The sequence below is a fragment of the Xenopus tropicalis genome, chromosome 7 (assembly GCF_000004195.4).
Source record: "Xenopus tropicalis strain Nigerian chromosome 7, UCB_Xtro_10.0, whole genome shotgun sequence".
Taxonomy (NCBI): Eukaryota; Metazoa; Chordata; class Amphibia; order Anura; family Pipidae; genus Xenopus; species Xenopus tropicalis.
In genome coordinates, this window is record NC_030683.2 from 95,455,341 (window position 1) to 95,599,519 (window position 144,179).

Here is a 144,179-nt window from a genome sequence, read left to right on the forward strand (position 1 = left end):
CCGAAAAATGAGAAACAGTACATTTGCGTAGCACAACCGTAAAAAGAAATTCTCTTGTGTCCAGTTATAAGCTGCAACAGCAAGTTGGGAACAGTCGTGGAAACATAGCACATTTCTACAAAGGAAAAGTTAATAAGGCAAAAGTACATCGGAGTCTGCAGCTCTGAACTACATTTATAGGCAAATATGATGGACGCATTGCCAAGAATAGAAATGATGTAAATAATTAGAAACATAAAGAAAAGCAAATGCTGAATCTCACTCATTTCTGAAAGTCCAGATAAAAGAAAATAATTCATTGTGGTAGCATTGTCCTTGTCCATCTGTGAAGAAGAGAGAAGATGGTCCTGACTTAGAGTAGGGTTATATAAAGCAATGGAAATATTCTAAATTGTGCTACCTTATTATAAACAGTTATCTCAAACCTTGTTCCTTTTGTACTATATGCATTCATTACTATGAGGTTAAAGGGGATATATAGCATACATTTTTACAATGCACTAAACCATGTAAAAAACTGTAAAATAGAAGGAAGTGCTTTTATTTTAATACCTTTGGGTTCAAATATGTCCATAACAGCTTGAAAACTGTGCTCTACCCAGACCTTATGCCAGCTTCCGGTTTAGACTCTTCAGTATACAGGCTCAGAGCCGCTGGCCCTCATACCTACTTAAAGTGAATATGCATAGAGTGGGCGGGGCTTAGCAATGTCACAGACAGTCCATTCCTGCTCTACTCCTCCTCTCCCCCCACTCCCCCTCCCCAGGCAGCAGCACAAGCAGAGACACAGAAGGAGGGAGGGGTTTCCCTGCTGCTGCTGAGTAAAGCCTGTCACTCAGTGCTGTGACCAGTTCCTGTGGGAGACTGAAGCGACACGCCCATGTCTCATTTTGCTCTGGCTTCTGATCAGTGAGCTTGTGTGTGCAGCTCTCAAATAATGGCAGTTTTAGGATGTAAAATGCTTTCAAAACCTTGTTCTTTCTGCATCATTTCACATTTTGAGTGAGGATGAATATTATAACTGAATATGAGCTTTATATAAAATGTCTCCTTTAAGGTGGCCATGAATAAAAAAAAAAACACAGCACTGTAGTTATTGCATTTAACTCCTTTTCATTGAAATGAACATAGACTTTACTATGACTGTCACTATACATTGTTGTTTTAGTCTCAAGAAAAATTATTTTCCCTCTAGAAAAAAGCCTCCTCTTATGATAAGGCCTAATAAAGATAGGCCAATGCTGCTTCACTTTTACTGCATTCGGCGCAGATCAAAACTCAGTGTAATTTTAGATGTTTATTTAACCTCAACTAAACTCAAATTTTTAAAAAGTATGAATATTTCCTTTTTTATTAAGAAAGCCAAATATAAAAAGTACAAACGAATAAAAACACAGAAGAAATACTAATTTTTGTGAGATTACTTATAAAAAATCCCTAAAGCCTCTTAAATCTTGAATTATAGATTTTACTACAGGTATAGGATCCCTTATCCAGAAACCCATTATCCAGAAAGCTCCAAATTAAAGCCGGTCTCCCATAGACTCCATTTTAATCAAATAATTCAGAATTTTAAAAGTGATTTTCTTTTTCTCTGTAATAATAAAACAGTACCTTTTACTTGATCCCAGCTAAGATATAAATAATCCTTATTGGAGACAAAACAATCCTATTGGGTTTAATTTGTGTTTTATTGATTTTTTTGTAGACTTAAGGTATGGAGATCCAAATTACAGAAAGACCCCTTATCCGGAATACCCTTGGTCCCGAGCATTCTGGATAACGGGTCCCATACCTGTATTTGAAAAGGACAGCTGCCATTAACTTAAATATCAACATAATGAAAAAAGGAAGCCCTGAAGCTATAAGCGCAGGGGCTGCATGACAAGGGATCCGAATGACCAGCAGCCGGATTACACTGGTTTATGTTTAAAGATTGGAAAAATCAGATGCAGCTGTGATTGGGTGAGAAGCAGTAAGTAAGGAGGGGGAAAGCTGGGCCGGGGGGTGGAGAAGGATAGGGATGTGATGTCACAAAAGAAGGAGTTCACTTCCTATCTTCTGAACAGGTAGAAACATCCCTCCCACCCTCCCCTCTTTTTTGCATATTTTGTAAAATACCAGGATATTTTCTTCTTTATGCTCTCATATTATCTATTAATAACAGAATGTGAATCTTTTCCTATATGCACTGTTATATTGTGGTTTCGGTAACACTATACAGTATGAATGTGAGAGTCTGCATGGTATTATTTATGTTAAATAAAAGTCAAATCCTTGATCCAGGGAATTTTCCGATCGCCAGGTGGGGTCAGGAAGGAATTTTTTCCCTCTTGAGGCATAATTGGCACAGGCTTCAGGCTGGGTTTTTTTGCCTTCCTCTGGATCAAAAAAGTGGATATATGTTAATGTATTTTAAGTTGTTTCTGTCACAGCAGTGGTAGGACCTTGCCAGAGTACTGCACAGGAAATTTTAGAAGAGGGAGAAAGGAGCTTCTCTCCTTTGACTGCACGGTGGGTTGATTGATACAGACGCTACTACTGCTTGTGCTAGGTGACAGCCTGCTTGGATTTCCTATCATCGAGGCACTGCAGATTCAGGACCGGCAGCAGGGCTGCTGAACTTCTCTCATGGTGGTAGATGCAGCTCCTGCTGGTAGCAGAGTTTGGGGCCATCCTCTCTGTAGGTAGAGGCAGCCTAATACTCAGTGGTGGATATAATGACATAGTGCTGATCTCAAGTGTTCAGTAAGGTACAGCAGAGCATAGTAGCGATCTCTTATGGAATTCTGGCTTTGAATATTGCCTTGGGGTGAGGCTGGCAAGGTCCTATTTATTTGATAAAATGTAAATAAATGCTGTGGCCTCTTTTTACCCATTTCCGGCTCTTGGTGTTTTATTAATGTATGTAACAATGGGGTTCAGAGGGATGGCTGAAGGCGAAGGGAAATTGAGGAGTCCCCTTGTCATGTATGTTTTAGAGTAAATAAGTACATGCTTTTTAGCACTAAAAAGTTCTTTTCAAAACAAAAAAATACAAATGTTATTAAATGTCTACGGATACGGAAGAGCAGTAGGGCCACCAAAAAAAAAAAATTCAGTTGAATTATGACTTTTTAAAGTCATAATTATGACTTTTAAACCCATAATTATGACTTTTAATCTCATAATTATGACTTTAAAAAGTCGAAATTATGACTTTTAATCTCATAATTATGACTTTAACATCAGCCATGACTACATGATCATGCCAAGTTTTACATGGAGTATTTTCGGATTCAGGATTGTCGCAGTTTTGTCAAATAGTAATTGGCAGAAAAAGTTGCAACTTTTGTTTTTTTGCAGCTTTTAGCAATAAAAAATCCAACCAAAAAAATATTCCACAATGGGCAGATTAACTCTACTTTTCTCTACTTTACTAATTTCATTAAATTCATTTCCATTAATGTCTGACATTTGCTAAAAAGTTTGAACTGAAAAAGTATGTGCAGAAAAGTCGTGAAATGGTGACTTTTCCGAATTTTCGCACAAAAAAAGTCAAAATATGGAAACCTCTAAAGTTTAGAAGCAAAGAAGGATCCTCCAGGGAAGGGAAGGGCCAGCTGCCATTGACTTTTACATGAGCTTGACAAGCTTTAGCTGGCGAATTGCCACTGCAACCACCTACAGTAGGTTAGACTTTAAACTCACCTGGAGTATCGAGTGTATTTCCATCTACTTATATATAAACATGATACACTAAATTCCTAAATAATCCTATAATAGTCCTGAAGAATATCAGGTTTTCACCCAAATGGCGGGCAAAGGAAAAGCAATGTTAAATGGAAAACAGTTGCAGAGGAGGTGAAACAAGCCATTTCTATAACAGGGGCAGTAATAATGTTGTAGATGCACGAGAAAGTTTCAAAAATTGTAAAATGCAGCAAAAATACTAAATACATAATTATGAGGTGTAGCTCAGTTGCCAAGAAAGTCTAGAAATGTATCCTGTTTATGGATAATGCAGCATTTTAAAGCAGCAAAACATAAGAGGCCCAGTTTGTTCAATACAAATGCCTTTATGTGTGAAATCGCCATTGTAATAAAAGAATTACAGTTGTCTGTAGTGAATTTATCTTCTACGTGGGCATTGGGGAAAATATCACTAGAGTGCAATTATAAGCACAATGCTGTGTATTAATCTGTTTTCCCATTTGGGAAAAATCCCTACTGTGTAATAAGCCAAAAATGTGTTTGCAATTGTTATGAATGAATTAAAAGCAGAATTATACGATTTACCAATTACTTACAGTACTGACACTAAATCAGTATATATATATATATTTTTTTATTTTTTTTTTTAATAAATGTTTTGTATGTTATACATGCTTAAAGGAAAAGTAACACTACATTTTTTTAAGTAAAAAAGATATTCTACCCTGCACCAATAACTGCCCTATCCTGCAAACCCATTAGTATTTTAAATGCTTTAATAGAAATTACCTGCTAAAACTTGGCTTCCTGTCAATTGAACTACGGTGATAAAGCGAAGGAAGGAGCTGCATCCACTATGCGACGATCGATTGATTGAGCCTAGCCTGACTACTTCCTATACAGAAAGAAGGCTAGGCTTGATTAATACTAAGTGGTTTGCAGGATAGGGCAGTTATTGGGGCAGGGTAGAATAGCTTAGTGTTACATTTTCTTTAACTAGGGCAGAAATGTTGCACATTATGTTTTGGGTTTCTGTACCAGCCCAAGGCAACCCCAGCCCTTTAGCAGGAAAGATCTGTGCCTCCAAAGATGCCCCAGTAGCTCCTCATCTTCTTTTCTGCTTATTCCCTGCACAGTCTCTGTGCTGCTGTCACCCCAAGGCTGCCCCCATTCGGTGCCCCCCTATCCCCCCCCACCGCCGCTCGCGTATGCACCAAAGTTAAAACTCCCATACGGAGCAGTGGGGAGAGGTCCCCACTGCTCCGTATGGGAGAAAAATTTGAAAATTTGCCTGCGGCGGGGCGGCATGCCGCCTCTATGTTTGTGCCGCCGGATTTGTGGCCTTGTCACAAATCCGGGCCTGACTGCGCTTAGGGACCCACTCACAATATACTGTATATATAGAATATAAATGTCACAATATAAAAAAGTGCGGTCCTTAGATAAAACATCATAAAATAGGAATTAATGCATAAATGGCTTAACTTGTGTTTTTCATGTATCATGTAGAGACCACAAAATGAAAAAAATACATCTAAAATTGAGATTTTGTTTACAGCAGTGCTGTCCAACTTCTGTGGTACCAAGGGCCGGAAATTTTCCGGCCTCCGTGGTGGAGGGCCGATAATGGAAGCTAGGTTTGACCACTCCCCTTTTTAAAACCCCACCCACTTGAAACCACACCCATGTTATCGCATGATCATAGCCATATTAATGGTGGTAGTACAGCAAAAACCTGCCATACTCTGCCTGCCCTACCCTGCCTGTGTGTGCCATACTCTGCCTGCCCTACCCTGCCTGTGTGTGCCATACTCTGCCTGCCCTACCCTGCCTGTGTGTGCCATACTAAGCCTGTCCTACCCTGCCTGTGTGTGCCATACTCTGCCTGCCCTACCCTGCCTGTGTGTGCCATACTAAGCCTGTCCTACCCTGCCTGTGTGTGCCATACTCTGCCTGCCCTACCCTGCCTGTGTGTGCCATACTAAGCCTGTCCTACCCTGCCTGTGTGTGCCATACTCTGCCTGCCCTACCCTGCCTGTGTGTGCCATACTCTGCCTGCCCTATGCTGCCTATGTGTGCCATACTCTGCCTGCAGGGATTAAAAGGTGTGAACAACACAGGGGATTTACAGCCTGAATCTGAGGTGTTAACCATGCAAAGGGGCAGTACTGATACCATTTACAGCTTACACAAAGGTAAGCCATCAAAGCAGCCAGACAGGTGGGGGCCACACAGAGGGGGGTCGCAAATTGGACAGCACTGGTCTACAGCAATATATGTATAGCACCTATAATAAGTTTTAGAAAACCTGATATTGGGAAGAACATAATATTCTAACAAATCTTTGCCAAATGCATATAAACTGAGGCACAAGCATTGGGCTTAATTTTTTCTTCAAGTGGGCTCAAAGAGTTTAATTAGCCCAACTTATGATTGTGCTGAAAATATTCTAATATTCTAATACTATTTCAATACATAGGGGGACATTTATCAAAGTACGACAGGTTCGATTACAAAAAAAAATTATTTTTTCTAAAGTTTACAGCGTATTTTCTGCGATATGTTCATTAATTTGCATGACTTTTTCATACGTATTCATTCAAGCTTCGGTATCATGACTTTCCTTGGGCCAGGTTGGAGCTGCAGAGTGCCATTGAGTCCTGTGGGAGACTTTCCTTGGGCCAGGTTGGAGCTGCAGAGCGCCATTGAGCCCTATGGGATACTTTCCTTGGGCCGGGTTGGAGCTGCAGAGTGCCATTGAGCCCTATGGGAGACTTTCCTTGGGCCAGGTTGGAGCTGCAGAGTGCCATTGAGCCCTATGGGAGACTGTCCTTGGGTCAGGTTGGAGCTGCAGAGTGCCATTGAGCCCTATGGGAGACTTTCCTTGGGCCAGGTTGGAGCTGCAGAGTGCCATTGAGCCCTATGGGAGACTTTCCTTGGGCCAGGTTGGAGCTGCAGAGTGCCATTGAGCCCTATGGGAGACTTTCCTTGGGCCGGGTTGGAGCTGCAGAGTGCCATTGAGCCCTATGGGAGACTTTCCTTGGGCCAGGTTGGAGCTGCAGAGTGCCATTGAGTCCTATGGGAGACTTCCAAAATCATGCACTGAAGGTTCAAAGTTAGAAAGGTTCTTGCACCATTTACAATCGTTCGGATACGAAAATTGCGAAACTTCTGGATCGTACCACAATATTTTCATCAAAGCATGAATCGACTTTTCGCAAAATTAACGCACATCAGAAATTTTCGTATTTAATGCAAATTTTCTCAAATCGTACTTTCATTAATCTGGCCCTTAGAGTATAACATGCTACTGGAGGTCCCTTATACTCTTCTGTGGTCCAACTGAATTTCTCTGTCTCTGTGAATGTCAGTTGTTCTTTAAGTCAATAACAAAATGAAATGACTCTTCTATATAGGACAGGACAGCACATTTACAGTTGCCCCATAAAATTTAACATCACCACTGCTTGTTAAAGTGAAGGATAGTCACAATGACTTGGGGGTGTCAAAAGTTGGGCACCCGCCAGTGAATGTATTCACTTACCTGATACCCTGGACTGATGCTGCTGTAAGCAGAAACGTGTTGCAGCTAGGGTTATCACCTGGCCGGTTTTGACCCGCGCAGCCTGGTTTTCAGAAGGTCATAACCTCCTGCCCGGTTTCCAACATTAGGAAAACCATCAAGGACTCAGTTACATTGATGCGGTAATTGAATACAATCACAGGGGGGAGCCAAACTTTTGGCACCACCCAGTGATTATTGACTTCTCCTTTAAATACATGTAGAAAATTCTCTGGTATTTTATATATTAACGGGAAATGCTTTTCACAGGTAGAAAAATGGAATACATTTAAATGTTGCTTAATAAAGATACATATCAGTATATTCCCCTTGTAAGAAAGAAAAGACATCACAAAGCAAAACCTTTTTGGTTTGATAAAAGTGTTAGTGTGGAGGTTGGTAAGAAACAATGTGCTTTTAAGGCATTCAAGTTAGCTGGGACAGCAGGAACTCTCATCAGGTACAAGGAGGTCAATAAAGCAGCAAAAAAGCTAAAATAATTCAGTGCAAAATATTTAAACAGGACTTAGGTAAAACCAGGCGAAAAAAATAGGAGCGCGTTAATATAATAATAATATAGCCTGTTACAAACTGCAACCAGAATTGCCTTAAAATTGCCACAGCCATTATGCAAATTGACTCCATTTATTAAATATACCTGTGTCCAAAATTAGATTCAGTATGGTTCTAATGAGTATAAATATACAGTATAACAGCTCTCAGGCAGGAATGGGGCTCAGGCAGGAATTGCTCAGGCAGTAAGGGGTTAATGGTTACTGGCAGCAAGAGAGGAAGTGACAGATCAGGAGGAAGGCGCATTTGGGATATAGGGAAAAAAGGACAAAGATATATTTGCCTTTTCCAGTGGGGAACGTGAGGAGAGCAACAGTCTGCCAACCCACCCTGTTTTGATAAATGGCAGCTATGGGGGGGGGGGGGGTGAATCCAGTATGGGGTGAATTATTTTGTCACAGATCTGGAGGAATGCTTGCCAGAGGTGGGGACCTATGCCCCAGTGTTATGTACAAGTGTGCCAGGGTTAATGATGGTCTTCTTGGAAAAGGGTCCCTGAACAGTGGTATCCTGGTTGCCTGCTCCCACTTAACCACCTATCGCTCTCCAGCTGGTTCTCCATAGTGGTGTTTTATTTGTAATCTGTGTACCTGCCATTCCATCTGCATTAGTGAGTATTTACTGCATAACCCAATGGATCATTGTCTTGGGCAATAAAACCAGTTCAGTTTGAGTTTGCTGCAAGAACCTTCTGGTGTCCTTTAGATTCAGTTACTTTGCACATAGACTAAGTGAGTTGTAGTTACACTACTTCCCTCTTGACCTTTCCACATAGCGAACACCCATCCTGTGTGTTAGAGTCCAGTGTACCCCATGCTCTATTGCCTGTCTAGCTGGTCTTATCTGTAAATATACCCAAAAAGGGTTTACATAGTCATTGTTGCTATTTCGGGGGACAGGCATAGCTGCCGTTAGGGGTGCAGCTGATGTGAGGCCTGGAAATCTTTGAACAGATTTAGTTCTGTGTGACCACCACGGAAGGAAACCTCTAGGCCCCCCTCTCCCCCAACAAACAATGCCTTAACCCAGCCCTGCACAGGCTGCCACTACCGCCCCTGTCTCCACAAGCATCAAGGCAGCCGCCGCTGTGAATTCCCTCAGACCGGTGGCAGGGACTGGCTACAGGACTAGCTTGGAGGGAAAATACTTAGCGGGACCCCCAATGGGCCAGTACAACAAGGGCAAAGTTAGCTACAAAATAGGTGGGGTTTTAGCAGTTTGAGTAAGTTTGGATGACTTGGTTTTGGGATGAGGGCATGCATAGGGGCCACAGATGGAGAAGCAATCTTTTAGCTAATGCCTTAAAGGGTTTGTTCACCTTTGAGATAACTTAGTATACTTAGGGGCACATTTACTAATCCACGAATGTCCGAAAAGCGTCCGAATGCATTTTTTTTTGTAATGATCGGTATTTTGCGATTTTTTCGTAAATTGTTGCAACTTTTTCATAGCCGTTACGACTTTTTCGCAAATTGTCGCGACTTTTTCGTAGTGTTACGACTTTTTCGCACCGAGTACGAAAGTTTCGGATTCATTCAAGCTTCAGTATCGTGACTTTCCTTGGGCTAGGTTGGAGCTGCAGAGTGCCATTGAGCCCTATGGGAGACTTTCCTTGGGCCAGGTTGGAGCTGCAGAGTGCCATTGAGCCGTATGGGAGACTTTCCTTGGGCCAGGTTGGAGCTGCAGAGTGCCATTGAGCCCTATGGGAGACATTCCTTGGGCCGGGTTGGAGCTGCAGAGTGCCATTGAGTCCTATGGGAGACTTTCCTTGGGCCAGGTTGGAGCTGCAGAGTGCCATTGAGCCCTATGGGAGACTTTCCTTGGGCCAGGTTGGAGCTGCAGAGTGCCATGGAGCCCTATGGGAGACTTTCCTTGGGCCAGGTTGGAGCTGCAGAGTGCCATTGAGCCCTATGGGAGACTTTCCTTGGGCCGGGTTGGAGCTGCAGAGTGCCATTGAGCCCTATGGGAGACTTTCCTTGGGCCAGGTTGGAGCTGCAGAGTGCCATTGAGCCCTATGGGAGACTTTCCTTGGGCCGGGTTGGAGCTGCAGAGTGCCATTGAGCCCTATGGGAGACTTTCCTTGGGTCAGGTTGGAGCTGCAGAGTGCCATTGAGCCCTATGGGAGACTTTCCTTGGGCCAGGTTGGAGCTGCAGAGTGCCATTGAGCCCTATGGGAGACTTTCCTTGGGCCGGGTTGGAGCTGCAGAGTGCCATTGAGTCCTATGGGAGGCTTCCAAAATCATGCAAAGTCGCAAAGGTTTGCCCGCCGTTTACGAGCGCTCAATACGAAAAAGTCGCGACAATATACAAGCAAATCATAACGGCTGCGAAAAAGTCGCAACATTTTTTTTTTGAAAAAAATTGCAAAAAATATGAAATAGTCACAAAATGTTCGTTTCCAATCCGAATTTTTCCCATTCGGATTCATGGATTAGTAAATGTGCCCCTTAGAGTATACTTAGCTAACTAAGTATGATGTAGACCGTTTATATTTTCAGACAATTTGCAGTTGGTCTTCATTTTTTATTTTTTGTTGTTTTGTAATTATTTCACTTCTTCTTCAGCAGCTCTCCAGTTTGGAGTTTCATCTGGTTGCTAGGGTCCAAATTACTATAGCGACCAAGAATTAGTTTGAATGAGAGACTGATATATTTACAGGAGAGGATCTGAACAAAAAGAAAAGTTATACAAAGTAACAATAACAATAAAATTACAGCCTAAGAGAGCAATTATTGTTTGGCTGCTGCAGTCAGTTGGAAAGAGTCAGAAGAAGAAGGCAAACCATTTAATAATGATAAAAAAATAAATTACGAAGACCAATTGAAAAGTTGCTTAGAATTGGCCATTCTATGAGATGGGATTATGGTAATTGTAGTTCAGTAACAGCTGGAGGGCTGTACATTCCTAAATCTGATTTGATTACTGACATTTCTGCAGCCTGTTCACCTTTCTGTTTTCTGTGTAAGGGACAGTGGATATGAACACATTTTATATATATATAATGTAAAACCCAAATACTTACATGTTGCTTTTATCTACTCTGCACCCGTTTATTTACAAAACATGGAAACACATGCCATGCCTAGGTCTAACTGACCCTGACAATTCTCTAAATCAGAAAATAGTTTAATTAATAATATATCATTATCTTTACATAAATATTTAGGAGCATTTTCATGTTTATGTTACTGGCCCTTTAAATTTCTGGTGCAGTAATTTCCCAAAAGCCATGTCTCCGCCCCATAAAGTCACGTCACACTGAATTTGTTCTGAAAACAGACTTGTGAGGAACTGCACGGGCAGCCTGGCAGAAGGATAACAGCACTGCGTTCTGATAACTCCAACGGGAACGCAACAAGGTATTCTCTCAACGTGCAATATATGCAAAATGCTAAACAAATTCTATTTCTACAAGCTCCAGCCTTAAAGAAATACTTGCCGATACCATGGCATATGAAATGTATTTAAGCACATTGGGCTATTGTGAAATCCTTACTTGTATGTGCCAACATGAGCAAAGTATCACCAACTGCCTCTATAACCCTCTAAGGGCTCTTACACATGGGCATTTGTTATGTAGTTACAAACACATGTTGAGTGCGTATAAGCACATATATTGCGTTTATGTGTTTTTTAACATCAGCTCCAAACACAGCCCTATATTCAATCATGCTCAAAACACGCATTAAGTGCAGGAAAATGCAGCTTGTGGAGTCTAAAAAGAACACGGTCAAACGCGAATGTGATAAACACAACTCTAAATGATAATTAGTATAGTCTGGAAGAATATTAGTCAATAGCCAAAAGAACCAATTAGCTGATGTGTTTACAGTAAGGGAACTCAAACCTGCATCTCAAATGCAAGAAAAAACACCAATGTGTAAGAGCCCTTAGTAACAAAAGGCCAGTGTACCTTCTTTATTTTGCGGTTGGTATATCAGTCCCTACATCATCTGGATCATATAAACATACTGGGATGTCACAGGAAGTGAATTCACTGTTGTTGCTTTCCCTTTCTCCATTTACTCTGTTCCGCAACCCTCATATGTTTACTGGTTCAGTTAGTGCAGAGTGCAAGGGAAATGGGATCTGTAAAATAATGGGCAGCATTACTTTCTGTTCCTAACAGGGATATTTTCTCATTATTTTCCCTTTTTCTTCTTTAGCTATTAAAACCAGCAGAGAGAGACCAACCAGCTCCTAAGTATAAAGGTGCCCATACACCTTTAGATCCGCTCGCTTGGCGATGTCAGGCTAATTGAGGCTAATTTGATTGTTTAGGCAAAGTAAAGGCAAAGTCGGTCCAGGGACCGCATCAACGAGCCAATGTGGTCCTCGATCCGACTAGATTTTTTAACCTGCCCGATCAATATCTGGCCGATTTCAGGCCAGATATCGGTCGGGCAGGTCCGTCGGTAGTGCCCATACATGGGCCGATTAGCTGCCGAATCGATCTAAGGAACCGATATCGGCAGCTAGAACCGGCCTGTGTATGGGGACCTTAAAGGACAAAATCTACTATAGTTCTTATCAGCAACACATTTCTGTTTTAAAGTGTTAAAATAATGTGTACACCTAACTTAAGCATATATGTACCAGCAGTGTCAGTACAAAAATAGATACACTATAAAGAAATGTTTGCACATTCCATGGCATATTAAATGTATTGGTGCACATTGGGCTGTTGTTAAAATGGTATTGTAATTTGTTAGGGTCATGTCACATATGTTAAACTCAAACCCCAGGGAAGTATATGGATTCTTGTCTAGGCATGTGCTTCTACCTATCACAGCCACCTTACCGCACAAATCCAGTAACTCCCACAAGGGCAGGCAAGTTTGCCAAATGTGTACTCTGGGGAAGGAGCCAGTAAGGAAAGAGCTGGATGTAGGCAGACAGGCCGCATCAGAACCAGATAACAACTATAGAACCATGAGATAAACTCAAAGTCAGGAGCATGCTAGGGTCCAAACCAGGAATTTACACAGGGGACTGGACTAGGGAACAACAACAGAAGTAACTAGGGGTGAGTTCAGAATTGGCTGTATAGGCAGACTGATGGCCAACACTAACAACCTGTGGGCAGATTATCAGTAGTGGAAACAAGCCAAAGGGAGGAGACCAGGACCTTAACCGTCTACTTATATAGAGTAGATGTAGAACTGTCCGACCTGGATTGTCGGATTTTAGGAAGGCTGCTCAGTTTTCCAAATTAGGAAAACCGTGCAGGACTGTCTGAGATTGATGCCATAATCAACCAATTGCCTATCACCATGTCATAGCCAAGCCCCATGTAACCATCCTGCCTCAGAAATGTCACTGCCCTGTCCAGTGACATCACTGCATGCCCCCTTGCCTGGGGCAACAAAATATCTAGGTTTCCGTAGATTTCACTATATTAATTACTATTCTAATTTCTCTCTTATTATCTTTAGGTAGGCAAAATGGCCCTGATTCAACCTGAGACCAGTAGTTCTGCGGTTATTTCTCAAGAGGTTCCACAAAATGATTTGCCAGATATAACAGATCAGAATTCTAGAGAACCAACAGATATACCGAGATCACTCAAAATATTTTTTTCAGGAGAACCTGAAGCTCTTGGGGTAAGTAAGCATTTATTCCAAAATTAAAATTACATTTGAAAGTCCTTTTGAATTAAGCACTGTATTCATGATTGGTGGCCCTGAGGAGGCAGGTAGCCAGCCCCTAACTTGTGAATTCTTTAGACTCACAAGTTGGGTTGCACCAGCAGGAGCAGGCTGCCACAGAGTCCAGTATTCACAACCTGCCCTATGGCAAGCCAGGCAGACCAGCACTAGGTGCAGAGTGCAGCCAGACACCACATGCAAGTGCTTTTTGAATTTGATTTTGCACCGATTGGTGATTTAGCACTTCATCCAGTGTGTGTTCACGGTGACTTCTATAATGTTACACTGGTGTAGTAAACTAAAACAACTAATCAGCATATATTTGTTATCATGCAAATGCTGTAAAATAGAAATGTGGACAAATGAATGGTGAATTTTCATTAGCTACTAGTATAGAATAAAAACAACCATAAATAAACAGTTGATTATATATTTTAATAAGACTGTATGTCCAGTAAAAAGTGCAGTTCTTACAAGTGGAGAGGAATAAGAGGCAATGTTGCTTCTGTTCTGATGTGTTTTTCTTGGCTTTATGCAGAAAAATAACAGCCATGTTACTGAATCAGTTAGAAACATTGTCCTCACCTGTTTAACTTGTCCAGCTACTTCAATAGCTGAAATATAAGAATAAACCTCTGCCCTAACGATATTGGGTGGGTGAAATGGAACAGCATTAAGATTGGGTTACTGAGTCACAATTACAATACAAAGGCACTTTGATGTGTTAAATGACACAAGTAACAGGGATCCAAAGAGACACAATAGTCACTGCCCAAAGTTCATTTGTCATTTTTAAAATGTATAAATCTATGTCTAGGGAAAGCAGGCCTAAAAATTATCACCAAATATGGACAACATTTGGAAAGAGAAATAGTAGTTGGACATCAATAGCTACTGAATATGAGGCCAATGGAAAAAAAACCATGGGCAGCCTATGCGACATGGATCTCTTATAATGTGTCCATATTCTAAGATGATAATGCCACCATACATACCTCTGAACAGAGTGAAAAGCGGTCTCATTAACACCAGGATAAAATTCCACAAACCCTCCATTCGCTAGATCTAAGCATAGTTAATATATATCAGAAAATTTAGAACATAGAGTGGCAAAGCCAAAGACACCAACTGTTTGGTTGAGAAAAGAAAACTTGAAAAGTAATATTTATGCTTACTTAGGGCAGTGTATTTAAATGGTCAAGAATTCTGCCTCACAAAACAGAAATTCTGGTCTGCTTTTCAGAAGAGATGCACCGAACCCTTATCTTTGGCATTTGGTCGAATCCTAAAACTTTACCACAGGATTCAGCCAAATCCTCTCATTGAAAATCCTGATGAAAACATAAGGAGCACTATGTAACATCCACGTGCTTGTATATAAATCTAATAAAAACAAAGTAATAGCAAATTCAAGTCTTAATTTTTGTGACGGCACTATGTGACCACATACACAACGTAGTGATGAGACTGCACATAGCCGGACCTTAAATTGAATTCACTATTACTCTGGTTGGCAGCTCAGATCAGATAAGGTGTTTATGTGATTTTGTACAAGTGCTGCTGTGTGGGAATCAGGAGTCAGGGATGAAACAGAATTAACACACACTATTCTCTACTAAATTAAGTTTTTATACAGACACTAGGATTTGGCCAAATCTTGCTGAAAAAGGCCAGAAGGTTTATTTTTACATTTCAGACTTGAGCAGTGATCCCCAACCAGTGGCTCATGAGCAACATGTTGCTCCCCAACCCTTTTGGATGTTGCTCCCAGTGGCCTCAAAGCAGGTGCTTATTTTGAATTTCTGGTTAGGAGGCAAGCTTTAATTGGATAAAAACCCAGTATAATTGCCAAACAGAGCCTTCTGTAGGCTTCCAGTCAACATAGGGGCTATCAAATAGCCAATTATAGCTCTTATTGGCACCTCTAGGAACATTTTTCATGCTTGTGTTGCTCTCCAAAATGTTTCCATTTGAATGTGGCTCACAGTTATAAAAGGTTGGGGATCCCTGAACTAGAGTGATTCTAGATCCTATCTAGCTACAGGTTTCTGTATCCCTACCCACAGACCCCCACTGTGCTTAATTCAAGTTTCAATAAGCCAGAATGTGGTATGGCCTAGCAGTCCTGGAGTACAATCTTACACTATTGGGGGCATGACCAACAGAAGGGGCCCAAAGCAGGGATAACTTGCACGGCTATCTCAAAGAGTCACACCTATACTAAGTTAAGTTAGTTAATCTCAGTTAAAGCAAGTGATAAATTGATAAGATTTTGTTTTTTTAAGTATAACTTCAAATCATTGAAACCCAATATGAGCTTGTATTTAAAGAGGCTGAAACAAAAAATATGAACCAGTGCTTCATTATATCTGTTTTAATCTAAAATTTCATTTGTCTGGCAAAAAAAATGAAGCTTGAGGCCACATCTATAAGATCAGGCAGTTTCATGGGTATAAGGTTGGACCATAACTGTCTTTTTGGATAATAATCAAAGATAAATATTTTAAACTATAGAATAATCTTTTGGATATCTTTTGTACTAATACAGTTTATGTCTAAAGAAATATTATTACCTGTTATTTGTCCTCTTTAATATCTGCTGGTTTAGAATTATGGGATTCCCTCCTGATGTTTCATAATTATAATTTATGTTACAGGTAACTCAGATATTTACAGGAATAATGCTTTGTGCGTGTGGCATAAGTTTCGCCTCTGTTCTAATGGCACCAGTGGAACAACATATGTTTGTATCTATCATTCCCCTTGTGTGTGGATTCATGGTAAGAATATGCATATGAGTGAGTCGGTATACTTTTTAAGTTAAATGACTGAAACATGCAATGTTTTACTGATTTCCTTTATTCTGTTGTACAATAATAGTTTTACAAGGGAAGAAAGGGAAGTTTGAGAACAAACTTCATGTTGGTTTGAAAAACATGAAGTCACCGAATGAAATCTGATCTGTTGTTGGCTCCACCCACTTTTCTAACCTTGGAACACAGTTATATAGTAAAACCACTGTGCAAAGTTTGGGGACCCTGATTTTAATAGTGTCTGAATGGCAGCAATTTAAATTTCCCCACTGAAAGTGAATAAGTGACATCTGATTGGCGGTTGGTGGCTCTGCCCGCTTTTTCTAACCTGGAACCAGTGACAAACAGTGGGTACCCTGGCATAAACAGCGTAAAGATGACAGCATTTTAAATTTAAACCAATAAAATTCAATAAATAAAATCTGATTGGCTGTTAGTGGCCAATTATTGAACTGCAGTCCCCCAGTGACCAACTTTGTAAAAATTGTGGGACTGACAACATTTTACACTTTGAAAGTACACCAGTTTTACACCATTGAAAGTAAATAGGTGAAATGTGATTGGGCCACTTTTTCTAACTTTGAATCGCAAATACCCAGTGACTAACTTTGGAAAGTTTAACAACCCTGGAATTAATACTTTAATAATGGTATCAGTTTAAATATAAACCAATGAAATTTAATGGGTGGAAATGGATTGACTGTTGGTGACTCCACCCACTTTTTCTTACCCTGACTACATAGTCAGCCAGTGTGAGAAAGGCAGCATTTTAAATTTAAACAAAAAAAAAATCAATTAAGTTCAGTTAAGTCTGATTGGTTGTTGGTGGCTCCACCTACTTTTTAAAACCTAAAAATGCAGTGCTAGTGACCCTGGTGTTAATACTGTGAGAATGGCAGCAGATTGAATTTCCTTATTGAAAATCAATAGTCACCCGGTAACAAACTGTGCAGAGTTTGGGGACCCTGACATTAAACATGTGAGAATGGCAGCTGTTAAAGTTTCCCTACTAAAAACAATGAAAGAAATGCGATTGGCTTTTGGTGGCCCCACCCACTTTTTCTATCCTTGAGTATGTAGTCACTCAGTGACCAACTGTGAAAAGTTTGGGAATTCTGGTGTTATAGCAGGTTGGATTACCTCATGGAAAGTCAATAGGTAAAATCTGATTGGCTGTTGGTGGCTCTGCCAACTTTTTCTTACCTTAAACTTCAGTTACCCAGTGCCCTACAGTCCCCTAGTGACCAACTGAAATGTTTGGGGACCCTGGTGTTATTACTGTGAGACTGGCAGCAGGTTAAATTTCCGCCAAGTCAATAGGTAAAATCTGATTGGCTGTTCACAGCTCCGCCCACTTTTGAGAATCCAACAATCATCATATTTTCATTCAGGCTGACCCCATGACTGTGTGATTCAAGTTTGGGGAGTGTAGTCTCAAAGCTGTAAGTGTGGCAGCAGTTTCAATTTCCCTATTAAAGTCAAAAAAGACTCGCAAGTCTTTTTCGGCGATTTCGGGAAATCGCGCCGCCGCGTGTGCCATCCCGCCGGCGGGTCATGACAACTCGGGGAGATTAGTCGCCCGCGAACATGGAGTTTTGTCGCGGGCGACTAATTTCCCCGTGTGCCAGAGCCCTAAATGTCTGCCCCCATGGCTACACAGCAGCTTATTTATATAAACTATAGTAGTGTTCCTGAAGCAAACACACCAGTGTTACCAGTGCAGGGCAACAGTGCATTATATTTCAATTACTTTAAAACACTTTCATTTTTTGGTGTTACTGTTCCTTTAATATGCAAATTATTTTTCAAAGTGATTATACTGGCATGTCTGGTGTTAATATGCTCATCCATTTTCTGCAATAATTATACAAGCATGGTTGTGGCCCATTATGCATTTTCTGTACATATACATACACAGTTAAACTGGTCTGAAAAAAAGACCAAAGTCCATCAAGTTCAACTCTTCCAAGTGAACCGGGCACACACAAACCTATACTAACCTACCATTACATACATAAACCATATATACCAACATCAATACTAACTGTAGATTTTAGTATCACAATAACCTTGGATACTATGTTTGTTCAAAAAATCATCCAAGCCCCTCTTAAAGGCATTAACAGAATCTGCCATTACAACATCACTAGGAATGGCATTCCCCAACCTCACTGCCTTCACCATGAAGAACCACCTACGCTGCTTCAAATGGAAGTTCTAAAGGGCCACTCCTTTAGATTAGATTCGCAGGGGTCCCCAACCTTTTTTACTCGTGAGCCACATCAAATGTAAAAAGACTTGGAGCGCAACACAAGCACCATAAAAGTTCATGGAGGAGCCAAATAAGGGCTAAGATTGGCTATTAGGCAGCCTCTATGCACACTATCAGCTTACAGGGGGCTTTATTTGGTAGTAAATCTTGTTTTTAATCAACCAAAACTTGCCACCAAGTCAGGAATTTAAAAATAACTACAGGGTTTGGGGGCACTGAGAGCAACATCCAAGGGGTTGGGGAGCAACATGTTGCCCCCGAGTCACTGGTTGGGGATCACTGGATTAGAGGAACTGAACTTTCATTTGAAGCAGCGTAGGTGGTTTTTTATGCTGATTTTTTATGAGAAAAAGTAAAATCCACTAACAGTCTATAGTCCCCTCTAATGTACTTGTACTGAGTATTCATGCTGCAAATGGCTTTTTTTTAAAGAGAAAACAACCCCAACCGTGACAGTCTAACCTCATAGCTTAAATCTTCTATCCCCTTAACCAGTTTAGTTGCAGTCTCTGCACTCTCTCCAGCTCATTAATATCCATCTTAAGGACTGGAGCCCAAAACTGCACTGCATACTCAAGGTGAGGCCTTACCAGGGACCTATAAAGGGGCAAAATTATGTTCTCATCCCTTTATACAAGACTGCACTTTATTTGCTTTCGTAGCCACAGAATGATACTGCCTACAAAGTATCATTATGCTTATCTACAAAAATCCTCAGATCCTTTTCAGTTAAGGATTCCCCTCAATAAACTATAACTTGCATATATATAATTTCTACCAAAGTGCATAACTGCACTTTCAACGTTGAACCTTATTTTTCATTTTGCTGCCCAGTTTTGTCAAATCGCACTACAAAGCGGCACAATTTTGTATCGTCAGAAAAAATAGAAACAGTACTTTCTATGCCCACCTCCAGGTCATTAATAAACAAGGACCAAGGACAGATCCTGCGGTACTCCACTAACAACACTGACCCAATTAGAAAATATTTCATTTACCACCATTCTAATCTATCCTTTAGCCAGTTCTCTGTCCAATTATAAATAATATGTTCTAGGCCAATATTTCTCAATTTTATCATTAACTTTCTGTGCGGTACTATATCAAATGCTTTAGAAAAATCCAAGTAGATGACATCAACTGCCATTCCAGCATCAAGGTTTCTGCTCACCTCCTCATAAAAGCCAATTAAATAAGTATGGCAAGATCTGTTACACATAAAACCATGCTGGCACAAACTTATAGTATTGTGATTTGCAATTTATTTAAGTACCCTATCCGTTATTGCCCCTTCCAAAAGCTTTCTTACCACTGATGTCAGGCTAACAGGCCTATAGTTTTCAGGCTGAGAATGAGATTACTTGATGATAAGGATCACACCCCTTCTTGCTTTATTTTTGTACTTTTTGCATATTTAAAAAATAATTTGAATTAATTTTACTCCATGTGGCAAAATCCCTTTCCATCTCTATTTTAGCTTGCCTGATAGCTTTTTTGCATGCTTTATTTGCTTCCTTGTACCTGATAAAAGTTTCTGCCGTCCCAGCTAACTTGGATATTTTAAAAGCACTTTTTTCTTACCAACCTCGACACTAACACTTTAATCCAACCATAAAGGGGGGATATACTGACATGTATATTTGTATAATATACAAAATTATATTTTGAAGATATTCTATTTTCCTGCTGTGTTTAACCCTATGAAAAGCCTTTCCCAGTTGACACATTGCAGAGATGCCCTTATACTGGCAACGTCTGCACGTCTAAAATCGAGCGTTTTAGTTACAAACCTACTAGCTTTTTCTGACTTGGCCACGCCAGTACTACAATCAATGTCCGGATAATTAAAGTCCCCCATAATAACAACTTGACCTTGTTGTGAAGCCTCCTCCATTTGCAAAATTAGGTGGGCCACCTCCTCCTCACTAATACGGGTGGTTATAGCATACACCAATGATTCCACACGCTCCCCTTTGCTGTCTCTGGTAATTTCTTTAGCATATGGATATAAATCTGGCTTTAAATAAAGACAGACCCCTTCACACTTTCAATCCCTCTGTCCCTCCTAAAAAGGGTATAAACATTCAAAGTGACAGCCCAGTTGCATGTTTTATCCCACCAGGTCTCAGTGATACCAATGAAATCATAATTTTCAGTGCATGCAATAGACTCCAGCTCTCCTAATTTACCCGATAAGCTCTGTGCATTAGCCAGCATGCAGCAGAGATGACTACTTTTCATGCTGATATTTACATTAGGTAATGGAAAGTTAGATCTAAAGTTACTATTAGGACAGTGGTACACAGGGAGATTAGTCGCCCCGCAACAAATCTTCCTTGACATGGGCGACTAATCTCCCCGCAATGCCATCCCACCAGCTAGAATGTAAATCGTCGGTGGGATGGCATACGTGTCACTGCGATGTCCCGCAGTCGCCGAAGATGTCTTGAGAGGAAACTTCGGGTGACTGCCGGACATCGCAGTGACGTATATGCCATACCACCGGCAATATACATTCTAGCTGGTGGGATGGCATTACAGGGAGATTAGTCGCCAGCAACAAGGAAGATTTGTTGTGGGGCGACTAATCTCCCCGTGTACCACTGCCCTTAGGCTGTTTTCTTTGTAACAGTGGAATCTCATTAGCTGATAAACTAATCCCACTGCCAGATATAGACTAGCTTTCCCATAATACTCTAGCTCCCCACCCGCCTAGTTTAAACACTCCTCCAGCCTCTTAGCAATTCTTTCCCCTAGCACAGCAGACCCAGCATGCAGACCCAGTAGTGATTATACTGGCACATCTGTGGTTAATAATGTTGTTAATACAGCATTGTCCATTTCTAAAGTGATTACACTGGCATGTCTTGGTAATTATGCTTCTAGGGAGAGCCTAAGTGGCATTTGCCTAAAATTTTTTAGCATTTTTTTTGGGTCCCAAAGTTTCACTTTTTTATCTTAAATGTTGAATAGATAACCCTGCTTGTCTGTGTATACAGTGCAGGGTGGGCACCCTCAATAGACAGGGGGAGTGGCAGCAGGTGCATTTGGTGTGCCCCAAGAGTAAGAATTTATGGTGTGCCCCATGTACCCCAGTCCAACACTGAGTTGCTGAGTATTACATGTAGTGATGAGCTAATTTTTTCGCCTGGCATGGATTCGCAGAGAATTTCCGCATTTCTCCATTGTCAAATTATTTAGCGAAACTTCTGTGAAAATTTGCAGCGGAAAAATTAGTTGCACGTAAAAAAAAAATGCATTTCATGGATTTGCTCATCACTAATTACATGTATTATTAAGAAAAGTCTGACCATTTTAGAGATTGACCTTAACTTACATCATATTCATCAGAAGGTACCAAATTTATGGCTAGACGAGCTAAGTCATTAATGGTTATATAATCAAAGGAGAGGATTGGTGAACAAATCTCAAATATTAGGGCAAGAAGTGATCATACAGTAGCTAAACATTTTCAGGATTTAAGCTTTCTATAGGTTAGGAGCATAGAACAGGCTTATGACTAGAAATATACAAGATTACTTCCACCTTGCTAGGAGGTGAAATGGATTTTCCTTATGGTTACAAGGGAACCATTAGGATTAAACACAGAATTTGATGTTATTTATTATTATTATTATTATTTAATTATATTATAATTAGCATTATTAGAATAGTAATAATAATATACTCTGTACAGTACGATATGTGAAGTGTTACTGTTGATATATTCTCTACATTGCGAAAAGCCTCATTTCTCCAATATGACTATTTATTTGCTACTGATTAGTATCATTTAAATGACTTTATTCAAAAAAAATACAACCACTTGTTCAGCAAGTGAAAACTCTGTTTTTTGAAAGGGCTAATCATTTAGAGGAACAGTAACACCAAAAAATGAAAGTGTATAAAAGTAACTAAAATATATAAAATATTTGTGCTGCTGCCCTGCACTGGTAAAAGTTGTGTGTTTACTTCAGAAAGTCTACTATAATTTATATAAATAAGCTGCTATGTAGCCATGGAGGCAGCCATTCAAAGGAGAAAAGGCACAGGCACATAGCAGATAACAGATAAAACACTATTGTATTCTACAGAACTTATCTGTTATCTGCTATGTAACCTGTGCCTTTTCTCCTTTATTCCAGCTTGAATGGCTGCCCCCGTGGCTACACAGCAGCTTATTATATAAATTATAGTAGTGTTACTGTAGCAAACACACCAGTTTTACCAGTGCAGGGCAACAGTGCATTATAGTTTTATTACTTTAAAGCTCTTTCATTTTTTAGTGTTACTGTTCCTTTAACAGTAGTTTTAGAAAGGTCCATCACAACCAACAATACAACAGTAATGAATATCTTTTATTTAAACATCCATTAACATTGCTATTTCATTTATATCTATAGTACACCATTTCTGGATCACTCTCGGTTGCTGCCTTTAACAAACCAACCATAGCAAAGGTAATGTATAAAACGGAATCAAGAATGAGATAATTAGACAAAGACTTAAGGTGGCCATACATGGGAAGATTTGCTCATTTGGTGAGTTGGTCAAGTTGATTGTTTGGGCCTAGGGCCAAATGTTCGAATTACAATGGTGGGCATAGGTGCCAGACCCAGGACAGCATCAACGAGCTGAAGCAGTCCCCAATCCAACGGAAAATCAAACCTGCCTCCTCTGGTCTAAAATGGGAACTACCACTTTCATAAATGATTATTGATATGTGGAACAACTTGCCAAAGTTTACATAGTATGATAAAATATGATTCCATGTAGCATAATGTAATCAACATTCATGTTACTGTGTAAAATAATAATAAAAGAAAATAGAATGATCTTCAAATCATTTAAACCCTATATTTCATTGAAACCATTGTCTGTGAACACAGTTCCTCACTGCAACCACTAATGCAAGTTAAAAGTCCCAACTTTTTTTGGAAATAAGGTTGTATATACATTATGTATATCAATCCAAACTCAAAATGTAATGTATTTGACATGCACTGTTTTGTATATATATATGGAAAGGACAGGGAGGGGAGCATTTCCATTACCCAAAGCTCTTAATGCTGCAAGCCAGAGCAGTCACCTAATTACCCAGAGTTGGTGTCTATACTGCACTAGTCTCAAAAATGTGCAGAAAATATTTTGAAAATGCAATCTTCATTGTCTGTGTGTAACAATATTCATGCCCATCAGGCAGGCATTGCAATGCATAGACAAACTACACAATTCATTCTAAGAGACTATTGAAAATAAGTTTTCGAACAGAGCTTGGGCATTGCCTCTGAGTTAGAAGATTAAAAGCCAAAGGCATTTTTATTTAATTGCATTAACCTTTCTACTGAAGGGGAACTATCATGAAATTTAAATGCAAACCATAAAAAGTTTATGTAAGAACAAATATACAAGCCCGTACAAGTCAGTACAAGCCCTTTTACTATTGGTGGAGTGAGTGATGATGATTTTAGCAGCCTACAAGTAGTTACTAAGGAAAGTTGAAGAAAGCTGTGGATTCAGTAAACTTCATCTATTAACTAGAAAATAGTACAGATTTTTTTTTTTAAAAAATGATAGTTAAGAAAATATTTGTTTTTACATAAACTTTTTATGGTTTGCATTTAAATTTCATGATAGTTCCCCTTTAATCCTACACTTCTCAATGTAAAGAAAAAAAAAGATCACCCAGTTGTTGTGGTAAAAAGAAAAGAGTATATATAAAAATAGTGGGGTGAGGCCCTTAGTGTGTACTGTTCAATAATGTATTTATGAGTGTTTAAATAAAGTGTTTCAAGTTCAAAAGCAGTTCCAAAGGTATACCGACAATTCAACCCCCAATGCATGGATGGTAAGGAGAATGCTTCACAGATGAGTTAGATCAGTGGGATGTCTCCTCCAAATGCCCAAGCCTAATGGCTACCTACGTGTTTCCATGAAACACTGTCTAACTTCATAATTACATGGTTAAGTTGGGTTGAAAAAAAAAAAACAAAGTGCACCAATTCTAACCCCTCCAAATGAATCCCAGTGTACAAATATACACACACTCATACCAACCACTCTACACTCACATATAGTAACAATATATACCAATATCTATACTAACTGTAGATTTTAGTATCACGATAGCCTTGGGTATTATGCTTGTGGAATAAATCATCAAAGCCACCCTTAAAGGCATTAATAGAATCTGCCATCACAACATCACCTGGCAGGGCATTCCCCAACCTCACTGCCCTCACCGTGCTTCTAATGAAATTTCTGTTCATCCAGTCCAAAGGAGTGACCACTATGGGCCTACACACCTCTATTTTTATATATGTTTTAGATGACTGAGGATTGACTTGCCTCCTGAGGTGGTTGCAAGTGAGTGTGGCGTTGATGAAGAAACTGGTTTCTAGACTCAATAAATAATTTTATCATCTGCATTATATTGTTTTCCCGTTCGGAACTAAAGTTGCCCATACAGGAGCCTATAAATGCTGGTTACAGAGTTGGCAGCTTGTCTCCGACAAAAGTCAGATGTCAATCAGGCAGGTTTAAAAATCTCATTGGACCAGAAGCGCATTGGCTTGTTGATGCAGTCCTCATCTCCATGGCCTGTATCCCGTCAATCTGAATATTTAGCCCTCAGATCAATCTGATATCATGCACCTCAAGGTGGAAAGAGCCGCTCATGCGGCGACCTCTTCAACAAGCAGATCTGTCAATGTATGGCCAGCTTAACTCTTTATATCAAGTAAGAAAATAGACAGTATGCGTGACTATTTGCCCCCCCCCCCCCATCCTTGTGGTAGTACCTTATGAAAAGAAGCCCATTATGCTCAGGCCCCAACTAACACAAGGCAACATTCCACTGCAGCTGAAGCAAACCACACTTAACCATCTGCAAAAACCATTAGGGGTCATGTACACCACTTCTGTTGGACAATTTGCAGGCAGTCTGGTAAGAGACAAAGATGAGGGGACCAGCACTTGCCTTTTGACATACTGTAAACAGGCCAGGAGGGCACAGGGATTAAGGACTAAAATGTGATATCAGCCATAACACCACAGTGCACTATCTGGTTCTGACAAGGAAGCACCTAGGATTCCAGACAAATGAAATAATGTGCTTAGGTTGATAAAAGATCCCATGGACCAAAACCCCAGACCCTAGGAAGCCCTGTTGGAAGGCCTAATGCCTTCTCATGGCTGAAAAGAAAACTTGCTTCCTATAGGTCCAAAAGCAGGAGAGAATGCCAAGCCTTCTGGCAGTTTATGGAACCGTTTATTTAATTGGTTTTATGGCTATCCCTCTGTTGAATGATGGTGGTGCTGCATGTGCCTGCTGTTTGTATTGGTCGACTATACAAATCCTAAATGAAATTTGATTAATTGATTACTTGTAATAAATTGCATAAAAAAGTAAAAATATTTTTTTCAAATTTCAGGTAAAAGCCAGCCTGGCACTTAACACATTGAGCTCAGTAATAGCATTACTTGCAATGTTAATATTCATCGCAGCCTTTTTACTTTTTGGTTTTATTGTACGAGGATCTGGAATGTATTGCGCATGTTATAAGGAAAACTCGCCGTGTGAAGGACACACTTCTAGATCGGTAAATGTATTATTTAATTTATATTATATGAATGAGAAAGGAAAAATTTTAATGAATATGCAAAATATGGGATTTGTTAATAATAGCTTGTACCTCTTTATTAACAGTCATTTAAAGTTCATTTCATTAGTGTTGCCTAAGCATCACTCCTAAATCTCCTATTCTGCAAACCCATCATTTAAGCTTGGGGAGTAATGCATGCACTATGTGTCAGCACAGGGTTGAACCCCAAAGGTTAATTGGGCAAACTTCCTTCCCTGTGTGTAGACATTTGACAAATGAATAGGAAATGCTCTGCCTATTGCAGTTACAGGATCTGTTAGGTGGGGACCACACAAGTTTTGGGGTTCTGTTCTGACTCTTGACAGTTCCACCTCCCAGTACCAGGTTTCCTATTCCCTGTCACTACAGGTGGGCAAAGGTGTTTTGATCATTGTGGTGATCAAAGATATTCGCACTCATGAAATGAAATTTGGCAAACAACAAATCTAGTGTGTTTCTCATATATATATATTTTCATTTTTTTTTATTTCAGAACATATTGTTTGGTATAAATATTTTTTATTTGTTTTTCACCATTTTGGAGTTTTGTATCAGCTTATCCACATCAATTTTTGCATGCAGAACTATGTGTCTGAGGTCTGCCAATGAAATGGTAAGCTTGCTTTCAATATTTATTATATTATGTTGCAGTAGCTGCTAATATGTTATTGTATAAAATGATCATTGTGGCATTACAGCCTTACCATCAATGCAAGCATGGCTTTATCAGGAGACAGTTGTGACAGACCATCTTGCAATCCTATTGGTTCAAAGTTGACCTGTCAACACAATATTTTACTTCCTTTCCAAGTAAGGAAATGAGAGGAGTCACAACTGGGGGGAAAATAAATGTACATTCAGGTCCTCGCCTTTTCCTTTGAAAAAATCCATGAAGAAAATGTATAAAAAAAAATGCACAAAAGTATATAATGGCCTCTGGAAAGTCAAGAATATAACAGTGTAGAATATAACAGTGTAAAATACTCAGCAACAGGCCTACTAAATGGCTAAAACTATATCCCAGTTTTTGTAACAATTAGGTCAATGTCAGATGGTGCTGTTCTAGTGTTTTTAAGTAGCCCCCTGCGTACTGACCAATCCGAGTGAATGCAAACCTTTTCATTTAGTTGCACTTATCCTTATGTGGACACGCCATGTTGCCATGGCAACACGTATAAATTGACCAAAATAAATACATACATAGACCATGCCATAGACCGTGCCTCTCAACTATGCCCCGATTTTCGTGGGTGTATATATATATACACACACACAGGGGCCTATTCATCAAAGTACGAGTTCAAATCCTGAAATGGGTAAAATTTGGATTGGATAAGATTATTTCCGAAACTTTCATACTCAGCGCGACAATACGATTTTGTCGCACAAATTTTGTTGCAAAGTATGAAAAAGTTGAGCAAAGGTACAAATACAAATTAGTTGTATTCAGAGCGATCGTACTTTGATGAATAGGCCCCATATTTATCATATCTCCTCTTAAGCGCCTTTTCTCAAGTGTAAGCAACCCTAACTTGTCCAGTCTTTTTTCATAACTGAGACTTTCCACTCTCTTTACCATCTTAGTCGCTCTTCTATTGACTATATCTTCCATCTTAAGCACTGGAGACCAAGGCTGCACTGCATATAGTAGATGCACTAACTGCATATACAAGACAATGCCATGCTAGGTCTTGCAGCTGCTGACTGGCTTTGCCTGCTACAGATGAGCTGAAGTACCTCAAGGGCCTTTTCCATCAAGGATGTGCCTATTGCAAGTAGAGAATACTAATAATTACTACTTATAATTCTATTCTCCAAATCATAATCTTAAATATGATCCCTTAACAAGCTTGCAAATAACTTGCCCAGAACATATCTCAAACTCACAGCCCTAAAATTGTCAGGCTGGGTTCATACTGCCTTTTTAAATATTGCTATTACATCAGATTTCCTCCAGTTCATTGGTACCATACCAGATGAGAGTCTGGCTAAAGGTGGCCATACACGTAGCAATAATGATCTTTCCTTTCTCCTGCCAGCAATGGCTACAGAAACAGGAAAGAATGATGGGTAAAAAATAGTGTGTTATGTCCCTTTGAAAATTTTCTGGCGAAAAAATAGTTTAACACCATTACATAGGTGGTGTTCATTTTTTGTGAATATTTTGGAGACAATTTTGTCTTTAGACCATTTCGCTGAATAGTAAAGCTGGCATTTATTAGTAGATAGTGTACTTTCCAGCAAATGTGATCACTGTGGATCACATATTTTTGCGCCAGAATAATCGCAAATTTATATTTGTCGCCATTTAGTAAACTGGAGCTAACATTTTTGGTGTTAATTTTGTCAATAAATTGTGCCATTAATTTTAAAGGAACCGTAATACCAAAAAATCAAAATGTATAAAAGTAACTAAAATATATGTGCTGCTGCCCTGCACTGGTAAAAGTTGTGTGTTTACTTCAGAAAGTCTACTATAATTTATATAAATAAGCTGCTATGTAGCCATGGAGGCAGCCATTCAAAGGAGAAAAGGCACAGGAACATAGCAGATAACAGATAAAACACTATTGTATTATACAGAACTTTTACACAGTAGAATCTGTTATCTGCTATGTAACCTGTGCCTTTTCTCCTTTTTTACAGCTTGAATGGCTGCCCCCGTGGCTACCCAGCAGCTTATTATATAAATTATAGTTGTGTTACTGTACCAAACACACCAGTTTTACCAGTGCAGGGCAACAGTGCATTATAATTTTATTACTTTAAAGCTCTTTTATTTTTTGGTGTTACTGTTCCTTTAGTTAACGGACGCCCAAGTACCATATCCATAACTAACAATTTGTTTTGTGGTCTAGCTCAAATCTAATCCTATATTGTATTGTGCGTTTACACTTAGTGAATCAAGTTGAAAGTATACATACAAGTAAAAAAGCTAACATAGATGTTTTGATCCTAAAACAACCAAATTTATGTTGGGCTAGTAAATATGGCTAGCATAAATAAATTGCAATTTATTGCACGTACCAATAATCCTCATGAGTTCTCTATGTATCTCTATGTAACACTTACTGTATTCAGCCACCCTAATAGAGTATTCCAAAATAACCTTACTGCAAAATTGTAAATTGCTGGTGGTAAATGATACAAGTTGAAAGAACAAAACACATGCTCCAACAGGCAGCTGTACATTCACAAACACATAAGCAAAGCATTTATCAATATACATATTATGAAGAGATGACTACTGTAGTATATACATATTATGAAGAGATGACTACTGTAGTATATTTTGAGCAGTAACTCACATGGGAGATCTTCAAAAATATACAACAGTGGTGAAGTTGTTTATTGATACTGAACATTTGGTTGTGTATACCATGTCAAAATTCCGTATACAAGTATTGTACTTACTACTTACATGGTAGGTTTTTAATTGCCGAAAAATGAAGATCCCTCCCCCCCCACCTACCTACTACTAGGAACCAAGCATTGCCTGGATTAAAAATTTGAAATGGAGAAACCCTTAGTCCTACTTGTGAAGAACTGCAGAATTCTAATAAAACTTTGGAACTGTGGTTATGTAATGATGGCTTCTTCTGAGCAGCAAGTTAGAAACTAAGGGGCTGATTTACTTACCCACGAACGGGTCGAATGGAGTCCGATTGCGTTTTTTTCGTAATGATCGGTATTTTGCGATTTTTTCGTATGTTTTGCGATTTTTTCGGATTCTTTACGAATTTTTCGTTACCAATACGACCAATAAGTTTTAACGCTACTAAAAATGCGCAACTTTTTGCGTAAGTTTTAACGCTACGAAAAATGCGCAACTTTTTACGCAACTTTCGTAATGGATACGAAAAACTCGCGGTTTTACGCAAAAATCGTATTGGTAACGAAAAATTCGTAAAGAATCCGAAAAAATCGCAAAACATACGAAAAAGTCGCAAAATGTTCGTTTTCAAGTCGGAACTTTTCCAATTCGGGTCGGATTCGTGGGTTAGTAAATCAGCCCCTAAGTATAACAAATATTGAAACTATGACAGCCAGGGTATCAAATTAGTCTAAGATGTGAATTTACAATGAATATTTTAAATATCCTGCCACCTAGTTATATGTAATATTCTGAGAAATAAATGGGGAGAACGATTCATGTAACTGAAAACTACAATTTTAATAATAGTAAAACAAACAAAAATCAGTGGCCTTGTAAAGGTCAGTGGGCAAAGCAGAGTGGTGAACCTCTAACACACTGATTATAAAAAGAGCTTTCTAAGTAATGTATAAGCTGCAAAACCCATCCACTAGGAAAACAATACAGTATATGACAGTATGTTGAGCTTTTCTTGTAACTTTTCTTTTTTTGCAGACAGTGGTGATATATCAGGCACAGGGCTCTCTAGCTACTAACACAGGACACGCTAGTGTGGATGCTGGAGATACACTGAAACCTTCTCAAGATGATGATGAGGCTTGTACCATAAGGCTTTCTAGACATGATGGTGATAATAATGGGAAGAACCAGTGATTAATGTTGGCAGAAAAGTCATCATGCTCCAGCTGAGATATATGGGCATACGGTCCCGTACATAACAAACCCAATATAAATGTGTCACCGGTTATGGAGATTTATATGTACTGACATTCACGGACATAATCTTAGCATTCCCTGTGAATAATGGCATAACATGCCCAGGATGCATCTTTGCCTTGATTTGCAAAAGAAATGACTTGATTGAGTCCAGACACAATTTTTTAATGGCTTGTGACACTGATAAAATAATGTGTTTAGTAACATTCAGATATAATGTGACTTAATCTAAAGCTGGCCATACACTGACAGATTGGCGAAGACACCAAACGAGCAGATCTTTCTCATTATGCCCTCCTTAAGGGCATAATGGATTGATCCCTGGGGCTGAACAATCGCATCACCTTGACGGGATACAAGCCATCGGGATGAGGACCACATCAATGCACCATGCACTAGGTTTTTAGAATCTGCCTAATTGATATCTGGTTTTTGGCCAGGTATAGGTAAGGTAGGCATGTCTAAGGGCTAGAGATGTAGCGAACTGTTCGCCGGAGAACTAATTCGCACGAAAATCGGCTGTTCGCAAGTTCGCAAGTTCGCGAACTTTTAGCAAAGTTCGCAATTTTGGGTTCGCCTTAGCTGGAGCCAAATTTTGACCTCTCACCCCAGAGCCAGCAGATACATGGCAGCCAATCAGGCAGCTCTCCCTCCTGGACCACCCCCGGACCACTCCCTTCCATATATAAACCGAAGCCCAGCAGCCATTTTACATTCTGCCTGTGTGTGCTTGATGAGTTAGCATAGGGAGAGAGCTGTGCAGGGGTTTGAGGGACAGTTTAGGTAGCTTTGCTGACTAGTAATCTACTTTCTACTGCTCTGTATGTAGCTGCTGTGGACAGCTGTCCTGCTGATCTCATCTGCTGTAACCCAATAGTCCTTGTAAGGACTGCTTTTATTTTCTGATTACTGTTACTCTTCTTTTCATTGTGTACTGCAGCTCCGTCTGTGTGTGTTTGCTACTGTAATTTATAGAGCCCAGTGCTATTAGTCTAGCTGTGTTGGGGACTGGTGTGCTGCTCCTAGTAGTTCACCCCCAGCACCAACCAGAAATTTGAGCGATGTTTTTCCACCAGCAATAATATATTCCCTATCCACTACTGCAACGTTTTGTCTTTGGGTGTGAAACGGCTGTAACCTTTACACGACTTGATTGGCATGTAGACGCCGGACATTTTAAAGCAGTTTATTACACAAGTTTAGAAATGTAGTGTGATTTCTGCCCTTTACAGCACAAAACGCAACGCTGTGTCAACAACGTATTTTTCAGAGACATTTTTGCCCTTGATCCCCCTCCTGCATGCCCCTGTCCAGGTCGTGGCACCCTTTAAACAACTTTAAAATCAGTTTTCTGGCCAGAAATGGCTTTTCTAGTTTTTAAAGTTCGCCTTCCCATTGAAGTCTATGGGGTTCGCAAAGTTCGCAAAAGTTCGCACTTTTTGGCAGAAGTTCGCGAACGGGTTCGCGAACTTTTTTTGTGAGGTTCGCTACATCTCTACTAAGGGCCCCACACATGGGCCAGTAAGCTGCCAACTCAGCCTGTAGACAGCTTTTGCAGGCCTTTGTATGGCCATCTTTACCCTGTGTTTGCTTAATATGATCAATGTATATAAATTAGGTACTATGCATTGATAGAAGCTGCCCAGTAGGGATATAGTGCCAGCACTCGCAGACCAGATAACAGATAAGCTAATTAGGATACTTTAGGGGTTATGTAAAGATGTAGTTGATACTGGTCTTGCCACCCATAGCAACCAATCAGCAGCTAGATTTCACTGATCAGCCTTCTAGAAACAAATATATGGCTGCTTTGGGTGACTAGACCTGAGCAAACTCTGCATCTTTTATTACATTACCCTAAATGGGTCAACATTTCATTCGTAGCTCTTTAAAAACCCATACAATAATACTCTTTCTCAATAAATAGATCACTGCCATGAAATATTTTATTAGCAGGACAAACACATGAAATTGTATAATGTAAATACAGTATTTTCACTTTATATTATTAGTGGCCCATTGAAACTATATCGCTATTACAGATATTCTTGCATGCAAATAATTTTTTTGTATATACTTTTTACCAAAAAAAAAAAAAATTAGGGATGATTTTTTTTTTCTCCTTTGCCCTGTTTCATTTAAAGGGGTTGTTCCCCTTTGAATTAACTTTTACTTTGCAGTTGGTCTTCTTTTTTTGTTATTTGTAGTTTTTTAGTCATTTCATTTTCAGTTCAGGATCTCTCCAATTTGAAGTTTCAGCAGCTATTTGATTGCTAGGGTCCTAGTTACCTTAGCAGCCAGTGAGTGGTTCGGATAAGGTACATGAATAGGAAATGGCCTGAATAGAAAAAAAACTTACAAAAAGTAACAATGGCAATAAAATTATAGCCTCACAGAACAAAGCGTTGGAAAAAGAAAGCAAGTAATTAAAACAACTATAATAAATAAATAATGAAGACCAACAAAAAAATTGCTTAGAATTGGCCATTCTATAACTTAAGGTGAACTACCCCTTAAATCTTATGTTTTGATTATTAATTTGTGAACCCCTAAACCCATGAACCACTGATTTTTCAGTGAAAATTAACAATGGCCTTCCAAAGCCTCTGAGTAATTATTTATTTATCTGCTTCCCTCTGTCTTAAAAATCCAACAATGTTAATCTGTGGGGCAGATTTATAGACAGTTCACCAGTTAGAACTTATAAAAAAAAACTTTTTTGGTTGTATTGGTTATCAGTATTTTTGTATGTAACCTGTATTATCAATATATACTCATCTGTTGCACTGAGGAATACGTTGGTGCTTTATAAGTATGTATAAGCATGCACCCCTCATGGTTTATATTTCATATTCTACCTAATTAGAGGTTTTAAAGGAGAAGGAAAGGCTAAGTCACTTGGGGGTGCTAAAATTTTAGGCACCCCCAAGTGACTTTAATCGCTTACCTTGTACCCTGGGCTGGTGCCCCTGTTAGGAGAAAACAGCACCAGCCCGGGGCACCTGGAGCGATGCGCTTCCTCCTTCCGCCTGCGTTTCACTAAGACTAACACATGGGCGCATGCGAAGGAGAGTGAAAAGCCGACTTCTCTGTTAAAGTTCGGCTTTTCACTCTACTGCGCATGCGCGTGCGAGAAGCAGGAAGAAGGAAGCGCTGCAGGTACCCTGGTAAAAGGTAGGCGATCCAAGTAACTTGGGAGTGCCTAACATTTTGGCACCCCCAAGTGACTTTGCCTTTCCTTCTCCTTTAACAATTAAAATGTAAAATAATAAGATACAAACCAAATTATCTCTTGCTTTTGCAGACCATTAGGGGCAGATTTATCAAAATGTGGGTTTAGAGCTTAATACATAAATACTCACCCACGTTCTATTCATTCCTATGGGATTTTAGAAGGGTATTTGTCAAATGGTGAGTTGTAAATTTCACCCATTAATAAATAAGCTTCTAAAAATCCAATAGGAATAAATAGAATGTGGGTGAGTTTTTATGTATTAAGCTCTAAACTCAGATTTCGATAAATCTGCCCCTTAGTGTTTAAAGGAATACTGTCATGGGAAAACATGTTTTTTTCAAAAAGCATCAGTTAATAGAGCTTCTCCAGCAGAATCCTGCATTGAAATCTGTTTTTCAAAAACACAAACAGATATTTACATTTGAAATTTCACATGGGGCTAGCCATATTTTTTATTTCCCAGGGTGCCTTAGCCATGTGACCTGTGCTCTGATAAACTTCAGTCACATTTACTGCTGTGCTGCAATTTGGAGCGATATCCCCCCTCCCAGAACAATGCGAAGGCAGAACGGCAGAACAATGGGAAGGTAGCAAGATAGCAGCTCCCAGTAGGTATCAGAACAGCACTCAATAGTAAGAAATCCAAGTCTGACTTTGGACTCCTCCAGTTACATGGGAGTAGGAGAAACAATAGGTTACCTGAAAGCAGTTATAATGTGTAGCACTTGCTCCTTCTGAAAGCTCAGACTCAGGCACATGGCTGCCTACAGACCAGAATTACAACTAAAAAAATACATTTGTTGGTTCAATTAAATGGTAGAGTGAATTATGTATGTAATTTAGAAAGAAATAGTACCCCATAGAAATCATGGCAGTATAAGTAAACTTGAAACTGAATGTAAAATTGCTCAGGGTGCTTTTCTAAACATTTTTGCAATTGACATTATTTTTTCAGTTTCAGAGCTATTTCAGTTTTTATGAACAGCAAATATAATTCATTTTGTAACACCACCACAAGTTGCTGGTCATATCCTGTAACTGTAAGTCAAAGAGAGATACCTTCAGAAGGAGAAGTGTTCTGTTGTTACTTTGCTTAGCAAACAGATCAGTAGCCTCAGAGCCCTTTCTCAATCTACTTCCTGAGCAGAGCAACACCAACACTTTGTTTTCCTTCGGAAAGTTTATCTCTTTGACCTACAGTTACAGGATATGACCAGTAAGTGGTGCTGTCGCTGCTACAAAGTTTATTATATTAGAAATGAATAAAAATGTAAAAAGTTGAAAACCAATTTTACATTCGTTTTTTTCAAGTTTTACTTATCCTTTGACAGAAGCCAACTCCTGAATATGTGTGTTCTTTGTTCACACTTATTGCTATGCAACACTGTTGACATTAGAGGGCACCCTCTATAGCAGAACAGATATTCCTTTTGTTTCTTATGAAATATCCATGTGGAGCAGAGCCGAAATCTCTTTATCCTGTTAAATAAATTCTACTGTGAAAACCTTCTGCTTGTGTCAAGACTGTCTGTAAATTTCCCATCGCCCCAAATCTGAGTGTCCTTAGTATTAGCTAGCAGCTACCAAATACCGATTGAAAAGATTCTGCCCAACATCTTACTTTCTGTTGTAAACACTGTGTATAAGCTGTAAAGGTGGTTAAAGATTCCAAAGGGGTCACCAAATTACTTGCTGCTAGATGAGGTAGATATAGTTACACATAAGCAGCAAAACAAGGGGAAAATTAACTATATATATATATATATATATATACACACATTACTATATATATTATATGAACATTACTATTATAGATATAAACCCTATACTGATCCTGTGCATTTACAATAATTTTCATGATATAATGCAATTACATTTTCAGGATCATTCTCATTTAACTGGGACAGTAGCTGTGGGTTCCAGTTTCGATTAGCAGAGACTTTAGGTGCCATATTCTGTTTAGACTAGCTGGCATCATCGCTGTGATTAATAGTTCACAGTAGCTGGGAAAGTATCTGCAGCTTACAATAGCTGAAGCAGAAGCTTACAGTTTCATTTTGCTGAAATTGTAGCTACAACTTTATGCTGAGCTTGGTAATAACGATTTTCAGAGGGAGAAACAAATAATGTAATCACAATTTGGGAAAGTGAATGGCTTTCTATGCTTCTCACTAAAGCGAGTACTTACACACACCAGGAACTGTGCTGAATTTGAGTCTACTTAGGAAATAATTAGTGCCCTTAGTTAGGCTAGTTGGTGGTGGTTGTCCAATGACCCCCTTTTTGCAAGTTAATTTTGATACTTAGGGGCACATTTGTTTATTCATTGTACTTTCACTGAAACACTGAATTATTCTGAGTTCTGGTGGCATTAAAGGAGAAGGAAATGTGTCATCCCTGAGGGTACCAAAGGTTAGGCACCCCCCAGTGATTGTACTTACTTACCTACCTGATACCCAGGGCCGGTGTTCCTGTTAGCAGAAAACTGCATTGGCCTGGGGGTACCTGCGACCAAGAAATCCTCTTCCTTCTGCCGCTTGAACATGTACAGCAGAGTGAAAAGCCGGAAAAGGTCAGCTTCTTCACTCTACTGCGCATGTGTCGGCCCTGACATTCCAAAGATAAATGAGTGAAGGAAAAGGGTTGCGTGAACCCTGGGCCCGTGCCTATGTTAGCAGAAAACTGCACCGGCCCGGTGTTCATGTGACCGAGTGATACTCTTCCTACAACATGGTCTGACAAGATCTTCTGGTTAGTCCAGGCCCTAGTGGGCCCAGCCAAGCCCAATTCCCAGAAAACCCTTTCTGTATAATCTATACAAGATGTACCACCAGTGTCCCGGGGGTGGGGGGGGTAGAGGGGCTAGTACACTCAGGCTTACTCTGAAGTTGCTACTTTGCATTTATTCTGCAGTGTGGGGACATATAACCTGAAGTTGCATTACCACCTGCATATTTAATGACCCCAGAACACACAGCAGAATAAATGCCGTGTCAACTTCATTTTTAATTAAAGGAGAAGTAAAGGTCAAAGTCTTGAGCAGTGATTCCCCAACCGGTGGCTCACCAGTTGCTCACCACCTCCTTTGATGTTGATTCCAGTCGCCTCAAAAGTAGGTGCCCATTTTTAAATTTCCGATTTGGAGACACAGTTTTAATTAAAGCAGAGCCTCCTGCAAGCTTACGGTCTAAATGGGGCTACCAAATAGCCAATCACAGCACTTATTAAGCACCCTAAAGGAACTTTTTTTCACACTTGTGTGGCTCACCAACACATTTTACATCTGAGTGTGGATAATGAGTAAAAAAAAAAAAAGTTGAGGATCCCTGGTCTTGCAGTTGCTCATTCACACCACTGACCACTGACCAATGAACTCATTCCAAACGGAAGCACTGATGAATAAAAAAAAACTATATAATTCAAATGATAAAAGTGAAAACAAAGTGCAAATTTGTCTTGGAACATCACAGTATACATCCGACTAAAAGTTAATTTAAAGAGGAACAACCCCTTAAAAGAGACAAACACAAGATTTGCTTTTTAACTTGTTTATTAATGACCTGGAGGTGGGCATGGACAGTACTGTTTCTATTTTTGCTGATGACACAAAATTGTGCAAAACTATAAGTTCCATGCAGGATGCTGCCGCTTTGCAGAGCGATTTGACAAAATTGGAAAACTGGGCAGCAAACTGGAAAATGAGGTTCAATGTTGATAAGTGCAAAGTTATGCACTTTGGTAGAAATAATATAAACGCAAACTATCTACTGAATGGTAGTGTGTTGGGGGTTTCCTTAATGGAGAAGGATCTAGGGGTTTTTGTTGATAACAAGTTGTCTAATTCCAGGCAGTGTCATTCTGTGGCTACTAAAGCAAATAAAGTGCTGTCTTGTATAAAAAGGGAATTGACTCAAGGAATGAGAACATAATTTTGCCCCTTTATAGGTCCCTGGTAAGGCCTCACCTTGAGTATGCGGTGCAGTTTTGGGCTCCAGTCCTTAAGAAGGATATTAATGAGCTGGAGAAAGTGCAGAGACGTGCAACTAAACTGGTAAAGGGGATGGAAGATTTAAACTATGAGGTGAGACTGTCGAGGTTGGGGTTGTTTTCTCTGGAAAAGAGGCGCTTGCGAGGGGACATGATTACTCTCTACAAGTACATTAGAGGGGATTATAGGCAGTTGGGGGATGTTCTTTTTTCCCATAAAAACAATCAACGCACCAGAGGTCACCCCTTTAGGTTAGAGCAGTGCTGTCCAACTTCTACGGTGCGAGGGCCGGAATTTCTCTAGAATACATGGTGGAGGGCCGCTAATGGAAGCCAGTTTTGACCACTCCCCTTTTTGAAACCACACCCACTTCAAACCACACCTATTTTATCACAATGGTGGAAGCACAGCAAAATCCCAAATGCTTGGGGAATTACTGTGGGGATATCTACCGTCATTCATATGTGAAAGAATTATGTCATATTAAGATATACCCTTAAATTCCATATGCCTCCTCCTCCCCTGTGGATAGCAGAGCAACCCCCAGTACATAATTACACACCTTAGGGACCATATAATGGCTATTTCCAACTGCTAACAAACTCCCACAACAAACCCCTGCCAGGTTCACCTCCCACAAGCAGCATAGGGCAAGCAGAGTATGGCACACACAGGCAGCACTCTGCCTGTCCTATGCGGTCTGTGTGTGCCATACTCTGCCTGTCCTACCCTGCCTGTGTGTTCCATACTCTGCCTTCCCTATGCTGCCTCTGTGTGCCATACTCTGCCTGCCCTACCCTGCCTGTGTGTGTCATACTCTGCCTGCCCTACCCTGACTGTGTGTGCCATACTCTGCCTGCCCTACCCTTCCTGTGTGTGCCATACCCTCCCTGACCTATGCTGCCTGTGTGTGCCATACTCTGCCTACAGTACCTATGTCTGAGGTGTGAAGAAGTGAACAATGGGAGTGATTGCAGTCTGAGCCTGAGGTGTGAACACTGCAGGGGGTGAACAATGCAGGTATTAAAAGGTGTGAAAAACACTGGGGATTACATTTTTAAACAATACAGAGGGATTACAGCCTGAATCTGAGGTGAGAACCATGCAGGGGGCCATTTAATCTCCGTACTGATACCATTTAATGCTTACTCAAAGGTAAGCCATCAAAGCAGCCAGACAGGTGGGGTCCACACAGAGGGGGGTCGCGGGCCGCCAGTTGGACAGCACTGGGTTAGAGGAACGGAGCTTCCATTTGAAGCAGCGTAGGTGGTTTTTCACGGTGAGGGCAGTGAGGTTGTGGAATGCCCTTCCTAGAGATGTGGTAATGGCAGATTCTGTTAATGCCTTTAAGAGGGGCCTGGATGAGTTCTTGATCAATCAGAATATCCAAGGCTATTGTGATACTAATATCTACAGTTAGTACTAGTGGTTGTATTTATAGTTTACAGTGGTGTGAAAAACTATTTGCCCCCTTCCTGATTTCTTATTCTTTTGCATGTTTGTCACACAAAATGTTTCTGATCATCAAAAACCGTTAACTATTAGTCAAAGATAACATAATTGAACACAAAATGCAGTTTTTAAATGAAGGTTTACGTTATTAAGGGAGAAAAAAAACTCCAAATCTACATGGCCCTGTGTGAAAAAGTGATTGCCCCCCTTGTTAAAAAATAACTTAACTGTGGTTTATCAATTTCAATTTTCAATTTCAATATCAATTTCTGTAGTCACCCCCAGGCCTGATTACTGCCACACCTGTTTCAATCAAGAAATCACTTAAATAGGAGCTACCTGACACAGAGAAGTAGACCAAAAGCACCTCAAAAGCTAGACATCATGCCAAGATCCAAAGAAATTCAGGAACAAATGAGAACAAAAGTAATTGAGATCTATCAGTCTGGTAAAGGTTATAAAGCCATTTCTAAAGCTTTGGGACTCCAGCGAACCACAGTGAGAGCCATTATCCACAAATGGCAAAAACATGGAACAGTGGTGAACCTTCCCAGGAGTGGCCGGCCGACCAAAATTCCCCCAAGAGCGCAAAGACAACTCATCCGAGAGGCCACAAAAAACCCCAGGACAACATCTAAAGAACTGCAGGCCTCACTTGCCTCAATTAAGGTCAGTGTTCACGACTCCACCATAAGAAAGACACTGGGCAAAAAAGGCGCAAACCACTTTTAAGCAAAAAGAACATATGGCTCGTCTCAATTTTGCTAAAAAACATCTCAATGATTGCCAAGACTTTTGAGAAAATACCTTGTGGACCGACGAGACAAAAGTTGAACTTTTTGGAAGGTGCATGTCCCGTTACATCTGGCGTAAAAATAACAGCATTTCAGAAAAAGAACATCATACCAACAGTAAAATATGGTGGTGGTAGTGTGATGGTCTGGGGTTGTTTTGCTGCTTCAGGACCTGGAAGGCTTGCTGTGATAGATGGAACCATGAATTCTACTGTCTACCAAAAAATCCTGAAGGAGAATGTCCGGCCATCTGTTCGTCAACTCAAGCTGAAGCGATCTTGGGCGCTGCAGCAGGACAATGACCCAAAACACACCAGAAAATCCACCTCTGAATGGCTGAAGAAAAACAAAATGAAGACTTTGGAGTGGCCTAGTCAAAGTCCTGACCTGAATCCTATTGAGATGTTGTGGCATGACCTTAAAAAGGCGGTTCATGCTAGAAAACCCTCAAATAAAGCTGAATTACAACAATACTGCAAAGATGAGTGGGCCAAAATTCCTCCAGAGCGCTGTAAAAGACTCGTTGCAAGTTATCGCAAATGCTTGATTGCAGTTATTGCTGCTAAGGGTGGCCCAACCAGTTATTAGGTTCAGGGGGCAATTACTTTTTCACACAGGGCCATGTAGGTTTGGATTTTTTTTCTCCCTAAATAATAAAAACCCTCATTTAAAAACTGCATTTTGTGTTTACTTGTGTTATCTTTGACTAATAGTTAAATGTGTTTGATGATCAGAAACATTTTGTGTGACAAACATGCAAAAGAATAAGAAATCAGGAAGGGGGCAAATAGTTTTTCACACCACTGTATGTATGTGAGTGTATAGATTGGTAGGTGTGGGTTAGGTGTGTTGGGTTTACTTGGATGGGTTGAACTTGATGGACACTGGTCTTTTTTCAACCCGTAGTAACTATGTAACTATGTGTCAGTGTGGCTTTAAAAAATACAATAAACAAAAGGTACTTTCTCCCAAAGCCAACTTTTATTTGCTAGTGACAGCTTCTCAGAGCGCTCTTTTAGAAGTGACATCTGGCACAGGGGAGGCAGGGAATCTAAAATCCATATTTCTAAGTCTAATGTCACTCTCGAGACTACAATGTGGGACCCTGACAAATACAGGTAAATAACGGAGAGCAGAAAGTTGGTTTCACAAAAAGTAATTAGTGCTGTGCATTCGGTTAACATCGAGGAGCTGTCAGTGCTTAATAATAATAAGTGCATAATTATTCACTCTTCTTTAATAAGTAATAAACTTCAAAAAGATGGCTTATTAAAGTCTTTTTATTGATTACAAGTATATAAAAGGTATCACGGTAGCCCCATTCTTAAGTGCTTGAAACAGCATAAAAGTCTTTTTTTTTTTTTTTTTTTAATTCATCTTATTTTAAAACACATCTGACAATCACAAGATTTCATGCCAGAATAAAAATAGCATAAACCACATCTCAGTTGTATACTTGTGTACGTAAAATATATTTGTCAGTGTTGAAAGGTTTAAAAGCAGTGACAAGCTTGTTTTATGTCAAATATGCAAACTGTAATTATTCCAATAGTATATATTTTTCAAAATCACTTGCCAACTAAACAAAAACATAAAAAAAAAAAAACACAATAGCAAACTCCAGAACAGTACACCCCCGAAAATATAGCTGAGTTGCTAGACAAATAAATCACATAATACTCAACTGACGTGTCCAAAACAATTTAAATAAACTTTAAATATTTTATTCTTTTTTTTTTCAATTTTACTTACTACAAATGCTTTATACACGTTCTGAACATAAAAGTCCCCGTTAGAGAAATGTAACAAAATGGGAATGATAGTGAAAGCAATAAAGTGGCACATATTCACCAAACAAGTGTTGAACTACAGTCTAGGAGGTAGATTTACTCTTTAAACTGGTAACAAATAAAAGGGATAAATAAAGGCAGCTATCCATGCGTTGCTAACCCAGGCATATTGTAGCATTGCGTACGGGCAAATAAAGGAGTAGAAATATTTGTAAAAAGTCAAACTTTTCCCTAAACGACAGTACTAGGTGTGCAATATGTAAGCAAACTCAATTCCAGGACCTAAATGCTTTTACCAAATGTGGGGGGGAGGGGGGGGGGCCTTACCTATGAAAGGGGGTTTTGAAGTAAAACTTTCATGGTATCAGCAAAATATCTTCAATTCTGAGCAAGACAGTTAAAAAAAAAAATACCCAAGACCTGGTAAAAACAGTTGTAAAAAACCTAAACTGTAATTGCTGTGTCTGCCTACTACTGCTGGAAAGCTCAGCTAGAAATTTCTAATGGTTATTCTGCATTATGGGTGTAAGTGCAGGTTGCAGTAAAATGTTTGTCCTGATTTGGTGCATTACTTACTTCATTGTGTAAAAGCAATATTTCTTTTTCAAACCCTGAATTGCCAAAATATGCAAACAAACATTTACAAAGGACACAATTCACATTTTACTCATATGCTGCAGTGTTATTTGCATTTAATGTTACACTCACGGTAACAAATTTCAGTGAACATTTCAGAATCCATTTGGAATGAACAGCCTTGATTCCACAATGCCAGATGACATTCAATTTTTTTTTAAGAACTTTTACAAGTTTGTGGTAAAATGACTGCAAAGGTTGAGTGTCTGTCAGTTGCAGATTGATTTGCAGTTTCTTGTTTGTTCTTGTAGTGCTTGAACTTCAATACGCAACAGATGAAAATACACGGATTCATATATTAAGGAAAGTTCCTGTAAAAGGGGGAATAAAATGATTTATATTCATGAATTACTAAATGAAGAACAGGCAACGGTCACCAATAAAATGTCAGTGCAAAAAGACAGCATCTTGAATTATTAAACTTATTCATGTCCTTAAAGATTAAATCAAAACACATGGCAATCACATCTTGTTTATGCTGCTTACATGGTTAGGACTAATCTAGTCTATTTTATATAAGCCATTATGGCAACAAAAAGTGTCCGTACACAGCTTGTTATTATTTGACCCCCATAGAAGAAGTAGCATTATGTGATAGAGTGGTTGTAATGTTTTATTGGGTTTTTTTTGGGGGGGATTCTAGATTTGATTTAAAGGACAAGGAAAGGCTAAGTCACTTGGGGGTGCCAAAATGTTAGGCACCCCCAAGTGACTTAAATCGCTTACCTTGTACCCCGGGCTGGTGCCCCTGTTAGGAGAAAACAGCACCAGCCCAGGGTACTTGTAGCGCAGCGCTTCCTCCTTCCTATTCGCTCGCCAGCAAATTGTCCCGGACAAACACATGCACAGTAGAGTGAAAAGCCGACTTCTCTGTTAAAGTTCCACTATTCACTCTACTGCGCATGCGCGCGCGATCGATCAGGAAGGAGGAAGCGCTCCAAGTACCCCGGGCTGGTGCTGTTCTCTCCTAACAGGGGCACCAGCCCGGGGTACAAGGTAAGCGATTAAAGTCACTTGGGGGTGCCTAACATTTTGGCACCCCCAAGTGACTTTGCCTTTCCTTCTCCTTTAAGTTAAGGCATTATCTGCAGGGAGTTTGTATATTTTCCCTATGCATGTGTGTCTCTCCCAGGGCATTGCAGTTTCATCCCATACTTTTTAAAAGGGCTGTTCGCCTTTGAGGTAGCTTTTAGTATGAAATAGAGCAGTGATCCCCAACCAGTGGCTCAGGAGCAACATGTTGCCCCCCAACAATTTTTGATTTCCTGGCTTGAAGGCAAGTTTTGGTTGAATAAAAGCCATAACAGCCAAACAGAGCCTTCTGTAGGCTGCCAGTCCACATAGGGGCTACCAAATAGCAAATCACAGCCCTTATTTCGCACCCTCATGAACATTTTTCATGCTTGTGTTGCTCCCCAACTCTTTTTACATTTGAGTATGGCTCACAGGAAAAAAGGTTGGGGATCCCTGCTGTAGAGAGAATATTCTGAGAATCTACATTGTTTGTTGGTTTTTAATGATTTCACTTTTTGTTTAGTAACTCTCCAATTTGGAATTCCACTTATTATCTGGGTGCTAGGGTCCAAATTACATTAGCAAACACTGCCTGGTTTGAAAAAGAGACTGGAATATGAATAGTAGAGGACCTGAATAGAAAGATAAGTAATAAAAAGTAACAATAGCAAAACTTTTATGGCTGCCGGGTTCAGTGACCCACCATTTAAAAATTAGAAAACGTCAGGAACTATAAAAAAATAAATAAAGACCAATTGAAAAGTTGCTTAGGATAGGCTATTCTATAACATAACTTAAAAGTGAACCACCCCTTTAATGTTTAGCATGTTGTACACAGCCACTGTGAGACAATTTGCAATTGGTCTTACATTTTTTTTGTAGTTTTTGAATTTAGATTTTTTCATACTCCATTTTGAAATGCTGGCAGCTATCTAGTTGCTAGGGTTCCATTAACTCTAGCAACCACGCAGTGGTGTGAATGAGAAAATGAATAAAAGAGGACCTGAACACAAAGAGAAGTAATAAAAAGTAACAGTAATAATAAAACTGTAGCCTTAAAGAGCAATATGCTTTGATTGCTGGGGGTCAGTGACCCCTATTTAAAATTTGAAGAGAGGCAGAAGGCAACAAATACCGTATATACTCGAGTATAAGCAGAGTTTTTCAGCCCAAAAAATGAGCTGAAAAAGTAACCCTCGGCTTATACTCGCGCATATACTAGCATATATACGGTAAATCGCTTCGCTCGTTGCGTGCGAACTCATAGCTGGCCGAACGTACGTGCCGGTGTCTTCGGTGAATGTGCGCGATATCGTAAGCAGTGATGCGTTGCTTACGATGCCGTGCGCATTCACCGAAGATATGGGTAGCTATCAAAACTAGGTGGACCGGATCCTGGGGCAAAGTCTGCTGCTCTCCCACAGCTGCGCTACAGACAAAGTAAGTGTGCTGGGTGCCCGGGGATACAGAGAGAGAGGTGCCCGCTGCTAATGCCTCTCCATGGCACTGTTTTTGCAGTTGTACAGTTATGTCCGGGGCTCAGTAGGACTATACTTAGTGGGGGAGGGAGCAGGCAGGGGCAACTGGCCTGGGAGTCCCTTGTAGGAAAGACGAGTGTGGGAGAGCGACCTGTTGACTGTGCAGACAGAGCAGGCAGTGTGTAGAGCACAGGCAGGGGGGGCGCAATACACAAACTGAAGGGGGGGGTAGGCTTTATACATATGCTAGTGACTCCCAGCACCCTTGGACTGCTGTTAGTGTGGGGATGTGGGAGTAGTAGTTCATTTCTCTTTTGTATTGGGCTGTCCCGCTATGTTGTAGAGTTATAACAGTCTGTATATATTATATGCGTGATCGCGGCATCGTAAGCGACGCATCGTTGTACCATTAAGAGATGCCACAGTATGCTCTGAGCTTTCAGAAGGAGCAAGTGCTACACATTAGAACTGCTTTGAGGTAACCTATTGTTTCTCCTACTCCCATGTAGCTGGGGGAGTCGGCTTATACTCGAGTCAATAAGTTTTTCCAGTTTTCTTAGGTAAAATTAGGTACCTCGGCTTATATTCGGATCGGCTTATACTCGAGTATATACGGTAATTAAAAACATATAGGAAATAATAAAGATGTTAAGAATTGTATTCTATAACATACTAAAATGTAACTACCCCACTGAAGACCTAGGGAGGTGTAGTTCAGCGATACTGAATAGGCTGAACACCATTTTTCTTATATCCTTAAAAATCTATTTTAGTTTTTAACACATAAGCAATGCTATAGATGTAAAATACAGTACACGGCATAATGTAAACCAATATGTAGAATGAACAACTTTTTAATTGGTATTCATTTTAATAGATTTTAAATTATATGCCTTCTGCCCGTCTCTCGTTCCATATGGGGCTCACTGAGTGCATCAGACAGAAATAAGCAATTTCTTGGTGAGGTTACGATTTTATTTTTCATTTCATTTAATCTTTCTATTTAGGCCCTCTCTTTTGTATTCCAGTCTGTTACCAAAATCACTACGGTTGCTAGGGTTTATTTAGCCCTGGCAATCAGATAGCTGATGAAATTCCAAACTAAATAATACCCAAATACATTATAGTACAATATGATAAAATGCAAACTGTCTCAAAATGACAGTCTAAATCATACTAAAAGTTAATTTAAAGGTGAACTTATATTACAGGTATGGGATCCCTTATTTACATTCTCGCCGGTGGGATGGCATTTCAGGGAGATTAGTCACCTGTGACAAGGGCGATTTGTCACGGGCTACTAATCTCCCCATGTGTCAGAGCCTTTAAGGTATGGAGATCCAAATTACAGAAAGACCCCTTATCCAGAAAACCCCAGGTCCTGAGCATTCTAGATAACAGGTCCTATATCTGTATAAGCTAAGTTCCATAAACATATAAGGACACATGGTCACAGATCACTTGCTTTTCTACAGGACATCAAACTAGGCAACCTGTTATCCTAAAATTTCAAAGTACAGGGTACAGTTTATTATTTCTTATTGTCCTCAAGTTTAATATGACAGATGTAAACTTGCAAAGCACAATTTATAATGATATATTGTACAAGCTGTGGTTCTTGCATATTATATTATTACAAGAATAAACAAATACAAGACAACAAATAATTAAAAACCATACAGGAAATAATAAATAAAGACCAATTCAAAAGTTGTTAAGAATTGCATTCTATAACATACGAAAATGTAACTAAGGTGAACTACCCCACTGAAGACTCAGGAAGGTGTAGTTCAGCGCTACTGAATAGGCTAATCACCATTTTTCTTATATCCATAAAAATCTATTTTAGTTTTTAACGCATAAGCAATGCTATAGATGTAAAACAAGAATAAACTGTAGAATGAATATAATCTACGTGTAAATCTATGTGTTAGTGTATTTTCAGCTTTGTATTATACCTCCTTTAAATTTAGTAACCTAGATTTCTCATATAAATGTCATCTGGCCAACGCTACATTTGTGCTCAGAAAAAAAAAGCAAGAGATTATCACCTAGAATCTGGCTTTCCCTGTGTGTCTTCTCTCTTATCCACTGGGTCTGCAGTCTGCTGGGAGCTTCTTGTGATAGGTCCACCAATTCTTTTCCTTGATTTAGCATACAATTTGTCAGACTGTTTCTTTTTTGCTATGGATTTATTTTGCAGTTTACTCTTCTGGACTCGGACATGAAGTTTTTTTGGTGCTTTGCCAATGGATGATGTCAAATTATTCAGTGCTGCTTTTTTTGCTTTCTTTCCCTCATGAGGAGCATGATTTTTGGCTGTTCTCATGGGACTAGAGTTCCTTATAACATTCTGTTTTTTGGATTTAACCTGAGGTGCATATTTCAGACTTTGTTTGGGCTTGTTAGGCAGAGAAGGTAATTGAACTGGTGTAGGTCCTAAGCTCCTTGCTCTAGTTTTTCCTAAATTTGTCTCTGTGCTTTGCATTTTAATCTCTGCATCTGCTGTTCTCCGTGTGCTGCTGACTTTGTGTTTCTTGGTAGAGGAAGAAAAAGTGGAACGTGCTTTCTTTGATGACTTAGAAACGTGTTTTTTTGAAGTAGGGGAGGCTGGCTTCTTTGGACAGCTAAATGACGCATGCTTATTTAAACTTCTGATATACGTAAACTCTCTGTTACAATAAGGGCAAACGTGAGACTCCGGATCTGTTGCCATATTTGCTTTAAAACCTGTCTTTTGTTTAGCAGCCTTATTTTTCTGCAATATTGCTTTATGGACAAGCTGATTTTTCTTTTTAAAAGCACTTAGTTTGAGCTTGTTTGAAGATAATTTACCAATCTCAATGGTAAAATTAAGCTTTTTAGGTTGTCCCATATGGCGAAATGAATTTTTAGCAGAGGCCTCTAAAATGACAACCCCATTTTTAGGCTGCACAGTCTGTCTCAGAGGAATTGGATTCTTTTTAGGGGTGTATCTCTTTTTGTCACTTGCAGAAGCGCATACTAATATATGTTTGTGCAATTCCGGCATGTTGTCAACGCCTTTTCCACATTTAGTGCAACGAATAGCAGTAGTAAAAGTTTGTGGAATATTGTGAGTAGTGAAATTAGTTGCAGTTGCTCCAATACCCATTGGATTTTTGTTGTGGTACTGAAAAGGTGGAGGCTTAAAGCTAGGGTAGTTCTGGTTAAGACCCATTCGAATATCATGATCTTTTGTTTTTTCACCTGATGCCATGATTTTTATGGTTGTATATAGTTCTTCAGATGAATCATTTAAATCCCCATCATCGTCCAGATTTGGAGTCATGGGATCATTGTCCAAGCTCTCACTGTGAACTGCATTTGCCTTACTGGGATCTGTATAGTTTTGTGGTCTTAGAGCTCCACTTTCCAGTTCTTGATGGCTGTACTCTTTATCTGCATGCAAATCTTGTTGATGCTGCTGCAAGTTACAAAGGAAGGCAAATTCCTTTTTGCATAAAGAACAAACGAAAATCTTTCCAACGCCATGTAGCAAAAGACGGTGTTCGGACAGATTTGGCACATCTTTAAAAAGCTGTACACAAAATTCACATTTGAAGGGCCAGTCTTCAGCATGCACAAAAATATGTTTGGCGAGGTCTTTAATAGAGACAAAGGGTGATTCGCAAACATTGCAGACAAAACTTTTATTAAAACTCTCATTAAAGGATTGCTTTTCCTTCATCTGTGTCACCTCTTCCTCAATCTTCTCTTGTTTAATAAATACAACTGCAGAAGATTCCGAATTTATAGAAGGTGACACAACATATGAAGCTACAGACAAAGGGGGAGGAGATGAACAGGATGAGGAGGAGGATGAAGATGATGAAGTGGGAGATGAAGATGAGAGGGTTGGAGGACCAGGTGAAGCAGAGACTGAGGGATCATCAGTAGGAGAAGGGGGTGGGGAAGGTGATGCAGTAGGTGAAAGAACAGGCAGTGGTGACTGTGTACTAGCGGAGATGGATGATGGACAAGATGGCGTAGGGGGCACACTGCATAAAGAATCTGGGAGTGAAGGAAGAGTGGTGGTTAAAAGGGATGGTGGCGATGTTGCATCTGTCAAAAATGAAGGAGGAGTAGGACTAAGATGCCCCTCTGATGAAGTGAGAATGGGTGGCGAGTGACTAACAGCAACATGTGTGTTCTCTGCTGGGGGAGGTGAAGGATCATCAGGAGGAAGAGATATTTCTTCACCACTTGAACTAGTACCAAAGTCCAACACTAGTCTCTGATCTTCAGATTTACAGAGGTGCAGATTGCTTTCTGACTGCGGATTATTTTCCCCTGTAATTTCTATTGCATCATATTCATTTAATAGGACCTTTTTCAGCATGCACGTGGTGGGTTTTTTCTTTTTAATACCAATGCACAAGTTACTCCCTTTGAATTCCTTTGTGTCAGAATCACTACCGGCCTTTCTATTTACACTAAGATCAAGTACAGATTCCCAAGTAACTTGTGACTGGCTGCGGCTTTCTGATTTTTGTTTTACTCCACTAGATAAATCCAATGGTTGCTGGAAGAAAGAGCTACCAAATGCTGAATTTGACACCCAGTCTTTAGACAATTTTAATTCTTCGGAACACAGTGGACTAGTACTGTCTCTCTCCTCTTTGCCAGATAAACTCCAGGCAGGAGAGCTGTCAAGGCTTTCAAATTTTGGCACTTTTGGGCCTAATACTTCAGTCCATGCTGTTTTCCCATCTACTTGTTTCACAAATTCTTTAGATCCTGGACTGTGTTGGGGAGAATTGGGAGGAGAAGCTGTACGCCTTTTAAACCTGTTGGACACTGTTGACAAAGAGGAAACAGCTGCTCCTGATTTAGGAACCTCTGACACCAATGAGGGACTAACCTGAGACTTATTGCTGTCTTGCATTTGAAGAAGCTGTTTCAGCTTTGAAGACAAATAGACATTTTTTTCTTTTTGAAATGATAGGTTATCACTCACAGATACACTTAGTGGGATACTGATAGAACAAGAAGGTGTTATTGGCTCAAGTTCAACTTCAGTCTTTATTTTTGTTAAAAGAGGAGGGCTTATAGTTCTTCTCTTTTTTGGTTCCTTATTTCCACAGCAAGGAGAGTCATTAAGTGCATTATCTGGCACACTGACTGACTGTAGCGGTTTGATATTTTGAGAAACTTCCACCTTAATAGGTGTAAGTAAACAATTAAGCCCCAGAACATCTGCTGAGTTAGTTTCCACTTCTATCACATCACAACTGCTACCGGTACTGTTTGACTGTATTCTGCCATCAATATAGTAAGTAAGGTTTTCTGATATATTGTTTGAGATATCCATAATGTACACATCATCAGCTTCCCCATCTTCCTCAATTTCTGTATTTGCAACATATATATTTTCAGCTGGTGGTGTCTGCTCAGTCTGTAACTGTGGGTCTTCTAGCAGACTTCCTTTTCGCCTTACACCCTTAGGAATAAGATGACGCTCATGAACCCTGCGCTGATGCCGACGCATGTTTGTATGTGTTCCAAATATTTTCTTACAGTATTTACAGGGATGCATTTCTCTGGATTCACAATTTTCGTCTGAAAGAAAAGACATTTCCCTATCAGATTCATTTGTTTTACAATGGATTCTAGGACTGTTATTTTCCTCAGTCGCATTAAGGGAATCAATGATGTGCTTCTGACCAAATTCACTGGATGTGGATACAATTAAAGTTTTTCTTTTTGGTCCAGCTTCATGGCGCCGCTCATGTCTCCTACGATTTATCTGAGTACCAAATGCTTTCCCACAGTATCTGCATTTAAACGCATGATTAACAGTCGAAACATGTATATGCATATGACGCTCAAGACCTTGTTTAGTTGTGAATTTTCTCTCACAGTGTTGGCATGGATACATAAAACCTTCTGTTAATTCCCCATTGACATCAACTTTAGGTTTCGAGATTTTAGCAGTTAGTTTCTTTTTAGGGGAGCCCTCTGGAGTTTCATCAGATGTACTTTTAATTTCTTCGAACATTTCACCATTTTCCTCCTCCTGATTCACTGACTCAGAACTGTCTTTGTGCAAGTCATCAAAATCCATCTGTTCAGTTAAAGCACTTTCTTCTTCTGTAATATTAACCTCATGGGTAGAAATGGAGACGTGCTCTGGAAGGACATTCTGGTTTACCATTTCTTGGATCACAGCAGTCTGCTCAAGAGAAAGAATAGGGGAACCCAGAGGCTTTACATCCTCTTCATTGGGAACTGTAAACAAATAAAACAAAATATTACATGGGAATTAATTTTCCAAATAGCAAAAAGCAGGCATGAACAAGTTAGAAGCCACACATACTTTAGTAGTGAAAGGGGTGGGGCTTGGGTAATAGCCTATATACAATAACCACCAAAATATAGAAGCCAATAACTGCTACTTATCTGGTGTGATTTTCTTACATATAACAACAAGAATGCGCTTTTACAAATCCAAGTATTTGCTATCTGCACAATTCGTTTGACATGAACACTCAAAATTGTCTCTTTATAGAGTTTAATGATATTCACTCAGACAGTCATGTATTGCTGATCAGGAGATTACCACTCAAACACTCACAGATACATTTCTGAGTGATTATCAATTGATCCGCAGGTGCACCAGGAGGGCCACAGCAATTAACATGAAAGTCTATAATTACAATTTAAGCTGCTGGGCCAAATATTGCACAAGGTTATAACTGCTCAAATACACCCAGGGTACCATAGCCCTAAGAAATATATTGGTCAGTAAAGTAAGAATCTGTATTTCACTCAAGCCAGAGTATAGGCTATGTTTTTGTTCATATGTCCAGGGGCAATTTATACATGGTCAACAAACAGGGTATGTGTTGGATATGTATATTGTCACAGTAAGTTCCTTCTAACCACACTGAATTTTGGGCTGATGTTTCTTTTCTGTACAACACTCCAACTAGGGCACAGCATGCAGAAGAAGTATGTGTCCAGTGCCCCCTCAGTTGTGCCCTAGGCATGTGCTTTTTCTGCCTGCCCCTAATTCCAGCCCTGCTAAAAGCAACAAAACACATTCTAACACATTGCCAAATGTATGTCCTTTGATAAATTTACTGACTATCAAGATAATGTTCTTAAACATGGGAAATACAAAAGGCATTGAACTAGGAAATCCTGGTGGATTCCCAGCAGTTCAATATTTTATAAATCAGCTGCTAGCTATTAATGCACAGCCAGGGCAGCTGCAGATCAATTCCCTATAATATTACATGTAGAACAGTTACATATATATATATATATATATATATATATATATAAAATTAATTGAGTGAAGAGTTTAGCACTGATAAAAATATTCATAAACAATATTGCTGTTTTGATGCAGCTTATGCAAGTAAACCTTGTAATGCCATTTGTAACAAGCGAAGTCCATGGTTTTAGCAATAACCAGTCCTTTCCAGTTAGTGACTTACTTCAGCTCTGACTAAACAGGGTCATTTGGGTTGTGCAACAAATTTGCAAGAAAATCGTTTCAATTGTTCTGAATACCATGCAATATATATTTGTATTCATTGTGTCTTACTGCCTGGTGAATCCTTCATTTTGGCAGAAATGAGATCACTAACACTCTTCTCTTCTTGCTTTTCTAAGTTGATCTTCTTTTTACCATTGAGTGTTTTCCTTCTGCCTGTAAAGAGAAGAGTTTTAGAAATTACAAATTTTCACTAGTATAAAATGTGGCTTTGCTTAAGTTCTAAAATTCAGTAATTTGGGTTTTCCTTTAGTAGTAATATTAAAAAAAAAAAAACCATACCACAACCAATATTACAACTATTTCATGATTTTTCTTGATTTTGCACCTTAAACAGATACAACAACTACCTTTCTATTCCTGATTTTTATCGTTACAGAAGCCGAACTTTCCCACAGTCTCCCAGTTCTACCACAATATGCAATTACAATAAGCTAGCTATGAGATTGCCACTAACATTGGTAGAGAACCTTTTGTGCACAGAGCTCTGCATCAAACCTTGCTACCTGAAAAACTAGAAAGACCACTGCAAACTGCATCACCATGAAGCAATGTGCTCTCAAATTACATTTGCAAACCATCACATTTTCATCTAGAGTACACAGCAGAAGACTGTTTTACTTGGGAATTAAATTCATGTGCCTGAGGCTGACAGGTTGAAGAAAGGGTCACAAAGTCATGCAGAGTATGGAAAATAATAAGTTTGGATATACATTTATGGGATCTTTTATATGGAAACCTATAATCATGAAAATCAAGCACTGAAATAAAGTATGGTCACCTTCCAGAGTCATATTTAGGCAAACAATTCCATTTTTTTTTTCTTTTAATTGTTTTCTTTTTTCTGTAATAATACAGTACTTTGTACTTGATCCTAACTAAGCTGCATAGATCTTTTGGCAAAACAACCCCTTTAAGTTTAATTCCTTTGAGTTTTTTAGCAGTTTTAAAGGTATTATGATCCAAATAATAGAAAGAACACATCCAGAAAACTGCTTGTTTAAAAGCTAAAACGTCTCAGCAGTAGGGGGGTAGAGAGCATCGAAAATGCTGCAGAAACAGCCGGAGAGACCGTGTTGCATTTATTTGAAACATCCATAAAAGTATATATATCTGAAATTTGGTTAAAGATGCATATTTTCATTCTTAATTTTATAGCAATAGCCAGTTATGCAGTGCTGTAAATTAGTTATAATGAACAGGGATCTTACAATAACGGCCCCGCTCACAGGAGCTTACAATCTAATGGTATGTGAAATGCTGTTATAGATGCATGTTATGAAGACTTGTATTTTGAAAAATAATATACTTTTCCTAATATAGCAAATATTTTATTCCATTATATTTTTATTTATTAACTCAAACTCTACATATGGAGCAGCACTTTATGAATACACACAACTTATGTAGATCTTGATTATGCCCTCTCTAGCAGTGGGGAAAAGGAAACAAAAGTGGCTTATATGTATCAAAAAATCCTGTAGCACTATAAGGTGGTGTTACAGAGCTATGTAAAAGATGCCAATACTGCATTTAATAGGACTGAACAGTACAGAAGCAAACATCAAAAGTAAAAGCTTCAGCCATGCTTCTGAATTAAGTGTCCTTTTCCTTAATGACAGAAGATGGGGCTGGCAGGAAATAAAATAATTATAAAGCACAGCTAAAAGGAGGATATAATGATACAAGGTGGTAAGCACGAGGACAAAATAGTGGATCGAGAGAGGTTGGTAAAAAAAAATAAAATGGCATGCTGTGGCAAGAAATGAGGTGAGAAAGGGCATGGGGTAGACAAAGAATGGAAGATGAGATATGAATGAATGTGTCTATTACTTTGGATTAGCTGAGAATGGCACAAAAGGTGGAATTAAGGAACAAATTTGCCATCATCAGCACAGGTTTGGAGCCTACTGGATTATCCAAAGCAGAAGTGTGCCAAACAGAAGCGGGCTGAGGAAAGTGGATCAGTCGTTACTTGGCCCTCATAACAGCCCTGTCAGACTATAGCTGTTCAGGACAGTGATTCAAAACAAAAGCCAAAATAAAATTCGAATGACACGAGCAAAAATAATAACATTTCCTTGATCCTGAAACTATGGTACTATTTAAAAACGGAGGCACAAGCATCACAAATTACTTGAAGCAAATCTGCCTGGAAGAATGCATTATTTGTAGTAGGTAAATACTAGTGATTTGTGCTTAAAGATGGTTTTATCAAAATAAGAAAGTATGAGGGAATAAATACTTACACAAGTATATGCCACTTTTTTCTCACCAACATATGTCAGCATCAAATTAAAAACTACATTTTGAGTTTCAGGGCATTGGAACTTAAATATTACTTATTTAGTAAAATGAGAAAAGGTCTTGAATCGGTTCGTATTCTTTAGCAAACCAATGTAAATATGTCCACGTGTCAAGTTATCCCAGGTAAGCACAGTCATGCATTTAATATCATTTCCTTAAATAACTGTGTTGCTAGGATGCTGTAATTTCAAGGGCTGCTACTGTAAAGCCCCAAAACAGCTGAGGGTTTTAAAGCTGAAAAGCACCAATACTGGCAGGGTTTTACCATTCAAGTCAATAAAAGATGACTTTAGCCTAAAGTGATAACAGATGAGGCAAAATGTATGACACTGCTTTTCACAAGAAGGCTTATCAATTTTTGTGAATTCTAGAGTCCCCCCTCCCCCCCATTCAAATAAACTTGAAATTTTAGTAAACTTTGTGTTGTAGAAAAAAAAATGAAATAAAAAAATTAATCGAATTAAGCTGTGAAAAAAAATCAATTCATCGAATTTGTATTATACTCATAATTTTAATGGTTCTATAAGCTTTAAAGAAAGCTTAAAGAAAAAAAGTTGAAAAACTCCCAACTGAAAAAACATGTTGCCTATGGCAGCTCCCACTGACTTCTACAAGCTCACAAGCTTTTAGACTGTGAAGTTTTACATTCAAGTTTTTCAGATTTGCACTAAATAAATATCAAACATTTGAGTTTTTGAAACCATAATTCAAATTCAGGAGTTTTAATGCAAAAAGAAATTCAATATCATAGATTACAGCTGAACAAATGTAGGACAACAGACTGGTCACAGCCTGAGGATTTATATTGCCATCAGTCTGCTTATGGACACCAAAGACTCATATGTATGACATCATTTCTATCTAAATAGTCCGTTAAACACACAGTATCAGATTAGATCACTGTACAAATAAAGTCACCTTTGAAGGATTTGTTTACAAGTTCAGTTGTTTCCAGCAAGTACACCAGTAATAAAGGCTTATTTCGATTATTTTCCAACTGTTTTTCTAAAATTTAATTCTAATAATCCTCTCTCAAACAGTTTAGCAATACAGGGGCAGACAGAATTTGTAAAATTTGCTACATTAGTTACATTTCTCAGCAGCATGTTAGGAATTATTGTGTCAATTATAAAAGCTGCCTTTAATAAAAGAGATACCGTATATACTCGAGTATAAGCCGAGGTACCCAATTTTACCTAAAAAAAACCCAAAAACATATTGACTCGATTATAGGCCTAGGGTGGGAAATGCAGCAGCTACTGCTAAGTTTCAATAATCAAAATAAATACCAATAATATTACATTAAATGAGGCATCAGTGGGGTATATGTTTTTAAATATTTATTTAAAAGAAAAACAGTAAACTAGCTCTGTAAGTGGAGAAGAGGGTCAACAAAAATCAACAATGATACCATAAGAGTACTACCCCCTTAGCTCAATCAGCAACCAAGCTAAAACACAAAAAGTTAAAATCCTTCAAAACTATATACACTTTATATAGAATATAAAGTACAATGTCTAGTGCAGAATGGGACAGGTGAGGATGGTAGATGAAGATGAATTTGGTAGCGGGCCAGGGCACTGGATGGTCTGGTTGCGGGTGGCCTAATTTGCACACAAAGGACAGAGGGTGCTAGTCTGGAGAGACCCATGGCACCTGAATTGAGTATAAGCCGAGTCAGGCTTATATTGCTCAGCAGGGCCAAAAATGTTGCTCCCAGTGGCCTCAAAGTAGGTGCCCATTTTTACATTTCTGGCTTAGAGTTAAATTTTGGAAGCACAGAGACACAGTTTTACTCCAAGAAGAGCCTCCTGCAGGTTAACAGGCCACATGAAGCTAAATAATAGCCAATCACAGCCCTTATTTGGCATCCCCAAAGAACGTTTACTATGCTTGTGTGGCTCACAAGTAAAAAAAAATGTTGTCGATCTCTGGATTAGAGAGTCAGTGACCCCCTCCAAGAGATGCTCTAGGTAGAGTGACATGAGGATGTAAAAAATGAAGCGTTACACTTTAATATTACAAAAATTGTAAAGTAAACAGAGCAATTGGAAAAAAAGGCTTTTATTTCAGGTGTACTATCTGAAAACATTAGTTTAAGGCAATGTTATTGCTAAGGGAATGCATATATATATATAATTAAATATATCATTGCTTATAATCAGGTGAGCTCATCAAATGACATTCCACTAGTTTTCAAGTGAAATAACCAAAAGCTAAAATGCAAACAACTCACTGTAAACACTATTATATGATTGCTCTAAAACACTGTTTACCAGGTGCTGTTTTAAACATTTAATACACCAAAGCAGTTTTCTGCTGTCATCTGTGTAAACTACCAGATAAAATGAATACACAAACCATGTATTAATGTACCAACAAACCTATATAGATGTTGTACTATTCCAGATGGTCATAAAGAACAATAAATGATTAACATGAAGACTGCTATTATATGTAGAAAACATAAGCCATCAGAAGGACCATTGCAAAGACAGCAGTCGGATATTAATCGTCTGGAAAGAGCATGCTAGTGTTCGGTCAATAGTGGCTGTACACATACAGACAGACTTTCATATTAAAGAAACAACCTGAAAAACTTCCAAACCTGTTGCAGAAGCAATGGATATCCATGGAACAATAACGCACACACCAACAGATACAAAGGCCAAGTTATCAGATGATAATATCTGTATGTGTATGGCCAGCTTCAGGCATGTACTCACGTGCTTTTGGTTTTATGCGTTTTGACGTTTATGTGTTATACATTTGACGTGCTCATGACAAAGCATATTTGAGCGCACCTAAACACATCTGTTTATTGATTCTATTATATTCTGCCTAGCTGTACTCGTGTCTATTTGCATTTCATCACTTTTTTTGAGACACAATATGCTGCATTTTCTTGCACTTGAGTTGCGTTCAGAATTCAGTAGAAAAGAGGTGCTTTTGGAACTGACAAAAAAAAGCACTTAGCTGTGTTTTTAAAAATGCATAAAAATGCAAAATAGGTGGTTTTTTTTGCACTCAGCATGTTTTTGTAAATGCATTAAAGCCCTATGACTGATACTCTTGAACACAAAAAGGAGGTGTTTCCAAAGAGGTTTGTAATTAACTTAAAGGGGATGTTACCCTTTTGCACATTCCCATCTTAAATGGATTCTTTTAAATTTGAGAGTTAAAGCCAGCGCTTACCCAATTAGTGGGTGAAGTACAGATACAGAGACCAGCAGTGGGTACATATTTTCCGTAAGCACAGCTTTGCATTATGCTCTAGTGAACATGCCTCGCTCATTCACTTGATCCTACTGGATGCCAGGCACTAATGTAGAAATCAAGCAACCTCAACAGTACTTAAAGTTGCACCATCCTTAAAGGAGAAGGAAAGATACAATTGCTGGAGGATGCCAAATGTTAGGCACCTACAGTAATTATAATCACTTACAAATCCCTTACCGACACCCCAGCCAGTGCTCCTGTTATCAGAAACTGCACCAGCCTAGGTACATCTGTGAAATTGATCCTCTTCCTGCTTCTTCCCTCTTCACTTTGGGTGCACATGCACAGTGGAGCAAAAAGCAGAACCTTAACAAAAAAAGCAGACTTTTTCACTCTACTGCGCATGCATCTGCCCTGGGGCCAGCATAGTTTTTTGTTAACAAGAGCACCAGCACGCGTTATCAGGTAAGTGATTACAGTCACTGGGGGTAGCTAACATTTGGCACCCAACACACATTTACTAGTCAGATATTCTAAATTCATTTTTGGAACAACACATCTACACATTTTCTTAGCAGTACAGTTCGACTGCTTGCACACTTCCATCAACCCCATAAAAAACTTTCAGAAAGACAAAAAACATCCTTCTGTATACAACCTACATTGCCACAACTACAAAAACTACTACTACTAAAAGTCTGATTGCATGTCAATGTTTACACCTTGTGTTAACCTATCAGGAGCTCTCTGCATTTTCTTTGCCAACAGAACATAAACAAGGGTTGATGTGGTTCTCTGCATAAGTACAATATGCTCATTATAGCCCTGACACAGACGTTACAGGCCCCTGACACAGACGTTACAGGCCCCTGACACAGACGTTACAGGCCCCTGACACAGACGTTACAGGCCCCTGACACAGACGTTACAGGCCCCTGACACAGACGTTACAGGCCCCTGACACAGACGTTACAGGCCCCTGACACAGACTAGGGCTTGCCAATTTGGTCATGAAAATCTGATCTGGCTCCCAATTTGGCCCGTGCATGGACAGCAGTATCAGATGCATTAGCATGACTAGAAGAATGTGATCCCTGTACTACTTGTTGCATTGATTTTGTCCTGTACAACTTGGATGACAACCTTGCCACAGTGCACATAAACCCCAATGCAGGTGACCATGGATAAGGACACAAGACTATAAATCCCACAAGAGCATCTCCAGATCTTCACACAAGATCCCTGCAGCAGCAATGGTGCTGATGTGTTATAAAACACAAGAGAAATGCACTAGCAGCCCCACACAATCCCTCTATCCCCCACAACAAGCACTGGCAGCCCCACACAATCCCTCTATCCCCCATAACAAGCACTGGCAGCCCCACACAATCCCTCTATCCCCCCATAACAAGCACTGGCAGCCCCACACAATCCCTCTATCCCCCATAACAAGCACTGGCAGCCCCACACAATCCCTCTATCCCCCATAACAAGCACTGGCATCCCCACACAAACCCTCTATCCCCCATAACAAGCACTGGCAGCCCCACACAATCCCTCTATCCCCCATAACAAGCACTGGCAGCCCCACACAATCCCTGTACCCCCATAACAAGCACTGGCAGCCCCACACAATCCCTGTACCCCTGTAACAAGCACTGACAGCCCCACACAATCCTTGTACCCCCATAACAAGCACTGACAGCCCCACACAATCCCTGTACCCCCATAACAAGCACTGACAGCCCCACACAATCCCTATACCCCCATAACAAGCACTGGCAGCCCCACACAATCCCTGTACCCCCATAACAAGCACTGACAGCCCCACACAATCCCTGTACCCCCATAACAAGCACTGACAGCCCCACACAATCCCTGTACCCCCATAACAAGCACTGACAGCCCCACACAATCCCTGTACCCCCATAACAAGCACTGACAGCCCCACACAATCCCTGTACCCCCATAACAAGCACTGACAGCCCCACACAATCCCTGTACCCCTGTAACAAGCACTGACAGCCCCACACAATCCCTGTACCCCCATAACAAGCACTGACAGCCCCACACAATCCCTGTACCCCTGTAACAAGCACTGACAGCCCCACACAATCCCTGTACCCCTGTAACAAGCACTGACAGCCCCACACAATCCCTGTACCAAGCACATTGCAGAGCAGGTGGCAACCTGACAGAGCTACACTTCAGCCTATGCCGTACAGCCTTTGGTTTGCTGCTTCTACGGCACCATTATTCAAGCTACAAGTTATAATTGTACTACATATCCCAGCACCTATGTTCAGCCGTCCTTTTCATTAAGCAATACGTTGAAGGCCACTTGCCGAAGATCATTTTGTAGGCCTAGGATTCGGATCCCGTACAAGGGCATCCAACCTGTATCAGTCGGACCGGCAGTAAGCCCTGCAACCCGCACACCTGCCTTATCAGCCAGCCGTGTATCAACTCCCTTTCCGTCCCGATATCACTTACTTGTACTGCCCCCGAACTTCCCGTAATGACCCCCACCTCCTGTCAAAAACCTGCCTCCTCTCAGACTCACCGTCCTCTTCAACTAAAGCTGCTGCGTCAGCCTCCCCACAGCCCAAGGCCAGCAGTTTCCGGGAAAGTGGGACTGGAAGGAGCGCAGCAGGGAGGGTGTGCGGCAGGGCCGGTACGGGCAGCGCTGCCACATACACATCATTCCCACACAAGTGCTTAGCTGCTCAGTCTGGGAAAGGTCACAGCGACATCCAAGCCAGCACAGCCAACACAGACATCCGCACCGCCCACCCACCTCTTCCCCCCACCGCCAAATCTGTGGCAATCCCAAATAAGATCTGCTTCATACCCCTCCTGGATTTCGGCGAGTTCCTCTTGCTTCGGTGGCTGGCACTTCTCTCTTCCTCAATAGCAGCTGCTATATCTGGGTTGTCTTCCCCATTGTACCACACTAAAAGCTCTTCTCCTGGCTCAATTGGCTGGAAGAATTAGAGAGACAAATATAACACCAATCAGAGGTGAGGTTGTTAGTACATAAAAAACTGGCAGAGAGAGAGAGTGTGAGACAGAGGCAGAGAGAAGCAGGCTCTGGGCCAGAGGGCGTGGAACTAGCTGTGGGGATTATAAACAGCTGTACTCTGCACTAGCAACATATTTCTAACTGACTGACTAACCAAACAGGAAGAGCAGTTTAACTCTTGAGTCAGTCAGGCTGAGTGGCAGTATGAGGGAGGGAGGGAGAGTGAACAGACTAAGATGACAGAATTTCAGCAAATCCCTCTGCTGGTTGGAGGACTGCATACCTGAATGCTCACTGCATATCTGCTCCGAACAATAAAATGGCATTTAACCTAGTAAATCATGTAGCAGGCTTAACCTGAGCTGCTAGATCAGTTCATTTTTGTATGGCATTTAAAATGAAAATGGAACCAACGTTGTGTAATATTCTGTTTTGGGGGAAAATGCTATTGAAGCTTTATATGGTGGCATAGAATAGCCCATTTTAGGAGGCAAAGCCTTGTTTTTTTAACCTACAATGCAATGTTATTCCCCCAGAATTCCAGTATAATTGTGGCCATGGAGGAAATAATGCTGCCATAATTCCACCCCACCAATGGCTATCCTGGGGCTGCTGACACACCCTCTCTCCCACTCCACACTAGCTGAGCCCAATTTTCATGAAAAAATAGAAATTCAGCTCCTAAAATTACCAGAGTAACCTGGTAACTGTCCGCTTCCTACCACAGGAGCAGTCCTGCAACATCAAGTCTAAATGAATGCTATTGCTCATGCTTGAAAGTTAGATGCTGGTTTGACTAATATTTTCAGAACAGGGATTGATAAACTTATGGTGCAAGGCATTAAAATTGCATAAGCTTCTGATTCTTTTGTAGCAAGTCTGCTGTACCTAATTCACTTAAAGAACCAAAATTAGCAAACTATTCAGATGAAGAAGCAGGATGGATGTAACTGCATTTAATGCAACTATACAGAAGTGTTTCAATGCAACTAATTTTAATGAATGGTGTCAATAAGAGCATCATTTATGGCCACTTTAGTGTGACGTATGTGTTTGCGCTAACAACCACAGAAAACACAAAAACTTATATCAATATAAATTATATCTTCAAGGCAAAGGGAGCATACACCCTAATAGATGTATTAGACCTAACCGTTAATCAAAATCACACTCCAACTCCTTTATGAGGACAGAATACAGACAAGATGGACAAATTACAGAGAGGAGGATAGTGAAGAGTACTTTGATAATTTTAGAAATAGTGCAGAATTTGTAACTGATTATATTTGAAATGTTTCTTATGCCAATAAGATGAAAATTATTAAATGTAAATGTTTGATAGTTCCCCTTTAATAGGTAACTCCCACCAACTCCTCCTGCATCAATACTTGGGCTTTAAGATATTATTTAAACATATTTACAAATGCTAACATATTCTGCCAGGCTAAACAATAAATGGGGGTATACACTGAACACAGAGATTACCTCTTGTATCGGTTGATCTTTTTGGTATGTAAAAAGGGCCCAGCCAAAAGATCTTAAAATAAGCCATTAAAATATGATTGGCTTTGACCTATAGAGACTTTCTAATTTACAAGTCTCTGCGATATTTTTTATTTGAGATTGTCTGAAATAACCCAGAACGTGTAACGTAAAGAGCAGAAGAGTGACCTTGCTATTTGACTGTTTCTGGCTGTGCAAATGCAACAGCAGAAAAACTGCAGAGCTGTGACTGGCATCCTAAAGGCAATGACTGCAGTACAAGAGGCAAGTATACTGCATTTCCCAAGTATACTGCATTTCCCAAGTATACTGCATTTCCCAAGTATACTGCATTTCCCAAGTATACTGCATTTTACCAAGTTAAGCAATTGGGTTTAGAGAAACACAAAAGTGTTCCTTTCCTATTCTGCATACTAGATCTAATATCTGTTGCAAATGTTTTACTACTTGGAAGTTAAACCATAGTGTTTTAATTCACAAGACTAAACCTTGACCCTACTTGGAGATATTTATTGTAAAAGATTAACTGGACTTTTTCCTGTTTAATCATAAGTCTATTAACTATAAGAAAAGAAGAGCAGGTGTAATAATATGAAGCAAGAAGGCAAGGGATCATGTTTTGGTAGAAATAAAAAGAACTTCACAGGAATGCTGTACATATGTTATATATATATATATATATATATATATATATATATATATATATATATATATTGTGTTTTGCAATTTTGCAAATTCATTAACTAAGCAGGTAACAAAGGAAAGAACAAGATATTGAGCAAAAGCCTAGTCCTTCTTTTCATTGTTAAAAATTATATTTAGAAATTCCTGCCCACATATCTTTTTTATTTTTTTTTTACATGGAAAATAGGTCCTATTTACAAGCAGATTTTTTTTGCTTATTATTTACATGTTTATTATATACATGTTTTCATGTTTAAGACACGGCCGGAAGTATGTATTGTAAACCTCCAAAAAAATTGACATAACACAAACTTAAACAAATAGGTGTCCTGTAATTAACACATCCTTATATTTAAAATAGTAATGTCCAAATAGAACACTGCTTAAAGTTATAAATGTATCTTATAAAAGTTACATAGTGATCAGTAATGAGTTTTGGAAACTATAAATATAATAATAGCAAAATAAGAGGCAAGGGTATGTGGAGATCAAGGCATGTCATAAATGAACACATTTTTTTTTCTTGACCAAATTTCATGTAACTGTACTATGGACTAGGGCACTTGTGGTCAGTTGAATTTTTCAACAAATGCAAAAGAAAATGTGATTCCTAATCTATAAAGAACATTTAGTATTACTGCCAGAGTCTGATGAAATTTTATTTTGTGTGAATTCAGTAATTGAGATGTATAATTTATGGAATTCACTTTAAAATTATAGCAAAATAATTTTGCTATTGAACCTGTTCATTTATTAATTTATTGTTCTGCTGTACAGTGCTGCATATATAAGTAGCACTGTGTAAATTAAAATATACATACATACAGGGGCTGATTTACTAATCCACAAATCCAAATCCCGAATGGGAAAAAATCGGATTGGAAATTTTGCGACTTTTTCGTATTTTGTGCGATTTTTTCATCGCCGTCGTGACTTTTTCGTAGCCGTTACGACTTGCGCGAATTGTCGCGACTTTTTCGTATTGAGCAATGCAATGCCATCCTACCGGCGATGGGATGGCATTGCAGGGAGATTAGTCGTCCACGGCAACAAAGATTTGTCGCGGGGCAACTAATCTCCCATTCTGCCACTGCCCTTAGGGTGAACACACAGAGCTACTAGAAGCAGCTACTTGTTGCGGCTACTAAAACAGACAATGGGGATCATTTACTGATAATTGTCTCATGGGGGCCCATTCATTAAAGTCCAAATGAGTCCAAATGAGAAAAATTTGTATTTTTTCTAACTTTTAACTTTTAGTTAAATTATGCAACTTTTTCGTGCTTTGTGTCAATTTGTGCAACAAAATTGTATTTGTCGCAACAACTACGAAAGTTTTGGAATTCATTTAAGCTTTGGTATCGTGACTTTCTTTTGGCAAGGTTGGAGCTGCAGAGTGCCTATGGGAGGCTTCCAAAATCATGCATTGAAGGTTCAAAGTCAGAAAGGTTTTCACAGCGTTTTCGATCGTTCGGATACAAAATTTTGTAACTTTAGGATTGCCTATTTGTTGCTCAATTATCGTGGTTAGTACAAATTTTTTCCAATCGTGCTTTTAATTGGTGAAAATTCATACTGTGATAAATGTGCCCCTAAGTGTGTTTTAGCAGAGGCAATGCTCATTATTATCTATGGTAGTGTATTTTCTGGAGTTTAGTAGCCATGACAAGCAGCTGCTACTTAGTAGCTACTTGTGTCTTCGCCCTTAGAAGTAAAGATGGAAAGGGATACATCACTCTGAATACTACACAAGCAAATATTGCAGCAATTTAACAATTTTGTTACATAAAATTGCAAAGAATTAGGAGGTTTTGTCATCTTTAGTACAGATTAACATTAAAAGATTCAGAGAATCCAGAGAAGAAGTCTGGTGTAAAAATAAAATACATATATATTTATTTGTGGCAGTTCAGATAGCGTTTATGCAGTTTTGCACTACATGCACTACTTAAGCCCAACTAAATGAGCTCATGTAAAAATGTAAGGGTATATTTTCCCATTAACGTCATATGTAACTCTGTGGACTAAGTAAAGCAGTGCTCATTTTGACATGAGCTCATTCAGTTGGGCTTACGTAGGTACATAAGCTCTATTTATGTACCTATGTACAAATGTATTTTATTTTTACACACACATACCTGATTCCAGAAATTGAAAGGAAACCATAAAAGCCTGTCAGCATGTTTGATGTCTGTGTCAGTTCCCCACCTCCCTAAAGACAGTAACATGTAACCCCACCCGTACCTTGTTTCATTGTGAAGTGATGTCTTCTGGGACTTAAAGTCCCCCTGCTTTCCAGAGAATCTGTGTACCATGCATTAAGGTAAGCAGAGAGACTTCTAGTCCCAGAATGCATCACTGTGGAACAAAGTGAGGGAGGGGGTTGCATTACACTCTCAGCAAAAGGAATCTTGGGAAACAGCTTGTTTGAGTTATCATGGTGTCATTTTATCTGTGGAATCAGGTATGCTTGTGTAAAAAAAATTAAAACACATTTATATTTATATCTGGAAGTTTAGTGTTTATGTACCTTTTCTATATATGCCCAACTGAATAGTTTCATGTAAAAAAAGGATGTATATTTTTTGCCTTACGGTAAAAGAAAAAAATATATATATCACCTATACATACTACATGTCTTGGAGTGTGGTTAGGGAACTTGAATTCCAGTATATATAGCATCGGTTTATCTGATTATGCTGGTCATTATCAGCCTTCTTTTACACACTCTCTGGGTCCCGTTACCTTCTTCCACCACAGTTATGACAAGATATAGGGTTGTTGTGCATTTTTTCAGACTGCTTAAGATCATAATACACCATTTTAGAAGGTAAATAATGCAAAAATGCAATTTAGAATTTAAGGGAAAACTATTATACTAAAAAAAAAAAAAATGATTTGGCCTTGGTTTCAATGTGGTAGTTCCTAAACTGCTGGCCTGCCCCACCAAGGGGGCCAAGGGAAGCATTAAGATCAGTTAAAATTTATTTCATTGCCATATTTGAATCTATCTATATGTAACCCTGTTATGAGATAAGGGGAGGGTGCCCAGACAAATTTATGACCACAAAGGTTGAGCCTATAAACTCTCTTGCTTCAATTTTTGTACACTTCTTTCTTGGCCCTGTTTGTATTCCAGTTTGCCAATACTGTTTCAGTTTCTTTAGCATGTCTCTATATTTAAAATCACACATTTTTAAATAATAAAGAGGCTTTCCAAAAATGTTTTTTTCCACAGTGGCTAGTCAAATTCAAACTATTGCCTGAAGGGAAACACCCCTTTAACAGGTTTTGATTTAATTTATCAACCCCACTCAGAAAGATCCTCTCTAAGCTGGTTACCTTTCCATCATATAATCCCCCCATAAGTCTACCATGTAAAGCAGAACAGTAACATTCTCTATTCAGTTGAGGATTGCTAGCAGTCTAATCACGTGAGTAGCTGTTTTAGGACTCTAACACATGGGTGTTTAGTCCCACCGCAGTGGAACTCAGGGCTAACTGTTGTGTGTAAGAGCCCTAAAGAACAGACAAACTGTAGCAGCTGGTCCCCACTGACATGGATGTAGCAGGCTTCTCAACTCACATTTCTTAGAATGGAGAATCGATGTGTGCACATCTGCCAATATCGATTGCTTATTCTGTTTCCTCTTGTACCACTCCTTCTGTGTAGCACAAATCTCCATTAACTGGAGAGAAATTTCTTGTAAGATCAGCACAATGTGGAAGAATTGCTATTAGAAGTGAACACAATAAGCTATGAACTTGCTGTCAGCAGGGATTTCCTGAATGCAGCAAGAACATAGCTGCTGTGGATACATTAGTACCAGGAGATGGACACAATTGTTTCCATAAGTATTTAAAAGAAAATTCATCTTATAGTGTGAACAATATAGTAACTAGTCATACCTTTCATTATTATTCATTCCCTGTCCCGGCTACACACATACCAGTTTCTCCAAGTCAATCATTCTGATCAGAATTACAAATAAGTCCAAGTGAGCACCACAAATAAGCTTTTCTAATAGTGCAGTCAGTTCAAAATGAAAAACTTTTAGCCATTATTTTTTTATTTTTATTTTTTTTTAATTTCATCTCTGTGGGTCTCCCTTTACATTTTATGCTTTTTATTGTTTATAATTTAATACATGTCCTTTACGGTTATATCTTTCTACAGCACAGATGTCTGGAGTGCAACATTTTGTTTTAGTACCAAATTAACAGTAGGGAACATATCGGTTAACATTAGAATTTTGGGACAGGACTATCATAAATGGGACAAAATGCGATTGAAATGGGATTTTTAAAATATTTACTTTTTAACGGTGAAAAAACACTGCTTGACTGCTATTGGAACACACCAGGTTTTAAGTAGCGAGATATTTGTTTTACATTTTTCTAACTGAATTTGCTAAATCTCAAAAAATGTAAGCTTAAAAAATGAGAATACACAAAAGTTGTTTCACCATGACTTTTCCAGGAAAAAATCTATACTTTTTGCTGCAACTTTCTCGAATCGAAAATATTCAAACTTTAAGGGACATATTGTGTGAAAAACCATATTGTGCCAATGAATTGTACTCATCTGAATACAGAAGGAATGTGCTTAAAATGTAGTGTTTCGAGCTGGTTTATTGAGAAATTTCCCCAAAAACCATATTAGCCCCCACAATCTGTTGCACTTCCTGCTGCTTCCTTTCCTCAACTGTGCAGGGGGGGCTGGCAGCACACTGCTTTATAGGACAGTAGTGATGTGCGGGCCGGCCCAATACCCGTGGGTCGGGCGGGTTCAAGTCAACCTCACCACATCAACGGCGGGTTGTGGGCGGGTTCGGTTGAGTGCTTCCGCTTACCCTCCCCACCCGCAGCCTTACACTGCCGGCTTCCTCTTTCGGCTCTCTAATTTATAGGCGCACGCCCGGCACGCCCCATCCCCTTTTTGGCAGGTCTATAACTAGAGGGAAGAAGCCGGGTAGGGTTCGGTTTGGGAGCGGGCTGGTTAGAGTTGGGTCGAGTATTTCTCAACCCGCACATTACTATAGGACAGGAACCAATCAGCAGCTAGGCTGGTCTGCCTTTGCTTGTGTGACTGCAGGGCTGTAATTGACTATCCTCTTCCTACTGTGCTTTTACAAGGGAACGTTAAGACATGCCCAACCCTGACAGGGGCCATAGCACAATTTTAAAGATAATTTTTAGCCCAGAGTGAACCAGCACCATATATTATTCATAAGTGTCTACAAAATTAATGATTTTTCATTTATCCTTTATGTCTCCTTTAAATGTTATATAAAAAAAAAGTATTAGAACATTATATAACTGCATAGCTAAAAACCTCTGTTTAGCAGTAACAACTTAAACAGCAGTAATATGAATCACCAGTGTCGGACTGAGATGGCAGGGCCCACCAGAAAACCCTGAACAATGGGCCCACTCTTAAAACTTTAATTCTTCCTCTACTCCCTCAAACTCTTTGTTATCCTAGTCTGTTTTCTCTACATATTATACTCTATACTCTAGAGCTACTTAGTAGCAGCTAGTTGCCATGGCTACTAAACGCCAGAAAATACCCTGCCATAGACAATACTGAGAATTGCCTCTGCCAAAACACATGTATTAGCTGCTACTAGTAGCTCAGTGTGTCTTCACCCTAAATAGATAAAAGCAAGAGGGGCCACTGACACCTGGGCTCACTGGGAGTTTTCCTGATATCCTGGTGGGCCAGTCTGACACTGAAAAACAACACAATAAGATGAAAATTATACCTATTTGATGAGGGGACCTAAATGAAGTCACCATGCCTCAATAGTTAGATGGCAGCACATTGCCATCTAAAGCAGAAAAGAAAAAAAGAAAATAATAATACTCAAGGATGTTGCCAGAATGACTGCAAGAAGTGAGGAAAACTAAAGGAGGAAAACAGTAGTCTTTTAGGTATACAGCTACTTTTTTATTAATCATATTAAAAAGTACAACACGTTTTACATTATACATAGGGTTGCCACCTTTTCTAGAAAACAAAATACTGTGCTTCCTATCTTTTTACCGGTTTCCTGTTAGTAAAATTGTAAATCAGTTTATACTGGAGGGCACCCCTGCTTCTGATCAAGCTTAAAGGAGTGGTTCACCGTTAAGTTAACTTTTAGTATGTTATGGAATGGCCAAGTCTAAGAAATTGGTCTTCATTATTTATATAGTTTTTGATCTATTTGCCTTATTCTTCTAACTCTTAGAAGTTTTCAAATGGGGGTCACTGACCTCAGCAGCCAGACAAAAAAACTATTCATGGTGAGGCTACAGTTTTATTGTTATTGTAACTTATTATAACTTTTCTATTCAGTCCTTTCCCTATTCATTTACCATCCTCTCATACAAATAAAAAATGAAGACCATTTGAAAATTGTCTCAGAATATTACTCTTAACATCATACTAAAAGTTAACTCAAAGCCCTTTAACTCAACAAAACCACTACCCTTAGCAGACTTGCTAAACATAGTTACATACTTGGGTTAAAAAGACCAATGTCCATCAAGTTCAACTCCCTTAAATGAACCCCAATGCACATATATACATATATATCTTCATTTTATCATTAACCTTCTGTGCAGTACTGTATCAAATGCTTTAGCAATGTCCAAGTAGATCACATTCTTTGTCATCCTAGAGTCAAGGTTCCTGCACATCACCTCAGAAAATTAGCTTAGCAAGATCTGTTATGCATAAAACTATGAATAACAGAATTTCATTATTGACAAAACATGAAAAAGAAGGGGGGAAAAAGTGGGGGAGAGACAAGTGCTTACTCTTATTCAGCATAGGCCTAATTTTTTCTTTTACTCCAAAACAAACAAAACTAAAAATAAAGTAAAAAGTTCTAACCCTATCAGTAATAAAACTCTAGATGCCCTTCATATACAAAACAGCAAAGGAACTAGTACCACATCTGTTTCTTTAAGCAGGGCATCAACCTGACAACTATCTGAAAGGTTTTCCAGTCAATCAGTTTCAAGTCATTTTGATTTGCAGCCAATAACAGATCTCTGTTGCTATTATTTGGAATCCCAAATGTATGGCAGCTTTTTAAGAGAATACTGTCATGGGCAACATGTTTTCTTTCCAAAACCCATCAGTTAATAGAGCTTCTTCAGCAGAATCCTGCATTGAAATCCAGTTTTCAAAAACACAGATTTTTTAAATTTCATTTTAAAATTTCACATGGGGCTAGCCATATTCTTCATTTCCTAGGGTGCCACAGCCATGTGACCTGTGCTCTGATAAACTTCAGTCACATTTTACTTTACCCCCTCCAGCAGCTGATCAGCAGAACAATGGAAAGGTAGCAAGATAGCAGCTCCCAGTAAATATCAGAATAGCACTCAATAGTAAGAAATCCAAGTCCGGCTTGGGACTCCTCCAGTTGTAGGAGTAGGAGAAACAATAGGTTACCTGAAAGCAGTTCTAATGTGTAGCACTGGCACTTTCTGAAAGCTCCGACTCAATACACTGACATGGCTGCCTACACACCAATATTACAACTAAAAAAAATACATTTGTTTGTTCAAAAATAAAATTTTTAAATGGTAGAGTGAATTATTTGCAGTGTGTAATTTAGAAATAAAAAGTACCCCAGAAAAATCATGATAGTATCCCTTTAGGAATACTATAAAGGTTTTTTCTTCTAATTAAACACTAACAGGAGTGGTTAGTAATCCAGCACCGCCTCAGGGGTCCTAGCAGCCTGAAGTGGCCAAGTTGATGCTGTCTCCCTCACTTCCCCCCACATTAAGATTTTTAATGTCAGGGGAAAAGGCTGCATTGCTAGTTCAGAGAGTGCAATAGAGCCTCTACACTAGAAGAGACGAAATTCTAAAATAAAAATCGGAATTTCAGCTCTTAAAGGAGACATATTGGATAAATGGGAAAAACCCTAATTTTGTAGGCAATTATGAATAATATACGGCGGTGGTTTCACTTTGTGCTAAAAATGAATCCTCTCTGTAAAAATGGCCCCTTTATTGGAGCTCCCTATAGATCGTATCACTTCTCCGTCCAGTGTGAAATGAAGAGTGGGTGTGTCCTAACGGTCCCTGCCAGAAGCACAGTAGGAGGGGGATAGCCAATCACAGCCCTGCACTCACACAAGCAAAGACAGGCTTCAGTTCCCTATCAGGTCAGCCTAGCTGCTGATTGGTTCCTATCCTACAGTTCAGTGTATGGAGGGCCGCCGGCTCCCCAGCTCATCCAGAGAATTCAGCCAGCAGGAAGTGGAACAGATGGGCGGGGCTAGTGGGGTTTTTGTGGAATTTCTCAATAAATCAGTCAGAAACACAACTTTTTAAAGCACAATCCTTCTATATCTAGAGGAGTATAATTCATTGGTACATTCATCATTTTTATAGGATATGTCTCCTTTGAAGTTACCAGAAGTGTCTTTTTGCTGCCCCTGGTAACTTGCTGGGTGCTGCCGCCTGAGGTGATTGTCCCAACCTGCCTCATGGCAGCAGCACCCCTTTAGCAATTTTATTTTTTGAATTCTCATAAATAAATACCTGCAATAAAATCTTCATAGGTAAAATTACAGCCTCATGTTGACTAGAATTATTATAATTATTATAATAAAATGATTAAAATACATTGGCCAAGCATTTAAGGCACAAGCAAAAACATCCTAACTTATAAATTCAATTCCTCCAAATGACCCATACATACAGATACCTATAATTGTAGATCTCAAGATAACAATAACCTGGGATATTATGCTTGTTCAAGAAATCATCCAAGCTACTCTTAATGGCATTATTAGAGTCTCCTCTCACAACATTGCTCAGCAGGGCATTCCGCAAACTCACTGCCCCCATCGTGAAGAATGACCTGTACTGCTTAAACTGAAAGTTCTGTTCCTTTAATCCAAAGCACTAGCCTCTTGTTCTTTGATTCTTTCTAAGTGAAAAATATTCCCTGCAATTTGTCCATAATGCCCTCTAATGTACTTGTAAAAAGTAATCATGTCCCCTCACAAGTGCCTTTTCTCTACAGAAAACAACCCCAACTTTAATAATAATCCCTCACTGGAACCCAACACAACATTAAACCTCATTTGCCAATTTGCTGCCTGGTTTTCCAGTTTAGAAGATATTTGTTGTTGCACGCCTATATTATATCAGACATGGTGTGAGATGCTCAATGCAGGGGTTACCTGTAAGACACCCAAGGTAATACAGAAATAAAATGAAAGCAGGACACTCAAATGCTTAAAAATTAATTTATATTTATTTTATTAACCCATGCAAATAAAGATACCTTAATTTTTAAGTATTTGAGTGCCCTTGCTTTTACTTTTTCAGTTTTCCAATTAAGTCAAATCACTCCTGCACGAAACGTATAGTGTTGTACAATTCCGTATCATCAGAAAAAGTAGAGATGGTACTTACAATGCCTACCGGGTCATAAAGAAACTAATTATAACGCAAAGGTCCAAGGACTCTACTACAGTGCTCCAATTAATTACACAAGTATCTGATATTATCAATCAACAAGCAGGATTTCTCTAAATCAGTGCTGTCCAATTTTTTCCAAGGGCTGGAATTTTTCTAACCTACATGCTGGAGGGTTGATAATGAAAGTCCACTCACTTCAAACCACACCCGTGAACTTTTAAGATCATACCCACATTAATGGTGATAGCGCAGCAAAAACCCAAATGGTTGGTGCTTAATGTATGGATATCATCCATCGTTCATATGTAAAAGAAGTTTATTATGTCATATTAAGACATACCCATAACTCCATATGCCTCCTCCTCCCATGTGGATAGAACAACTAGCCCCAGCACATAATTACACACCTTAGGGGCCATATAATGGCTATTTCCAAATGTTAACAAACTCCCAGAACAAACCCCTGCCAGGTTCACCTCCCACAGGCAGTCTAGTGCAGGCAGAATATGGCACACACAGGCAGCATAGGGCAGGCAGAGTATGGCACACACAGGCAGCATAGGGCAGGCAGAGTATGGCACACACAGGGAGCCTAGTGCAGGAGGCAAAATATGGCACACACAGGAAGCATAGGGCAGGCAGAGTATGGCACACACAGGGAACCTAGTGCAGGCAAAATATGGCACAAACGGGGAGCATAGGGCAGTACAGTGGTTTGCAGCCTGAATCTGAGGTGTGAACATTGCAGGAGGGCCAGTTAATCTCAGTACTGATACCATTTAAACCCTACACAAAGGTAAGCAGCCAGACAGGTGGAGGGGCCACACTGCGGGAGGGTCGCAGGCAGTCAGTTGGACATCACTGCCCTAAATTATACAATACTTATATATATATATATACAGGTATGGGATCCCTTATCCGGAAACCCATTATCCAGAAAGCTCCGAATTACGGAAAGCCCGTCTCCCATAGACTCCATTTTAATAAAATAATATAGAATTTTAAAACTGATTTCCTTTTTCTCTGTAATAATAAAACAGTACCTTGTAACTGATCCCAACTAAGATATAAATAATCCTTATTGGATGCAAAACAATCCTATGGGGTTTAATAAATGTTTTATTGATTTTTTAGTAGACTTAAGGTATGGAGATCCAAATTACGGAAAGATCCCTTATCCGGAATACCCTTGGTCCCGAGCATTCTGGATAATGGGTCCTATACCTGTATATAATCGTAATGTGTTATTTTGCAATTGCTTTAAAGGGCTTATGAAGCTTTATTGCATCTAGCAGGAATGTGTTACTATGCCTTTAACAAGTCACCTACACTGCTTCCTTTAAAAATAGCATTTTCATAAAAATACACTCTGCAAGTGGTATGTGCACTTGGATAATCCCAAATAGAAAAATTGCTATTTTAAGTGCTAAGTTCACCTCCTGGATCATACAAGACACTGTGGTCACATAGAAACCAATAGCACATATACATGCTAGGGTAAATCAGCCAATGAATGGACAAAGCTCTGTCTTTTAGTCCCACGCTGCATTATTTCCTGTCAGGTGATCTCTGAGGGCTCTGGTACACGGGGAGATTAGTTGCCCGCGACAAATCTCCCTTGTTGTGGGCGATTAATCTCCCCAAAATGCCATCCCACTGGCGAAAATGTAAATCGCCGGTGGAATGGCATATAGGGTGCCGCGATTTCGGGGAAATTGCGGCGCCGCGTTTGCCATCCCACTGGCGATTTACATTCAAGCCGGTGGGATGGCATTTCGGGGAGATTAATCGCCCACAACAAGGGAGATTTGTCGCGGGTGACTAATCTCCCTGTGTGCCAGAGCCCTGAAGAAAGATACTTTAATCAGTCACTAATTAGGATGTAAATTATATTTTGGTTAACTATTAATTCCGGCAGTATAGATAATGCTAACAATGCCGTTTCTGTGACATTACCCAGAGGCAGGGAACATCCAGAAACAACTGTTTTTGATTGTTGCTACCTAAAGCAGTGATCAAAAAGCCTGACACCTGTTGTGGGCCACTACCCAGACCAAGGCTAGTAAAGAGTTAATCTCAAGCTGCAGGCATACCTTCAGTTCTCTCAATAGTGCCCTTAAGTCTCCCCATATTTCTCCCGTTCAGATGATCAGAAGCCTCATAGGAAAAAAAACAAAACGCTGAGCTTTGTAAAGAAAGTTCCCATAATTCCTCTCTCCTGCACCAAGACCAAGACCGGTGTACATGCTCAGTTTGTAAGACTATGAGTCAGCTTCCTGCCGATTGGCTCAGATCCACATTCCTAAGGGGGGGGGAGCCCTTAGCATTCTTGAGGGAGGGTGGAGGAGGAGAGGGGAGGACTCCCCTCTTTTGAAAAGAGAACTCAGTGCAGTGTTTCTGAGAATGCTTATGTGCTGTATTTACATAGACCTTTCTGATAAAGCTTACTTTGTTTTTACCTTTCCTTCTCCTTTAAGGATTAATCTCTAGAGTGATTATATAGCTAAAACTGGCAATAAATGCCCAGATTTAGACAGATTGGCTAATTTTCAAAATTCCAAAGTGGGAGAACTGAAGTCTTGACTTGAGAAGAGCAGACTATTGCTCTATTGTTTTAGCAAAGCCAAAATGACTGTAATAGAACAGTAGCTGGTGTTTGATCCCAAATAAGATATAATTAATCCTTCTTGCAGGAAAAACAATTCTATTGTGTTTAATCACTGTTCAAATTATTTTTTCAGTAGACTTAAGGTATGCCAATCCAAATTACAGAAAGATCCCAACTCCGGAAAACCCTAGGTCCCGAGCATTATTGATAACAGGTCCCATATCTGTATACAGATCAACTGAATATGAATATAAGTCAAGCAATGTAGCAAACACCAATAATAGTACCTTAAGAGTCTTGTAGTATATAGCCCTATTGATTTCTAGAGGGCACAAATTCTGTTCCTTTGCAGAGCGAGCCCAGTTCACATATCGCAACCAGTTGCCCTTGTGAGGATCAGTAGCATCGATACACATCCATCCAAGGTTTGGGTAGTATACCTAAAAGACAAACAGATACATTTTGATATTTTAAAAAAACCCACAAAATAAAAGCAAAACCATTAGTTATTATTAACAAATGGTTTTACTTTTATTTCACGTATTTTTGGGAATAAGCTTTGAAGTGATGGATTTGGTGGCAGCAGGAGCTTCCAGGTGATAATTTTAAAGTGGGTGGGAGTGGTTCACCTTCACACAGTAATGGTCACTGTTTACCACATACTAAAAACATTAATAAATGTGCTCATACTTAAAATTTCTGAAGTTAGAGTGTTAGTGCATTTAATTTATTGATCTCTGGGCAGAGCATCTTATCCAGCTCACCACATTGGTTGATACTGACATCACCACCAATTGTTGCCCTTACTACACTACTATTGGACAGCAACTCTTAATTCTGCTTGATACTTGTTTGTGCGACACAGTAGTCTGTTCAGAAATGTGTAGTTTAACTCTATAATCTCAACTGTCTGTGCTTGACAGTAATGAGTGCTTTAGCATTGTGGACTTTATTAAAGACATGGAAGTAGTTTGAAACAGAGCTAACGTACACATATGCATATATATGAATGCGGAATGCTTGTGCATGCACAGAACAATAAAATGCAGTTGTGTGAAGGTGAGCCACCACTTTTGCAGACCAGCAAAATTAGTAGTGTAATAACGGTTGTGTGATTTTCAGTTTCAGCCAGCATAAAATGTTTATAATAAACCTTTTAACTGAACACAATTATTGTTTTCTGAATAAAATAAACCATCTTCAAGCAATTCTTTAAAAAGTGCTATGAGCTGTAAATAATTTGCAATTTAATTGTGAATCCAATGAACAGTATTAAAAAAAAAAAACTAATCTAATCATCATGGAGGCTTCACTACACTCAGACAAGGCAAAAAACACAAAGTAATATTAAAAAAAAAATGTACAAAGAAATCCCCAAACCAAAATTAAAAGGCAAGGTGAAGTGACAATTAAAAACGATACAAAGTAAATAGTACTAATGTAGCAAGTTAACACCTTACCTATTTCTCACATAAAAACAATGTATATAGATATATTGTATTGCGCTGTGCATTTTTAGAGTTAGAGAATCATCAAGGTGGAATATATACACATATGGCTAAATCACAAACCAAAAATGGAGCTGCATACAAAACACATTGGTGATACACTAAAGAAGGGCCAAGAGGTGCAGAGGTAGTTATGCCACGGGTATCAAGAATAACATGAATAGTACGAGTCGGGGACAAGCACATTCTTAACAAAAAAAATCAATGCCCCGGGTGCAGGTTAAAAGCAAATGTCGAGAGACAGAGTACCACACTCATGGGGGGAAAAACATTTATTAAAGAAAATCTGACGTTTCTAGCACTAACGGTTATCTTCCTCAGGGACAAACCAAAAGATTGTGCGCTCACAAACCCTTAGGGTGAAGACACACAGAGCTACTAGTAGCAGCTACATATTACGGCTACTAAAAAAGACAATGCTGATCATTTACATATAATTGTCTCTACATGTGTTTTAGCAGAGGCAATTCTTAGTATTGTCCATGTCAGGGTATTTTCTGATGTTTTGTAGCTGTGACAAGTAGCTGCTACAAGTAGCTCCATGTGTCTTCATCCTAAAATATACCCACAAAAATGGTGCCAAAAAGGGCTACAGTAATCATGGAAACCAAAGTAAACAAACAAAGAATGTCAGTTATCATGAAGATATAGTGTTTGGAATAATAATATGAGCATTAAGCAAGTTTAGTAACCTTAAAAAGTACTGCAGCATGTTGTGTCTAAATCTGGGAAGATAATTAAAAGCAACAGTAGCAATCAATGCCAACTGGAAACAAATGAGTTGAAACAATGAATATATATATTTATTTAACTAGGCAAAAAATAAGCAGAGTAAATATATATATTTATTTAACTAGGGAAAAAATAAACAGAGTAAAAATTAAAACCCACAGTGGTAGGTAAAAGACAGCATGGCACAAGAAAACAAGTCAGGAAGCAGAGCAGCGCATGGCCACTGTATGCCATAACAAAGCAAGGAGCGCGTCATCATGCAGAGCAAGAAGCGCCTATTGGAGTGAGCCGGACCAGTCATGTGCATTAAAGGGCAAGGTAAAGCTCATACAGACACGCACTAAATGTCAGTAGACATATTTGAAAAACAGATTCCAACAGCTGGTAATTACAAAATACACCTCTTTCTACTCCAAGTCACCAAACAGAAAATCTAGCAGTTTTTCAGAAATTAACTCAAAACCTTCACTTTACGGTAAAATAATATCTAATATACATAATAATAATTAACAATAAAATAATAAATATGAATTGCAGGAGTATTCTGAACAATATGCTAGGATTACTTGATTATTTGACCCACATAGAACAGCAAACATTAATATTGCATATGTAAAAATGTCTTGTGTAATGTATGTGTAATAACAATAAAAAAATATTTTGTGTGTAATAACTGTAAATTAACCCCAGAAACCATATATTTTTGGAATCTCCAGTTAGAGAAGGATTCGGTCAAGATTCTGCCTTTTTCAGCAGGATCAGGCCAAATCCATGCTTTTGGCCGAACCAAATCCGAATCCTTAAAATCATGTGACTTTTTGTTACATGGAAGTTGAAAACTTTTAACCATGTGGTTGCCTTTGGTCCTTCCATATTCTAATTTGCATATGTGGCTATCCAAGCTGAAACTAATAAAGCCCAAAAAGCCCCCCCCCCCCATATGAGTTATATGAGAGGGAAGTTTCCATAGAAGTCTGGTTAACAAATGTGTATATTGACAGATGTATTGGGAGAGTTTAGAAGCAGGACGGGCAAATAAGAAAAGAGCTGCCAATCAGTGGGAAGTGCCAGAACACAAGGGACTTTATGGAAAGTGTAATACATACAGAATGAATACAGAGGGGCCAGTGTTCTCTCTAATTTCTTCTTAGACTCTTTTGTGCGTACATTTTAAAACCATGTGCGCACTTTAAAAAACAATTTTTTGTGCATACCACAATCTATTGTGTGCTTGTGCACAAGTGCAAAGCTTTAGAGGGATCATTGAGAGAGGATCAGACTGGGATTTGGTGTATTCCCTTGATGCAGCAGCCACCTATAGGCATGCCCCCGCCCAACATGCTGCACAAGACAATGCACACTCACACACACATGCAAGCCAACTCACACTCAGTCTCTCTCACTGACACAGAGCCAAATTCTAACACGGTAGCAAACAGGGTGCAGTTAGCTAACCTGTAAGGCAGCTACACCACCCATTAGCAAAATCATACGTCCCAACATTTGAAAAATAGAAAGAGGGACAAAAAGATCTGCTGCATGCAGCACTGCAAATTGTTTTTGGCCATGTCCACTTTGGCCCCTAAATACCACACTGATTTTACCAAAACATACCCCAGACTTGACAGTAGAATTAATACAGAAAATGGAAAATGAGCATAGTAACCCAACATGAGCCAGTACAATCAGTAAATAAAATAGATCATGGGTATATTAACCCTAGACATGCCAGTAGAAATATTTCAGAAAATGGAAAATCGGCATATTAACCACAGACCTGCCAGTATAATTGTATAAAAAATGTCTAATCAAGATACTAGGCCTGCGGGCCATCAGTAGAGGACCATATTAATAGGCAAAGTGGTCCTCGCTCAATGCAATTTACAAACCTGCCAATAGACATTTGGCTGATTTTTAGCCAGATATATGCTGGGGAGTCAATTGGGGAGAGTCCATACATTGGCAGATAAGCTGCCAATTTGGACTGACGTGCCAAATTGGCAGTTTAAATATGCCCATGTATTGCCAGTCTTAGAGGCACATTTACTAATCCACGAACAGTCCAAGCGTTCGATCGGCGACTTTTTCGTACCTGCGTGACTTTTTTGTACTGTTCAAAACGTTTTCGTACTTTGTGACAAAATTTGTGCGACAAAATCGTATTGTCGCGCCGAATACAAAAGTTTCGGATTCATTCAAGCTTCGGTATTGTGACTTTCCTTGGGCCAGGTTAGAGCTGCACAGTGCCATTGATGGCATATGCGATGATCGATTGATTGATCCTAGCCCGACTCCTTCCTATACAGAAGGAAGGCTAGGATTGATCAATCAATCGTCGCATAGTGGATTCTGCCCTGCATTGCCGTATCGCCCTATTTCAAATGACCGGAAGCCAAGTTTTAGCAGGTATTTTCTAATAAAACATTCAAAATAATAAATGGTGTGCAGGATAGGGCAATTATTGGGGCAGGGTAGAATAGATCTTTTACTTAAAAATTTTTAGTGTTACTTTTCCTTTAATAGGTGGAGAAATGCTTAATGCCCTTCCTAAATATGAATGGAAGCCTACTGGCACGTATCAATGACATATGACACAGAGACGGTATCAAGCACTATCAGATTTCATGTGTGCCACAGAGTCTCTTTAAAAGCAACAGTTACCAGGAAAAACCTTCCTGTTGCTCCCAAATACCCCATACTCTGGTAAACAGGTGGCAAACATGTAGTTTATGAGAGTGTTCAAGTAAGTTTAACAAGAGTAATATTGTAACCATACGCAGTTGCAGAACTGCTGGATGCTAGCGCATGCTGATTCTGAACTGGAGTAACCTGCAATGAATGGTTAGGTAGTAGTAAAGAGAGTGTCTTATGAAGAGTACCTTTCTGTTAAAGTACAATCTTGGAATCTGTTAATACAACAGATGAGGTCAATAAAACTAAAATCTAGCAACAGGTTTAGTCCTCAAAAGACAAAACAGCACTCAGAATTTTAAGCCAGCGAGCTAATAACTAAATCAATGTATTAACTCAATTCAGTACAGGTATAGAACCTGTTATCCAGAATGCTCAGGATAAGGGATCTTCATATCTTAAGCCTGCTAAAAAATAATTTAAACATTAAATAAACCTAATAGGATTGTTTTGCCACCAATAAGGATTAATTATATCTTAGTTGGGATCAAGTACTAGGTATTGTTTAATTATTACAAAGAAAAAGGAAATATTTTTGAAAAATGTGAAATTTCCTTAAAGGAACAGTAACACCAAAAAATGAAAGTGTATAAAAATAACTAAAATATAATGTGCTGCTGCCCTGCACTGGTAAAAGTTGTGTGTTTACTTCAGAAAGTCTACTATAATTTATATAAATAAGCTGCTATGTAGCCATGGAGGCAGCCATTCAAAGGAGAAAAGGCACAGACACATAGCAGATAACAGATAAAACACTATTGTATTCTACAGAACTTATCTGTTATCTGCTATGTAACCTGTGCCTTTTCTCCTTTTTTCCAGCTTGAATGGCTGCCCTCAGGGCTACACAGCAGCTTTTTATATAAATTATAGTAGTGTTACTGTAGCAAACACACCAGTTTTACCAGTGCAGGGCAACAGTACATAATATTTTTATTACTTTAAAGCTCTTTCATTTTTTAGTGTTACTGTTCCTTTAAAATGAAGTATATGGGAGATGGGCTTTCCGTAATTCAGAACTTTCTGGATAACAGGTTTTCGGATAATGGGTCCTATACCTGTAATAATGAACAAAAAAACACAAATTATGCATATGTTAAGAGGCTGGATCTGTTACACCTACACCCCCTGTGGCCCAGAATAATAAAGTGTGTTGCAGTTAGCAAACCAGGGCAGTGGGTATATTTTAGTCACATTTTATTCCTAAAATGCTGATTGGTTGAAGAACTCAGCCTGTGATTTAATAAATGGCTAAGTGCTTTTGAATCGCAAGTTAGTTGTCTGTTCTATATCTACTGTTGATGTAAGCAGAAGGAACACAAAAGTCTGCCAGAACATGAACAGCTATTGAGGTCAATCCCTTCTAGCCAGCTATAAGACTTTTCATTATGTTTGAAAATACACAATTAGAAAAAAGGCAATTATTGGTGGCAGGTTACTGTAAAAAGTAATATTGTTCTGACCCATTTTGTTCAGACTAGTTTTAAGACTTCTGTGGTCTAGTTAGGCTTCCTCCTTAGCACATTACAAGGTTACAGGCATATGAAAATATTGTTTCATCATTCACATCACTATAGTTACAAGAGTCCAGAAGTGATACTAAGGGGAAGATTTAACAAAATTTGAGATTACGTTTCTACAGAACTGTTTAAAGATTTCAAGCTACATTTAACTTTTCTCCCTTTTTTATCCGTCAAGCTTTTCAGTCTTGTTGGAAAATGGATGAAACATTGTGATTTGCATTTGTGAATGAGTGACTTTCATGACAAAACATATTAACTGTCCAAGTTTTCCTAAATATGCTAGTGCTCCAGAATAAAAAAAACACAAGTACTGTCAAAGGTTTTTTTTTCCAAAATAGGAACAGACAGATGAAGTGCACATTTATGTTGTGGGAATGAGCAGATAGCAAAAATCTGGATATTTATGAGCTACAATAAATTATGGCCTAGCCAGAAAGCACCTGAAAGCAATGGTTCCCAAGTGATGTGGTTTCACTTGACGATAGCTTTCACAGTTGAATCTTTCATGTAAATTACAGCTTTAAACATCTTTTTACTTCTCTGCGTAACTGCTGATATGCTGGTTAGACTCACTGCAATAGGCTGCACCTTTTTTAGTGCAGCATACAACCCCCAACACACATGAATTGACCAATCTCAAGAGCTGGCCTGTGGCCAACTATAGAGACTGGGGCTTACATACTAAACCTTAATTAAATTTCTACATGCAGTAGCCAATCATAGGCTCTGTGTTACTATACTAAGTCATTATGCCCCACTAATAGCCCAAGTAACAAATTAGTGTAAAAATAGAAGCACTGCCTGCAGCTTTCCTCAGAGAAGGTGTCAGCTGAAATTCAGGTATCTGGGTTTTTGAGACTTTCTTGCAGCACCACAAGAAAGTTTCTGGCCCTAGTCTCAGTCCAAGTAATGCCGTCGCCTGCAAAATATGTTGCACTCAAAAAGAACAAAAAGGTTGCTTTTATTTGAACACTCATTTCTTTCTAATGGGGACTGCAATTAAAAAAACCACAACACACATAATAGAACTTTAAATAGGCTCACCTCCACCAAAGAGAACACCCACTGCACACCACTTCACCAAAAAGTATCATGGAAAAATACACAAAGTGATTAGAGACACCTAGTGGAAACAAACAACAAACGAATATTAAGATCACATTAAAAGCACACTAGTATAAAGCCATAAACACACACACACACACTGTAACGCAGAGAGGCCCTTAGTAAACGCTGTATTAAGTGTTTCAATACAATAGGTACTACCTGCAAAAGTACGTATGGCCTATTTCAAACCAGATCTGGGACAGAATTAATGTCCATAAACCAGAAAATAGGCAGATAATGTGTATATTCTAGAAAGTTTTATGCCAGAAAATTGTCAAGCTTTCTGCTTTTTGCAAACATACTGATTTCTATGGCCTTCCTGAATCGGTTATTTGTTTTTCCCAACAAATTCACTGCAACAAGAAACTATTCTCATACTGAAAAAATCACCTCAGCACACATTATTTTTTGACGTGCTAAGTACATTACCTGTATTATCTATTTTATAATGGGGGTGTTATAATACTTAATACTTTAAAATGTATCTGTATTCTGTTTATTCAGAGAAGTGGGAAATTCCATCTAAGGTCCAGTAAAAGTAAAATATATTAGCAGTTAAATACTGAGACGTTGCATGGGCAAATATAGCTCAGTGGAAAGTGTGATACTGTTTTCCAGCAGTGATGCAGTACTTGAACTGTGGCAGAGACTTGTTACATTTCTATCTGTGTAGTAAAACCTCAATTGCTATGTCTACTAAAGAGTGGAATGATCATTGTTCACTTAATATGTCAAGATAATACATCTCTGCATTATAGTATTGGGGAGATGTAATATGCAGCCTTATACAAAAATGGTGCATTGCTAACAAGAATGGAGCAAGAGAATGAAAATTTTTGTGCCAATTCACTTCCCATTTCCAGTTTAAAAGTCTCCAAATAAATTAGTTAATACTTTTGTCTTTGCTTCCATAAGGTATCTGTTTAATTTCTGAATCGTACCGTTATTTTTTATGGTGGTGTGCACTGGATGTTCTCTTTAGTGAAGGTGAGCCTCTTTAATGTTTTTTTATTTGTGGATCTTGATAAATAGCACTGACTTAATAGAAATAGATTATTTCTACCTTAAATAGATACTTTTAGAACATTTGCCTTATAGTGTGAGAAAATACAACAAAAGCTTGATTTATAAGAATGATTTGTATGGGAGTCTCTATGTATATATTCACTGCACTTTTAGAACACAGTAGGTGTAAAGGTAAAGTTCTTCAACTACTGCTAGACTATATCAGTATGTCTAGGGGCACTAAGGGAGAAGTAAAACACAGAGGTAGCATGCAGGGGGTGCCAGCCATTAAAAAATATAACCGTAAGTAAATAGTTAGGACCACCATATGGGGTCTACAAATTTTATAATAATAATTTTGTAACTAAAACCCCCTGTTTTCTGCAAATACATGCACTTGCATAGATACAACCCCCCTTTTATGTATTTATGTACTTTAGCAGAGTTACTCTGCAGGAAAAATGTAGCAACCCCACATCCTTCCCTTTAAATGGTGGCCTTATGCCTTTAAAAAATGTCTGTCTGGTCAATGGGCAGTCTTCTCCTTTACAAGCCACAAGCAGGGGAGGAAAGCCTGCAGAACCAATGCTGTGGTCTTGACAATCTCTCTCCTATAAAAGCTAATGGCATGGAGGTGGGTTAAACCCTGTGATAGGAACCAATGCCCTAGTCAGGAGACACTTACCCCAAGAAATGCTACCATACAGGGAGGTGCCAGCTCATGAAAAATATGACCAGAGGTAAATAGTTGATGGCTTAACTATTTTATGACCATCATTTTGTAACAAAAAATCAGTTTTCTGAAAATACATGCACTTGCATAGATACTAAATTACTTATGAAACAGGGGACATGGGAATGTGCATTAATCACCCCCCCCCCCCACACACACACACACTTTTATATGCCAATTGGCAGACAGAGGGGCATAAAAATGCTTTGGAGGTCCACATTCCTCCTGCGGCCACAAGTTGAATTGACTTCTGCTACATTCATTCAATATTTGGAAACCATGCAAAGAATATCAAGTGGAAGATAGATTCTTCTTTAAATAGCAGTTAATGTCAAAAGCATTAAAAATGTCCAATGATGTATACTGGAAAGTTGCTCAAGAAAGAATATTTTTTCATTAGTAAAAATGATATTTTTGCGCTCACAAACCCCTTCTATGTCCCTTTCTTCAGTTATCTACCCCATCTAAATATGCCCTAAAGCATCTCCCTTGGACTTGATCCTTACTATGGCTACAGCTTTATTCACTGGGTTACTGCAATCCATGATGCTGGCAGCTCTAGTAGAAGATGTCCTTCTTAGCTGCACCATGTAGCACACAGACTGAGAATGTGCCAATCGTTCCTTACGTTTGCTGGTATACAAGAAATGCAAGTGGTACTGTGCATGCTATATACTGTATATCAAAAGGCTGCAATAACCAAATATTCACAAACAAGCAAAACTGTTATTTGGGTCTGATTTCCTTTGCTATGTTATTAGTCATTTCCATTACTAAATCAAAGATTATTGAAATCAGCAAAAAATAGCAAATGTATTTTATGGAAAGCTAAGTCATCCATTGATACTAATACTATTTACCTTTAAAAACTGAATTTTTTGTATAAACAGTGATAATAAAAAGATAAAATATGTGTAAAAGAGATACGGTCAGTAGCCAAAACCAGACTCATAAAATGTGCATCAAGGAAAACAACATTAGTAGCACATAAAAAGGGCAATTCATTCAGCAAAACCTGTTCACAATTTAAGTTGCAGGATTTAGTGTAAAACCAAAGGCCCATCTCATCTTAAGGCAAGTCGCCCATTTAGTACCACTGCCACTCACCCATGCCCACCCTGTGCTATATACACAGACAAGCAAGGCCATCTAAACAAACTATGGAGTATAAGGTGAAAGTGAAACTTGGGGACCCAAAAAATGCACCCAACATAGCACAGTGCTAAAAACTTCAGGCCACTCATACTTTAGCCATAAATACCCCAACATTCCAGTGTAATCACAATAGAAAGTAGATAACGAGCATATTAATAAGATGTGATAGAAACATTACAGAAATGACCAATAAACACTTTATTAGCCCCAGGCATTCTATTAAGATCACTTCAGATATAGGTAGATGGAAAACCATCTACAAGGAAAATACAAATTTTTAAATTTTTTCTGTTGCCCTTTGCCTGTAAAAAAAATCAAAGATGGCTGTGCATTCCACAATGAAACATATGGCCATCATTGATTCTTTATTTTCGCCTTACAAACTCTAGGGTGTATAGTCAAGCAGCTGCAGGCAGCAGATGGGAGCCCCCATGGATTGGGTCCCACAGAAGTTTTTCCTGGTATCACAGTGGACCTGTCTGATCCTGGGTTACCCTCTTACAGTAACTTCCAAAAGGCAGAAGTCAGTTAGTTATAAAAGGCTGATTGGAATAAGTAGCAAGGCGTAACTTGGTCTTATCTCCAGTGAAAAAAAAAATAATATATAGCACTCCTTCAAAAAAATTCAAATATATTTATTTAGAATACACTTCAGTTAATTGAGCATTTTTGTACAGGAAGAAATAAGAACAGCAAACTGCAACTGTGACAGTGTTAGTAAATCTTTCCCTATATGTAGAATAAAAGTCAGTACAGGTATGGGATCCTTTATCTGGAAACCCATTATCCAGAAAGTTCCAAATTACGGTAAGGCCATCTCCCATAGACTCCATTATAAGCAATTAAGTTTATAAAATGATTTCCTTTTCCTCTGTCATTATAAAACAGTACCTTGTACTTGATCCCAACTAAGATATAATTAATGCTTATTGGAGGCAAAACAAGCTATTGGGTTTATTCAATATTTAAATGATTTTTAGCAGACTTAAGTTATGGAGATCCAAATTACGGAAAGATCCCTTATCTGGAAAACCCCAGGTCCCGAGCATTCTGGATAACAGGTCCCATACCTGTACTAATAGACTTGTCTGTATGAATGCATGGTTTACACCAGTCCTTGCCAGTATGGATCAGTATGGATGCTATATGGCTAAATGACTACCATGTTTATAAAATGGATGAACAATGTAATGCCTTGCAGAGCAGACCTATGTTCAAAATCATCTGTCCCTCTCTGGCTAATGATCTATTGAATTCTGGGCAAATGCTCCATATATGTTTTTTTTTCCCCCTTCCACATATACAGTACATTTTAGTGGTAGTCGAGCAACTCCTTGAAATGTTAGGCACCCTTCAGCAACTATAACTGCTTACCTCATACCCCTGCCCGATACTGCTCTTTGCTAAAAACTGCACCTGCCCAGGGTATTTCTGTAGAAGATCATTTCTTCAGCTTCAGCTTTTCTTTATTCCAGTAGATTGAAAAGCGGACCTTAGATGCAAAAAGCTGCCTGGGCCCGAAGAAAAGAAGAAAGAAACTAAAGAAGACTGTGGCATATGAGCTCCTACAGAAATACCCCATGCTGGTGCAGTTTTAAGTGAACAGGAGCTCAGGCCCAGATTATCAGGTAAGCGATTATAATCAATGGGGGGGGTCCATAAGATTTGGCACCCCCTAGTGAGACCTGTTCTTCTCCTTTAAAATGACTGGAAGCTTACAAACTTTACTTTTTAGTATTGCTCCATAAGGAGATATGTGGGTTGTCATCTCAGATTATATCAGGAGTTGTTAACTATCCCCATGTAAATGTTAAAAAAATGAATCCAATAAAGGTTAAGGTTCCATTGCCAGCACAATGCCAAAGTTGTATCAGTTCAAATAAAATGGTCATTATGGTAAAATATGTATTAAAACATCTTTGCTGACTTTTCAAATTTAGATTGTGACAGAATTCTAGCAAACTTGCAGCAGTTTTGGCCATAGTGTACAATGTTATACATTACTTCAGAGCACTTGGAATTGTGGTGCATAACACTGACGTTTTAGTTAAACTAAAAAAAAAAAAAAAAATAGTTGAACTTGGCAAATTTCTTTTTTAAATTCCAGGTAGGGAAACATTTGCATTAAGTAAATCTGCCAGTTAAGCAGATGGTACCAACATAATTCACAGCAGTTGTTCATCATTTAGTTCCTGCCTCAGTGAACACTGCAACTTTAGTTCCCTACAATGTACACACTCGCAGGTACATACTGGGCTCAATTTCAAAAACCAACGGACCTCTCAGTATATTTCTGGAGTAGGGGAGGAATAAAGGAGTAGCTGAAGGAAACTATTACAGAGACATATGTACATACAATATGCAGACAGTGCCACACCCCCATGAATTGAGGCCCATGGAACAAACACACTGAGAGATTTCATGTTTCCTTGTCCTTCAGACCCAACATTGCTAAATTCCTTTAGTTCTCATTTAGATATTTCAGAATAAGGCTTTTCTGATCAAGGAGTAATGACTAAACAAATTGAGCAAATACAAACACGCCATATTATTCGTTGCAATCAAAGCCCAAATAAAACTATAAACACAAATATATTTCATAGTTCCATTTGATTTTCATGCATTAATCAGAACACAAGCTCTAGTAATCATGAGAGGGATTTTACCAAAATGAATAGTTCCTATGTCATTGCATATTCCAAAACTCATTCAATTATTATCATTTTTACAAGTATAATAGTCACTGATTTTGCATGTATAGAACAAAGAACAACATCATGGTCACAGCAAGCTAAACCTGCCAGACTGAGAAAATATGTTGTCCATGCAAGCCAATTCATTTGTCTCACCTCCCACATATATACATTGTTCTTTACTTGAGAGCGCTTCTTTTTTTCACCAAGAAATGGTCCAAATTTCTTGCCCCTTTGAACTTGCCTTCTAGCCCAGACACCTAGAAAGAAAAAAATGTAAATATTAAAAATAGTGCTTGACTCTTTATTGTACAGTATTGATTAGTATTATTGTATTAGTATTGATTAATAATGATGTAACAACAGCTAGAAATTTTTTTTACACTTTCCTTGTTATAATCATTGTTATACACAATACTAAAAAATAACAACTTGACCAAAAGGGTGGTGCCCATGCTTATGCAATGTACCAGTTTTAAGTTGTTTTTAATATGCAAGGAATATTGAAGGGGTTGTACACTTTTCTTCCTTGTGAGCCACAGTCAAATGTAAAAAGACTTGGAGAGCAATACAAGCATCATAAAAGTTCATGGAGGAGCCAAATAAGGGCTAAGATTAGCTATATGTAGCCTCTATGCACACTATCAGCTTACAGGAGGCTTTATTTGGTAGTAAATCTTGTTTTTATTCCACCTAAACTTGCCACCAAGTCAGGAATTCAAAAATAACTACCTGGTTTAGGGGCACTGGGAGCAACATCCAAGGGGTTGGGGAGCAACATGTTGCTCACGAGCCACTGGTTGGGGATCACTAATGTAGAGAGTGATATTCTGAGACAATTTGTAATTGGTCTTCATTTTTTATTATTTGTGGTTTTTGAATTATTACATAGTAACATAGTAACATAGTAAGTTGGGTTGAAAAAAGACATACGTCCATCAAGTTCAACCATAATGCCTATACCTAACCTACCTAACTACAAGTTGATCCAGAGGAAGGCAAAAAACCCCATCTGAAACCTCTCTAATTTGCCTCAGAGGGGAAAAAATTCCTTCCTGACTCCAAGATGGCAATCGGACCAGTCCCTGGATCAACTTGTACTAAGAGCTATCTCCCATAACCGTGTATTCCCTCACTTGCTAAGAATAAATTAAAATTAAATAATTACGCTTTTTGTTCAGCAACTCTCTAGTTTGGCGTTTCAGCAGTTATCTGGTTGCTAGGGTTCAAATTGCCTTAGCAACCAGGCAGTGGTTTGATTAAGAGACTAATTGTTTTTTGGCTGCTGGGGTCAGTGACCCCCAGAGTCAGAAGAAGGTGGCATATCATTTAGAAAGTATGAAAAATAAATAATATAGACCAACTAAAGGTTATCTTAAAGGAGAAGGAAAGGCATTTTGGCAATAGATTAGTCACAATAGAGCAAGCTATAAAAACACAATATTTAATCTATAGAAAGATTAACCATACCAGAGTAAACGGCCCTATAAACTTGGTCTCAGTAGCTAAGGTTGGTCTCAGTAGCTTCCGTGCTGCATCTCAAACTACACAGCACAGTTGGGAGGGTGAGCGAGAGATGTTTGGAGGGGGGAAATGGGAGGGGGAGATGGAGAGAGGAGCAAACTGAGCAGACTCATGCCGTGCCCTAAAGGATTTTTCTGAGAGCAGGAAGTCTGACACAGAAGTATACACAAAAGAAGACAAAAAATCCTGTATTTCTTTTGATAGAGTGCAGCTTTTCTGTGCTCTTCTAGTGCTTATGGCTGTATTTACATAATCTTTCTAATAAACTTACTTAGTTTTTAACTTTCCTTCTCCTTTAAAGGTGTCATTTTTAAAAATATATTACACTGTGTACCTTGTTTATTTTTCAGTTTAATAATGGTCTTGTCTTTTAAGAAATCTTTGGGTAACTTAAGAAAATCGAAACGTTGCAAATGTTTTTCCATCTGCAATTTACTTATTGCCAGTGGGAAAGCATTTGCAGGAGATTAGTCACGCACAGTAGCAACAATTTATCGAAGGCAAGTACCCTAAAGTGAATGAGCATTAGCATTCCTTAGGCACATGGTACTGTTAGGGCCATGGCAGATCAGGAGATAAGTTGTCCATGACAAATCTCTCTTGTCGCGGGCAACTAATCTCCCTGATATTCCATCCCACCGGCTTGAATGTAAATCGCCGGTGGGATGGCATATCCCGAAATCGTGGAAGTTTCACGGCGCCGCATATGCCATCCCACTGGCGACTTATGTCCCCGTCTGCCACGGCCCTTAAAGGGGAACTATGGTGAATGGGAATCTGCTTAACTTAACTCAGTTCTGACAGGCAGCTTTTGTTCTGAGCAGGGAGGAGTGGGAGTGGTCCAACCATTGTTTACTGTCATCTAAAGTTCAAACCCCACCTGTCTTCTTTCCTATCTGATAGAAAACCTGGAAAAGACTTTGAAGAAGGTCTAAAAAATCAACTCAATTTACCCCTTACATTGACTGATACTTAAATCACACATTGTCTAGGTCACAAAGAAACACACAGAAATGTATTTCTTGGTTATTTATGAGAAAAACATGAAAGACGCCACATCACATCACTTATTTTTTCTTTGTTGAGCAGCAGCAATTAAGTTATTTAGCAGAAAGGCCCAGAAACTTGAGTCATACCTGCCAAATGATGCTGGGAGTTGTAGTTAAACAATAACTTTAGGGTATCCACTTGCACAATCCCATAAAACTACAATTTACCTTTTGTAATTGTAGTCACTCTTCATATAGAATATATAGCCATTTCTTAAGAATACATGGATGGACTTTAGGCAAGGTAACAATCCACAATCATTCACTAGAAATTCTTTTTTTCTTTTTTTTTTTTTGCTTCCATTCTGGCACGCACCAGATCCTAACCTCGTTAAAGGCAGATGCAGACGCATGCACAGGTGAGCGCACATTCCCCACCAAGAGAAATATCCATGGTGGAGGCTGGGGGCATTTTTAATTTTTTTTTTAAAAAAAGGCACCCAAGAGCCGCACCCTAAATTGTGCCGCCCTCAGGTGCCTTATTATAAATATACCCCTGTTCTACAGACTAACCAGATGAGCCTGATTAGACTTAGCTGGCTAATGAAATGTCTAAAGACCTGGCTAGTCAGGCTGCAGGAGAGCTCTGACTGAGACATTTAGAGAGGTGTCTGTTAATCCACCATACAAGAGTCTATGTGCCTGTACACACACAGTGCAGAGATCTGTAATATTGCTGCAATTGATGTGTGACTGGTATGGAGGAAGTCTCTTTTGTTACACTTTTATATGACTATTGAGGTAAGATTTGTATGTGCATGTGTAAGTTGCAGGAGGGGTGACTGGCAGCGGATCTATGCCTGCTGGTGAGCTACACAAAACCTAAATGCAAGTGCTGTGTGTATGTGGATAGAAACAACTGTTATATGTACAAATTCAGTTTCAGTTGCCACAGCAAATCCGCTTTCGCTCTGCTATGTCACTCGCACATTTCTGCATCACTGACACAGACCAGGGAGCCAGAGATTCTGGAGGGTGGGGGATGGGAGGTTGCTTCAATAATTAGCCATAACTTTGTAACAGCGCTAAATTTTTAAAAGCTATACATTTTCAAAATGTTTGCCTAGACTTTATATTTTAAATATTATAAAACATTTTTTATTATTGTTCCTCTTTAAGCAGTGGTAGCAGCGTAGAAACATGGTGCTCCTATCAGTTCAGGAAGATGAATCCTTCTGGAGAAGTGTAAGGGAAAGTTTTTATTTTGTTACCTGTCCACTGCTCAAATACCAGACAAGGCTCTATTACCATCATTTGATGATGGAGGACCAACATCAATTTACAGGGCAGCGTTAATGAAACACACAATTCAGGAGGCTGAGGGAATCATTGGAAAGAACTAGAATGGCTTCCTGTTTTTAAAAATGTATTTCTCATAGCTTTTCAACAGCTTAACCCATGCTCATTTAGCCTAACTTCATTTGACAGTTGATACAAGTAAGCTTGTATATAAAGATCAATTCCCCTACAATCACAGGTTAGAACCCATAGTACACTAACAAAGTACACTGACATACAGAAATTATGTACCATAGGACAGAATGATTATTGTGGTTATTGGAGGGGTCTTATTTACTGGGATCAGTGTAATTTACTTAAAGGAGAACGAAAGGCATTTTGGCATTTTAATGCCAATAGATTAGCCACATAAAATGCTATATTTAATCTGAAGAAAACGTTACCATACCTGAGTAAACGGCCCTAGAAGTTCCCTCTGTTTGCTTAAGATAGCAGCTGCCATTTTAGCTCAGTCTCAGTAGCTTCAGTGCTGCAGCTCTAGCTAAGATCACACAATCTGATGAGAGGGGGAATGAGTTCTAATCAATCCTTATTGCTGGGGGGAGGGAGGAGAAGGGAGAGAGGAGAGAGCTGAGCAGACTTGGTCCCCTGGAATGAAGGATTTTTTTGAGAGAGGAAGTCTGATACTAAAGAACATGTTTACACAAAGGAAAATAAATCCTGTGTTTCTTTTGATAGAGGACACAGTGCAGCTTTTCTGTGAGTGCTTATGGCTTTATTTCCATAGACCTTTCTGATAAAACTTACTTAGTTTTTACCTTTCCTTCTCCTTTAAAGGGTTGGCCACTTTGCTAAAAGTCTGAGGAAGTATGTAGAGAGAATAATGCTGCAGTAACTCTACACTTGGCAAACATTACAAAATATGATATTCTGATGACAAGTATGACATTGATGAGAAGGATGTCAGTAAGAAAGAAACCATTTCTTGTGACAGAATAATAAGCCTCACTGGAGAACAAATTTGAAGAAAGTATCAGAGAACCTTCATATCAAAGCAAAAAAGTATTTCAGTCTATAAAGTTAAAGAGCAGTTCCTATAAGAAATGCCAAAATAAATGAAATCAGGCGGCACTGAGATGTGTCAAAATGCATCTAAGCGTGCCTCTGATATTGATGTGTATTCAGCTTTTGACAGCTGTTGCACAGAGCTGGTTACTATTGAAGTGCATATTTTAATCAAGGCTTTGATGTTTAACCCATTAAGTGTCATGGATTCCATAATTTATGGAGCTAGAATTAAAGGACTGTAGTTCCTATGCTTTTTAATTCTATGTTTCCAGCTCTTTGACCTACACTGCACCCGTGTTTACAAGGCAATACATGGCAAAAGTCAATGAGCATGCAAATGGGTGTACAGGTACAGGCTTCTTCTCATATGCACCTAATGCAAATAAATAATTCTTCTTTGACAATTCTGCTTTTCTCTTCTAATGGCAAACCCTTTGATCTAATATATGTGCAAAAATACAAATGCCAGTATATGTGAAACTCAAAATTTGAAATGGGAGAAAAATCCTCAGTTTTTTCTATCGGAATATGGCCCATAATTTGGTAAATCTTGTTATTACCCCTATCATTCATATTTAGGATGATTTATCTTTTGTTGGGGCATATAAACAAACCAAATTCTGGATTCTGTGCATCCTTACATACGACACATAAAATGTATGCAGAGGGCTTACTTGGCAGCAGCCAAGGTGTTACCCAAGAATGGGGCTCCTACTTGCCACATAGTTGGGCAAACCTGATCATCCAACTGTTTTGTAGACCCCTGGCATTTATATTTAGGATGTTTTATCTGAGAACCTAATTATATATGATGTAAATGCAAGCATTGATATGATTTGCAGAAATTTCATTAAAGCAGCACATTTTAAGAAAGCTTTGTGGTCTGATAGTTTAGAGTAGAAATGATTTGCCATTTTGGATTCAGAAAAATGTGCACTTTCTAAAATAATTATTTTTTTTTGTTATGGCTTTACCCCAAATGAAATGCAGTAAATGCATTGATTTTAACATATTTGGAATGACAGCCATGATAGTTCATAAGCACTCTTTAAACTGGGGCCTCTACATGCCTCATGGTTGGGTAAACCTATGCAAAATGAGAATCAAACTGTTCCGTAAAAATAAGTCTTGCATTTACATTTAGAATGATTTATGTTCATACCTAATAACTTGTGGGACCTAAGATCCTGTAAATTGCAAACTCTGGGGCGATTTTTCAAAATTGTCATACAATTGCAATAGGGTACTCTAGAGTAGAAAGACATATTTACCCATTAGGATGTGTCAGTGTGTGCTCTTTACAAAAATGTATGGTTTCCTGGGGTAAACCTACTCTTAGTGGAATGTGTGGCCTTGCTGTATGGAGCAGTGCTTTGAAAATTTAGTACTGTACTACTGGGAGTCTTTGACCTATACAAGTTTTATCGACTTATACAAGTCAATAAAACTATATATATTTGGTGTTGGTGTGTTTGGAAGGACATAAAGATCCCCAAAAGTATCTTTACACATAATACAACATTTTGTTCAATATATTTTATATATATATATATATATATATATATTTTTTTTTTTTTTTTTTGGCTATTCAGAAGATTAGATCTTGTTACAGCAGTGGATTAAAGACACACCTTTTACACTGTTTTCCTATGGTCCTTGCCCATAAAGCTACTGTTTGCTGCTTGTGGTGAGGCACTCAGGAGAGCAGAATACCTTGATCTGGAGTCCCATATCATAGGCCAGTGAATATATCACATACAGCAGGGAAAATAAGTATTGAACACGTTTTTCTTAGTAAATATATTTCTAATGTGGCTATTGACATTTTTACACATAACTTAAAGACTTATTTGTTTTGATTTCTTTGTATGTGTGGATTACTTGGGTTGTTACTCACATCTTGTGTAAATGTCATGTCAACAGCCCCATTAGAAATATATTTACTGAGAAATACGTTGATGTGTCCAATACTTATTTTCCCTGCTGTATTACAACTAAAATTGTCATCAAACCTCATCAGCTAATTAAAATGCTGACCAGGTTAAACATCTGAAGACTACAGTGTTATAAACTGTCTCATGAACACAAACGTACAACTGAATTTACAAAGAGTAGTATAATTGCAGTTGAAGCAGATTTTTTTAATCTTTTGATAACCTGCAATTTATTCATTAAAAATATAATGTAAGTTACTAGTTCCTAGAACTTACATCTGAAGACCACACTGCTTACCAAGTCTCCTACTGTCCACGGCAGAGGGGGAAAGACTCAGTTCTTCAGGAAGCCCCCTATGTATGTGCTCAGGCACTTCAGTCAATGTCTCAAGTGCTTCTGCAGATCTTACTGAATCCTACAATAGAAAACACAACTGCAAGATAATTAACCATTCTTCACATTTTATAATACCCCTAACACAAATTGTATTCCTTTTTTTTTCATTGTAAATGGACAGCAAAACCTTTGTGTCATCCCCAGGTTGACAAAACACTTAAAAAACCCCAATTACTAAACACGGGGAAACAATTTTTATATGACTGTTAATTTCTAAGCAGTTACTTTTTAAAGAAGTTGCACACTGGATCATAAGTTCTGGTCTTTTGACAACAAGAGAGAGTGTTACTGCAAATTAGTAGGTGAGTAGGTGCAAGGGTAGAGTTATTGAACTTGCTTCAGGCCTCTCTGGTGGCATCAGCTAGAAGGCTAAAGAGTGCTAGCGGTGCAGAAATGTCTGAAGTTATCTTTTAACCTTTTAATCTTTTTTAATTTTTTTATTGGCAATTAAACTAAACAAATAATATGCATTAAATAAAGAAATGGGTTACAGCAAAAAAATGTCCTAAACAATCAATTTACTGTTTGAACAGGAGATACCCAAAATTGAAAATAGAACAAACAGATTTATATGACTGCCTAAAGCATAAATATTTTGATAAATTCAGAACTGTAACTGTCTTTCCATAAACCAAATTGCAATCAACAGCATTGTAAAAATAAGTTGAAAAGCATGTATGTCTACATGTTTCCAAGTGCAGGTAAAGCTTGTTAACTTTCTGGGCTCTTTGCCAAAAGCTACTTTTTAATTAAATTTGTATCTTTTTTTAGTGTTCAGTGCAGGAGATCAAAGGGAAATGAGGGACTTTTCAGTAAGAATCAGGGCCTGCAGGCTGAGCTGTCAAAAGAGGGACTGTCCCGAAAAAGTGGGGACAGTTGGGAGCTATGACTATCGTGCTTCTTATGATGTAGCTTTTATTGCTAAATTACACTGTGTGCATTGCAAATAAATTTTTTCTATTATTTTATTTTAACCAATAAATGTATTTTTTAGTTGTAATACTAGTGTGATGTAAGGAGTTAATATTCCAAGACAATTTGCAGTTGGTCTTGATTTTTTATGTGTTTTTTCAGTTAATTAGCTTTGTGTTCAGCAGCTCTCCAGTCTGAAACTTCAAAAGAAGTCCAGACAAGAGACTGAATTATGAATAGGAGGAGACCTGAATAGAAAGAGAAATAATAAAATATACCAATAACAAACTATTGTTCTGTGAAGCTACAGTACAATTTTATTTATGGCTCCCCATTTGAAAGTTGGAATAAGTCTAGAAGCAGCTCATTCTATAACATACTAAGGGGCTGATTTACTAACCCACGAATCCGACCCGAATTGGAAAAGTTCCGACGTGAAAACGAATATTTTGCGACTTTTTTCGTATGTTTTGCGATTTTTTCGGATTCTGTACGAATTTTTCGGATCCAATACGATGTTTGCGTAAAAACGCGAGTTTTTCATATCCATTACGAAAGTTGCGTAAAAAGTTGCGCATTTTGCGTAGCGTTAAAACTTACGCGAAAAGTTGCGCATTTTTCGTAGCGTTAAGTTTTAACGCTACGAAAAATGTGCAACTTTTCGCGTAAGTTTTAACGCTACGCAAAATGCGCAACTTTTTACGCAACTTTCGTAATGGATAGGAAAACTCGCGTTTTTACGCAAAAATCGTATTGGATCCGAAAAATTCGTAAAGAATCCGAAAAAATCGCAAAACATACGAAAAAATCGCAAAGTACCGATCATTACGAAAAAAACGCAATCGGACTCCATTCGACCCGTTCGTGGGTAAGTAAATCAGCCCCTAAAAGTTAGCTTAAAGGTGAACTACCCGTAATTAAACTGATGTTAAATAGAAAGTTGTTTAGAAAGACATAACTAGTAGAATTAAAGGAACAGTAACACAAAAATATTTATATACCTTATAAGTCACAAAACATCTCTAACATTAGGTCTAGGCTTTCCCCCCTTGCCTTTTTTAAATGCTTCATGTAGAATTTTAGTGACAAACTGCTCCATAGCAGCACGGTGAAAAGGCAAAGGGAGCTTGAATTCCTGTGTGCACTTAAGCTTATGTAGTTTAATGTATGTATCAGCTTATGTAGTTTAAATTTATGATCGCAACATTACCCCCCAAACTGTCTGAAGAAATAGAAACATAAATTTAAACTGCATACACTGATAAAAAGCTTAAGTGCTGAAGGTCCTCAGACACGAAGACAACTTCCGGGTCAGTGCACACAGGAATTCAAGCTCCCGTCGCCTTTTTGCCTTGCTGCTATGGAGCAGTTTGTCACTAAAATTCTACATCAAGCATTTAAAAAAGGCAAGGGGGGAAAGGCTAGACCTAATGTATATAATGACCTGGATGAATGAGAATCTTCATAGACTTAGAATGACATATGACTTTACTGGGAAAAATGTTACTTTTGGTACAGGTATGGGAACCGTTATCCAGAAAGCTCCGAATTACAGAAAGCCTGTCTCCCACAGACTCCATTTTAATCAAATAATTCAGATTTTTAAAAATTGATTTCCCTTTTCTCTGTAATAACAAAACTGTACCCTGTATTTGATCCCATCCCAAGATATAATGAATCCTTATTGGATGCATAACAATCCTATTGGGTTTAATCAATGTTTTATTGATTTTTTTTTTTTAGTATACTTAAGGTATGGAAATGCAAATTACAGAAAGACCCCTTATCCGGAATACCATTGGTTCCACGCATTCTGGATAATGGATCCTATACCTGTACAACCTATATAAATAGTCTTTTAAAATGCAAATGCTGAATTGTGTTGGCCAGCTACTGTGTATATATTTATATTTCTGTACTTTTCTTTATGGAGTCCAGGGAATACTGTGTATTCCTCTTCAGGTATCCAGCACAGCCATACTGTTTTTCAATAGGAATATGTGTGTAGGTATGGATAAATGTATTTAGAATGCATTACAAAGATAAACAGCGCTGTTTAAATAGGCAGGAGGCAAAGAGACTTTTTGATTTTGGCAAGCTTGGCATGGCACATTACATGACAAACTGGATGCTGAATTATGTATGGTGCAAATATATCCACATATACACATTTTAACAAGGGTGCTTATTTATATCCAATAAAAAAAAATCTGTGCAAGCATGGCAGAAAGCAATTCTTTAGTCAAAACGGCTTACAATGAAATTCTTCTCAAAAAATGAACTGTGGGTTTCCTACATCCAAAAATAATCTAAATAGCAGATGTAATAACAGACAGCTCAAGAGTTTTGGCAAGATGGCTTTTTGCTGTTCAAAGCAATCTAGCCAAACAAACTTTGGAAATAACATTTATATGTTAAAACAGTTATATAGTATTTACAGAACATGAATGATTTCTTGATTTTAGTTTAGGTACATGATATATTCAACCATAAATAATTATGAAACTTGAACTTTTTATACCCAATAAAATAATAATCTTCACTATAGTAGGCAGCAGTTTGGGTACTTTACAAAACACTTAAGCTCTAGAAGTGCCCTGTAGTTTTAATTTAGTTAATCAAGGAACACCAAGACTGATGCCCATTTCAGACCATCTATCACATTACAGCAGTACTTGGCACTGCACTCCAACACTATGATTCTTCAATAAAACCAACATCAATTTGCGGTGGCAAGTAACACACTTCTTTTCTTACATGGAATGAAAAATCGGATAATAATGATTCTAGTTATTGGTAACATTGACCTTCAGATTCTTCAGATATTGTGAAAAACATCGAATCAACTGAATTGTACCAGATGAAATAAATATTTTTTTTTAAAATAGCTGAATCTTACCTGTGCATTTTACGCTTTCCAGGGGATCAGAAAAAAATGGTGTAAAATTTTGGGAAAATGCTAAATCAGGGATATATTTTATGCATTATATATTGGTGGAACCTCAAAAAAAAGTGTAAAATGAAGGAAAACTTAAAAACATGGTATGTAAAAGTGATGTTACTGTAAATACTTTGTCTTCAAAAAGCACATTTTTGACATGTACTGTGCAGAAAAATCTAAAAAGCTTACAAAATGTCCCCCCAAAAATAATAGATGTTCTGTAATTAAACATTAAAAATAGGACTGAAAATATGTTTTTGCAAAACCAAGCAAAGCCCTGAGATCTGTTTGGTATGCTTTAAACTGCTGAGCATCCTGTGCTGTGTGCATACGACCAGGCAGATGATATAGGGAAACTGCTTTACAAATAAAAATAACAGTAGCTGCAGTGATATAAAACATCTCTGGGTTTTTCTTTGCATAAATTACAAATCAGTTTTATCTACTGTGTGAATTACAAACTCGTTTTATCGGAAAAAGAATTGATGGAAGTGAAAGGTTTGTGGTACTGTACATACACAGGTCTAATATTAATAAATATGCAGCTAAATATAGGAAATAAACAAACTAATACAGAGGCATCTTCTTATACAGTGAAAGCAAAGTGGATCAATCAATTTTGGGTAAATACGTTTTACCACATCTGTGTGTTTAGTGAATTGTTTTAAAAAAATATTGACATATTATCAGGCTGTGATAGAGCATGTGGCGGTCCCTGTTTCATGTGTCAATTGGTTTTTCTCCATTTATTTGAATAGAATGCAGAAATGTAGTATCTTAGTTGCGGTCACCCTGCATGCACTAAGAGCAATTGTCAATGATGTGCCCAAAAATACCCTTTCACTGAACACCACTGCAATTGCTGTATTTCTGCTGGTAGACTTCACATAATAATAATCATTGCTGCAGTTTAAAGCAGTAATTTAAAGGGGAACTCTGCCCAAACACATCTTAAGCTTTTTAAAAAGTAAATATAATCTTAAACAACTTTGCAATATACATCAATTAAACAATTTGCAGCCTTTTCAAGATTTTTATTGTAATAATATGGTTTGGAACAGTTACCTAAGCCTGCCCCCCTGTTCTTCTGCTTATCTGGCTGACTACTTTGAGACTCCTTTGAGAATTTTAACAGTAGTCGACTGTCCTCAACCTGCATCCTCCAAATTCCATAATTCCCTGCACACGTGTATCAATAAGGAATGAATATCACAGTGCAATACATTGTGGGTTATGTAATTCCTGCATGCTGTCTGTAAGCTGTGGAGAAGTTGTTACAATTTGTACCATCAATGTTTTAGTCTCTCCTACCATGCCAGGAAATCGACCCCCAAAAAAAAGCATAAGTAGATAATTCCGGGCTGATCACTGCTCCATGTAGCCGAACTCAGGCAGAAACTATGCCAGTCAGTGCAGCTAAACTGAGCTGAGGATGAGAACTACAGTGAATAAAATATATTTGATTGCTTTTCCAGGCAACTATCATCTAAAAAACGATTAAGGGTAATTCATATGCTGGTCAATGGGGGGCTCACAGCACCTGAAACTGCCCTGTGTGCCACGTCGCTAATGTGAAACAAGAAAACTTACTTCCCAGGTAAGCTGTGGCTTGGGCATGTGCAGTGTACTATGCATGCGCGAGTGTCAGTGCTAGGGACACATGGTAAAAGGAAAGCACATGTACTCTCAGTTTTCTACCCAGGCCAGTACAGTACAGGGGAAACAGCCCAGGGAAAAACATTTTCAGTTAAAAATATTTTGTCATCCCAAGTGAAATAGCTTTTCCTTTTAAAACCATTTCTGGGAAATACAGCTATTTATGCAGGAAAAACTAGCACTATACAAGTAATAGACACAGGTGCACTCATGACACAGTATATAAATGTGTTTGTGGAAAACTCACCTCGTTCATTCTGAACTTTTGATGTTTTCCAGAAAGTGACACACACAAACCTTGAAGATTACATGAGTCCTAAACAGAAAAGAAAGTATTACTCTTAAGCATTGTTATATTGCAGTTTTAAATAAACCAAAATAAAACCAATAGCAAATGAAAATAAAATACCTTGTGTCTAACTAATTCTTTAAGTGACTGTTTCAGCCCCGTGGGATAGTATATTGCACACAGTCCTACATAGAACCCCTAAAAAGTTTTTCTTATTTCTACATATAATGCATATGTATTGCATATTTGGTATCAAAATGTTCAGAAAACCCTTCCATTCATAATAACAATTTTTTTGTCTTTGGATCCTACTACATATGAAACATGTGAAAAGATAAGCTGATATAAAGTGCAAGCTTTCAGTCAGTTAACGCTCTACATTTAAACTGACAACCAAATTGGTTGTATTTGAAGGCATATAAAGAGATCTCTATTCTGTACGTCTCTTATGAAAAATATGCAATTTTTAATTTTTAGTTTAGTTTTAATTAGATCCAAACGTTTTGTTACAAAAATAATAATTGCACTTGGGGCACATTTACTCAAATTTGTGTTTGTGTAATGTTCGTGGGTTTTTTTTCTACCACGACTAAACTACCTTTTTAAAAAAAGCATGAATGTCTACTCATTTGTTAAAACCACAAGAAAACGCAGACACGAAAAAAATGTTTTTAAGAATTTTCAAGAACTTACAAACAAAAAAAACACAGAAACCTCTAAAATCATAAAATGAATAAAGATTGATACAATTTGCTCAGTACAACTTCCATTGACAGCTATTAGATGGCATATTTTTACTTTCCGATTTGCCTTAGTTTTGACACATAATTAACGGCAAAGAAATTGCATTTGTCTCTGCCAAAAATTTGAGTTATAGTGAAAAAAAAAAAATTACAAAAGTTAGTAAATGCCCCCAAAAAGAGTTCAAATAGAGTTAGCCATTCAAATAGGAAAAGGCTGCAGCCATGTTTGGCTGCATCATTTTAAACACCACTGTGAAGTTCTGCACTTTGGGAGACATAAAAACTTTCAAGCTGGAGTGCACTAAGGAATGTGCACTGAACATAAAACAGCACATGAGCCTATTCCTTAGGCCAGTGCTGTCCAACTGGCGGCCCATGGGCTGACCCACCTGTGAGGCCCCCACCTGTCTGGCAGCTTTGATGGCTTACCTTTGTGTAAGATTTTAATAGTATCTGAGATTAACTGGCATTGCTCACACCTCAGATTCAGGGTGTAATCCTCTGTACTGTTCACACCTTTAAGTTTCTGCATTATTCACCCCCTCAGGCTCAGTCTGTAAGCACCCACACTGTTCACACCTCAGACAGACTGTAGGAACAGTGCCAGCATTGTGTCACTGTATGTACTACCTGCCCTATGCTGCCTATGTGTATGGCACACAGAGGCAGCATAGGGCAGGCAGAGCATGGCACACACAGGAAGCATAGGGTAGGCACAGTATGGCCTACCCTACCCTAGTGAAAATATGAAAATAAGACTCTAGCAAGCAGATAGCTGCTGAAATGCCAGCTGCTGAACAAAAAGCTAAGTGAAAAAACATAAAAAAAAGACCATTTGCAAACTGTCTCAGAATATTACTGTCTACATCATAGTAAAAGTTAAGTAAATGGTGAACAACCCCTTTAGTGTACTATATATATATATATATATATATGTATATATATAATATTGATAATGGGTGAGTGCAGAGGACCTCTTGTTTCTGCTCTTTGGGAGCAAGTATGGTCCTATCTGATATACTTGGTTCTAGTTATAAATTTGCTATATATGCTTTCGATCCAGCTTCTAAATCTGTGCAGTGGGGGAGAGTTTGCATCATGTAAAAGGAAGGCTTTAAGGTCAAGGTTTACACAAACAAGATTCACTAAGCAGTCAAGCAGCAGTGCACATGAAAGTCTCTCTCATCATAAATATAATATATATACACACACACATTTAGCCTGTGGTAGCTGGCTGTGAAATAGTTAAGGGAAAGGCATGGATCCACAAGTCACTCATCAGCTACAAATAAACAGCTTCTTGAGACAAAACATTTGCCAAAACACAGATTACACTAGCAGCGACTATCAGAGACCTAGATTTGGGATAACGTGACTTAATCTTAGAGCCAGACATAATATAATCAAGGGCTGAAGCCATTTCATTTATTTACTTCAGCTTATAAATAGAGTGAACAACTCTATGTAAACCGCTGGCCTTTGTAGTACTGCACATTAAAGTTAATTTTGTAGCATTTTTGCAACATCAGAGAACTATATTACTGAATAAACACAAATGGTTTAAATGTTACCATGTTATATAACAGAAAGCTATACTTAGCAGCAAAGCCAATTCATACTATTACATGGGCACTTACAAAACAGTATGCAAAGGCAATGTGCTATTAAATATACTTATAAAAATGTAAAGCTAAATAAGCATATGCAATTCTTCAAGAAATAAGAGCAAATTTAAATGACTTCAGCAGTTTGGAATTGGCTAGCTCCTAGCAGTTCACAGAAAAACATATTGTTTCTATATTAAATCCATCTTAATCATGAGAATAAAGCAACTCTGTAATCCAGACATTAAATCTCTTAAAAAAGATCAGGGGTAAAAATTTTACACCTAGGATTGTGTCATTTCTTTGAAACAACATACTGGGGCTGAGTACAAGGGTGCATCATCCCAAATGTTGGAGTCACTACAGGTATAGGACCCATTATCCAGAATGCTTGGGACAAAGGGTATTCCGGATAATGGGTCTTTCCGCAATTTGGATCTCAATACTGTACCTTAAGGGCTGTGACACACGCGGACTAATCTCCCATTTCGCGGGCAACTAATCTCCCCGAAATGCCACCCCACCGGCGAAAATGTAAATCGCCGGTGGGATGGCATACACAGCGCTGCGATTTCCCGGAATCGCAGAAGTTTCCTCTCAAGGCCGCCGCGTATGCCATCCCACCGGCGATTTACATTTTTGTGGTGGGATGGCATTTCGGGGTGATTAGTCGCCCGCAACAAGGGAGATTTGCCACAGGCGACTAATCTCCCCCGTGTGCCGCAGCCTTAAGTCTACTAAAAAATCAATAAAGCATTAATTAAACCCAATAGGATTGTATTGCATCCAATAAGGATTATTTATATCTTATTTTGGATCAATTACAAGGTACTGTTTTCTTTCTACATAGAAAAAGGAAATCAGTTTTAAAATTCAGAATTATTTTATTAAAATAGAGTCTATGGGAAACGGGCTTTCCGTAATTCGGAGCTTTCTGGATAATGGTTTTCAGGATAAGGGGTCCGATACCTGTAATATTTACATTCCAATATAAACCATTTTATGAATGAACCCTTAATACTGATTTGTTACTATGGTGATTCCTGAATTGCAAGCAGTTTATAACTACCAGTCTTTTTTTTTTTTTTTGTAACAGCTAGTATTACCCAAGTCCTTACTTTTCCCCTGAGCTACAAAAAAAAATGTTCTATGGTAGAAATTAATTTAGATAAGAAACTTAAAATTACACTTCTCATTTCCAGGCAACTATGGCTTTCCTTACTCAGCTATACGAAATGGCTGCCATTAAAGCACATCTTTCTCAGTCAACCCCATCTGTTAGAAATGGCCATGCATTCCATGCTGCTCTGGCAAGTATAGGGTTAAAAGGATTCAGTCAGCACAATAACCACATATACATTCCTTCCTTCCTGTCACCTTGCAGCTATCTGCCAAGCCTATTTTATGTTTAAAAGTTTGCTTTGTCTACCAAGCGATGCTTTGTTTTTTTTGTTAACCTACATTTTTTTTTTAAAAGGCTTATTAAGAAGCATGAAAGGAAGTAAAACAAAAGTATGGAATGAATGCACAACTGGCTTATATTTCTCAAGTCATGAGATGAAAAGAAAAATTACAATCCTTATATCAGAAGGCAACTGTCCTTACAAAAATGCATCAAACACATTGAAATATAATGCAGAGATAGCAGAGCTGAAATGAATCACTGTATAATTGAGAAAAATATAAGGGGCCAGATGTCTCTGAATAAGAAATATATAATTGGCCAGATGTCTTTGTCAAGAAGAAGTAAAGTACTACAATTATGCATTGAGGAATCATCCTCATCCAGCTCAAAAAGGGCCACAGTCACCCCAAAGCCTCAGGACTGAGACCTCGAAAGAACACTTTCCATATGAAGACTGCTGCAATTGTGAATTCAATATTAAGCACCCTGGGCTGCGTGAAACCTCCTTTACTGACAATTAGTTGTCACAAAATAGGATTGTGTGGTGATAGTTGTTTCCACCACTACTAGAGAAAAAGAAAAATATAAAAAGCACTAAAACATAAAGAATATAACATTTGTACAAATTAAAATTATGCTATGAAAAAAAAATGAAACTACACAATGCGCTGAAGTTAATTTCTCATTTTATAATTATGCTCCAGGGTTAATAGATGTAAACGATAGGTGAAAATACAATCTCTTTTGTGTAGAAGCACACTATCAGATTGTGGCAAAATAAAAATAATGTTTCCTTTCCATATTTTCCAAGTGTTCTGTGCCCAATCATCCACAATAGAACAAAGCCACAGTGGGTGCAACTGGTCCTTACATCCTGACACCATGGCACGTGTGATTTCACCATTAAACCAATTAGTGGTGCCTCCCTAATATCTTCTTTACGAAGCTGCTTCTTACATAACCGATGGGTGCCTGAAAAGGTGTGTCCTGTGCGCGGCTGCATGTATGTATAAAACCCCATTACGTGGTTCCTTTTCAGACCCAAATAATGGGTTGGAAGACATGAATCGCCTATGCTCTTCCATGTGCCAGCCCCACAACATCGGTCTATGAGAGCCACCTTGCATGGCACATATTAATTATGGATCCTTGCTAGCTGCCAGTCATTAAAAATGACACTGAGATAATGCAACTAGTTGGAGAACAGTTTCTTTCTCTGTGGAACATGTCAGAGACATATAAATAAAGAATGATAAGTGATATCCAATTCCCAGCCATACCCTTCCAGGATGCTATAAACAGACACCCATCACCTGGAGCACCATGGGTCGGATTATGATCATTTTACTTAGAGCCTGTCAGGTCCTGGAGAATTAAAGTAGGTCTCTGGGGCACATTTCGAGGGAAATAGAAATCTCCTAGACTGGGTTGATACAGTCCCTAAAGTAGTTTTTTCCCATCACCATCCTTGTGGCAAGGCTTGCCCAAATGCAGGGTACAGGGCTGTGCTGAAACCTGTGCAGCCATGCAACAGAATTTCTCACAATAAAGCTCACACTTCAAAGTGTAAGGAACAATACAGAGCACAAACAAAGCGCCGGGCTCCTTCTCCCAGCCCCAGTGTTGTGCCAAGCAAGAGGCTGCCTGAGCATCCCAGGAGGCGAGCCATACACACGGACCCGTACCAATTCGCTCTCCAGATGGAGGTTTCTATGCCAACTTCCTGGGGTGCCAGTGCCCTGGCTGTGCTGCCCCGCTGCTTCCTATAGGACTGACCCGCCCATCGAGCTTGAGCACACAGCGCACAACTTACCTGCTCTGGATCCGAGTCCCACTGACACTGTCACACAGCGAGCAATCTACCCCGAGTGTAAGCTCCCAGCACAGGCCCCGGGACTGAGTAGCACTCCCAGCATGCTCAGCTTCAGCACCAGCCGAGACTAGTCTTAAAGAGCCCCGCGTCTCTTTACTGTGGGGAGACGCGGCCACTACAAGTAGCGAAGCTGTTCTAAGTTTTCCTTCCTATATAGAAATGAATCCACTAGACGTTCCTATATAAATGGGCGAGCGGGTGTGTTAGGCGCAGGGCGCTTTGTTCGTGACTGAAAGCTGACAGATAACGCAGCCAGCTCGCCTTGGGGGCGTGATTCCTTACTCCGGGCTGCTTGTGCCACCGCTTGCCTATTGTGCTCGGCTGCAGGGTCCTAGCTCTCCCAATGCAGCATGGCTCCTCCCACAAATCCTGCACTGGGGGGCCGCAAGGAGGGTCCCTTTTATTGGAGGGGAAGGGATAAGATGGGTCTCTTGAGGAACAAGGTGCCCGATATAGGGCACATAGCTGCTTATGGATTTTTTTTTTTTTTTTTTTGGGGGGGGGGGGGTAGGAGGCTATTCAAAAGGATACTGTCTTAATACAATAGAGGGATGGATGAATTATATGAACATCGGTTGGTTTAGAAACCCTGTCTGTCTGCAAAGAGACAAATTATAAATATATGGTTTTTTTGTTAAGAGTGAGCATTAGACTGGGAATAGGGTTCTCCATTCTGTAAAGTATAAAGATAGTTACTGAGGTGTCCAATAAAGACTATAAAAGCAACAAGCTGCCTGTTCAGATGCACATCTCTGATTATGTCTTAGGGCTCTGGCACACGGGGGAGATTAGTCGCCCGCGATTAACTCCCTGTTCGCGGGCGACTAATCTCCCCGAGTTGCCTACCCCTGCCATCCCACCGGCGAACATGTAAGTCGCCGGCGGGATGGCAGACGCGGTGACGCGATTTCGCGCAAATCGCCGAAAAAGACTCGCGAGTCTTTTTTGGCGATTTACATGTTCGCCGGTGGGATGGCAGGGGTAGGCAACTTACATGTTCGCCGGTGGGATGGCAGGGGTAGGCAACTCGGGGAGATTAGTCGCCCGCGAACAGGGAGTTTTATCGCGGGCGACTAATCTCCCCCGTGTGCCAGAGCCCTTAAGGTGGCCATACATGTTAAGATCTTCTCCCGATATCCCCACCTATGGGCATTATCGGGGGAATTTAGGCTAATTTGGGTGTTTGGCCCTGGGGCCAAACGATCAAATTAAAATGACAATGGGCACAGTTGGTTCGGGCACTGCATCGACGAGCCAATGTGGTCCCCGAGCAGGCCCATCGTTGGTGCCCCTACACAGGCCGATAAGCAGCCAAATCGGTCTAAGGGACCGATATCAACAGTTAGAATCGGCCCGTGTATGGCCACCTTTATTGTCTACTGCCCTGATAAGGAATCTACAGGTTCATCCATATCCTTAAAAAAAAACACCTTTGTAAAATTCTATGAGCTCTTATACACATATAATACGCAATCTGTAAATGATATCCTTATAAACGGTGCTTAAGGGAAGTGCTCCTCTTTGTTCTTTTATATATATATATATATATATATATATATATTATAGAACCTAATTATAAGTTTTCCAGGGAACAGTGTCAAAAAGGCAGAAATTCTGGGGAAAAAAACCAGGAAAAAAAGATCCCACGTGCACATCAGGGTTTGGAAATCTGTAGATTCTGACTGCTGTAGATATATGTATGTATGTATGTATGTATGTAGATATATGCATAGATAGTCATGTTGGGGGCTGTTTGGGCTTCTGTGTAGCTGAAATGTTAAAGATTATTTTAAATCCCAATCTGGGCCTGTCCACTTTTACTGCACACACTCTCTAGGCTAGGTTAACACTGACTCAGTATATGTCTAAGCAGGATACAGAATGGGCAGCAAGGACATACTGTAGCAACCCCAATAAAATATTTTTTGCCTAATAAAAGAAAACATAATTCTAAGCGACTTTGCAGATACATTTATTACAAGTTTGTAACGGTTTTTAAAGGGCACCTATCACCATGTAATTGACCTGTGTGGGCAGATATGCAAAATTGTCTGCAACAGTGAAACATCTGATTTACAACATTCTGGTAGTGATGAGCAAATTTTTTCCCCAGGCATGGATTCGCAGCGAATTTCCGTACTTCACCATTGGCGAATTGTTTTGTGAAACTTCCGTGAAAATTTGCAGCATGTAAATTTTTTGTCGTGCGTCAAATTGGGTGCGATCGCAGCAAAAAAGGGGCGCAGGCGACCAAAAAAGATGCCATTTTGCCGTTTCACAAATTTTCTTGCCATTTCGCAAATTTTTCCGTTATCCGGAAACCCGTTATCCAGAAAGCTCTGAATAACGGAAAGCCCATTCTCCCATAGACTCCATTTTAATCAAATGTTTCAGAATTTTAAAACTGATTTGCTTTTTCTTTGTAGTAATAAAACAGTACCTCGTAATTGATCCCAACTAACATATAATTAATCCTCTTTGGATGCAAAACCATCCTATTAAGTTTAATTAATGTTTTATTAATTTTTTAGTAGTATGGAGATCCAAATTACGGAAAGACCCCTTATCCGGAATAGCCTTGGTCCCAAGCATTCTGCATAATGCATCCTATACCTGTACATGCTGATGCTAACATGCACAAGTGTACCTAATATTAGCAACCAATTGGATCTTTTATTTTCCAATTTGACCTATAAGTTAAAAATTTGCTGATTAGTTACTATCAGCAACTGCACTTGTTTGGTTTAGCACCTATGTTTGTAAACCTGCCCACCATTCTTTTCCCTCTGTGAAAATGTCTTTGTCTTTATATGATGTTGATAAGGAGATGCTGCCTGGGAGCTGGCGTCTGTGAAAATGTTATTATAGGCTTAGGATGATACAAAGGGACAAAGAGTCAAGGGAAAAGGTCTTGGAAGAGTTACACTGATTTCATCTACAGAGGTAGTGACTACTATCAATATAATATTGAACTACATCATCTCATCTTGCTGCTAGGCATCGGTAGCTATATAAAAGAGGCACATGTCCCCAGCCCAAGAATAAATACACAAGTGTCCATCAGGGATTAGATTAATCCAATTTCTACTGTGTAAAACGATGCAGACATATGTTTCTTAAACATACTTCAGTTGCTGCCACCTCAGAATAGGAGCACTCTCTCCGGGGCACACATAAAAAGATAGAGAGTAAAGCATGCACACAGTGCCTATCTACATTACATTACATATACATTATTTATTAAAATAATAGATAGATCAGCAATATGATCACCAATTTAACTGATCTACAATGATCCACAGAAATGTCCTCCTGAATGTACAATTAATAGCACAAATGAGTCTCTTTGAATATTTTAATCTAATTCCGCTTTTCTTTTGGATTATAGTTCTATTGTGCTTGTGAAATATTAAAGAGGTATTTCACTTTTAAATTTACTGTTGTATGGTCTTCATTTATTTGTGTTTATGGATAATTTAGGGGGAGATTTGGTTTTTTTTTCACAATTTGAGTTTTTTTGCGCTAAAAAAAACTCAGTTTTCTAGTTTTCCGAATTTGTAAAAGTAAAAAATTTGTGGTATTCAAGTTTTTTGTTCGAAAGATTTTGCTTTATTAATAAATAAGCAAGCATTCAATATGCAAGTTTATTCAATCTATAAAAACAAACTGAAATTTGCAAATGTGAAAATTGTTAAATAAGCCCGTTACTGTTTTTGTGTGTTTTTGAATAATTTAGAATATTGTGGCTTCATAGAGCAAAGGTTTGCAGTACAAAATGGAGACTGAAAAGAATTTAAAAAGTATAGGACATTCTATAATATACTAAAAGTTAACTTAAAGATGAACTACCCCTTTGAAATGTGATACAATAGTGAAACCAGCTGTCAAGGTTAAGTTAGTTTGAAAAATAAATTTTTCCATAGTTTATAGTTTTGAAAAAAAAATTTTTGGTTACTTTTTCAAAGCATTTCCTAAAATAGACACTGTGCCACTGGCCACTGTAGTAGCTGGTGCCGGCAGGATGCTTGCTGTGCACTTCAGCCAGGTTAAGCTTGAGAACTCAGTGTGGCTATTGGTCACTTGATATATAAGAGAAAGGCAAAGGGTCAAAGCAAGCATTACATGTGACATGAGTATACAATGGACATGTCAGTGGTGAGGGTGTGCAAAAACTAAAAGCAACAGTCAGCAAATGAGAAGCAACAGGAGTAAGCAAAATCCAAAAAAAAAAATCAGAAAAAGGTAATACAAAACTGTCCAAAGGTCATACAACTGGCGACCCACTGCAAGTCAGGTCAGCACAATGATGGACATATTACAGGATTCTTTATTATGATGCATGGGGTTGTAGAAAAAGGAAAATATTGGGTTCATTTTAAATGTTAAAATGACAAGCAGGCATATATACTTTTAGATTTGATTAAATTTACTTTTTTTCCTGAGAATTATTTATTTCCTAGTATTTATATAGCTTTAACACATTTCCACACTACTCTACAGAGATGTTCCATCTTTCATGGTGGATCTTACAGTCTAAGGTCACATTCACAAACACTAGGAGCATTTTTGTCAGGATGAGACAATTAACCTGCCTGTATGTTTTTGGAGAGTGGGACAAAACTGGAGTACCCAGAGGAAACCCATGCAGACACAGGGAGACAATGGCTTATGTACAGTGCCCCAAACAGCAGGCAAAGTGAAAAAAAAGGCTGTCTTTTTGGTAGTTTGCCACTGCATGGGGCATCGTGCAAATTGCTGCAGACCTCTGCACTTCCCTTCAGAGCATGAATGGAGCCAACAATTCTGTAGGGAAGCACAGAAAATAAACCATTGGTGCAGTACCTTCAATAAAGTAGATTAAAGTGCAAATGTGCCAATATTATTGCTTCATTCTGTTAAAAATGCTCAAATATTTTCCATGCAAACCTGTGTAGGTGTAGGTGATCTAAATATCACACTGTAGCTGAATCATCTACTCACCAGATGCGGTTATAGCCAAGCCAAACCTCAATCTTTCATCAGGGACCTTCTGTGTATCCTATGTGGATTCCCACTGAAAACAATGCATTAAAATAGTGGTCTGGCTATATATGCATGTTGCGAGTATATGATTCAGCTACAGTGTGATATTTAGATCACCTACACAGGTTTGCATGGAAAAGATTTGAACACTCACATTTTTAAGGAAATGAAGCATTAATATTTGCACATTTGCACTTTATTGAAGGTACTGCACCAGTGTTTTGTTTTCTGCACTCCCCTACAGAATTGTTGGAGGATCTGGCAGCGATTTTGGGGGTTGCAATCAAGTTATTACACCACAGTATAGCACTGAATGAACTTTCTTTTTATAATGAATAGAGCACTTTATTTAAGAGGCACATAGGCATCCTTCCTTCCCATAATTCTGAGGCACAAGTTTGGAGCAGCAGGACACACACTGAGAGCTGTATAGAGTCCAAAAAGGCCCACAGACTTGCACCCCTAGGGGTCATGAATGACCCCTATAGACCCCTTGTAAATAATGCTCAAGCCAGAATTGAAGCCCCTCCAATAGGCTTTCCTATATAATAGTTTTGAGCCTATTGCCAATTTATGTTCCCTAATTCATTCAAGGACAGTTCTGGATGGTTCTGAACCATCCCCAAATTAATTAGGGAACATAAGTCCTTTAGGCCTAAATAAAGAATATGACCTCTCTCCGATTTTTAGATAAATATGGTGTTTCTTCCCTTGTTTTACTTTTTAGCTATTATATTGTATTTAAATTTTTATTCCTTACAGATCTTACCCTGAACATCATGTTTTCTTCATGAAAAAAACTTTGGATGTTAGAGTTTTTTGAGTAATATAGCCTTTCCAGTACTGATTATATAGTAATTCACAGTAGTAGATTGATGGATACATTGTGACACTGTGTTGATACACTTTTGTTATTTAATGTCTTTTCGCTTGCAACCACTAGGTGGTGGGGAAGCATATATATTTCCTGTGTGTATACTGCCAGTTGAGCTTGACAAAGGGCCTTATACGGCCCTTTTTGAAAGACTACAAGAAGTGTTGTGCTGTCTACAATTTATTCCCTATCGAGTTCCAGTGGCAAGTGACTAGTGGATAATGTGCACTGCGGTTTAGATATTTAGTGGGTTGTGCTGACTTCTTTGCTCATCACATGGGGTTGTGGCCAGCCCAAATATTAGATTATAAAATTATGCCAATACGGATTTCCCTGTACGAACAACAATTCACAGTCCACATAGTGGCACTCTAAACGTCCTCCCTGGTGATACAGATTTCTAACATCTCAAAAAGGTATACGAAGGAAGATATATTATGAGTGGCACTCAGAGTTACCCTACAGCAATGTGCCTTTATATTGTCAACAGAGACTTTTAATTCCCTAATAAATATGGCTGGGGAGGCATTCTATCAAATATAATACTGGTATTCACATATTAAGATATTAGCAGTTTTATGGGGGAATGTAATATTACTCGCAAATGGAAAAAAATGCACACAAATAAGAATAAAAATTAGCATTTTGCAATGTAATATTGGTCATTAGACTGTTATTGCATTGTGAATTCAATTGCGCATTGCAAACGTTAAGGGCTCTGGCACACGGGGAGATTAGTCGCCCGTGACAAAACTCCCTGTTCGAGGGCGACTAATCTCCTCGGATTGCCATCCCACCGGCGAAAATGGAAATCGCCGGTGGGATGGCATACGCGTATGCCATCCCACCGGCGATTTACATTTTCGCCGGTGGGATGGAATTTTGGGGAGATTAGTCGCCCGAGACACAGGAGATTTGTCACAGGCGACTAATTTCCCCGTGTGCCAGAGCCCTATGGCATGCTTGAAGGTGGCGTAATCTTTTGGATTAAACTCAACAACTTTTTCATTACAAAGTTTTATTACATACTCTGTTCAGTGTCGCAAACAATAAAATTCATAAACTTTCTTCCACTGTCGGAAGAAGTCGCTAAATAGTTTCCACATTCACATAGCCCGTTTTACATTCCTGCAAAGACTAATTTGTTCACACAGAGGCACACATTTTCTCATTGCAAATACTTTTTCTGTTACTTTTATTACATTTCCCCTTCAGACTTCTAATACCAGGCTTTCAGCATAACAGCTCTCTTAATAGGTCAAAGTGTTAGAAACTGCTAGCGACTGTATCAGCAACTGTTTATGCATTTTCTATTCACTTCCTATATGCAGTTGACCCTAAGGGTGCTGACTTTGAGCCAAAACACTGGTCTAAAAATGCAAATATATCTATCTATCTATTTATCTATCTATCCATGTTGGACTGGGCCGGCGGGACACTGGAAAAAACCCCATAACTGATCCCTGCTAGGCACTCCAGGGCTTCAGGTCCTCTCCCAATGCATCTAAGTATGCACTCTCAGGGAATGGGGCTGGGTGAACTGCGTGGGGGATAGAGGGCAAGGGGTCCCTTAAGTCGGTGTAGGGACCCTGTGGCGGCAGCCCTGGTGGGCCCTGAACCCCCTAGTCCAACCCTGTATCGATCTATCTATCTACCTATCAATTGATCTATCACTGCTAACAAGTGAAAATTAAGGTAAATTGCAAAAGTACTCAGAGAATTACTTTGAATACATTTGTATCAATTCATTTAAGAAAAAGAGATTTTTAAATAAGTCAGCAAACAAAGGCAATTTATTTGACTTATTTCAAAATTTGCTGTGACCTTATAGTTGTCCCTATCACCAATAGACATACAGTCCATACACAGCTTTAAGGTGGCCATACACGTGGCGATCTGATGATGTTTCGTACGACCATCGGTCGCACGAAACATCGTAAGATCCGCCACACACCATTCAGGGCTGAATCGGCAGGTAAGGAGGTAGAAACAATAGGATTTCTACCTACTTCTGCCGATTCAGATCTGAAGGGGGAATTTTGGTCAGGCGCCTTCTATGGCGCCCGATCAAAATTTTCTAACTGGTCCGATCGGCGAGTCGGCCGATATCAGCAGCTTCCTGCGATATCGGTCGACTCGCCGACATACCATACATGCACCGATTATCGTACGAAATGAGGTTTCGTACGATAATATCGGTGCGTGTATGGCCACCTTTACTCAGAAGGTATAAATCTATAGTAAACAGGGCCTCAATAGGGGTTATTTTGCTTAGGAGCCCAGAATCACTTAAGGAGACTTCTTTTATCTTGTATATTTACATTTGTTAAAAAGGCATTCAGCCATTTCTGTTTACTGTTTCAAAGCTTAACTCAATTTAGACCAAATGTATTTAAACTATAATGTTATTTTCCCTAATGTTTGTCCCTAGCACATTTTTGCCCCACTCACTCCTTATCAGAGCTACACCATCATGTGCCATTTGTATTTAACACTATTTAAAGACATCCAATACTGAGAGTCTGCAGATTGGTTGGAATCTCCTTCAAAAAATCTTCCTACAAGATCCCTGTTATATGAACTTACAAAATACACTGCAACTGGAATCAATAACTCATATAAAACATATTTGTAGTGACTTGGGCAAATTTTTACTGGCAGTTTCACGAAAAAAATTGCCAATAGCTAAATGCAGAATTTTGTTGCAAATCCATGCCTGGGAAAAAAAATTAGCTAATCACTACATATTTGTTGTCAAAAATTAGTTTATTTGTAGGAATTGGATGAACAGATACATAAATTTACCATATACAAAAATCACTTTATTGTGCTGCTGGCCTTTTAATGATATCAGTTTTTTTTCATACAACATTCACTTGTTTGGTCACTAGGTGTCACTCACTATTTACTTATGAATTCATCTGTAGAGCTTTTTTCTTTAATCAATTAATTGCACTGTTGGTTACGAATTTGTTATTGCTTTTTATAATACTTGTATCGCACAATGGAGTCTCTATATTGATAAAGAATAAATTCTGTGTGTGCAGATTCACGCGCAGGCCCCCCTGATCTGGATGGATTTTGTTCTCAAGCCTTAGTTATGCTTGATGGATTGTTTGCAAATGTGCCTAATGAATCAAGGGAACCCCGGCGCTACTGCCACCATAAAGGAGGTAATTCCAAGGTTCCCTTTGTGGGCTGTGTCAATACATCCAACACATTAAGGTCCCCATACACTATAAGATCCGCTCGCTTGGCGATGTCGCCAAGCGAGCGGATCTTCTCCCGATATCCCCCACCTACGGGTAGGCGATATCGGGAGAATCCAGGGTAATACGATCGTTTGGCCCTGGGGCCAAACGATCGAATTACAACAACGGCCAATGGCAAAGTCGGTTCGGGGACCGCATCAACCAGCCGATGCGGTCCCCGATCCGACCAGATTTTCTAACCTGCCCGATCGAGATCTGGCCGATTTCAGGCCAGATCTCGGTAGGCAGGCCTGTCAGGAGTGCCCATACACGGGCCGATTAGCTGCCGAATCGGTCCAAGGGACCGATATCGGCAGCTACTATCGGCCCGTGTATGGGGACCTTTAGTGCCTATGGGATATCACACAAACATTGTTTAGATGCTAAAAACTAAAAAGTGACACCCATTCCTACAATTTAAACAATCAGCCACACAAATTTGCTGAGCTCATATATGTGGATGGCCATAACTGTACTGGAATTGTGATGGAAAAATACAGCATTATGGGTATAGCAACATGGCAAATTTGCACTGAAATTACACTTTGCATACTGCACTGCATTCATTAATGAACCCTAACATTTAATAGAGTTGTTTTTCTGTTAATACCCTCTCTAGTGGGTAGATTTTAAAAAAAGCCACATAAAACACTCAGAAAATGTGAATCACAGATAAACTGTAACTTTATCTGCAGCCTATTGTAGCGTACAATTCCAACACAAAGACTTTAATGAGACTTTCTTACCACATCTGTCACAGTCTCTTATAATATACCTCCTCTTATCCTTTCTACAGTGTAAAAACATGTCTTTATCTCTTGTGACAAATGTGTCATTCTCACTAACAAGGTGTTTTATCCTTCACAGCTGGCTGCAAGAGTGATCCAAGCTGATAAGATCTAAGTATGTGGTATTGTCTCTTTGTAAGGGCTCTGGCACACAGGGAGATTAGTCGCCTGCGACAAATCTCCCTTGTCGCGGGCGACTAATCTCCCCGAAATTCCATCCCACTGGCAAAAATGTAAATCGCCGGTGGGATGGCATACGCGGCGTCGTGATTTCCCTGAAATTGCGGAAGTTTCCTCTCAAAGCAACTTCCACAATTTCGGGGACATCACGGCGCCGCGTATGCCATCCCACGGCGACTAATCTCCCCATGTGCCAGAGCCCTAAATGTCTTTATTCAGACTATCTAGGGGAGACAGAAAAAGCTAAATTAGGATAAAATGGGAAATATGGACAAATAGAAGCAGATTTGACAGTCAACAAACAAGACTGTCCCCCATATATAATTAAAGTCTCCCCCCATGCAGTTACCCATAGCAGCCAATGAGATGTTTGCTTTTAAACAGGAAACCATCTGGCCGGTATTTAACAGGCTTAGGCAGTAAATTTGTAATAACTTATAAATCCCTCCCTTTTCTTACTTTCCCCCCTGCCGGTCAGCCTTTATAATCACAAGCCCACCTCTGCCCTGCCTATTTCCCTGACCAGTCTGCCCATTTCCCTTCCCAGCCCCATTCGCCTTTTCCCCACCCAGTCCACCCATTTCCTGCCCATTACATCATAGCCCCACCCCCAAATGACATCATGGCACATCCCTGACTAATCTCCCTGTGTGCCACTGCCCTTACACACTGCCAGGCTGAAATCCAATGGCCACGATAATGCGCTATCTCTGCATAAAATTTGTACACTGATCCTCCAGAACAGATATGTGGTCGCATATTCATCCAACCACAATAAGGTAAAGAGAAGGGGCCGCTCTCCTCATGGCATTTGTTACCACCTTGATAATCGTTTCACCATTATAATGGATTTTTCAAGAGTTTGTAGAGAGGATGTAGAGATTTGTTGCATATTTTTCAGATGACAAATCTCCTGAAATACCTTTTCTTTAGTGTTAGGGTGGTAAAACATATAAATAGCACATAAGAAGCAGAAGGCAATTTTCAGAGGTTTGATGATACATATGTTAAAGTGTTGGAGATTTCTGCTGAAACCAAAGGTATTTTTAGGAGATTTGTCACCTGCAGGTTGTGTAAATTGCCCTGTGTGCCATCAGCCTAAAGTAATAGGAGGCAGCTTAGCAGTTTTGGCCATTTCTGCACTCACTACAGGTGGGTTTCTACTCCAGCAGTGCTATTATCTCAAAGCAGAGCAGTGGCAGCAGCACAGAAACATGGAGGTACTATCAGTTCAGAGAGCTGAATCCTTTAGTAAAGGTGTCAAGGAGCTGCCATCTTGTTACCTTCCCATTGTTCTGCTGATCAGATGCTGGGAGGGAGAAAAGGAGGGGGTGATATCACTCCAATTTACAGCGTAGCAGTAAAGAGAGACTAAAGTTTATCAGAACACAAGTCACAAGGCTGGGGCACTTAGCATAGTAAGAAAATGGCTAGCCTCATGTCAATTTTCCAATTTATATATACAAAAAAAAAATCTGTTTGCTCTTTTGAAAAATGGGTTTCTGTTTAGATTTCTTGAAAAAAAACAGTATTTATTTATCATTAGTTCATCCATTGTTCCTTATTAAATATCAGTAAATGAGCAGTCATCGTCACTGTGCTCCACCATCCCTTCAGTTGTGTTTCTCTTTATCCGCTGTAGTCTCTTCATCTGCCATGGTCAATTAAATATTGGGCACATGGGTTCAGGGGCAACCTGGTTGGCCACCTTGCCCCTGCACCCTGCATGCGCAGTTCTGTCAAGCGCGTGGGGGGGTGCGGGCGCGGAGGGTCATTGCCTCCACCACGTAATGACAAGCGGCGGGGCAATGACAAGGGAGTGCAGACTAGGGGTAGGCAGGAGAGGCTCCTACCTGGCACCCCCCAATTGTTGCACCCTCGGTAGCTGCCTCTTCTGCCTACCCTTAGTTCCAGCCTTGCATGGGTTTACCCAACTACTCTATGCATGCTCCTAAGCATTATGATAAAGTTAGATGTTCAGTTAAGTGAAAAGAGAGTTTCACACATATACTTAAATAATAAAGTAAACATGGTAAAGTGCTTTCCATGGATACATTAACCATTTCAGTATGAAGTATGAACATGACTCACTAAAAAACATTTCCTGACTAGGCCTTCTATGGCCCATCCTCACAAAAATGATATTAAGACTGTGTTAAATATTGTAGGTTTTGCGGCCTGTGTTGGATATAAGGAAGGGAATTGTCCTAGCCTGGGGTCCATCTGGGTCTAAGCTCACCGGGGATGTTCCTCTGGTAGGTCAGTGTGACCCTGCTAAACTGTGCAATTTATTAATGGCGCAGACCTGCCACTGGGTGAATTTGACTTGTAGGATGAGCATTTAGAATATGAGAGGGTAAAATTTTCCTAGTCACAAAAGAATACAACAGATATTATACCAAATTTTATTTTATTATTCTAGTCAGTTTCCTGCAAACAGTTGGGGTTGAAATGAAATATATTGATGGCTATAATAATAATACATGATATTATAATGCAGTTCTTGGTACGTTCCATTGCCAGCAATCGGAACTAATAACATATTTGAAAGTTTTAGTTGTAATTGGTCTTTCAATGGATTTTTAATGTAATACCATGTTGTAGCATTCATTATCAAATAGCATAACATATTCATTGTCATTAAGCAAACGCTTTATCATGAGAATTTATCCAGAAAGTCTGTGACTCAAAACATTCACTGATGACCAAAGTTGCTTTAGCCAGAACTGACGCGTGCTAGAGAAAGTGCCTTTGTGTGTAAGTCAGGGAGCCTACTAGGAACATAAGACTGGCAGGAAGTTTTCTTATGCCCACACCCCCCTTCCCCATGGGGCAAGTATAAACAAGAAACCTTTTCTTTCCTGGGGGGAAAAATCCCAGAAGCACAAGGCACTTCATTTCTTCTTTTTTCCACTAAGTGTCGCTGTTCCCAAGGTTTTTTTTTCCCAATGTCTTAACTTCCCAGCAAGCTGTATTTTTTTTATCAGACTCAGGGCAATTTTGGAGAATTTCTAGTACTGTGGGTGTGGGACCAAATGCTCAATATCTCTGCCTGAAAGCACACAGGGCTTAGTATTATCTCTTTAAAAAGCTGTAGGGAGTATTTCAAGCAACTCGACAATATAAAATCAGTTATAATAAGGGACTCATTTTGTCATGAATGTGACAGTACCTCTATATATTTAATGACATACTTGGCTGAATAGAAATGTATTCTTTCCACTTATACCAGGCATGCAAGTGTGCTTTTTTTGGGGGACTGCATTTTCTGGTATTTATGTGACACCCTCTACTTCTTTATGGCAAATAATTAGGAGTTGTGTCTTGTGACTGAAACTCTAGATATTTAAAATGTGCCAAGAGCACTTTGCTCAGTAAATTTGTCTCTGGGTATCCCCCAGTAATCCCCCGGTACTCCTGGGATATCCAGTGATAAAGTTACTGGGCAAAGTGCTCTTGGCACATTGTAAATAGCTATAGCTTTCCTTATGCTTTGAGTTACAAAGGGTGGATTTTTACCACAAGAGGCAAAGTTTTCTTTTTGACTAATGGCAAAAATGCCCCTGCATCTGGCTTCCTGTTCTTTGTTTATTAAACATCTCTGGAGGCATAAAACATATTTTTTTCCTAGCAAAAACAGCTAAAGAGCACTATGACTGCCTTAGTGCTATATATTTTTACTTGAAAACAACACTGCAGTCTACCTATACTATAGGTGACTATGATGACTGTTGTAGCACTAGTATGTATGATTCTCTAGCAACTGTAATAACATTTAAAATGCAAGGGGATGAAATGGGGCTTACTTGACCTTTAATCTTGAAGAGCAGCAAACAATGCAGTGATCACCCCCCTTTATTTCGAGGGGGCTGACAAGTACCTGTATCTCCCACCAATCCATGCACTCACGGGCATTGAGGGGGGTGCAGTAATCTGGCTTGAAGGGGGGCTCAGAATTTTTTAGCAGGGGGTTAGAAACTTGGGGCTGTAGGATTGTGTCTAATAGCAACTGTAATTATTGTAGATAACAATCAGCTGGCTTAAAATAATGGGGAATAGAATTTGATGACAGCAACATTTGTAGTTTATACAGGTGAGGGGTCCACACCTGCCCAATCTTGAGTATATTTCTTAGTTCTTACGAAAATCCTTACCAGTTGTCTTAAAGAATCATGGCTTTTAGAGTTCAGAAAAATATTTTGTTTTCCAGAAGAATGTCTCCATACAAAATTGGCCACAGCCCCTAAATGGTGATGTGTTGAACTGGGTGTTAATGATTTTTCCATTACTTCCGTGTTTGTCCCATGTCTTTATTCTGTAGCGAGATACATATGTCTTTTGCCATTCTTCTTTTCCCAGATGTTTAGGGTCTACTTGAGGAAACAAATATGTTACACTGAATTTAGTTGATATCAGAATAAAAGTACAAATACATAAAAACTATCAGATAACACTTATCTCTCTTTACCACAGGTAAATTCAATTTAAAAAACATTTCTAAAATGAAGCTGAGCTGCTACTGGGAAATAAGAGAGAAGAAATTTAACTGATTCTTTTTTAAAAACTTAAATTGTTGAGAAATGGTAGAAAAAATAGAAGAGAGGGAACGAATAAAAAACAAAATCTATTTCTGGTGTTCTCCTTGAAGGAAAACTACCTCTTTAACAAAAGAACTGAGAAATCAGGACACAGTTAATATACAGTAGTAACCTTAGCTTGTTAGGGTATTTATATGAAGCGGCCTTAGTATATTTATTCACTTAAGAATTCTGTCTTCTATCACCTGACACAAAAATGCCATCTATGGCTCCTTGCCACATGGAAATAATAGAGTTGTATAGCATTGTTATGTTATGCAGTTAAATGCACCAGCGAAAAAAGAAACATTTTTCAAATTTTGAATTATTTGATTAACATGGAGTCTATAGGAGATGGCTTTCCTGTAACTCTGAGCTTTCTGGATAACGGATTTCTGGATAATGGATCCCATACCTATATTCCATTTTGTCAGTATAGGGTGATTGGAAATAACCAGCGAAGGGAAAGCCAAAGTGAAATCAGGGCCTACTTTCATGGTAGCAGAAGAGGTCTTTTGGTCTATATAGCTGGGTTTCCCTACAATGTTTGAGGTTTTTATATCTATGAAAGTTTTCAAGCATCCAGGACAAGAACTTGCCACAGCTTAGTTTCTTTTTATTGGGGTGGCGGCTCTATACTTCAGAAGAGCAACTTCTTTTGGGATTCTTTAATAAAAGCTTCAGGCAAATACCAAACTGAAGCCAAATGACAACCTAATGCTGTGTGCACAGTTAGAAATTTTGATGTCGTTTTTTATGACAAAAAGTCACATGATTTTAAGGACTTGGGTTCAGTTCGGCCAGGTACATGGATCTGGCTGAAAACTTCAAATCCTGCTAAAAAAGGCAGAATCATGGGCGAATCCTAAACGAATCCTGTACTCCTAGAAAAGCAAGCGATAGCCAACACCTAAGTAATATAATGATAAACTGAAGACCTCAAATAGGGGATTATATAGAATTTAGATACATTTATTTAGAATCTAGCTTTGTTCATACAAAATATAGTAGTGTTTCTGAAGCAACCACACAGCGTTTGCCAGTACAGGGCAACTCTACTAAATATTTTAATTACTTTAATACACTTTAATTTTTTGCTAGCTACATGAAACAGCAGGGACTACAGCAGGAACTAAAAGCTACAGCTAGCTATAATCAGTGTAATGACTTCCGACATCCCCTCAATGTAAGGAAAGCTTAAAGGAACAGTAACGCCAAAAAATGAAAGTGTATGAAAGTAATTAGAATATAATGTACTGCTTCCCTGCACTGGTACAACTGGGGTGTTTTCCCCAGAAACTTATATAAACAAAGTTGCTCTGTAGCAATGGGGGCAGCCATTCAAAGGAGAAAAGGCACAGGCACATAGCAGATAACAGATAAAACACTATTGTATTCTAGAGAGGTTAACTGTTATCTGCTATGTAACCTGTGCCTTTTCTCCTTTTTTCCAGCTTGAATGGCTGCCCCCATGGCCACACACCAGCTTATTTGTATAAACTATATTAGCATTACTGTAGCAAAAACACAACTTTTTTTTATCATTTTTGGTGTTATTGTTCCTTTAATGTGCTACATGTATGGGAGAGTCAGAGGCCGAAAATCTCTATAAAGTAAACTGCATTCCCTGTAATTAAAAATTCTTTAAAAAGACTTTTGAGACACTAGATTATATCTAACAGTACTGACACACAAAAAGATTTTAGTGTCAGACTGGCCTGCCGGGGCACCAGGATAAAACCAGGTGGGCCCAGGCCCGAACCCCGTATGAGCACTCCCACCATCCGCCGGTGTCCCTCCCCTGTTGTGCCGCAGGTGAGTTTCATTTAAGCGTGCTCGGGGAGGGGGTCAGAGGGTGTTGGTGGCTCCTGCGGGGGGGGGGGGGGCGGGGTGTGAAGGCAGTGGACAATGTGCAATAAAAATTAAGATAAATACTTACGAATATCTGCCCATTTTTCGCAGAATTAATAGGATAATTATGGCAATAAATCCAATCATTAACGCAGTGCCAGCTATTATTCCAATCAGCGTGCGTACCTCTAGGCCTTCAAGAAGAACAAAGGGAATTTTTTAGGCATTTCTGACACATAAGCCAGGAACAAATGGAAGTGAGACTTTATATGAATTGGGAGCATATTCATCAAAATAGAAAATTAGAGCTAACTACAGGAAAATTCACCCACATTCTATTTTTTTCTATGGACTTTTTAGAAGTTTATTTATCAAATGGTGAACTTTAACTTTCATCTATCAATAAACACACTTCTAAAAATCCCATAGGAATAAAAATAAAATGGGTGAATTTTTTGGTGGGGAGCTCTAATCTCACATTTTGATAAATCTGCCCCTTAATGTTGCTAAACTGTCTAAAACGGCAAAGATCTCAGAAATCATTAAAATTAGAAAATTAATGTAAAATGCAAAAGTCCTCAGAGAAGTATTCTGAATAAATTTACATCATTTTTTTGTTTTGTCTTTCACCAAATAAATCAAGCAATTTATGAATTTTGGCCTTCAGCTCTAATGTGAAGAACTTGCAATTAGGCAGTCACTGGTATTTGCTGAGTGTGTGGTTATACATTATACCAGGAGCTAGTTTATCTACTGAATGTAGATTGTAGTCATATGGGCAAATATAAATAAAATTTCCCATAATTTATACCTTCAGGGTCTTCCTTAACTTCTACATTTGTTGAAGTATCGTTTCTTGGGATTGTAGTCTCTATGTTAGTTTTTGAAGCCTCTGTAAAGATGTCGTAGTTCTCTGTAATATTAACTTCTGTTGCAGGACCCTTTATCATGTCAATTCAAAAAAAATATAGGTATAGTTAAAGGAATCAAAGTAATGGTAAAAATAAAACATCAATCACAATAAGTTTCCTTAAAGGAATATTGTCATGAGAAAATAAGTTTTTTTCAAAACACATCAGTTAGTAGAGCTTCCCCAGCAGAATCCTGCATTGAAATCCATTTTTAAAAAACACAAACAGATTTTTTTTATATTTAATTTTGAACTTTCACATGGGGCCAGACATATTCTTCATTTCCCAGGGTGCCACAGCCATGTGACCTGTGCTCTGATAAACTTCAGTCACACTTTACTGCTGAGCTGCAAGTTGGAGTGATATCACCCCCCTCCCAGCAGCCAATCAGCAGAACAATGGGAAGGGAGCAAGATAGCAGCTCCCAGTAGGTATCAGAATAGCACTCAATAGTAAGAAATCCAAGTCTGGCTTGGGACTCCTCCAGTTACATGGGAGTAGAAGAAACAATAGGTTATATGAAAGCAGTTCTAATGTGTAGCGCTGGCTCCTTCTGAAAGCTCAGACTCAGGCACAATGCAATGAGATGGCGCCTACACACCAATATTACAGCTAAAAAAATACATTTGTTGGTTCAGGAATAACATTTTAAATGGTAGAGTGAATTATTTGCTATGTAAACAGTGTCATTTCAGAAATAAAAATGATGCCATAAAATCATGACAGTATCCCTTTGCAAAATAAAGGTATAGGATCCATTATCTGGAAACCCATTATCCAGAAAGCTCCTTATTACAGAAAAGCCATCTCCCATAGACTCCATTTTAATCAAACAATATACATTTAAAAAAAATATATTTGTGTTTTCTCTGTAAAAATAAAAAGTACCTTGTACTTGATCCTAACAAAGATATAATTAATCCTACTGGGTTTATTTCAGGTTTAAATTACTTTTCAGTAGGTTTAAGGAACCCCAGGTTCTGGATAACAGGTCCCATACCTGTATCCATGTTCAGGCAGCCAATTAAGGAAATTGATAAACTGATGAGTTTCTTGCTCTGGCTTGCTGTCCTAAATGTTTTAGTTTATATAAATGCACTGTACAAATGATATTCCTTGAATTAAGGTGCTTCTGTGTTCCTATTGTTTTCAGACAAGAGCATTTACAAAACACATTCCATACCTGAGTATGTAATTCAGATGAATATGACAATGTATTTTCAGTTTCCCCCTCTGTGGCTGCCTCAGTATACGGCTGTAATGTTCCTTTACACATAAATAGAAAAAGAAAATGTTAAATTAATAACTAAATCACACACATTTTACCAGCCCTCTATTTCTACTGGAAATTTGTATATTACTTTTAAATATGTCAGCCTATTTGCATCATACATTTTCCTACTGGTGCAGCAGAGTTTTGATATGAATAAACTGCAACTATTGTTTCTGAAAGTTTTACGTAAAAAAAAATAAATAAACTAAACAGCGATGTTTCCAAAAATCTTTTTTTATTAATATTTTATGCTGTGATGACCAATAAATGTTAGCTAGGGGTTCAACCTTTTCTGCTTAAGAACACAGGGCTTCCTATATCTGTTTTTCCCTATAAATAACATTGACATCAAGTATCCTTTTACCCAGCCTGGGGCAGCCCTAGCTTTGGAATACAATATTAAATGAGATTTCCAGAATGTAGTGACATGGATCATGCTAAGCAGGGATCAGAAGGCTAAGGGAAAAAGCTTGCTGCAAGCATTACATGCTACAAGTAGCTTCAGTACTAGCGGACAAGGGGCTATTCATTGACTGTACGCACGCCATGGACCAGGACAAGAGACTGTCTGTTGAAAAAAGGTAGCAAAATGTAGTTTTAACATATTGTACTTATTTATATAATTATTCACATAATTACTGTTAAAAGGTGAACATATTAAAATGTTTACAAACTGAGCATAACACATTCGCCACCTTTGCACCATTCTGCTACTGGCTATACATCGCTCAGGGTCACTGGCTTGCAGTGATGTCAGTTGTAGTAACACACATTATCAGGGCCCCAGACTGCAAGGCCACACCTGACAGCCGTCGCCCATGAACATCATAAAGATATTGCAGCCAAATGCAGACATAGTGCAAAATAAGCAAAGAGTCCTGCAGCAGTTCTTCTAAATGTAGGGTGGTGCGCAAGATTGTGTCCATTTCTGTTATTTTATCCTGACCCAAGCTTAGTAAATGACAACCCTAGATTCTTCCAATCTGGAAGGAGGCAGCTATTTTTGGCAAGCCCAGGTGGTTAGGGCACACCACAAGTTGGCAATATCTATCTACTGAAACAGAAATTGCAAAGAACCCCCTTTAATGGAAATACAGCCTAACCAAGGTTTATAAATGTATAAAAAAGTATGTATTACTTTTGCAAAAAATGATAAACCTTGTATAAAAACACACTATTTAAATTAGGCACATAGGGTAAGTCACAGTAATACAGTCACTGAGTACCCAGGTACAAAAAACATGCCCAGAACAGTACATAAATGCCAGCACATTAAGTGCAAATTACATATGTACTGGCAGGGGCATGTTCCTATCATAAAGCTCATGATGGAGCAGTAAGGCACACAAAAGGGAGCTTCTAGGGTCTGGCTGCTCTCTTCACCTAGCAGTGAACTGCACTGTGCAAGTCAATCCTTTTTATTACCACTTGCCATAGTGAGACATTTAATCAGATGTAATCTGAGACTGCAGGCTGTGCTCTGAAAATCAGGTCCCAGGTAAAGACAGTTGGGAGGTATGAATATATGAATACTGCAAAGAGGGGAGCCAAGATTTATATAATGTAGCCTCGGGTACTTTCTTGTGCATGGTTCAAGGATTCTTAAGAAAATAGTCTAGTAAGCTTCCTGTTTGGTTGAGGACAGGGGTGGAGCATGTTATACATGGAGGTGACAGGAACAGGATCAGAAGAAAAAGGGCAAGTGAAGGATGGAGCAGCTGTCGATCAGACAGGTCTAAAAATCCCATCAGTCTGAGGACAACATCAGCTCTTTGCCTGCATCCCATCATTATGATCAGATCATTCAGCCCTCTGGTCAAATGTTTGGATCACCCCAAGGTGCTCATACCAGGGCAAGATCTGTTCTTTAGGCAACCTACACAACATTATTTTACAAACCTTACTACTTTTGGGTGAATGATTACTCTACATATCAAGGAAAACATTTTTATAACAGTTATTTTGCCATCTGAGAGTTACATATTTCACACACTATAGTGTTACAGGGATCATAAAAGAATAACGAGCATGTAGTGAGAGTGTAAAAGTGTGTAAAATCCTGTGCCTTTGGGCACTATGCAAGGGGTAGGGTAGAGGTTAGCACCTTTTTTTGCCCTTTGCATTCTGCCCTGGGCATTGTAAATAAACCCTCATATTACTATCCCATAGAATTTATGTACCAATAGTTAATTATATTTTACTAGAAATGTATAATTACTAGAAGAGTATAATTACTAGAAAATGTATAATGCATTGCCCAAGGATATAACTGAATTCTCACCTAGTAACCATGCACACAATAACAGACATTAGGCTATGAATTCAATTTAAAAGATCTAAATAGAAAGCAAATAATTACTCAGCCAGGGAACAAGAGACAGACACAGGCACAGCCAGTAACAAAGCTAGAAACACTGTTATAGCAGCAAGGAAAGCTCTGGAACAGAACTATAATTGTATTATGTATCTCCTAATATTTCCATTACACAAATACAAAGGTTATATCAAACAACCAGCAGTAATAGACCACATTTATGACTGCAGTGCAATGTTCAAAGTTGTATCTGCAAATTGCCATGGTTTTCCCTACAATGTAACTTTTTTTCCCCAAAATTACAGTGTCACACAAATGCAATTCTACTTGTGTTTCTGATGCATCAACGCAAATGCATATGCTCTGCAATCTTACATTAGACTGGATGGGGGGGGGGGCTCAGGATATACCCTGTTGTGTCCTAAACTGTACCCTGTAAGAATCTATGTTTTCTGTACAACTTGCACATAATTTAGTGTTTTAATTTTAATATGTTTTAGTAACTCACTCTTGCCACTAGGGTTGCCACCTTTTTAAAAAAAAAAAAAAAAAAAATACCTGCCTTGCTATATTATCTTTTTTCCATTATTAAATAAAATATATTTTCGTTATCTTTTCCCACTGCTATTCCCTATTTCCCTTAGGCTATTTGATATAGTTTGCAAAATAAATTGGAAAGAATTTTATAGCTGGAAATTTAGTGCGTCAGTATGGAAATCCACACAAGGTGAGGGATACATTAGGCAGTGAGTAACTAAAAACATTTTTATGGACAAAAGTGCATGATGCCTAAGGGGCGCAAGAGGTTGCTCAGTAGAGCTCATACAGAGAACACTCCTTCCCAGGGTCTGGCTGTGCTCTGCACCTTGTGCTGGATTTTTCCCCTGAGTCTAGACTCAGTAAGTATTTACTAGAGATATCTCACAGGAATTTCAATTTAATTTTTTTCCCCCAATCCCCATGCAGCAACCATGAGGTTGAACTGAAGAAGCTGCTCGGATGAGTAGTGAAACGTCTTCAATGATTACCAAACAAGTCCAGTTGCTTTAAATTTATTTATACTAGATATACCATGACCTGGATGAATGAAAATCTTCATAGACATACAACCATGAGGTTCTTTTCTGTGGTTTCTAAAACCGGCATCCCATCAGGCATTAGGGGATGTCATTTAATTTTTAGAATCATCTTTTGAAAGCATATGGTTGTGGGGAAAATCAGGATCATAACTGAAAAACAAATCATGATTTTGGGCTTTTTTGTTTGCTGGTGTCACATTAAACTAGGGATGCACAGAACCCAGTTTTTCGGGTTCGGCTGAACTCCCGAATCCATATTGAGGGATTAAGCCGAATACTGAAACGGTTAAAATTTTACACCTCTGTGTTTATGTGGCGACATTAACCCTTCCAAATCCTTCTTAGCATATTCTAATTAGGATTTGGATTCAGTTCAGCCAGGACCGTGGATTTGGCTGAATCTGAACCCTGCTGAAAAAGGCAAAATCCTGGCGAACACTGAACCAAATCCTGGATTGCATCCCTACATTAAACCTCCATTATTCCTACAATTTCCCAGCAGGGGGAGAGAGTTAAATGTAGCAGCAGCAGGATTAATCTCACAGCCCTTCCAAGGCCAGCTGGGCAGTATGTCACCTTAAAATACCAGCCAAGGCTGGGGCCAGCATAACAAATTTATTGACAATGCATTTGCTGGTAAATTCGTAGCTACCTGTCATTCTGCCCCAGCCTACTGGGAATCCCCACCTCCAGCTTTGGCTCATCGCCCATACTACTTCCCCCACCCCTTTTGCTTAACTGCTCTTCCCCATACATAATCGCCCCTACACAGCCGCTCCCCTCTCAGTGCAGGGCAAAATATTTACCACAGAAAGGTGGCAGCCTTAATGGTATTACAGGCTATTTACATGCATGCATGGTTTTAAAACTATAGTATATTTCTGGGGCAATGGCATATGACCGTTCCTGAGAAATGAAGCATTAACAATTTAGTATGCTGGATATACTTTACAGGTTGACCTTAAGACAATACTAAGAACAAGACTGCAAATGAACCTTTGTATTTACTTGTAAAAATCTTAAAGGAGAAGTGAAACCCCCCACCATAAGGGTCCCCCTGCCGCCTCCCCAATATCAGTGTCTGCCCCCTGAAAGCCTTGAGCCTCCCATACCATACCATAACCATAGTTTTCCCATTAATACTATTCTGAATGGGCTATTGGATTGTCTTTATTGCTCAGCGGTGGCTAAAAGACAAAAACAGACTACCGAATGATTACTTTTCACTAGGAATTGTGCTATTAATGGTGCATTGGAATGACTGTCACCTGAAATGCAGATAAATTCCATGTGTGTTCCATCTGTTTGCATTGTTATTGCTAAACCTGTAGACTTTAGATAAAAGAAGAAACATTTTAGGTTACACCACCAATCTATCCAGGCCATGCCCCACCTACTCCTTATTAAGCCCCTCCCCAGTTCTTGACTGTCCTGGCTAACCTGGGACCATTGTGCGGTGCAGGTAAAAAAAAATGCTGCATTACTGGGATGGCTTGGGGGATATATCAATTTATTGTTTGCTCAGCATCTATCAAAATGGCATCTTCAGTGTCTAATAAAAAGGGCAACAACAAATTAAACGGCAACAACAGCTTATGCTGTGTTAACTCTGCAGCCTCATGTTGGTGTGTACTTATTTGAGTAACTTTCAAAGATGGGTGTTTGAAGTCATTTTATGCTGAGGTTTATGGTCGGCCCCAAAGCTGCTATTTACTTGGATGTTTTGAAATGAAACACGTTATTCTTTGCTGGAGATCATACCACTGTACATCTGAAGCCCCTTGTGACGCTCTACCTCAGGCGTCTAATTTCTCCAAAATGCCTTTCAACCGGCAACAATACACAAAAAATACACCAAAAAGTGGTACGTATGCCTTTCTACCAGCAACCTACATTTTTCCATGGGCCATCAGTCTATGCAGGCCTGGACTGGGATTCAAAATAAGCATTTCATGTCCACAGAGGCCCAAACAGCCCCCACCAGCCCAATAAATAGTGATTGTCTGTGGCATCTTACTGCAGCCTCTCTGGCATTTGGCTGAATCAACAGATTGCCAGTCTGGGCCTTATTGTAAGCTCCACTGGGAGAGGGACTGATGGGAAATATGTATAAACTCTGTAAAGCACTGTAGCAATGAGTGGTGCGATATTAATACAGGGAATAAATGATAAATAAATATGTCCACTGTGTCACTGTTTGCAGATCACTAGGGTCACAATCCCACATATATTGGTAAAAGTGCAGAAAGGCCATAAGTGGTCTTCACAGTGAGCATAGATAAAACAGTGGAGGTGTAGAAAAAAAACCTGCTATACATCCTGCTATACATCCACATTTCTAATTCACTTCAAGCACTGAAGCAGGCGGTTTATATACGAACATAGACTTGTTATAAGCAAATGTATCAATGACAAGCTCCAGCTATGACTCTTCTCTTTTCTTTTTGCTCTTATTATATGGCAAAGCTAATCAGTTTTTATAACTGGCAGGGCAGAGTTGGATAGAAAATCCTGACAAAAGTACATCACACCTTCAGGGTAATCTAACTGAAAGTTGCAAGTTGTTTACATGACTAATAAACCATAATAATAATAACAACAACCAATCAGGAGATAGCATTCATTGGGCATTTATTTTAAAGCAAACCCTACAATTTTCCCAAATATAATTTTAAGTTCAGGTTTAAATTAGGGATGTTTAACCTGGTGCTTGCAGTTTATATTGTTCTAAATCTCTCAGCAACCCACTGTTGGGTACTGCTGCAATCTGTAGTTCAGCAACATCTGGAGGAATGCAGGTTTGGACATCCCAAGTTCAATATTCTCCCACCTAAGTTGGGAGCCTTAGCCTTGTGCATAGTTTTAAGGGCCCCTCTTCTCTTATCCTGGTTCTCTGCCTTCTCAGGTTCTCTTTATTTGCATTAACCTCATGAATGTAAAAAGCAAATTATCTTACAAAAATCTCTATGTTCCGTGGAAGAGTATGAATGAGCCCCATTGTTAAGCACTTTCCTGTTCAGTCAGTGCTTCTGAAAAAATGCAGTACATAAGGAAAGATAAACAGAGCTGCATGAATGGAAATAATTTAAAATGAACATAAAGATATTTATCTGTCCAACCGTAGCTTGATTCCTTAACTAAAAGCCCTCTATTGCCACACAGTAAGCCCTTCAACTGTGTTTTTAAAGCTAATGTCTAGACCAGTTCAGTTAAACACAGATACATATTTACAAGTGATGTCTTGTGGGAATTCTACAATTTCATTTTCATTTGCCAGTAATGATTATATTCATAAACATTCTGTGTGAAATAAGACACATCTGCTTTGTAAAAAAAAAAAAAAACATACATACATACATATGGGATCCACTATCCGATATGCATAAACCTGTTATGTAGAAAGCTCCAAATTACGGGAAGGCCAACTCCCATACACTTCATTAAAATCAAATAATTCAAAGTTAAAAATTATTTACTTTTTCTCTGTAATAATAAAAGAGCATGTTGTACTTGATCCCAACTAGGATACAATCCATCCTTACTGAAAAACAAACCATTCTACTGGGTTTATTTCATGATTACATTTCTTTTTTAGCAGACTTAAGGTATGGAGTTCCAAATTACATAAATACCCCTTATTCGGAAAACCCCAGGCCCTGAGCATTCTGGATAACAGGTCCCATACCTGTGTGTATGTGTATATATATATATATATATATAGCTTTACTGTCTGTTAGTCTGTCTGCAAAACCTGTGATTCCAACAAGTAAAGGCAAGTAAAGCTAATATTAATTTGCCCCATTAGCTGTCCCTTCTCACTGATAAGATCCTTGTTACCGAGCAGAGTTCAGTGATATATTTGTACCACTTTATCACTGTTTCTAGTGCAAGCTCATATTGGTATGGATTTCCATTCTCCCGGTTAGAGTTGTATTATATTTGTTACAAAAAACAGTACTGAAAATAATACACACTATATAAGGTATAGGTATTTGCGAGACCTAATATGGTCTAGGTAGAGTTAGTATAAGTACATAGGAAAGGATGGCTGTGCTTACCTTTGTGAGCCTCTACACAAAATGTGAAGCCAGCTAGCAGGAAAGCCAGGATTTGTAATGTGTTCATTGTCTCAGTAGCAGATCTCTTCCACAGGACAATAAATATAAGTTTCTAATGAGCAATAAAATATTTCTAAAATTTAAATTAGATGGAGACGCACTTTGGTTAGTGATTCAAAAATGTGAAGAGCATGAGCTAGTGAGAATGTGTGGGAGGGAGGGTTATACAGAGGGGCTTGTCTAAGGTGGTCTCATACTCCTGATCCTCCCTGGAGTGGCTGTTTGGGCAGCACAAAAACATGATCTCATCCGCAGCTTCTAAAAGGCTTTTCAGGAGCCACATGTGCTCTGTTCCTGCTCTCACAGGCACTTTATTAATGTCTCATTGGATTAAAATTAACTTTTTTTGACTTCATGTAATGACAAAATGAATCGTAGTAGGACAAGCCATTTCACTATATTTCTTACTGCTCCCAATACAGTATTACACATGGAATCTGATAGCCTTCAGATACGGGCAAACAATTTTGTAGCGGTAGAAATTTGGTAACCTATCGTCTACATAACTCGTTTACAGGTAGGGGACCTGTGATCTGAAATGCTCGGGACCTGGGGTTTTCCAGCTAAGGGACCTAATTTGGATCACCATACCTGATCTCCACTAAAAAATCATTTAAACATTAAAGAAACCCAATAGGATTGTTTTGCCTCCAATAAGGATTAATTATATCAGGCAATGTATTACTATTTTTAAAAATGTAAATTAGAGTCTATGGGTGATGGACTTCCTGTAATTCGGAACTTTATGGATAACAGGTTTCCTGATAAGGGATCCCATACCTGTATTCCAATATTTATATACAAGGACATTATTTGGTGTTTGTGGCTGACCCCTACTGCATGCTGAATTGTTAAATGTAATTTCATATTTCATAGCCATTTATAAAGTATAAGACAAATACTTCAGAAAATAAATATATAACCTGCACAAAACATAGCATTGTATAAAGAACCATATACATTGATTGTCATGTGCTTTTAGATGTAATTCATAAATTCACATTGCCATGAGTTATTGCCCAGGTGCAACTTTGCCTTCAAAAAAGGAAAAACAAATAACCACAAGGTGGCACTAATAATTCATACACATTTTGTTTAACCTTGAAGCGCTTATAACAGATGCTAAACAACAGAACAAGCAACAGAAACTGTAGAATATATATTTACCAGCTTTATTTATATTGCAGCAATATATTTTATGAAGCACTTTACAGAGATTGTATATCTCGGACATCAGTCCCTGCCCCAGTGGAGCTTCCAATCTAAGGCTTCTTTTACATAGCATAGCATACACATACTAGGGTCATGCGTGTGTGGCATTAGCCTCATGTTAGAGGGGCCCTCTCTGAAGCGACAGGACCTTTCTAGCCCTAGCTTCCCATTGTTTTTAATGTTGGATGCTCCAGCCATTGGAGCCATGGATGGTTTACGTAGCATAGCATACACATACTAGGGTCAATAGTATGGGAGAGGGTATGGAATATAGCAAATAACTAATTCATGCAAACAACAGATGGCTGAAGGAAAACATTTAATATAATATATTTATGGGCCTAACTGCTGATGCTGCTGATGTTTGTGCATAGGTACTAGGTATAGCTTAGGCTAATGCCACACGTAGCATATGGAGCGTATTTTCGCCAAGTCGAAAAACGATTGCCGAGAATACGCTCAAAAATGCCCCTACCTGTGCCTGCACCCGAATGAATGAAATACACTCAGGTGCAGGCATATGTAGCTGATATCCGCCGAAAATATAAAGTCTTGTGTTTTTTGGTGGATATTGGCTACATGTGCCGGCACCTGAGCGTATTACATTCATTCGGTTGCAGGCACAAGGTAAGCTGAATTTACAATAGCAGGGTGTATTCTCGGCAAAAGTTTTTCGGCTTGCCGAGGATATGCGTGTGTGGCATTAGCCTCATGTTAGAGGGGCCCTCTCTGTAGCGACAGGACCTTTCTAGCCCTAGCTCCCTATTGTATTTAATGTTGGATGCTCCAGCCATGGAGGTGAAGGGGCCGACTGGGGATCAGAGTTGGGCTAGTAACATTCAAGGATGGGCTATAACATGGTGGCCCATGATTTTTCAGTCTGGTCTGGTTTCAGACTTCTGAAATACAAAAGGCAGTTTTGAACTGGGCAGTCTGTGTAAAAACCAAACTGTCCAGTTAGAAAATGAACAGGTAGGCAAACCCTACTCCCTTTACACTTAGTTACTGAGTGGCAAGGTACAGCCAAGGTGATTTCTTCCTGTTCCTTGAAGCCTCAGATACTGAACTAGCAGGCCTACCTCTATCCCCACCACCTACAGAGAGCTCCACAGATTTGGCCTATTGCTAGTTAACCTAACTAAATATCTCCCCGTGGAACCTCTCTGGGGTAGCTGACACAGGCTTTCTGGCATCATTCACTCTTATCTCTTTACATTAGGAAAAAAGGAATTGACCCACTGCTCTCACCCTTATAATTAACTACTTAGGGCATTCCCCTTCCCTGCTGAGGGAAAATACAGTTAAAATAAGGTCCCTGCCCTGAAAAGCTTACAATCTATGTATGTACTTAAGTTGATTGCACCCAGCCATTTCCTTACCATTACCTGAATTATTCTCAGCACATGTCAAGGACCGTTTCCTCTGTGCAAGTGAAACCTGAAATCTCATGTCTTAATGAGCAGGTATAGTTTTCTATGCCTCTCTCATGGTTTCAGTTACTTACCGGTGTTTCAGGTTTTACAGCCCACAGGACTCTAGATTCTCTCTCTCTATGGGGGATATTTACTTTAGGGCCAAATGTCAAGTTTTACAAGGAAAATGTACTAAAATGCAAGTATGACACATTTTGGAGTATTAACTTCACATTGCCAAACATCTGTGTCTTTTGGTGTAATTACCCAGTATTAAACTTCGAAATACTTCTAGCAGGTATTTCTTCTCTAATATTTTATAGAATATATATATATATATATATATATATATATATATATATAATAGGACTCATTTACGAATGTGGTGCAATGTGCAACATGCAAATTTTGGACTCATGTCTCTGTGTTTTACCCACAATGCAACACTTCCCACCCCAGAATTTTAGTGTAATTGTGGCACATGCCACATGGACGTTGCTTGGGGGACCCTGTGGGGGTTAGGGAGGCCCAGCGGGGGGGTATATGGGGTGCAGGGGAGCCCCGTTGGGTCCTGCACCCCCAAGTCCGACCCTGGATCGGTTTATTAAAAAGGAGAAAAACTCACACCATTTTCCTAAAAAAGCCATTGTCAATTAGTGCCATATCTCAAAATTTCCAGAATAACCTATATTGGCCCAGTTTGGGCAGTTTTTAAACTAGATCTTTTTTGCATGTTTTTATGCTTCCATTAACCCTGGAATTACTACCAGGTTCAGGCTGATGATCATTCAAGGACATCTTTGTATCAGTTGCATGTAATTCAGCAGTAGGCTAAAGGGGCATTGGTTCTTGCTGAAAGTTGCAATGGAGCATGTAGGGATGCAAACACCTTTCTGAAAAGGGTCAGTATATACTCAATTTTGTGCTCATTTTAGGGAATTGCACTTATGTTAATCACTGAGGAGTCTATTATAGTGACATCTACTGCCCATAAACAGAACTGATCTGTAACCCAATAGTAATGTTAAGAGGGCTGCCTGTGCAGCTAATTAAAAAAGTCACGTTTATAGAGAACTTGCTTGCTTCAGCACCTCTGGGATACATTGGCTTGTCTGTCTCTCTGGTAAGCCTCTGCTCATGTTAGCATTAAGTAAGGATCTGCCACTAATCACAAGGATCAGCAACACACATGCCCTTCCCTGGCAAATCAACTAATAGAACAAAGAAAAGCAGTGTTGGTGCTGCACACAAACATTCAACATTAACGTGGAAAATACATCCAGCTTGGCTGTGTTAAGGGGAACTCCACCCAAACACAATTTAAGCTTTTTTTTTTAAAAGTAAACTTAAGTTCAAGCAACTTAATAAATATGCTGCATTTTCAAGATATCTAATGCAATAATATGGTTTGGAACAGTTACCTAAGCCTGGCCCCCTGTTCTCCTGCTGATCTGGCTGACTACCTCAGCCTGCATCCTCCAAATCTTTTACAGTGATAGGTATATTAGGGGTTTTTGAGTTGTGTGGGGCTCTTTAACAGATTTTGGTTTAGAAGTAGGAGTTCCCCTATAATATTTGGCATTTTTTTTTTTATATTTTCTATTTTCTATTTTCAGGGCAATCTTGGCATATATGTTACACAGCATACACTTATTTAGGGAAATAATGCCAGGTGGGGACTCAATCTTTATAGTGCATACCTTCTAATATTCCCTGTAAATGCTTTACACTGTTTTATGCTACCCTACCTCATATTATGTTCCTTACAACTCTCCTGTTAAATGGATGGTTCACATTCAGATTAATTTAGTATGATGTAGTAATTTAGTAATATTGTGGGACAATTTGTAATTGGTTTGCATTTTTATTTTTGGTTTTTAGCTTTTTGGTTAGAAAATTTCCAGTTTTGAAATTTTGGTAGCTATCTGTCTGCTAGGGTCCAGTTTACTGGTTTGAATAAGAGACTGGAGTATGAATAGTAGAGCACCTGAATAGAAAGATAATTAATAAATAATAACAATAAAAAAAAACTGGACCCTAACAGAGTAATAGTTTCTTGACTGCAGAGGTCAGTGACCCTTATTTGGAAGTTGCAAAGAAAATGGCAAATAATTAAATGGAGACCAATTAAAAAGTTGCCAAGAATAGGACATTCAATAACATGGTAAAAGTTAGTTAACTTAAAAGTGAACTAACCCTGTGATCCCAACCAGTGGCTCAGGGCAACATGTTGCTCACCAACCCCTTGGATGTTGCTCTCAGTGCCCCCAAACCAGATACCGTATATACTCGAGTATAAGCCGATCCGAATATAAGCCGAGGTACCTAATTTTACCTAAGAAAACTGTAAAAACGTATTGACTCGAGTATAAGCCTAGGGTGGGAAATGCAGCCGCTACTGCTAAGTTTCAATAATCAAATTATTTAATAAAAGGACACTCAGCGTGACCCCTGTGAATTCTACATAAATATATAATGTTGGCAGCTGCAGATTAATTCCTCTGTGCCCTTCCCTTTGCATGATGGGTAATGACCCTTGCTCTGATGGATCCTTCCAGCTTTGTGTCTGCTTGTCAGGTACATTAAAGCTGGTCACAGAGAGCAGTCCTGTGTGTTAGGTTTAGTCACAAGGGAACCACATGCAGACCCATCAGATGAGGATATCATCTGTGGCCTAATAAGGCCTTCACCAACAACAATCTCTTTGTGGCTTGCCCACCTAATGTATGCTGTAAATTTGTTACTATTTATGCTGACTAGCGATAATGTGGAGATGCAAGCAAGTAAGAAATGCAAATGGTGACTGATAGATTTATCTGACTCTAAGCAAAGGTTTCTCACAGAAAGTATATACTCAGCTGATTACCTGTCCCACCGGCGCATTTGATCTTTTGCAGAGATTATGACTTGGATTCATTCTCAGGACGTTGCTTTTATTAATGTTCCCCCCTTTGCTTTACTCTCCGTGACTTGTACCAGCAATTAGAAGCTTGAAGCTCCATCAGATCCACTGCTTGTTCGACATAATAATAAAAGGTAATAGGTACCGGCGCATCCCTTACAGGTAATACGTAACTGGCGCATCCGTAGCGCGAGCACACATATACGTCGTGCCCGCGCGCCGTGTGTGCGTGCTCCCGCTACGGATGCGCCGGTTACATATTACCTGTAAGGGATGCGCCGGTTACGTATTACCTGTAAGGGATGCGCCGGTACCTATTATTATGTCGAACAAGCAGTGAATCTGATGGAGCTTCGAGCTTCTAATTGCTGGTACAAGTCACGGAGAGAAAAGCTAAGGGGGGGAAAATTAATAAAAGCAATGTACTGAGAATGAATCCAAGTCGGAATCACTGCAAAAGATCAAATGCGCCGGTCGGACAGGTAATCAGCCACTGCACTTACTACTTGACTCGAGTATAAGCCGAGGATTCCTTTTTTAGCACATTTTGAGTGCTGGAAAACTCGGCTTATACTCGAATATATACGGTAGTTATGTTTGAATTCCTGACTTGGCGGCCCCCTGTAAGCTGATAGTGTGTATAGAGGCTACCTAATAGCCAATCTTTACCCTTATTTGGCAAATCCATGAACTTTTATGATGCTTGTGTTGCTCTCCAAGTCTTTTTACATTTGACTGTTGCTCACGAGTAAGAAAGGTTGGGGACCCCTGCAGTAAGACAACAAACCAAAGCTACAATTAGAGATTTTGAAGCAAGTATTTTAAAAGTCTACACTGGTTACCCCTTAAGCCATGTGGCTTTCCATAGAAAACAATAACACCTATTTTACCTGCTACAGTCAGGTGCCACTTTATACTCAGCAAACATTTCTTATTCTGTCCTGTTAATAAAGAAATGTATTTCAGACTTGGCAGATGACATCTTACTAGAACTGACTGGCTGTTACGTGACTGCTTAGCCTAATTCCACAGGGTTACACTGATGGCTTCCTCTCCTTAGTTGCTATTTGATGAAAGTCTATATTCTGCCCCTAAATATTATTTATAGCAGATATAGCAGGTATATGGCCCACTTTGACTGCACAGCAATGTTCTAAAAGAGCAACTCCCGTTGTAAATCTCATAGTTTTAAGGGTGCCAGTAAAACTAAAATATGATATGTCTTTATAGGCATTCAGCCCTTGAGTTACATTTCTGTTTTAATACTCTGTGAGGTGACCTTGGGTAAGTCACATTCAGACTAAAAGATCTACAACAGTTAAATCAGCTGGTGTATTTCACTGTCATATAGCTGTCATGTGTAGGAACGGGTAATGATTGCAATGCAATGTATTCATATTTGTTTTACCTGACCCTATATCTCCTCCTCATAGTTCTATATCATTTCCTCTTCATGTGTTTTAATCTGTAAGCAACAAATCATATATTACGTCTGTGGTTTTTTTTTTTAGACCAGTTACATTCCTTTTTCCCTATGTATGTCCTTCTACCCTAATTTGCAATTAGTATTTATTGAAATCATGTTTGTGAAGGGGTATTGCCATGGTTAGGTGCCAATTCCAAGTTTGACATGGGTTGGCCCTAGTAAGGAATTCCCTAGTACAGTCTTTCTTAACATTTTTGCCAGGGAAACGAAATTAAGTTCCATTGTCAGCTTAGTAACCCCAATATTGCTTTATAAAAAGTTGAGCACATTATTTAATTTGCTATTTTCATTGTAGCAAGAAAACTAATATTAAAAAATGGCATAGTGGTGACCAGCAAGAGGAACCATTTTTAGTTACAATCCCTCTCTGACCTGGTGAAGGGATTTAGACAGAGCTTATAAAAGGGGAATTGGGAGGTGGGAAGACCTCTTTGGCCTGACAAGGCCAAATCACATGAAGCCTAGAGCCAGGAGGCCTCTTCCAGCAGGGTAAGGTGGGTGCAATTTGGCCATTGTGCAGGACTAGCCAGAGGTAGGGTAGACCTGCAAAACTTGTACATGGACAGCTGTTGTCTTACCAAGGACATAAGTAGGGGAACTGCCTCCAGCAAATACATCAACAGAAAGCAGCTAATAGACATAGGGTAGAACTGAAGACTATATAATTGCCTTTGGGGCAGAGGTCATTTAGTATTATGCAGCCTGACTATTTTTAAAAGAGAGAGGGAACCTTTAAACTGTGAAGGAGAGTCTTCCATCAGCTGGGCCATGAGGCCAGACAGCAAGGTGTCCAGCATAATGAGGTGCTGTTTTAGTGTGTGAAGAGTAAAGAAAGTGTATACTTATCTGGTTCATTAATTGCTACTGTAGTGCTCCTGCTTTAAAGAGAGAACTACAAATAAAGTGTAAATCCAAGGCAGAATTCTAAAGCATCTTTATATGATTGGTGCCTTTGATCTATTATATCTTATATGTTCGAAATACCATTACTGCACTTTACAGCAGTATCTCAATTAGAAATTTGGATGTGTTTTGATGTTATGCTTGCCTACGTCATCCAAATCCCCATGCCTTTGTACAATCTGCATGTTAAAACACTTGTAACTATAAATAGGTAATAAAAATTTTAATTTGTCTTCTATGCTTTTTTTGGATGATTAATAAAAAACAATTCAGACTCTTGTGTCAGTCTAAATGTCTGGTCATTGTGTTGGCAGTCAGAATCCGAAGAGTCAGAAGTGGCAGCGTTTGCAGACGATCTTTTGCTATACATGAAATCCCCCTTCCTTTCCATCCCTCCACTCCTTCGGGAGTTTAAGGGATTTGGGCATCATAACAACTTTAAAATTAACACCAAACTACTTGAAAATTTAGCTAGAGTCTGGACAACCTGGATTCGTTATAAAGATACGCCAGAATATAACAAAATTCTTTCAACTAGCAACTCCATCCAGACCCAGCCATGATCCACAAATGTGAAAAGCATAGAGATGGAGCACTAACCTGTGCCCTATTGTAATGTAATATAAGCACCTTCAACAGATTATGATGACTAAACATGTACATAATATTTTATTGCCACCAAGTTGCTCTGACCCACCTATCCTTTTCTTCTTGACTTTCCTGTAAATATAATACAAAGTATTAAAAAGCGGTATTATTTGTTAAATGGCTCTGAACACAGAAAAATATCAGAGGAAAACAATGTTGTTAATTTATCCATTACGTCAACTGTAACAGACCATTTACGCTTTTGTTTCCTTTAATTTCTTTTGTATGTTATTCTGATTTATGTGTTTGTACATGAAAAATTAAAATAAAGAATATATAAAAAAAATAGCTCTTAGTACAAAATGATCCAGGGACTGGTCCGATTGCCATCTTGGAGTCAGGAAGGAATTTTTTCCCCCTCTGAGGCAAATTAGAGAGGCTTCAGATGGGGTCTTTTCCTTCCTCTTGATCAACTAGTAGTTAGGCAGGTTTCATATAGACATAAAAGCTTGAACTTAATGGATGTGTGTCTTTTTTTAACCTAACTTACTATATAACTGTGTTAAAGACGTGGGGTATTGAAGAACGGCACAGGACCACATACCTGGTGGCATCAGGCTAGGGCTGGGGATATTAAAAGTAACATATTGGTTATAATGTTTGTAGGATTTTTAAAATGTCTAAACAAATGTTGGTTACATTTTTTTTTTCAACTTTTTATTGAATTTTTTAACATCCTGATAGAGTTACAGTCTCATGTTTTGTTTCTGTACAGCGTCCTATTGTTGTGCATCTATAATGAAAAGCCATTAGAGAAGTGAGTTTTTCACATTCTATAGAGTGTTTATCGCGGGTTGCGGAGATTTACCAAGGTAGATTCAATAGAGAAAGGTTTAGGGAGAACAAGAGAGTAGAGAAAGGGAATGAACAGAGGAAGTACAAGAACAATGTAGTTTGTGGAGGAGTGATGGATTGTAGTACACATCCTGCTTGTATGATAGTTGAGGGATCGTGGAGATTCCATCTAGACCAAATGTTGGTAAACTTCCATCTCCCTCATGTTTGCTATTCTAAAGATCACCTTGAGGGTAAGGGATTTATCCAATTTTGTGTGATTGTAAGTTGGGATGCTGTTAAAATATAGTTCAGAAGTCTCTGTTCATTAGTTGTTGCATAGTCCAAAGGTTTCCCAGCTAGAGTAGAGAGAATGTCCAGTTTGATTTCCCGAAAGAAAACATTATGTATTAGTTCCTCTATACTTTTCCAAAGGGTACTGATGATTGGTCAATGCCACATTAGTGTTGTAATGTCCCAATTACTCCACAGTTTCTCCAACACATTTGTGAGGTATTTGGGTGTATTTTATGTAATTTTTTTTTAAAAAAAGTAAGGTTTTGTAAATACTTTCTAGTTGCTTAACACATGATACATTTCTCCCAGCATTATCCCATATTTTCTCCAGTGGTATCTCTGTAGCAGATATCCTTTCCCATTTATGCATGTAATTATGTTTTGGAATGTTGGTTACATTTTGAGAATTATTGTTAATAAATCTGCTGCAGCCATTATTATCCGTCAAAATTTGGTTTGGTCTGTTTTATTTTTAGAATCATGGGGTAAGGGTCTCATGGTCATGGGTTGGGGGGGGTGATAAGGTGCAAAGTGGTAGCTGTCTTCTGCGGCCTTTCCTCTGGTCCTTTTTATTTGTCTGTTCAGAGGTATTGTATATATGGTGCCTGAAAATTCTAGCATAGTATTATTGTCCTATGTTTATATAGGGACACCATTACTGCAGCGCTTTCCAGAGATAATACATCATTCACATCAGACACTTCCCCTGTGGATCTTACAGTTTAAGGGCCCTATTATTCTGACATACACACGCTGGGGTCAGTTTTATCAGGCGATGATTTCACATGTTTTGCGTTAAAAAAAGTAATTGAATGAATGTGTTCCTCTCTGTAAGTTGTAGGGTAATATGAGTTAGAAACCAACAAGTTCAGATAGAGTTTTTTTGCTATTGTACATTTGATTAAAAGTGACATAATTACTAAACTGCAGATAATGGGATGTGTCAGAGCCGTGGTGAATAACTGAGGCATGACAGATTAGCTGCCAAATGTATGGAGTCTGGCTCAGGGAATTGGCTTATAAATTTGGAATACAGTTTGG

At 38.9% G+C, this 144,179-nt stretch overlaps 4 protein-coding genes and 1 long non-coding RNA gene across 13 annotated transcripts in view; 2 read left to right on the top strand and 3 right to left on the bottom strand.

Annotated features, from left to right (window-relative positions):
- LOC100491612 (olfactory receptor 5V1-like) overlaps nucleotides 1-441 on the bottom strand; it is a 1,075-nt gene extending 634 nt beyond the window's left edge. Inside the window, exon 1 of the mRNA XM_002937037.4 lies at nucleotides 1-441. This exon is cut by the window's left edge and continues 634 nt beyond it. Within this exon, the coding sequence (XP_002937083.3) occupies nucleotides 1-323 (323 nt within the window). The 5' untranslated portion in view covers nucleotides 324-441.
- Nucleotides 442-11,094: 10,653 nt separating this feature from the next.
- Nucleotides 11,095-31,334, top strand: LOC100490200 (membrane-spanning 4-domains subfamily A member 4A). The gene is made up of 7 exons (XM_002937032.5): nucleotides 11,095-11,187; nucleotides 13,264-13,431; nucleotides 16,134-16,256; nucleotides 22,965-23,021; nucleotides 25,995-26,162; nucleotides 26,698-26,817; nucleotides 30,574-31,334. The coding sequence occupies exons 2-7, from the start codon at nucleotides 13,273-13,275 to the stop codon at nucleotides 30,730-30,732; spliced, it is 786 nt and encodes a 261-aa protein (XP_002937078.2). The 5' UTR covers nucleotides 11,095-11,187; nucleotides 13,264-13,272; the 3' UTR covers nucleotides 30,733-31,334.
- A 10,192-nt stretch (nucleotides 31,335-41,526) lies between these two features.
- On the bottom strand, nucleotides 41,527-107,585 carry prdm2 (PR domain containing 2, with ZNF domain). Of its 7 annotated transcripts, XM_031904877.1 has the most exons (10): nucleotides 107,207-107,582; nucleotides 101,600-101,668; nucleotides 95,745-95,862; nucleotides 88,789-88,892; nucleotides 82,984-83,062; nucleotides 75,773-75,925; nucleotides 61,082-61,211; nucleotides 52,756-52,860; nucleotides 47,234-51,431; nucleotides 41,527-43,001 (listed from the first exon to the last, which is right to left on the bottom strand). In XM_031904877.1, the coding sequence occupies exons 6-10, from the start codon at nucleotides 75,899-75,901 to the stop codon at nucleotides 42,989-42,991; spliced, it is 4,575 nt and encodes a 1,524-aa protein (XP_031760737.1). In that variant the 5' UTR covers nucleotides 75,902-75,925; nucleotides 82,984-83,062; nucleotides 88,789-88,892; nucleotides 95,745-95,862; nucleotides 101,600-101,668; nucleotides 107,207-107,582; the 3' UTR covers nucleotides 41,527-42,988.
- On the top strand, nucleotides 65,617-106,190 carry LOC108648190. 2 transcript variants are annotated; one of them, XR_001924943.2, is made up of 4 exons: nucleotides 65,617-65,903; nucleotides 83,962-84,033; nucleotides 87,415-87,567; nucleotides 105,466-106,190. It is a non-coding gene; the product is annotated as an uncharacterized LOC108648190 (long non-coding RNA). The 2 variants fall into 2 exon arrangements; XR_001924942.2 differs by having other exon boundaries at nucleotides 65,624-65,903; nucleotides 87,418-87,567.
- Nucleotides 107,586-119,772: 12,187 nt separating the features above from the next.
- pdpn (podoplanin) lies at nucleotides 119,773-133,659 on the bottom strand. 2 transcript variants are annotated; one of them, XM_031906608.1, is made up of 5 exons: nucleotides 133,445-133,659; nucleotides 125,904-125,986; nucleotides 124,621-124,750; nucleotides 123,898-124,003; nucleotides 119,773-121,751 (listed from the first exon to the last, which is right to left on the bottom strand). In XM_031906608.1, exons 1-5 carry the CDS (start codon nucleotides 133,509-133,511, stop codon nucleotides 121,745-121,747), a joined length of 393 nt encoding a protein of 130 aa, XP_031762468.1. In that variant the 5' UTR covers nucleotides 133,512-133,659; the 3' UTR covers nucleotides 119,773-121,744. The 2 variants fall into 2 exon arrangements, with proteins under 2 accessions (XP_031762468.1, XP_031762467.1); XM_031906607.1 differs by having other exon boundaries at nucleotides 119,773-121,754.
- Between the last annotated feature and the right edge of the window lie 10,520 nt (nucleotides 133,660-144,179).

What these genes read in the sequence shown, in the direction of transcription:
- pdpn (XM_031906607.1), bottom strand. Translation starts at nt 133,511, where the DNA reads ATGAACACATTACAAATCCTGGCTTTCCTGCTAGCTGGCTTCACATTT. An exon ending in TTGTGTAGAGGCTCACAAAG is followed by an intron (nt 125,987 to 133,444) that starts GTAAGCACAGCC and finishes TTATGTGTAAAG; the next exon opens with GAACATTACAGCCGTATACT. An exon ending in AGTTAAGGAAGACCCTGAAG is followed by an intron (nt 124,004 to 124,620) that starts GTATAAATTATG and finishes TTCTTCTTGAAG; the next exon opens with GCCTAGAGGTACGCACGCTG.
- LOC100490200 (XM_002937032.5), top strand. Translation starts at nt 13,273, where the DNA reads ATGGCCCTGATTCAACCTGAGACCAGTAGTTCTGCGGTTATTTCTCAA. An exon ending in CCCTTGTGTGTGGATTCATG is followed by an intron (nt 16,257 to 22,964) that starts GTAAGAATATGC and finishes TTATATCTATAG; the next exon opens with TACACCATTTCTGGATCACT. An exon ending in AAGGACACACTTCTAGATCG is followed by an intron (nt 26,163 to 26,697) that starts GTAAATGTATTA and finishes TTTTTATTTCAG; the next exon opens with AACATATTGTTTGGTATAAA.
- prdm2 (XM_031904876.1), bottom strand. An exon ending in ACAATGTATATATGTGGGAG is followed by an intron (nt 75,926 to 88,788) that starts GTGAGACAAATG and finishes TTTGTCTTTTAG; the next exon opens with GTATACTACCCAAACCTTGG. An exon ending in TATACTACAAGACTCTTAAG is followed by an intron (nt 61,212 to 75,772) that starts GTACTATTATTG and finishes TAATTCTTCCAG; the next exon opens with CCAATTGAGCCAGGAGAAGA.